General features: G+C 46.0%; 3 protein-coding genes across 6 annotated transcripts; all 3 read right to left on the bottom strand.

Annotated features, from left to right (window-relative positions):
* Nucleotides 1–526: 526 nt before the first annotated feature.
* On the bottom strand, nt 527–27,210 carry LOC310916893 (ATP-binding cassette sub-family A member 9-like). 3 transcript variants are annotated; one of them, XM_083874773.1, is made up of 39 exons: nt 26,780–27,210; nt 24,283–24,419; nt 23,666–23,876; nt 22,316–22,474; nt 21,986–22,086; nt 21,536–21,762; nt 20,509–20,647; nt 19,340–19,525; nt 18,087–18,234; nt 17,456–17,627; nt 16,838–16,896; nt 16,319–16,429; nt 16,050–16,225; nt 15,659–15,778; nt 15,193–15,331; nt 14,974–15,064; nt 14,551–14,690; nt 13,856–13,975; nt 12,801–12,996; nt 11,518–11,684; nt 10,664–10,791; nt 10,154–10,291; nt 9,536–9,649; nt 9,022–9,192; nt 8,559–8,669; nt 7,787–7,927; nt 6,620–6,688; nt 6,144–6,235; nt 5,577–5,697; nt 5,143–5,260; nt 4,612–4,703; nt 4,079–4,251; nt 3,451–3,526; nt 3,113–3,207; nt 2,431–2,550; nt 2,146–2,286; nt 1,744–1,823; nt 1,608–1,663; nt 527–1,054 (listed from the first exon to the last, which is right to left on the bottom strand). In XM_083874773.1, the coding sequence occupies exons 2-39, from the start codon at nt 24,382–24,384 to the stop codon at nt 956–958; spliced, it is 4,899 nt and encodes a 1,632-aa protein (XP_083730899.1). In that variant the 5' UTR covers nt 24,385–24,419; nt 26,780–27,210; the 3' UTR covers nt 527–955. The 3 variants fall into 3 exon arrangements, with proteins under 3 accessions (XP_083730899.1, XP_083730898.1, XP_083730900.1); XM_083874772.1 differs by having other exon boundaries at nt 24,283–24,392; nt 26,780–27,209; XM_083874774.1 differs by lacking the exons at nt 20,509–20,647; nt 21,986–22,086; nt 22,316–22,474; ... (1 more) ...; nt 24,283–24,419; nt 26,780–27,210 and having other exon boundaries at nt 21,536–21,604.
* Nucleotides 27,211–30,097: 2,887 nt separating this feature from the next.
* LOC310916683 (ATP-binding cassette sub-family A member 9-like) lies at nt 30,098–61,554 on the bottom strand. The gene is made up of 39 exons (XM_083874396.1): nt 61,499–61,554; nt 57,452–57,564; nt 55,489–55,699; nt 55,154–55,312; nt 54,450–54,550; nt 53,673–53,896; nt 52,269–52,407; nt 51,648–51,833; nt 50,976–51,108; nt 50,402–50,567; nt 49,662–49,720; nt 48,564–48,674; nt 47,996–48,171; nt 47,572–47,691; nt 46,790–46,928; nt 45,256–45,346; nt 44,494–44,633; nt 43,902–44,021; nt 43,181–43,340; nt 42,775–42,941; nt 42,250–42,377; nt 41,925–42,062; nt 40,015–40,128; nt 39,316–39,486; nt 39,062–39,175; nt 38,737–38,844; nt 38,108–38,176; nt 37,476–37,567; nt 36,479–36,599; nt 36,028–36,142; nt 35,686–35,777; nt 34,055–34,218; nt 33,449–33,524; nt 32,853–32,947; nt 31,619–31,738; nt 30,770–30,910; nt 30,522–30,601; nt 30,374–30,429; nt 30,098–30,248 (listed from the first exon to the last, which is right to left on the bottom strand). The coding sequence occupies exons 1-39, from the start codon at nt 61,515–61,517 to the stop codon at nt 30,159–30,161; spliced, it is 4,818 nt and encodes a 1,605-aa protein (XP_083730522.1). The 5' UTR covers nt 61,518–61,554; the 3' UTR covers nt 30,098–30,158.
* A 2,118-nt stretch (nt 61,555–63,672) lies between these two features.
* Nucleotides 63,673–105,047, bottom strand: ABCA5 (ATP binding cassette subfamily A member 5). Of its 2 annotated transcripts, XM_083874573.1 has the most exons (40): nt 104,965–105,047; nt 101,101–101,244; nt 97,809–97,922; nt 97,352–97,556; nt 94,792–94,950; nt 93,835–93,932; nt 92,101–92,330; nt 90,886–91,027; nt 89,155–89,343; nt 88,705–88,852; nt 87,571–87,739; nt 86,229–86,287; nt 85,705–85,815; nt 85,238–85,413; nt 84,736–84,855; nt 83,841–83,979; nt 83,652–83,742; nt 82,678–82,817; nt 81,118–81,237; nt 79,121–79,322; nt 78,684–78,853; nt 77,916–78,049; nt 76,962–77,099; nt 76,224–76,337; nt 75,550–75,720; nt 74,448–74,561; nt 74,058–74,195; nt 73,319–73,393; nt 72,725–72,816; nt 72,039–72,165; nt 71,822–71,939; nt 71,621–71,712; nt 71,295–71,470; nt 70,237–70,312; nt 70,062–70,156; nt 69,225–69,344; nt 68,916–69,065; nt 67,923–68,002; nt 67,667–67,722; nt 63,673–66,828 (listed from the first exon to the last, which is right to left on the bottom strand). In XM_083874573.1, the coding sequence occupies exons 3-40, from the start codon at nt 97,911–97,913 to the stop codon at nt 66,721–66,723; spliced, it is 4,947 nt and encodes a 1,648-aa protein (XP_083730699.1). In that variant the 5' UTR covers nt 97,914–97,922; nt 101,101–101,244; nt 104,965–105,047; the 3' UTR covers nt 63,673–66,720. The 2 variants fall into 2 exon arrangements, with proteins under 2 accessions (XP_083730699.1, XP_083730700.1); XM_083874574.1 differs by lacking the exon at nt 63,673–66,828 and having other exon boundaries at nt 67,700–67,769.
* Between the last annotated feature and the right edge of the window lie 11,120 nt (nt 105,048–116,167).

A 116,167-nucleotide genomic window follows, 5' to 3' on the forward strand; every position in this document is an offset into this window, starting at 1 on the left:
AAGGAAAGTAATTGAAGGATTTGGGTTGGAAGAGAGCATTAAAGGTCATCCAATGCAGTGAGCAGAGTCACTTTTAATTAGATCAGGTTATTCCAAACCAAATCCAACCTGGCTTTGAGTGTTTCCAGGGATGGGGCAGCCACAGCTTCTCTGGGCACTCTGTGCCAGGGTCTCACCTCCCTCTCAGGGAAGAATTTTTTCCCAATATTCAGTCTAAACCTGCTCTCTGTCATTTTGAATCCATTCCCCCTTGTCCTCTCACTCCATGCCCTTGTAAAAAGTCCCTCTCCAGTTCTCTTTAGCCAGTCTTAGGAATCCCTGGAAATTTCTCTTCTCTACCTAGGCCATTTCCAGGGGAAGGACTGACAACTACTCACCCCAGAGTGGAGGGAGGGCAGCCTGAGCATTTGCTGAGCCAGGTAAACATCTTCCTGCCCTCTGCAGCATCCCCATCCCCAGGGGAGGGGGTTGGAGCTGTTCCTGAAGGTCCCCAGCAGTGATGACAGATGAGGATGGAACTGCAGTTTCTATAGAGACATTTATTGGAAGGGCATGAAAACAGAGTGCAAATTCCAGACAGAACATGTTGTAGGCACATAGTCCCAGACTTTGGTGGGAGAGGAACCCAGGAGGGTGGCACCGTGTCCAGATTCCCTGATGCACCCAGATCCAGAGAGATTTGATCCCCAGAGATGGATTAGGACCCTTCTTTCTGCAAAGCTTTCAGTCCCTCTGCTTCATCCTGCCTGGCTTGACAAGAGCTCTCACCAGAGCAGGCACTATTTTATCATCCAGCCTTTGCAAGTGCAGCCTGGAGCAGGGCTGAGACCCCTGCAGAATGCAGAGGAAACATCTTCTGCATCAGAAAGGAGCCTGTTCCCCTCCCCGTGGTACACTGAGAGTGGCAGTAAATAATTGCAGTTTGGTTAATACTGAGCAATGCATAAATGAGCATTTAACAGTCCTCTTGCTGCAGCTGTTTCCAATCGAAAGCCCCGTCCAAAGCCAGATCGAAATTATCCTTTTCCTGCTCTCGGGAGAGCTCCAGAAACACCTGAAATGGGCAAGAGAACGCTTGGGTTATTCCTCTGTGAGGCTCCTTTGCAGGAGTCACAGCTCTGCAGCCCCTGGGAGAGGCGTGGAAAGGCTTTTTGGAGGGAGCAGGAGAGCAGGAGCTGAGCCTCCTGTGCTCTCTGGAGTCACCAGACAGGCATCACCTGCCTGTAGGAAATTCCATACAGGTTTTCCCCACCAATGGATTGAGTTAAACATTCCTCATCTTTGCCACCAGCCTTGTACAAGCAGCAATAAATAATCTGCGGTTTCCAGGGCACCCAGAGGGGCTACGTGTGGGCAGCTCCATCCTTGTGTATTTTGTGTGCCTTTCTCGACCAAGTGGGGTCTGAGACTTCATCCAGACTTGTTCCCACCACGCAAAATCCCAGCAGTAAAAAACCCCAAACCATTTTCCACCACTTTACCAGTGGAGAACTCCTCACCCACCACCCTCAGGCAGTTTTTTGGTGGAGCTGCCTTTTGCCACTGCATGTTTGGCTGCAGCTTTTGTCCTTGCTCCTGCCTTTACAGCACAAATAAAAGTCACCTACCTGAGTCAGAGTATTCAAGGAGAAGCTGTACTCCTCGAGGCTGCAGCTTTGTTTGGCTGGGGAGAAAGGGGAAGAGGGTTGAAAATGAGCAGTTGCTGCTCTGCCTTTTCAAAAAGTCACTTGGTTTTGTTCTCACCTTCCTCCAGCTTGGAGAAGGACTGGGACAGGGGCAGTGCATCTTTCATTGGGACCTTGTAGACCAGCAAAGAGGGGAACCTTGAGGAAACAGAAGAAAAGGTGATTCTTGCTCTGTATTGAGGTTCTGGGGTCAAACCTTTATGGATGTATGGATGACTTGCTGCTGGGATCACAGGAGGGCTGGATGTGGTGACATTATGAAATCAGATCAGCTGTTCATCCCTCTCCAGCTGAGATCCTGTGTCTGGCCATCTCACCAGGCACGTTATCAGGGGTGAGGCAGTGCTGGAACCACTCCTCATCCCATACTTTATACTTGCCTCTCCTGCCATCTCACCAGGCATGTTATCAGGGATGAGGCAGTGCTGGAACCAGTCCCCATCCCGTATTTTACAGTCACCTCTCCTGGCGGGCTGCACCCGGGAAAATCTTCAGAATCTCAGCGTGCAGCACGTCAGCGCTCTCTGGATCCTTGACCTTGATCTCCAGGAGATATCCTTTGCCAAACTTGTTCTTCAGGTACTGGATGGAGCCAATGCACCTGGCAGGGCAGGGAGGAGCAGAGGTGACATTGTCACCTCAGCACCTGCTCCTTCCTGAGAAGGAAACCAGGGGACACTCCATGAAAGCCACGGAAGGTGAGGCTGGAGGAGCAGCGGGGTCAGTTCCAGGTGCTGTCACCCACCGGAGCTGCCCGGACACCAGGATGGCCACACGGTCACACACGGCCTCTGCCTCCTCCATGTAGTGCGTGGTCAGGATGGCTCCTGACTCCTTGGGCTTCAGGGCATCCCGGATGGTTTTCCTGAGCATCAGAGTGAAAAAATATATGGAAAAAATTAAATCTAACACTCCCTAGAAATATCAGGCATTGTTCTTATATCTTTGTCCTTCCAAATGCCTTTCCCCTAAAATAAGAACAGAATTTTCACATGCAGCAACTTTAGATTAATGAGCACAGGGTAATGCTTTGAAATAATGACAAAAAAATACTTTTGGCTCAAGTATCTTTATGAATTCTCCCAATTCCCATTTAGGACTGTCCTAATTAACGAGCACAAGGTAATGCTTTGAAATAATGACAAAAAATAGTTTTGGCTCAAGTATCTTTATGAATTCTCCCAATTCCCATTTAAGACTGTCCTAAATCTTGCAAGAAGGATGAAGGCAAAATAGCTTTTCTCTGTCCTTGCTCCTTTTGTCTCTCCTGAGTTAGAGAGAGACAAAAACCATATTTTCCAACAGAACCATTGCAACGCCACCATCTGTGGATGGGGCAGAACTCTTTTGATGGAACTTTAAACATCTCCTTTTGGCTTCCCACCCCTCTCCCAGTGTGGTGGCCCCGTGCCCGGGTTGGTGCTCACCAGACTCGGCGCTGCCCGTTGGGATCCATGCCAGTGGAGGGCTCGTCCAGCAGCAGCACCGAGGGGTTGCCCAGCAAGGACAGTGCCACACACAGCTGTGACACGGAGAAAAGGCTCAGGGAAACATCCTGCACAGCCTGGCACTGTGCCCACACACAGCTGTGGGCAGAGCCTCCTTGTCCTTGGGAGTTCTGACTTATGGGAAATGTGGGTTTGGGAAAGGCTCAGTTCTGTCACCCCACCCCACGGGAGGATCTCCCAGGGCACAGGTTGGTCCCTCCACTCAGGAAGGAGAGTTTTAATTAGGGCTTGAGCATTGTAGTGACCCCTACACACACCTTTCTGGTTATCCCAGCAGGTAATTTTCTGACTTTTTTGTGTAAGAAGTCTTGAAGCTGCAGAGCATTCACAATTCTGCAGGGGGAAAATGAAAAAAGAACATTTTTATTATTTCCAATCAATACTCTCATCAAGTGTTCCCAAAATGACAAGGAAAAGGAACTTTTCTCCTCTTGGTCTTGGCTCTTGCTTGTTTTCATTAAACATTTATTGTGTTATTAAAATGTAAGTGACTATTTGAAGCAGAGTGCACTGAATAAGCCACAAGCTCTTTTCTAAACCCATCCTCAGTGTCAACAGCATTATGAATCCATTCCCCCTTGCCAGTGTCAGCTCAGCACCCTTTCTTGTGGTGCCAAACCCTAACATCAGAGATTTCAGGAAAGCTGTCTAAAGATAACACTCTTAAAAGGGCATCAATGGTAAATTTATCCCCCACCAAAAGCACTCAGGAAAATTGGAGGTTTTCTTAACCCACTCACTAAATCACGGCATCGAGCACAAAACCGCTTTTGCTGCCGAGTTTCCTGAGTTTCTTTCAAAGTTTCCTCTGTGAATTTTGACTCTGTGGTGCCCTCCCCGTGGCTGAGGGGTGGGACAGGGGACATGCCAGCCCCCCACCTGTACCTGTGCACAGCAACATCCGTGTCCTCCTTGCGCAGCCCCTTCACGGCCGCGTAGACCCTCAGGTGCTGCTGCGGGGTGAGGTCCAGCCACAGGGGGTTCTCCTGGGGACAGTATCCCAGGAATGCGGGAGCCTGGTCCTGGGAGCCTCCTCCATCTCCCCTCTTCATCAGCACCTGCACAACCAGCCTGGGCATTGTCCCCTGACACAGCCTTGCCCAGCACAAGGGGTGGTTCAGGGGAAGATTGTGGGGTTTAAGGTGAGGAAACCCACAGTGAGGGAGTGATTTCACACTGTTCTTGAATATAAATGTGACAATTACGGTGGATGCAACAGCTTATCAAAATTAGGAGTGGCTCACCATCATTTTATTCATGCATTATTTAATTTAATAGCACAATGAACTCGATTAAAACCTTGATCAATAATAATGCTCTGATCAAAATTGCAGCCTTGATAAAAATGTTAGCTTAGCCTGGGTGCAAGGTTTGGATTTTTGTCATGGATCCATCCCTTGTCTCCAGGTGTCTCCTACCTGCCCAGCAGTCAGGGTTGTATCTCCAGTGATCATTTTGATGGCTGTGCTTTTCCCAGCTCCGTTGGGCCCCAGCAGTCCTAACACTTCTCCTGCAGTCAATACACAGAATTTCTTAGGACTATTCCCCATTCAAGAAATATATCATGCACAGTCCCACAAAACAAAAAGCTCAGAAAAGGCAGCCTACTAACATCAAAGATCATATAAAATAAAAGGTTTTATTTTATAAAATACAAGCTCAGAGAGCCCATGAAATTTCAACTTAAATTGATGCTGTGAATTGCTCCCAGGAGCCACTGATAAAGTGGTCTCCTCTCCCCGGGATCTTTATTTTATCTTTATTTTAGATAATGGACAGTCACAGGTCATTAATGGGATGCACCATTAACACATCAAGCCCAGACTGAAGGTGCTTTAAAAACAGAACAAATGGATTTGACTTTTCTGTCCTTGCTCAGGTTACTGAGAATGTGCAGGGAATTAACTCAGGGTTCAATACAGGTCTGGGAGAACAGTCCCAGTTCTCACCTTTTTTAACACAGAAGGAAAGGTTTCTGGTGGCTGTTTTCTTCTTCTTCTTAAAAAACGAGCCAGATTGCTTTATATTATATTCCTTGCAGAGATTGCTGACTATAATGACTGATTTCTGAAAGCAAGGAGGAAGAAGCGAGATTAATTTATTGTCTTGGACAGCATTAATCCTTCAGTTATGTTTTTCCATTAAAAAGGCAGAAAACCTTCTGAAGACCTTTGTTTTATAGTTCACCAGGAATATGAGGTGCAACAGGACACTTTATTGTCCGAGTTCCTCTTAAGAGCTTTCTTCTCCTGATGGAACCCACACTTTTGGAATTTTGATTTTCCCAGTGAGAAAAGCACAGCCAGAGCACTGACCTGCACTGGTTTGTGTTTTACCAGGTAGAAAAATCAAACAAAACAAGAAGGACAACACTCAGGGGTACCTCGTCCTGGCTCGGGGCCACCATGGCATTTCTCACTGCTTCCCTTTCAGCTCTGACATCTTCATCTTCGTCCTCGAGCTCCTTGGGGTGCTGCTGGCTGCTTTCTTTTCTGGGGGAAATCCTGAAAACCCACCAGCTTTAGCTTAGGATCTTGTTCTTTACCTTTGTCCTCCACCAGAGCATTTTGGATAGACTAAGAGTGAATTTCCCTGGGATCGAATTTATGCTGTATTATAATGACTACTATTAATATCATCATCATTATTGTTATTGTTGGGGATGATGATGGTGATGATGATGTTTATAATCTTTGTTTCGTACCAAAAAAGAAGCTGGTACATCCCACAGCACAGGCAACATCCTATGGAGGCACTAAATAACTTAAAAGCTGTTCTATATTATCACACCACTGCATTATTTAAGGGGCTATTTAAGTAATAAAATATCACCAGTATTAAAAAAATAGATATATATTTAAAAATAGGGACACAAATGCAATGATGTTTTCAAGGAGAAGCAGCGGGGCAGGAGTTTAGATCTCACATGTGCATGTGTGTTTATACAAACCTAAATACTGGGTCCTGTCTCAGCACTGCTTTTCCATATTTTAACTCCAAAAAGCGAAGGAGAAGAATGAACAGCACAGAATGGATGTAAGGCTGAAAAACAGAGGTTGCCACATTAACAGCCTTGCCTTGCCTCCCACCATAGCTGGCACTGAGGTGGTGGCAGTGCTGTAAAACACATGAGGGAAACAGAATATGTGAAAATGGAGCCCATTAACATTGAAACTCAGTGCAATCAACACTGCAGAAAGCACTAAGGGCAGAAAAACTCCAATTCATAAAATAACAGGAGAACACGAGGTGATCTGGGCTTATTTCATTTTGCTTTCCCCATTTCAAAGATGTGAAATTATTTTAGCACAGTGGGTAAAATGTCACCCAAGCCCACCCAGATCCTCCTCCTGCTTCTTCATAGCTGAGGAAGGGCTTTGGGAAACCCACGTTCCTCAATAAAAACAATGTTAAATGTTTTCTTACTGCAAAGACAGCAATCAGTACATGAAGGTCTGAAGCTGCACTAAATGTCCCAGTGTCCTCCATGAACATCTGTAAGAATAAATTAAAAAAAAAAAATTACTCAATTAAGGTGTGCAGTTCTTCAGTATCATTCTGCTTAATGCTCAAAAATTATTTTGAAATCTGCAAAACTTCTGATTTTCCCCAAACATTCAGCACACAGATGAACAGATACAGATGTTTGGCTTTGGGAACCCTGGTCCTACACCACAACATGTCACAGCTCTCAGTACATGGACCAGATGTTCTGTCTCAGGAAAACATCTCTGCTTTGGCTCCCCCTGGAGAAGAGGTGAGTGGGACAGGACAGAGGAGTGTCTCCTCCTTGGACTTCACCCCTCAGTAATTCATCATTTATCAGCAGTGTTGCATGTGGCTGGGGGGGTTTTGTTAAATTCTCATTTGACTTTCCACCACCCCCCTCAGCTGGCACAGAGTAAAGCCCCTTGTGAGTATTCTAAATTCTCATTCAGGTTTTTTTTCCACGCAAAGACAGATCTGTGGCTTCAGATTTTCTCTTAGGATTGGTCAAGCCAAAGCTGACTGACTTTGTGGCTGCTCCATTGGCATTGTCCAAGGAAACCTTGGCATTGTCCAAGGCTAACTTGGATGTGGCTTGGAGCAACCTGGTCTAGTGGAAGGTGTCCCCTCACATGGCAGGGGGTGGAATGAGATGAACTTTAAGGTCCCTTCCAAACCAAACCATTCCATGACTCTGCATGGAAAGAATGAGGAGTTTTTTACCTAATCCACAGTCACAGCTGCACAAGAAGACACCCCCAGCCCTAACAAAGAGCTGGAAAATGAGATCTGAGCTGAAACAATCACCTAATGATGCACTGTGGAAAATCCTACCCAGGATGAGCCTTCCCAGTGTGCAGTTACCACCAGATTTTGGTGCAATTACCACTAGACTGGTGGAGTTACCCCTAGATTTTGGTGTGGTTACCCCTAGATTTTGGTTCAGTTACCCCCAGATGTTGGTGCAGTTACTACCAGATGTTGGTGCAGTTACCCCCAGATTTTGGTGCAGTTACCCCCAGATTATGGTGTAGTTACCCCCAGACTTTGGTCACAAGGACCCAGGGTTGTGTTTCGGGCCTCTCCTTGCCCAGAACCACCACTCACCTGTGGGGAGTCGATCACAAAATCAGCCACAAAAGCCATCAGGGGGTACACGGGAACCAAGAGGGACAAAGCGTAGAGGGAGGCACTGTGTTGGGACAGATAATCGAGGATTCTGCTGATGAAAAAAGAAACAAAGCACACCTGGAAAATAAAACATGAGGGTAACTCAGCTGATGGGAAGGGTTACTCACTGCTTATTAAAACTGTGTGAGTCTAGCTCTGCACTTCCCTGTTGAATTTATAAAAATGGACAAAAAAAAAGAGAGAGACAGAGAGAGGGCTCAGGAGATCTTCATCTGTCTCTGTCTGAGGGTTGGCTACTGCTTTGGGCCAGCTGGGGAGACTTCTTCCCAGGGACTGGGCTGCTCCAGGCAGAAAAAACAAACATGGGATCCCATCCTGTTCATTCCCAACCCAATCCATACCAATAATCCACCTCCTTCCAGGCCGGGCTTGGATGATCAGTGTCTAGCCTGATAGCTCCTGTCTCAACACTTTATATCTTTTGGATATGGAGTGTCAAGGAGAGTGATAAATTAATTTTTTGCCTCTGTTCCTGCACCAGTTCAGGTTGGATCCAGGTATTTCCCCATGTCACAGCAGGATTGTGGCAACAGAACACGGTGACACAAATTCAATACGGAATTGGCTGCTATGAAACACGCCCAGATTTACGCTGCACATCTCTGCTTGGTGTTCTGACATCTGGCTCACCCTTAAGATCTCAAATTGTCCATAAACCCAGCAGTGCATTATCCAACCATTTGCTCACCACTATCAGGATGAAAGACCAAACATCACAGCTCCATCCTTTGCGAGAGCTGAAGGAGATCAGGTAGACTAAGAGAACGATGGAAATTCCATAACCCAATGTCCCCGCGACCTACAGGGAAGAAAGGCTTTTGTTGGAGAAAATGGAGTGAGGCAAACCACCAGAAACCCATCTATAGCAAGGGGGAGCAGTGGAAATGATCACACAATAAGATCAGGGCATTTAGAAATTACCACAATTTTACTCTGATGTGTAAAGGAATGCATTAAAGCAAGATTTGTTGCCTTTTATTTCCAGCTGGAGAAACCCAAAGGGTAGGAGGGGAAACAAGAAGGTCAGGAAGAGGAACAAGAGTGTTCCAGCACCATCTGCACCCACACGAAATATTTTCCCTCAATCCCTTCCAAGCAAACCAGCAAGGACCAGAATGGGATGTATCAGCAAGGACCAGAATGGGAAGTACCAGCAAGAAGAAGGTGCCAGTGTTGCTGAAAAACTTGCTGCTCAGGGCAAACTGGAGGCCAAACATGGAGAAGAGCAGGATCCAGCAGAGGGGGATGTCCACCAGGGCCTGGCCACACCAGTAGGCTGAGGGAAAGAGCCCCGAAATCCGCAGCTGGGCACGAGCTCCCACCTGGGAAGGCACAATTTTAAAGCGTGTTTTTTTTGTTGGTGCCTGGTTTGCCAACTGCACCCACGGGAGTGGCCCCAGGAAATGAAAAGGGAGTAAAACCTGGCACCATTGTGATTCTGGGGTAAAGTTCGACCTCTTTTTGTCTTTTAATATTTTGTGCTGTCTGCAAAACTTCCCATGGATCAAAACACCCACAGTTGCCAATCATAGGGCTGGACTCAGTTACCTCAGAGGTGTTTCCCAACATAAATGATTCCATGATTCTGTACTCAAACATCCTTCTGGCAGTGCAGTTGTGATCCCTTCTGCCCACCCCAAACCTGCCCCATTTCAAGGAATTTACCTTGCAATCCTGCGTGTAGCCCATTGCAAAGTGAGGAGGAAAGCCAGGGAATAACAGCAGCATATAAATGACGTTACCGGCTATAAAAAAATTCCAGAAGTGGGGATTGACCAGCTGAAAACAGAAGAACAAAGAATTTGTGGGAAATGCCTACAATTCATTTTACCATTCTTCTTACTGCATTTCTTGTGGATTACAGGGCAGTATGAACAAAAAAGGAGGGATTGGAAACCAAATTTTGGAAGGTTTTCCCAAACCAGAGCCATGCAAAGTGCTTGCTAGTGAGGAGACGTGGGTGGTGCAGGTCCCACTCCTCCATCCCAGATTTGTGGGGAGCTCTAATGCATCTCTGCATAATCAACTGATGGGCCAAAATCTGAATAATGTGATGGAGAAAATAAGGAACCTCCTGGAGAAACCCTCCCAGCCACTCCCTCCATCCAGCAGCCCTTGAGACCCACATGGGGAATATCAGATCTGGTTTTCCTGAAGTCAAACGTGGTGGTTCCAGAGGTACCATGAAGGAAGGTGGATTTACACTTTCAGACAGCTCTACAAGGCTTCCCATTAAAATCTGAGACCTTAAATGATTTTCTGACACCTTCTGGCTTCACTTACAGAGAAGAAGGGGTGGCTCCAGACCTGGATGTGGCTGGTGGAGTTGAGGGTTCTCAGCAGGGAGTTGCTGATGATGTTCACCAGCACGGGGAAGCAGTTGATGGCCTCCACGTGGCACAGCACGATGAACCTGTAGCTCTTCAAAGGACAGGAAGACAAGGTGAGAACTCCTGGCTTTTCTCATCTACAGCAGGGCAGCAGTAGGAAAGGAGAACACCAGGAAAATCCAGGCCTGAAATAGCTTTGCTTATGTCTTGTTTGCTAAAATAAACAAATGATGAGGCACTGGAAGTCTGTATTGCTGTGCTAAAAATGTACATTTTGAGGCAGAAGGTTAGGGAGATAAAGTCTCCTCTAGCATGGGCTTTACTGCTCAAAACATTTCCTCATTTTCCTAGCTGTGGTACAAAAAGTTAACAAGGTCATCCCACAGGGAGAGCTGATGGAGGCATCTTGCTTAATTATTCAATTGTTGTGAGGAAACTGGAGGGAGAGGAGAAAAACCCTCACCTGACCTTCACGGGACACTTTTATAGCCCCGTTTTGTTGTAGTTTCTCTGTGATATTTTCCTCCTTTGCTATTTCCACTGTAAGATCCTGGCTCTGGAGCACATGGATGAAATCATCAATGCCTGTGCCTGGTGTGAGGACCAAAAACAGAGGAATTATAACACTGGAAAACAAAAGAGTCTTTGATGATTTGACTTTTATTTTTACTTTTAAATCCATGACCACCAAACAAAACCAGAGGAAATCTAATAGCTGTGGGCATCAGGCAGCACATGTGTGCTGGATTATTGCACATTAGTTTTTGGGAAGTTAATGGATTTCAGTCTGAATTTTTGCATTGTCTTTTTTTCTCCCCCAGCCTTTTCCAAAGTGCTACAAAATGCATTTTCCTTTGGGACCATCTGATGAAGATTATCCAGTGTCATTCTCTGGCTAATTAACATGAAATATCATCCACCCATGGGAATGCTGAAGGTGAAACTCTGGAAGCAGCCCATTAATTTGACTCAGTATGAGTGAGCCTGGAGTGTGGTTCCTGCTTTGAAAATCACACACTCTGAATTTGCTTGGATAGAGACCTGGATTTGTGGCAGGGAGAGAACCCTGTCCCCATCCTATCTCACCTGCTCTGATACCTTTTTGCACACCTCTTATCAGGGTCTCACCAGCTGCTGAAGCCACAGTAGATTTCCCTCAAAACCCTTTAAAGACAATCCCTACTCTCTTCCCTCATTAAAACCTCCATTCCCCCTTGGATCCTCTACATCTACATCCATCTTCTCTGTCCTGTGTTTTCCTTTGGAGCAGCAGGAAGCCCAGCACTGGGAAGGCTGAGGGAAGGCTCGTGGCCTCACCTGTGTGGTTGTAGATCAGGAGTGGGGTGGTCTCCCTGTAGGATCTCCTCCCCAGGGGCAAGAAGTACCGTGCAGGGGAGAGCTGCCAGGCACTCACGCTCTGCCAGCCAGCCACCACGCACACTTGCAGCACCAGAGGAAGCAGGAAAACCACAGAGAGCAGCAAACTGTGTTAACAGAGAGATGAGTAAACATTCTGAAAAGAGGCATTCAGCAGAAAAGAGTTCAGAATGCATTTGTGTGTTGGAATGGTAGGTGATAGGTCACCCAATGCTCTGGTAAAAGTCTTTTGGTAATTTTTATAGCATCATGGAATATCCTGACTTGGAAGGGACCCACAAGGATCATGGATCCAACTGATGGCCTTGACACCCCACCAATCCCACTGTGGGCATCCCTGGAGCAGCGTCCAAACACTCCTGGAGCTCTGGCAGCCTTGGGGCTGTGCCCATTCCCTGGGGAGCCTGGGCAGTGCCCAGCCCCTCTGGGGGAAGAACCTTTTCCCTGATATCCAACCCAAACCTCCCCTGGCACTGCTCCAGCCATTCCCTCAGGCCCTGTCACCAATGACCAGAGAGAATTTTATTTCCAGAAGTCTCAAACCTTGATCATTCACCAAATGATTCAAAATGTAACAGGGAGAGAACCTCAGGACTGGACTGCTCAACTTTTTAGGGCCATGAAATGCCTTTCAGACTTCCTTTAGATACAAGGTTTTCATAAATCAGAGTCTTCTAAATGTTTTAGGGCCATTAAATGTCTTTCAGACTTCCTTTGGATACAAGGTTTTCATAAATCAGCATGTTCCTTTAGTTCCTTGTACCCCACCAGGAAAGTCCAGTTTGAACATCAGTGGGGCCAAATGAGTTCAAACACTGGCAACACAAGAGAATTTAAAAAAAAAAAAGAAAAAAAAAAAAAAGGCCAGAGGAAGCCTGAAAGTACTCTCTGTACACCCTGACTTATTTTAAAACTTCCTCCATTTGATATAAAAGCATTTCTAAATGGTTCTTTTCTTTGGAAAGAAAATGGGTTTCTCTTGCATAAATTATTCAGCAGAGAAATGAAAACACGCAAAAGGGAGATTCTGCATTACTGACACTGGACAGGAAAAAAAACAAACCTTCCCCCTCCTCTGAGTGCAGATGACCAAAGATCATTCCTAACCAAGACCTCATATCAATTAATCCAAACTCATTGAAGCAGAGGTGTGGAAATTGTACCCCCTTGGTGTGACCGTGTCCACTCCCAGACCTCTGGGGGAGAACCCCTTTGGTACTTACAGCGACCGCAGGTTCTTGGCTGAGCTCTTGAGCTTGAGGAAGTGCACCCGTGCCATGGCACAGACCTGCTGCCTCCAGAGGGCCAGGCCCTGCTCTGATGCCTTCCCAGTGTCCGAGGGCAGCAGGGAGCCTGGCCTTGCCTCGTCAGGGTCTCCTGGGGCTGCTCCTCCCCACTCCTCCCCAGGGATGTGCTCATCTGTGGGGAGATCCACACGCATGGTTATGTCTAGGCACAGCTTCTAGGCTGGGGCTCATGAGAGTTTAAGAGCCACCTTTGGAAGTGTCTTGGATTGCAGTGTAAAATAAAACCAAAAATGTGTATTCTGTTATTATCTGTTGAAACCAGGTAGGGCAGTGTTCTTTATTTCTTCCATGACCCACCCTCATAACTCCAAAGGGGGTGTCTTCTGTTAATGGGCAGCTGTTAAAACCAGCTGGGGCTGTGTTCTTTATCCCTTCCATCCTCCCCCCAGGGGATCTCTGCTGTCCATGGCCCATCCAGGCTCACTGCAGGGCTGATCCAATTCCATCAGCCCATGGGGAGATGCTCCACCCAGGGGGAGGAGCCCAGCATTCCCACCTGGATCAAACCTGGCATTGAGAACAGCAGCACAGCCTGTTTGCACTGGATTCCCAGAGGGAGAGCAGACCCAGCTCAGCACCACTGGACCTTCTACAGGATCATCTCTGCTCCAGCAGAACCACATCTGGCACTGCAGGAGGGCTGGGCTGGGCTGACACCAACACCCTGAACCAACAGGGGGTCAGGAGTGTTCTGACTCTGTCAATGCTTTTCTTTTTTTTGCTTGTTTGCTTTTTTGTACTACTACATTTTTATTTTTAATATTCCTAGTAAAGAACTGTTATTCCTATTCCCGTATCTTTGCCTGACAGCCCCTTAATTGCAAAATTATAATAATTTGTAGGGAGGGGGTTTGCATTCTCCATTCCAAGGGAAGCTCCAGCTTCCCCTGGCAGACACCTGTCTTTCCAAACTCAGACAGGAGGTTACTGCATGTGAGCTGATGTCTTTGGCTGTGGACTGTAAATTGTACCTTCTTGGTTGGCCATGGCTTCTCCCTCCAGCTTCAGGAACACGTCCTCTAGTGTTGTCATGCTGACACCATAGTTGATAATTCCCTGCTCAGGGCAGCTGTCGAGGCCACTGAACAGATCTGCAGGACAGAGATAAAATCAAGGCATAAGCACAGATATCCAGACCTCTCTGGTTCAGCTGATCCAGCCTGACCAGAGCATCTCCAGTGACAGGGAATGCAACAAAGCAATGGACTGCCAGGACACAAAGGTGTGGAGGAGCACAAAACTGCCAGAGGCATCCCTCATGGAAGGTGTTCAGCATTTTAGAGTGTTTTCATCCTCTGTGGGATCTCAGGCTGAAGTGATGGGGACGGTGGGTGAGAAAAGGGCACTGCAGTGCAGGTTGTGTGGGGGTTTTTTTCTCTTATCTCTGTTTTCTCATTTAACACAAAGAGAACTGAACTCTCAGTAACACACATGGCCCAGTTTAGCCTGGGCCAGTGTTTGTCACTGCAAAGAGTAGAAAAGCATTTGTTGCACAATTTGATCTTAAATGTATGATAAAATTGTGGGGAAAACCCAAACTGCAATGGTTTTAAAGTCCTGATGTGACTCCTGTAAAAAAATCTCCCTTTGCATTTCTCCTTCCCTACATTCGTCATTATTTTTTATTTCTCTTGGGACAATTCTCAATTATTTTCACATACATTACCTGGGAATTTATTCACGTTTTCTAAAGGCAGTTTATATCTCAGTTCATATTGGGTGTGTCCTGAGAAGATGGCATTGGGGATGTACCCTTTCACCAGGGATGTCAGATTCTCCAGGTCACAAGACTCACTGACATGGATCCTGTTGTGTGAAAAAAACCAGACATTTAGGTTTGGAATAAAAACAACCCAAACAAACAACATCCACCATTTTATGGATGCATAAAAAGAAAACTCCAATGTTCTTCATTCATTCATTCCTTACTCTGGATTAACTAACCCTAACTCTTACTGCTGTTTCAGTTAATGGAGCTGGATTTTAATGCAGGTAATTTTTTTTTATGACATCTGCTCTAGGCTCTCATTAATTCTGGTGTCTCCTGTACTTGTACGTTGCCAGGTATTGCTGGGGCTTAAGGAAATACCTTAAATGATAGCAAATCCCCCATTTTTTCTTCAGGAACAGAGAAGAGCCAACACACTTCAGCCTCCCGTGCGAGATAAAAGCCTTGCGGTCTGTAGAAAGGAAAAGCCAAAGGAATTTCTAGTTCAGAGCACCAGAACTAGAACTGCACGTTGCCATCTTTTGGGGCTTTGTGCTCCAGGGTTATCCCCAGGGATGCCCCGGGCAGAGCTGTGCTCACCCGCCAGGATGTCGGCCTCGTCCATGAACTGGGTGCTGAATAGGATCACCCGCCCCGCACGCTGCTCCCGCAGGAGGCTCCACACCTGGTGCCTGGAGAGAGGATCCAGCCCTGCCGTGGGCTCATCCAGGAGCAAAACCTGCAGGAGGGATGGAAAAGACATTCCTCACTGCTGGAGTGTCTTTGGGGTTTGGTGCTCCGAAGGCAAGAGACCCAGAGCATCTTTTAGACAAGGGTGTCTCTTCTGAGGGCTGTGAGAGCTCAGGGAGCTCTGTCTGCTTCAAAACTCACCTGGTAAGGTGGGTTATGAATTTAAAAAAAAAATATATATATAATGAAATTTATTAATTCTAATTATAAGCACTTAAAAAAAGTCAGAAATCCTAGAGCCAAACACATGTCCAAGGTTTTAATTATGCTGGACCCGAGTATTTCCTACATCCCAGAGCCATGCCTGCTGCCTTACCTGGGGGTTTCCAAGCATGGCTATTCCAATGGATAACTTCCTTTTCTGTCCACCACTCAGTTTTTCAGCTTGAGTGTCTTGGATGTTGCTGATATCCAGCAGTTCCAGAATGTTTTGCACCTAGAACAGCACAAGGATGTCCATTCTCAGCAGCCATGTCCTTCCATCCTTTATTAGGGTAGATTTAGATTTAAATTAGAGATCAGAAAGAAATTGTTCCCTGTGAGGGTGGGGAGGCCTTGGCACAGAGAAGCTGTGGCTGCCTCTGGATTCCCTGGAATGTCCAAGGCCAGGTTGGACACTGGGGCTTGGAGCTTCAATTCTCAGAAGATCCAGGTGGATTCTTTGAGCAAAAGGAGTCTCTATGGAATGGTGGGGAGCACCCACTCACCTCTTGCTCTACCTCTTTGGACTTGATGCCTTTGATTTCCGCAAAAGTTTTCATGTTTTCTTTCACCGTCAGGACCTCGAACTGCGGGTTGAACTGCGGGCAAATCCCGACCATCCCCCTGATCTCCTCCCTGTCTCCCGTGTCGGAGAGTCTGAGGTTGTAGATGCTGGCAGAGCCTGTCCAGGGGGATAAAAAAAGGGGATGAGGGGGAATGGACTGATCTTTGGAGCTTTTGGATCAAGGCCACCCCATCCCAGCCTCCTCCTAACCTTCGGAGGGGAAGCTGAGCCCACTGAGCATGTTCAGCAGAGTTGTTTTTCCAGCCCCACTGTGGCCCAGCAAGGCGGTGATCTGACCCTCATAAATGTTTAAAGACAGACCTAGAACAAAAAAAACCATCGAGTTTGGGGAGAAATGGGGTTTGAATTGCCCCCACTCACTGTCAAAGGCAAGAGAAGTCAAAATGTACAAGAATTAAGTGGTAATAATTGGGCAAAAAGAGCACTGAGTGGGGTAAAGCTCTGCAAACCTTCAACTAAAGGCATAAGGCATTGGTCTGTATTTAGCAGAAAAAACATAAATAATTAAAAAAAAAATTAAATCTTTCTTCTCTTTACTCTTATTAAAATCAGCAAATCAGTAAAAACTGGACAAAACAGTGATTAGTCACATAAATTAATATATGACATAAATCTTCAAGCAATGTAAGTGGTTTTTTTCATTGACTGACTGTTTACACAATGGTGTTTCCTTGTATTTAACAGGAATCAATCTCACAGCTTTCGTACCTCTTAAAGCTTCTGTCTTCTTGTCCTTCTTCTTATAGACTTTTTTAATATTGTGGAGCCTAAAGGGAAGGTCAGGAGGTTATTATTTGGTATTTCTTTTTTTGATTGTAAATTCTTGTAATTGTAAACATTGTAAATTCTTTTCCCTGCTGTTCTTCTGCATTTTAATGGACCTTAAGTTACCATGACAGAAATGGCATGAAGAAAACAAAAAGTGCTGAGAAACAAAGCTGAGAGTCTCAGGTTTGACAGGCTCTGTGCCCTGGTGTGAACATCCAACCTGGCACCAAAAACTGGGGCAGCAGGGCTGGCAAAGACAAGGCCAAACTCATTGCAAGACTTTTACCATGAGTTGCCCTCTTCATTCTCCCTTTTGTCCCTAAGGGACATTGAAAGACCACAGCAAAAAAACCCCATTTATTTATTAATCTAAATTTATCTAAATTTCACCTTTAGTGACCAGTCTGAATTATCATTTTATCTCTAATTTTTCTCTGTGAAACAAAACGTTTTGCAGGAGCCTCACGACCATGAAAACTGCCTGGAAAAGTCCAGCCCAAGCTGATGGAAGGAGTGGGGAACACTAAACCAGACACAAGCAATTCCTTCTCTCTTTACCTGATGGCCTCTTTCCCCAGGAATTGGGGGGGCACAGGTTCCACATCATCCCCAAGGAGCTCCTCAGGGTTTGCTGTGGCTCTGGGCACGTCCCTGCTGGAGCCTCTCCTGCTCCTCATCCAGTACGAGCCCTTCAGGCAGAACAAAGGAGGTTCTGGGATCCCATATTTGCCTGCAAATAAAGCAAAAATGATGTTCTGTCATTAACCAAAGGCACAGCCAAAACACCATTCTAGGCTAAACTTTTAGGAGTTTCAAATAAGTACAAAATTTCTGCTTTTCCCAGTCAAAACCTCCAGGTTTGGAGCAGAGGAAAAGGAGACAAGAAGGTTGGATTCAGGGATTTATGTCATGCATTCAATTTTTGAAATGAATTAAAGTTTTGTCCTGCACATTATTACACTATAATCTCATAATTAGAAGGACAAAATATTAAATAAAAAATATTAAACACTTTGTTATCATTGATTCTCTGAATCTGGCTTGTGGCAGAAACAGAAAAGTCACTCCATGACATTATAAATTTATTTTAGTCCACACCTTATTTTGGTTGAGTCCAAGAATGGAGCAGCCCATCATTTCCTTGCTATAACCCATGCAATCCATGTAAATAAAAATGAACCATTGCTACCTGGCAGAATTTTGTCGAAATACAGAGCCAGCAGCATGTACAGGACTGAGTCAAACACCAGCAGTATGTATGTTGAAAATAAAAAGTATGCTTCATCCATAAGGTTGGAAAAGGTGAAACCTATTTTATATTTCTCTAACTGGAAAATCTGGAAGAAAAAAAAAAAAAAGAAAAAAAAAAAAGAGAGAAAGAAGAATAAATTTCAGGCTGGAAAAATATGCACATGCCATGGATGCAATTCTGTTTGTTAACCCAGAAATCATCTACAATATTGACCAACTCTTCTTATTTTCTTTCTAAGGGGAAAGGGGAATGAATTTACTCCATGCAAAGATCTTCATGCTTTCATCCAGAATTTTCCAGAACAGTCCAGAAACAGAAGAAAATATGAGAGTTTTAGAGGAGATCCATTCAAAAAATCTGATACTGGCACTCTTGATGTGACAGAGTCACGACAAAAATGTTATAATTTACATAATGATTGATTTAACCATATGGCGAATTAACAAACTCAGTCGCTTTTCCTGCTGGTGCAGAAATCTCCTCTCCCAGGCAGATTTTTTCTTTATATATATATATCAAGAAATCAAATACTAGATTACCAGAGCTAGAAAGAGGAGGGGAGATATGACTAATGGCAAAGTGGGAAACCACAGGGATTTATCCAGGGTGGGGAAGGAGGAAGGGGAGGAATTCAGAGCTGGATTTACACAGCCCCTGCTGCCAGGAGGAGGGGAGTGCCTGGGCAGCCAAGGATGCTGTCCCTGATGTTCCCCAGGATAATGGGGCTCTTGTTGTGCAGGGATGGGGCTTCCTCGGGGTCATGTGGAAGCTGCAGACGTGCACAACAGCAGATTTCTCTCTCTCTTTTTTTTTTTTTTTTTTTTTTTTTTTTTTTTTTTTTTTTTGTGCCAAGGGCTCCGATTGTCTCTGCATTCATCTGCTTTTAAATCAGAGGAATGGGATGTGGGGGCATTGGAGCCCCTGTATGCTGCCCAGCACAGCTCAGCTCATGTGGGGGTTTCAGACAGGCTGTGGAGAGGAAGAAAAAGTTGCCTGAATGTTCCACAGCTGGGCTTTTGAGCTAAGGGCAGGAATTGCAGCTGGGTTTTTGAGCTGAGGGCAGGAATTACAGAAGGATTTTTGAGCTAAGGGCAATAATTCCAGCAGGATTTTTGAGCTGAGGGCAGGAATTCCTGTGCCTTTCTCTACCAGCAGGGGAAGGTTCAGCTGCAGGGGTGGTGCCCCCCTACCTTGGCAATACCAGTGTTGAATGCAAAGGGACACATGAGACCCAGAAACCACTTCAGGGGGTCGGGGACATCTTCTATCAGCACTGCCAGGCTCAGGAACCCGAAGATAAAGATGATGAGGAAGCCCACGGAGCTGACAAGCTTGGAGGTCTTTAACAGGGAGCAGAGCATGAAAACCAGGTGGATCTGTAAGAACAGAAGTTTCCTTCAACCGTTGAAGGAAATAAATATCCTGAACAGCAGCACTTCCATTTGCCAGGCAGCAGATCTCTAATAAATATCCTGAACAGCAGCACTTCCATCTGCCAGGCAGCAGATCTCTGCTGAGCTGAGTCTGTACAACAAAACCCACTAAAGCCCTTCTGAGTGGGCTGATCTGAGGTTCAAACTGGGCCTTTTGTAGCCAAACAAGAGCCTGTCAGCCCTTCAGGCTGCAGGTGAAATCTTTGCTGCTGACCTAGAGAAAAGCCACTCAGAAGTTTCAGCCAGGGTGGCCCACAAAAGTCCTGAGCACTGTGCAAAAGGCTCTGGAGCAAAGCTCAGGCTCATCAGCACAGTAATTGTTGGAATTCTGGGCACTGAGAATTTCAGGCTTTCTGTGCTGACAGTCTCTGACCCCCAAGCAAACACTGCATTGGACCTGAGGCCATGGAAAAGGCTCCCAAAATTGAGTGACAGCACTGGGATTGTGGATGTGGAGTTTGAATAGAAGTATGTGATATCACAGGGTAGAAAACTTAGAGTTTAAGGGTTTAGAATATGGTAATATATATAAGGCAAGATGGTGATTTTAGGGCATAGGCTGAGTCTTTTGTCTTCTTCCTGAATCTGAGTGGGATTTTGTAATTGGGTAGAAAAATCCACATTGTGGCCACAGGTGGTTGGTTATTGGGTTAAAAGTAAAAATAATTTAGATGTAATTTCATAATTGGACAGTTTATCTTTAAAAGGCCTTCTAGAGAGAGAGATAAGGTTCCATTTTTAGTTTATTAGTGAGAAGTGCTGTAGAACTCACAGTTTGTGAGACTGTAATAGAGATAAAGAATTAATAAACATCCGAGTCTGAACAAGAAATGCGGTTGACACATTTAACCCTGTCAAAAAGAAGATAAAACCCAACAGGTAATAAATCATATGGGGAGGAAATCCGTCTTTAAAGCCTGACTTACACACGCCAGACCATAGAGGAAGAACAGCAGTGAGACTGCAGGGAAGCTGCTGGTGTAGAAGTGCTCCTGCAGCACGAGGGCTGTCAGCAGGCAGGAGAGGATCAGCACATACAGAGAGTACAGCAAACTCCAGGACAGCCTGGGGAGGGAAAGGTGCCATCAGCTGCTGCAATTCTGGAAACTTGGATTTTGGGGTTCTAGTCTATAGTAATATATATGGGGCAACATGGAGGGTTTAAATCATTGTCTAAGTCCTTCTTCTTCCTTCTTCTTCATGGTTTTGGGTGGATTTTTCTAATGGAGTGAAAAAGGTCAACATTGCAGGCCTTGGGTGGTCATTATTGGGTCAAAAGTAAAAATATTATAGGTGTCATCTCATTATTGGACTATATGCTTAAAAGACCTTGGGAAGAGTTATAGACAGAGCCATTTTTCACCTTGCTGTTAGAGCTTACGGCTCATGAATCTGTAAATAGATAAGAAATAACAAACACCTGAGTCTGAACACGAAACTGTGACTTGTGTGTATTAATCCTGATCCTAGCAGGGTAAAAGATGCCAGAACTGTTGCAATCAGCCTTGTGGGTAATTTACAGCTCTGCTTACAACTTCATCTGCACATTAGGAGTGTCGACGTTTAAATATTAATTATTTCCCGTGCCAATAATTTCTCTTTCATGCCCACAGAACAGACAGGTGATCCAGCTTAGCAGGAAATTCCCCAGGGAGCAGAGGACACCACTGCCATGCTCAACCCTCTGGTGGAAAAACTGAACAAAAACAGTGACCCATCACATCAACTAATACTCAACATAAATTTTCAAGCAATGCAAGTGTTTTCTTTCATTGACTGACTGAAATGTTTGCACGAGGGTGTTTCCTTGTCTTCACCAGGAATCAATCTCACAGCTTCAAGTGCTGGAGAAAAGTTACAAACCCACTGAACTCATTAATTGGCTTCTCAATGAAATCCCCAGGAACAGACTGATTTTTTTGGCGAACATGTTCCACTTTAAAGAGAACTCACCAAAATGCAATGTCCTGCAGCCCCATGGTCTTCATCAGCACTTTGAGCTGCTTCTTTTCCCGTGTGACATTCTTGGATAAGAAATACATGAAGGGAAAGAAGCACAACACTGAGATAATCATGATGAAGCTGTACTCCAGGCTGAGGGAGAAGATGACGCTCCGGGACGCCATTTGGACGCCACCAATGGATTCCATTTCTTCCCAAACAGAATGGTTTGTCACCATCTAAAGGAATGCAAGGTCAGCAGATAAGTGTTTTGTTTCTTTTCTGCACTGAGGTGCATTTTTGTACAAGGAATATCCTGCTTCATCCTCCCTGGATTGACTCTTTAAAGCTGCTTTATTTTTTGACAAACCCATCCCTTGCTATTCACACAGCAGAGTTTGCCTTTCCTATATTATGTTTAAAATAAAAGGATGCCTCCATCAGTTCCTAAATTGGATTTACCTCTATAATGGCAGCATCAATGCTGGACTGCAGGGACAGGAAGCCTTTGAACCAGTACCTTGGGCTGTAGCAGTGCCACAAGGAGAAATTGGAGCAGCCGTCTGCAAGGCAAAGGGCATCACACTAATGAAAAATAATTAATTTTCACTATCAAATGTAATGACAAAAACACACTAGCACTGCGGGAAACCCTTCAAGTGGGCAATGATAAGAAAAAAAAACCAAAACGAACCACCCCAACCCACAATTTATTCCATCACTTAACAAACATGGGTTATTCCCACCCTGTCCACACCAGGCAACCACCCTGAAGTTCTCATTTTGTGTTACCTATGTATCCAACGACTTCATTGGGAATAACCACATGGCTGATGGGAAACCTGAGGTGGTAGGAGAAGTTGTCCTTAAATACAACTCCTATAATTCCCATATTTGAGATCCAGGCTTCCTCCATGGCTCTCTCATCATCCAGCTCCTCTAGTTTTATCCCTATGGGGTGTCAGAAAAACATTGCCATGAGATTTGGTGAGTCTGGAAATGTGTCCACAGGCATTGAGGGAGTGTTCTGCTTTCTTAGCACTGCAATTTCTCCTTTCCCAGTTCTCACTGGCCAGGGAGGCAGCCCTAAACACTTCAGACTTTACCAGTTGAGAAGAAATGCACCTCAAAATAATGTGGGTTTTTTTTTTTTTTTAATGTATTTTAAAAGTTATTAGGGGATGTTAGATAAGGCAGAGCTTTCCAGTTCAGAAGAGCAAAGTGGCCTCACAGGTAGTTTAAATCCTAGAGAGGAAATATTTGTGCAAATGGAGGATTTAGGATGAATTTTCTCCCCTCATCCAAGATGTTGGAGAGCTGCTACAACATAGAACCTGCACAAGAGATTATGTGGGTTTTTTATCTTCTTTTCTGTTGCTAGAGCCAAGATTAAATGCTCAGGAGATGCAGTTTTCATGTTTGGACTCAGATGTTTATTAATTCTTATCTCGATTACAGTCTCACAGGCTGTGAGTCCTACAGCACTTCCATCTACCAAGGTAAAAATTGAGCCCCCATCTCTCTTTCTACAAGGCCTTTTAAGGGCAAACTGTCCAATTATGAAATGACACCTGAATTATTTTTACTTTTAAACCAATAACCAACCATCTGTGGTCTGCAATGAGGATTTTTCTACCCAATTACAATATCCCACCCAAGCCCATGAAGAAGGTGAAAAAGGAGGACTTGCCTATGCCCTAAAACCTCCATCTTGCTTTATATATATATTACTATATTCTAAAGCCTTAAACTCTGAGTTTTCCACCCTGTGATATCACACACTTCTATTCAAACTCCACACCCACAATCCCATAATTGAGTGTCATCACTCAATTTTGGAAGCCTTTTACAAGCACTCAGGTCAATGCAGTGTTTTTGTGTGTTTTTTGAAATGAATTATTGTCCTGCACATTATTACACTATAATCTCATAATTAGAAAGAACAAATATTAAATAAAAATATTAAACACTTTGTTGTCATCGATTGATGTCATTGATGTCATGTGATAAATGTCATCAAACACTTTGATGTCATTGTGGGGCTCAGTGCCGGTTATCACAGAAAGCCTGAAATTCTCAGTGCCCAGTGTTTCAACAAGGTTAAATCACAATGAAATTCAATATTTAAGAAGCAAAACCCACCTGTCATGAGAGAGCTGGAGGCCACTTTGCTCATGATGTGCCTGGTGGTGGCGGTGACAGGGGTGAAGGTGACGGTGGCGCCGCTGGCGTTGAAGGCAGGGTCATCCAGGTAGCCCAGGTAGCTAAAGGGCACCTCGGAGTAGGGGATTTGGGACATGAAGGAGGACGCGATGAACACCAGGGGCAGGAAGATCAGGGATAGAATCCACTCCTACACCAGGGAGAGCAGGGAGGAGAATTTCATGGTGGTTTGAAAACATGTTCTTTGTGGGATTAAAATGTAAATAAGGGGAACTCTCAGTCTTTGTGGGATTAAAATATAAAAAAGAGGAACTGGGTCACCCCCATTTCTTAGATGTGGGTAAAGAGACTCTCTGCATTGTGCCCATCACCTGCTCCAAGAGCCCATCTGTGCCCTCATTTGTCACAAACCAGACAAAAATATCACCATTTAAAACAAATTCAAGTCTCCCTCAAGTGTTCATTACCAGTCAGGCTTCTCAAAAGTACTTTAAGTTCTGATTTTACCCAAAGAAATCGGTGTCTAGGGACAAGCAGGGATTGGCCACTCTCAGTAATTAGCTACTATGTTGGTTTTATTTTTAATTTTTTCTTACCTGAAAGCTCTGCATCTTCATCCTCCACTTGATCAGGACATTTTTCCACAAGAGAATTTTAATTTGCTGGAATACACTTATATTCCTCTGGAGTGCCTTCATCTTTGAATCTAGAGACAATTTCTTTTTGAAAATTGCTTTCAAACACAACAAAAGCCAAACTAGCGGCAACTGGTTTTATTTTCACAGTCCTTGCAGCTGTGCAGATGTCCTGGTTTAGGTTGAATTAGGGGAGAACCTCCAAAGGAATCCCCTAATAACAAAACCTCTACCACCCCTCCCCCAGCCCTGGGTTTGGGAAGGAATTTCTCGAACAAAGTGGAAAAAACCGGTTTATTAACAAATGAATAAACACCCCTGACACAAGGGAAAAAAAGAAAAAAAAAGGCTCAGGTTACTGAGAGGGGGAGGGCGCAGAGCTTCTTTCATGGGTCCCGGAGATCCTCGGATTTCTCAGGTCAGGTCAGATCTGGTGCCGGTCCAAAATCTTATTTTGGGGGGGGGGAAGGGAAAGAAAGGGAAAGGGAAAAAAAAAAACGAAACAGCGAAAATGAGCAGCGTAAAGGAGAGAGAGAGCGGCAAGCGAAGCACAGCCAGGCTAGCCCAGAGCAGAAGAGAGCGAATGCCAGCAGAGCCAAGAAAAGGGGGGGCAGACAGTGCCTGCCCAGCCAACAGAAAAACAGGGACAGCTGTTAGACATAACAAGGGAGTCCACGATATGGGATAGGAAGCACTGTCAACCCAGGACAGCAGTGAAACTTTTTCTCCCTTTTTTACAGCAAGAATGAGCTGAAGAAACTCAGATGTTGTGTGCTGAGCACAACCACCCCCGCAGCACAGGGTCCAAGAGACCTCATCACCCTCAACACACTCCAACCCTCACGGCTCAGCAGCAAAAGCTGATAAAAAGCAGAATTTCAGACTTCCATGCTGCAGCATGGGGAGTTTGGGAGGAGTTATTGATGAAATAAAAAAGGGACTATCACATTACATGACCTAATCAGCTTGGGTGGGCTCCATATCCAAGAGACAACAACAATATAGTCAATTAAAATCCCTGAAATCCTTTTAGTTGTAATTTTAATGTGCTGTAGGCTCAGCACCAAGAAGTGTTGAGCAACTCCTGGCCAGGCTGCGAGCTGAGCTCTTGTGGTAAACAGCATCTGCTGAAGGAACCTGGGAGCCACGAGAGAACTAATTCTTGGAAATGCGTGGGAGAGATGCCATGGGTGGGTTTTTGATGAAAAATGAGAGAAAACCAAGTGGCCACGAGCATGTGTTACTCCAGCAGACAGGGCAGAGTCCTCTAAATGACATGGTCAATCCTCTAAATGACATGGTCAAAGCAAAACAAGGATTATTATTTTGCCTGGTTAATGCTGGTGGTGGGAACTGAAAGAAGTAAAGCATAAAGCTGCCTGCCAGATTTTTGCAGGTATGTGCTCATTAACCATCCATAAAATAACCATGAGGATCCTTTAATGAGCAAAAGGATTCAGCATCTCTGTGTAAACGAGCTCTGCTCACATGGCCAAACTGCTCTGCAGTCACATCAGGAGCTGGAATCTGCTCTGAAACAAAATCCTGGTCTCCTCTAAGTGATTCTCAGGTAGAACAACCAGAGCTTTTACAGACCTAATCTCTTCAAGCCTTCCTGTCATCGGGAAGGAAGATTTACCTTGCCCTGTTGTCCTGGGGGACACAATGTCTCATGGTGCTGACAGGCAAGACAGAGTTTATCTTCCTCCAAATATTTCTATTCAGCCCCCAGGGGCTGAATTTCCTTGTGATGAGACAGCAGGCACTGCAAACACTTGCCCTGGCTTTTGCCATCATCTCTAAAGAGATTTTTCCCCTCACTGATGATCTCAACAAACCCAGGTGTGTAAAAATTTGAATTTATCCTGTGGGATAACCTCTAGGAGATCCTGGCTGGGGTGGAGAGGTGGCACACCAGGAGCTCATCCCAGATTTTGTTGTCACTCCCAGTGCTGACTGACCCCAGCTGTGCTGCTGCAGGGTTTGGGGGAAATGTGGCACAACTGATTTCTCTGCTGCTGTGGTATTTCAGGTGGAGTTCTTTAGAGCACAAGATGAACAGAAGTTTTAAATTCAAACTTTAGCTTACACTGGAGGTAGGGAAAGAAATCTGCTCCTGGTACATCCTGGGTCACTTAAAATACTGAGCTGAAGCTGCTGCTTCCTTGTAGTGCTGAGAAACACTGGAAATAAACCTCTGCCATAAGCTGAGCTCCACTGGTGTGTTATTTCCTGTCAAAGTAAGCCTTAAAAATAACTCTATTGCCTTTAAACCCCCCTAAGGTTAAACACAAGCTGGACTCAAACTCAATCTATTAGAAAGATGCCCCCATGCCCCACCCACACATTTGTACCCTCACCCGGTGTTATTGACAGCATTATCATTTACTGGGGCTTTTCATACCTTTAAAATAACTTTTTTTTTTATTTAGGCTTAGGAAGAATGCTTAAGCCTTACCTCAACAGGAAGGTTTGAGAGGAATCCAGAGCAGGGGCAGAGATGCTGAGCCTCCCTGGGATGGACAGGCTGACTGTCCCGGAGATTCCCGGCTCTCCTTTGTCGTTTTCTTCCCTCAGGCACTTCTGCAAAAGACATCCCTCACACCACGGCTTCTTTTTTTTGTCCCCTGGCTTCCTTCCCCTTCCTCCTGGCGGGGCTCCAGCCTTATTTGTGTCAGAGAAAGCAAATAGAGCACATCGCTGTTGAGGAGCTGGTGTGCATTGTCCCGAAAGTTAACTCAGGACATTCTTGAGTCGTGGCCAAGAGAAGAAAAACAAGGCCCACAACAAACCACACAAAAATCCTTTCTCTGGCGAGCTCTGCTGCGTTTCTCAGTGCAGCAAGAGGGGCTGAAGTCAACAACGATGTCACAGCACAGGCTGGGGAAGGACAAAAGGTGGCAAACTCTCCCCGTGGCATCGGCCACAGAGTAGGAGCAGCAGAGAAGTGCTGCCTCCTGGATAGCAACAGCTCTTCCAGCTAAAAAACATATTGGAAAGGTTGAAATAAACTTCTGCTGACTAACTCTGCACTTCTAAAGGGGATGGGTTTGGTTTCATCCCTCGGTCACTCACAGCAGCATCCCCGGGCTCATCACGGCTGAGGGACCAGGGGAGGGAGGGACCATGAGCAGCTGGGACAGAGGCTGGGCTTGGAAAAGTGGAGCAGCTGGATTTGTTTCCTTCTGCTCTGCCCAGCAGGAAAAAATCCACCCCTAAGGTTTAAATGCCATTCTGATGTTTTGGAGCGAGGCAGAAAGCAGAGAGGCAGCAAGTCAGGGCACAGGATGGAGTCAGAACCTGTCCCCAGGACATCTCCTGGGTGTCCAAACCTTCTCCTCTCCTCCTTGCAAAAGGAAAAAAAAAAAACAACTCTAATGTGAAGAGGAGGAGATGCCAGGTCCCAGCCAGTGAATCTCAGTCTCATGCCTGCCCACCTCCTTGGCAGAGCACTGATGCTGGAGATCCAGGTGGAAAGCAGAACTCCGGGGTGTGGGTGGCTGCTCTGGGGACTTCTCCTGGAGGAGCAGCCCATCCGTGAGCCACGGCAGCCACCTGCTGGCCCCTGCTTGCCCACATCCCTGCCGGGATTGCCCAGACACCCCTCCCTGCCAGCCTAAAGCACCTGCACAATTCTCCCTGCCTGTGTCCCAGCCCAGCACCTTCTCCCTGCCTGCACCCCCAGCACCACCCACCATCCAGGGCAGCTCAGGGCATGGAGAGGGTGGTGCTGCTCTGTCCATCCCATGGGGTGGCACTGCCCCTGGCCTCCAGAGGGTCCCCAGCCCAGCCTTTGCCAGAATCACACAATCACTGGGTTGGAAGGTGTCAGAGTCCAGGGCATCCCTTTGGTTTCCCTGGAAGGTCACAGACCTCAGCAGAGAGAGCTGGGACCCAAGAAAGAGGGTCTGGGGTCTGTCCAGGGGGGTTGGAGACCCTGGCACAGAGCCCAGGAGGACACAGGCTTTGATTTCAGTCCATGAGAAAAACTTCCAGCACAGAGAGGAATTACAAGTCACAAAGGTGTGACAGACAGGAGTGTAGTTTATCACCGGGTGGGAAATTTGGTAGTTTTGGGGTTTTTAGAATTGGGGAACAAGATGGAGGATTTAGGGTGTAACCCTGAGTCCTTCTCCATCTCCCTTGGCATCCATCTCCTGCAGTGACGTGGGCACAAGGTGGTTTGAGGGGATTGGGTCAGAGTAGAGATGACCCTTCTAGTCCAGGCACTGGGCATTGGTATGGAATGGTAAATAATAACCACATAATTATCTGTATAAGAAACAGTGACCTCCCATCATGGGAGTTGTCCTGTGTCTGAGCTGCTGTGAACACCTTGGCCGGGCACAAAGAAAATTGTAAGATAAGAAATAATAAACATGTGAGAAACCAGAGGAAAAACAAGACCTTGAAGACTCCAATTCATTCTCGCATCTGGCTCAGAGCCTTCAGAGGGCAGAGAGCAAAAAAGACTCTCTCAAACCACCACCTGAATTCTCAGGAAAGAAAACCTAACCCGAGAACAAGAGACCTCCAAGGTCATCGAGTCCAACCCAGCCCTGACACCTGAATTAAACCACCGCATTGAGTGCCACATCCAGTCTTGTTTTAGACACATCCAGGGATGGTGACTCCACCACCTCCCCAGGCAGACAATTCCAGTACTTTATCATCCTTTCTGTAAAGGCTTTTTCCTAATATCCAACCTATATTTCCCAAAGGGCGCTGGGGAACAGGGCAACAGGACAGAAGGGGAAATGCCTGAATGCAGGGAGTTCCTGTTTTATTTTGGGTGGGGTTCTTTTTTTTGGGTTGGGTTTTTTTTTTTTTTTGGTTGGTTGTATTTTTTTTTTTTTTTTTTTTTTTTTTTTTTTTTTTTTTTTTTTTTTTGTGTGTGTGTGTGTGTGTGGTTTTTTTTTTTAATTTTTTTTTAATTTTTTTTTTTTTTCTTTTACTCTTTAACTCTAGCCCTGGCAGGTGGATATCCAAAAGAAAATGCTGATCTGCTCAGACAGGGTGCTGCTGCTTGCCCCCAGCTCCCCACCAGTTGCCCCATCCAGGCACCCCCAGGGCTGGGTGCTGGTGAGGAGCCCCCACTTCTCTTCCCAATGACCAAAGCAAGGCTCAGCCTGCTGTCCTTCTTCAGCACTATTTTGGATCAAAGCACATCTTATTTTGACTCTAAATAGTAACTGGGGTCTTACAGAAGATTATATAAGGGCTGCCAGTTTTCATTATATTTACCTAGGCACTGCTGAGTCCTTTCCTCTGTCCCTGGCCCCAGTGGTGGGGATGAGATGGGCCAAGTTGGCCTGAGCTGGAACTCAGTGGCCAAAATTCAGCCCTGTGCCCCTCTCTCCCAGGAATCAGCACCTTGGCTGGCCATATTCCAGCAGTCAGAGGGGGTGATTCTCAGGGCTGGGAAAGGCAGAGACCTGGTGTCCTCCTGCCATGGATGAGTGAGGTGTCAGAGCCTTCCCTGGGCTCACTCCTGGCTTTCTCCAGGGACTGAACCCCCTTTCCCAGCCACAGCCTCCCTCACAGCCCCAGGACCAGGAGCTCAAATCTCCACGAGCCAGTCTGAGCAGGGGCACAGATGAGCATCAAGGCATCAATTTGTCAAAGGATAAAGGCTTTATTTATTAAAATAATAACTCTCTTTTCCTCTGTGAGGCAGAACACCTGCAGGGCTGCGTGTGCTGTGACGTGGGTGACTGAGTGCTGGGGCTGCAGCTGGTCACAGCTACCAGTGACACTGATGAAATTCAGTGACACTGATGAAATTCAGTGACACTGATGAAAAATACATGGAATATTTCCCACTGTGGCTCCAAGACTCAAGGGTGAAGGGGTCTCTGCTCCACAGCCCCGTTGGATGCCACCTCCAGGTCGTGCTCCTCTGCATCCCTGGTGAGGTCTATGAACACCTGCAATGGGACACAGTGGAAACCACCCCATCATTGCCATGGACTGGCTGCATTTGAGCTGGTCACAGGTTATTTTTCCCTTTTCCACAGGCAGTTCCCAACCTGGAGCTCCTGCATCTGCCTACCTGGTGCAAAGTGTTCAGTGACAAGCTGTACTCCTCCAGTTTGAAGTTCCGTTTAGCTGCAGAGGGATGGAGAAAGCATCCTTACAAACCAAGTCCACATCAACTATTTGAAAGTGATTTCCTTATTTAACTGATTGTTTCCTTTTACCTGCTTCTAGCTTGGAGAAGGACCTGGACAGAGGTAGTGCATCTGTCACTGGAATCTTGTAGGTGAGCAAGGAAGAAATCCTGAAAAAGTAATAAAAAAAATGAATTCTTCATCTCGTGACTCAGCATTGCAGTTTGGGGCGGGTTTGTAGGATAACTGTGCTCCAGGTAAATCACTGAGCAAGGTCAGTAGAGGGAAAAGAGCACCCCGGCCCAGGCCCAGGCTGTGGGCAGCCTGTGGACACTGACCTTTCCTGCCGAGCTGCCTGGGGGAAGAGGTTCAGGATTTCTCTGTGGAGAGCGTCGCTGTGCCCCACATCTGTCATTTTGAGTTCTAGGTGGTAACTTGTGCCAAACTTATTTTTCAGATCCTCAAGGGAACCGATGTACCTGCAGGGGGGGGAAAAACATTGTTCAGACTACCATAACCAGCAAAGAAATCAATGGCTTTGATGCCTTAAGCTTTAGCTTTCCTGCATTTCAGGTTCTGTGGTGGCCAGGGGGGCAGCCCTGAGCTCACAGTCAGTGTCACTCAGCTCTGCACACAGCAGGGACACAAAACAAATCCTTGCCCAAATGGACACCAAGGACAACTCTCAGGCCCAAGAGCACAAACAAGGGGGGCTGGAGGGAGGAACAACAAGGATGGGACCTCACAACCTGCAGCTGCAATTGGACAATTCAACCCCAAGCTGCAAATGGACCAAAACTGATCCAAGTGTCACACCTGGGGACCCTTTGGCCATTTGGGGACCATTTTGGGTCCACCCTGGGTGCAGCCTTGGTCAGGCTCTTGTCCTGCCCAAGGTGTATCCTGGAGGCCTTGGAATAAATCTCTGCTTTATTCTCCAGCTCTGCCCACTCTCTGCTCCAGCTCAGCCTTCCAAGGCATCAGTTTGAGGGAGCTGAAGAGTAGCTGTACATCCTCTTATCCATCAGCTCTTTATATCACGCTACCTCCTCACAGAACTGATTGTAGCACACACAAAACCAAACCAAACACATCCAAACCAGTATTTTCCATTAGATTAAGAATTAAAAAACCCCAGACTAAGCCAAACATCCCCCCAGAGCAAACCCCCTGCTACCCGTGCCCACCGGAGCCGGCCGGACACCAGGATGGCCACGCGGTCACACATCGCCGCCGCCTCCTCCAGGGACTGCGTGCAGAGGATGGCTCCCCTCTCCTTGCTCCTCATGGAGGCCTGGATCACCTTCCTGGGAACACAGGGATCACAGTCACATCCTGGGAGTAGTCACAGATAATCTCCTAGTCTATGTCTCCCTGTAGCTTTTATCTTCTTTTTCCTACCAGGGTTGGGATTAAATGCACCAGACCATATTTCCTGTTTGGACTTGGATGTTTATTAATTCTTATCTATGTTACAGTCTCACAAGCCACGAGTTCTACAGCATTTAGTTTACAAACTAAAAATGGAGGATCCTCTCTGTCTCTCTACGAGGCCTTTTAAGCACAAACTGTCCAATTAAGAAATGACACCTAAATTATTTTTACTTTTAACCCAATAACCAACCACCCGTGGCCCACAGTGAGGATTTTTCTACCCAGTTACAAAATCCCACTCAGACCCATGGAGAAGACAAAAAAGAAGGACTCAGTTCTGCCCTAAAACCTCCATCTTGCCTTATATATATTACTATATTCTAAACCCTTAAACTCTGTGTTTTCCACCCTGTGATATCACACACTTCTATTCAAACTCCACACCCACAATCCCAGTGCTGTCCCTCAATTTTGGGAGCCTTTTCCACGGCCTCAGGTCCAATGCAGTGTTTGCTTGGGGGTCAGTGCCTGTGAGCCCAGAAAACCTGAAATTCTCAGTGCCCAGGGCTCCAACATCTCCCTCCCTAGAAACAACTTTTTAAAGTTATTAAAAAGCAGATAACTATTTAAAAGACCTCAGTTTCCTCAGTTAAAGATGACCTGGATGCCACTGCTCTGTTGTAATCTGTCATGGCAGCATCCCTCCAAATTTTGCACTGGTGGTGTAAACAGGTGATGAAAATCTGAAGCAAACACCAGTGCTGGATGACTAAAGGGATGACTTCCTACAGTTTTTTCTCTTGCTCTGAATAAAATAGAAATTAGTTTCTTTTGTACCAAATGCATGGGCTCAGCTGGTGTCTACTGAGATTTTTTTGGGGGTGCATTAATGACCATAATGTTACAGGGTTTGCTGTCAGCTGAGTGAGGAGCTCGGCAAGTTCTCCCCATCCCCTGGGCATTAGGAAAAAGACAGAGCCTCTGCATGCCAGGGAGTTCCTATAGTGAGGAACCCTAACCCTGCCCCAGATTCCCATTCCTGCTCACCACATGCGGCGCTGCCCTTTGGGGTCCACGCTCACCGAGGGCTCATCCCAAAGCATCACTGTTGGGTCTCCCAGGATGCTCAGAGCAAATGACAGCTGGAATGGGAACAACATGAGGTCAGGGCTCCTTTATTTACCTGCAAAGCTGGTGCACTTTAATCCCTGTGAATTTTTCAAAGCTGAAGCTCTTGATTTCAAAGTACAAAAGGGACAGGGATTAAAAAAAAAAAAAAAATCCCACTTCAGGTGTTCTCAGTTAACGTTTTAATCTCTCAGAATCAGATTTCTCCAGAACTCCTGAGCCTGCTAAAGATGTGAAAGTGGTTTTCCATGCCATTTACTGGCAGATGTAAGTGGTGGGGCGGGAAGAGGTGATTGTAAATACAATTTGTGGTTATCACTTATTAAACACACGGTGCAGGAGAATGGGAAAAGAGAGTGAGGAGGAGGGAGGGAATCCTGCCAGGCTGGATTCAAAAGGTGTTGATGAAAATGAAAGATGCCAGGAATCCACTTAGCTGAAGGTTTCCTCTGCACCACGTCCAAGAAAGAACGAGCAGGTTTTGGTAAAGTAGCAAAGACAAATCCAAAACTTACCTTTCTGGCTTCTCCAGCAGATAAACTCCTTGCTGGGGTCTTGAAATGCTTCAGGAGATCCAAAGCCCTTCCTAAGCTGTGGGGAATGGAAAGGGAAAAGCCTCAAATGACCATCTTGGTGTGCAACCTCTGTGGTCAGGGGTGCTGAGGAACCAGAAATGACATGTTTTGGTTGATGTCCATCACCTTGGGTTACTTGGTGATTCTGCTCCTAACTTGGATGGTAAATTGAGGATTTTTTTTGCAGAAATTCAAGGCAGAAAGGGCAGCTAATGAGAGAAGTGAGTTACTCATGCAACTGGCCATGAACTGGGACAAATCTGTTTTGTTTTTTTTTTTTTTTTTTCCAAACCTTCCCAGGTAAACTTGGGCTATGATCTTCATTGGCAAGGCACTGAGAACAGCATAAAATAGCAGATGTCACCAGGAGAAGCCACATCTCTAAGGTGAGAGGCACTGAAGATGTTGTCTCTTAACCACACAAGCCAGTTTTGTTAACAGAGAAACCCTTTCCCCACCCTATAAAACCAGAGAGTGACTGGGCTGGAAGGCTCCCTACCTCTGCAGAGAGGGAGAACCAACAGATAAGAGTATTTGGCTTCCTACCAGCTGATGGCAAGAGCAGCATCTTCTTCCCTCATCCCTCTGATGGCAGCAAAGGCCTCCAGGTGCTGCAGCACTGTCAGGTGTGGCCAGAGTGGGTCCAGCTGTGGGCACCAGCCCAGGGCCCCTGGGCACGGGGGAGCTTCATCCCGGCCCCTGAGCAGCACCTGCACAGACACACAGCCCTGTGGTTGTGGGGTCACACACTCACAGCCTGGTTTGGGTTGGAGGTATCTTAGAGCTTGTCTAGGGTTTGCAATATGTCATCAAAAATGTGTATTCTATTTTCCATCTGTTGAAACTGATTGGGGAGGGGGTGGGTGCCTTCTGTTAATGGGCAGCTGTTAAAACCAGCTGGGGCTGTGTTCTTTATCCCTTCCATCCTCCCCCCAGGGGATCTCTGCTGTCCATGGCCCATCCAGGCTCACTGCAGGGCTGATCCAATTCCATCATCCCATGGGGAGATGCTCCACCCAGGGGGAGGAGCCCAGCATTCCCACCTGGATCAAACCTGGCATTGAGAACAGCAGCACAGCCTGTTTGGATTCCCAGAGGGAGAGCAGACCCAGCTCAGCACCACTGGACCTTCTACAGGATCATCTCTGCTCCACCAGAACCACATCTGGCACTGCAGGAGGGCTGGGCTGGGCTGACACCAACACCCTGAACCAACAGGGGGTCAGGAGTGTTCTGACTCTGGCAGTGTTTCTAGGATTTTTTTGTTTGGTTTTTTGCTTGGTTTTTTTGCATCTTCATTTTTATTTTTAATATTCCTAGTAAAGAACTGTAATTCCTATTCCCATATCTTTGCCTGAAAGCCGCTTAATTGCAGAATTATAGTAATTTGAAGGGGGGAGTGGTTTACTTTTCTCCATTCCAAGGGAAGCTCTGGCTTTCCCTGGCAGACACCTGCCTTTCCAAACCAAGACAGAGCTCATCCCATCCCACACCTGCCATGGGCAGAGACATCTTCCAGCAGCCCAGGCTGACCCAAGCCCTGTCCAACTGGCCAAGCCAAGCAGTTGTGTGGTCAGCAGCCACTTGTGAGTGGTCACTCCACGAGCAGGGTGATCCTGCTCCATCTGCCTTTTCACCCTTGGTAATATTACCAACATCAGCCTGTCTTTTCCTAGTAACGCTTTTCTATTTCCAACCTTCAGTCCCAAATCTGTAAGAGCAATGGCATTTCCCCTCCCTCAGCACATGCCATTAATCATTCTGCATGTAATTAAGTGATGGATTATTACTGGACCAACACTGCTCACATTCGTTTTCAATTTCCTGGTTTTGCAAGGCTGTTTATGAGGAGTGTTATTTTTGGGGTTTTTTTAGATGTCAACAATCCTTACAGGGCTTGTGACATTTCACAACGGGTTTCCAATGCCAGCTGAAGATTTCCTGTTGCTCAAACTCTTAAATCTGTAGCACTGGCTTTGATGAACACTAGAATTTATGTTTGGCATAAATCAACGCTTTTTTTTTCTCAGCTCTGTAAATATCCAGGACACATAAATTGCGCATGAACATCCATAAACCCCCTGATTGTAGGGAGATGTTTCTGGCTTGCCTTATCACATTCCTAATTTTTAAAAGCATCAAGGTCATTTCTGCAGCTGCTCCAAGGAGCCACCTACCTCCCCAGCAGTCACTGCTACACCTCCAGAAATCATGTTCAGAGTTGTGCTTTTCCCAGCTCCATTGGGTCCTAACAGACCCAGGACTTCTCCTGGAACAAATATGCAACAACTGTGAAGAATATTTATTGGTAATGTGACTTCTCCCCTGTATCCTATGTCATATTTAAAAGTACAGGGAGAAAGGGTTGTTTTATCCCCATAAATTAAAACTTCAAATGCAGGAGACCTGAGCAACAATTTTCCACAAGAAAATTCTAACAAAAATATTGCCTCCAAATAAGACCTTCCCTTTAGATTTTAGTCATTTATATTATAGAGAGTGTTGGAAAGCACTTGAACCTTTTTTAACACCAAAAGAGATGTTTTTGACAGCAAGTTTCTTCTTTTTCTTAAAGATGGAAGTGGCTGTCCTGACTTCGTATTCCTTGCGCAAACTGTTGACAACGACCAAGTCCTGTGAAGAGACAGAGAGGGAAATAAAAATTCTCCTCCCACCCCATGAGACAGCTGGTCTGTTCTTACCATTAAGCAGGACTTTGAGAAGGAGAAAAATTCTAAATTAAAAAGCCACAAAACAGAAGGGAAAAAAAAAGGAAAATATGCAGAATGGGAATAAAACTAGTGGTGCCAGCTAAAGTCCTTGTAGTGCCAGGGTGACCGTGGGCTGGATGGTGAGATCACATCAGGAGATCTGAGTGCATGAGCTCAGGAAGCAGAGGCAGATGAGAGAAGGGAAATGATGGGGAGTGAAAAGCCAAACGATGCAGAGGAGGGCTGGGTGTGCATTCACCTCCTGGTGCTGCAGCGAGGCCGCGGCGCTGCGCACCCGCTCCCTCTCCGCCTGCACCTCGGGGGGCTCCTCTCCAGGGTGCTCCTTGTTCTGCTGGGTGTCCCCTCTCCTCTGCTGGATCCTGAGAGTGCAGGAGGAGAGATGCTTTCACTGGGAAGCACTTCCAAAAAGGTTTGTGTTTATGAGGTGTTTTTTTTTCCCAGGGTGGCGCCAATGAAACCCAAAATTTATTTGCCCTTGGGGAGCTCAGAGAACTGGAAGGGACACACAGTGATCACTGAGCTGTTCCAGTGTCTGCTCAAGTATTTATTCCTGGGGAGGAAAAGCTAAACTTCACTGGCACAGCTGAGAAAATGAAGGCCACTTTTAGCTTTTCCTTCATCCTTAATTATTGGCTGGTTCTCTGCTCCACATATCCCAATCCTCTGTGCAAGGAGAATTAAAATACAAGTGGCAGGTTTGCAAACCAGTTTGAGCATTTAACTCCCACAATGTTTGATAATTTAATACTTTTTATAAGTCTAGGTAATGTCTGATAATTAAATACTTTTTATAAGTCTTTTCCCCCGTGACTGAGCTGGTTGGTCACTCGTTGTTGGTGACAGTTAAGCAGAGAGGACTTAGACAACCTTGACCTGATGAAGGTTTAGGGAAAGTCTCCATCCTATTTGGAGCAATACTGACACCTTTGAAAAGGAGTTAATGTTTTTTCTGTTTCAATTTGGAACTATAATTTAGCCACCTGTAGGGAAATGTCCTGAAATCTCAGCTACGTACCTTAAAAAAAAAAAAAAAAAAAAGGTTAAATCACAATTTTTGTCCTCTCAAGGACATAGAAAAAATTTAAAAATACTAGCTTTATCCACATGTTGGAAAACATTTTTCATGTATCATGTTTTTCCCTCCTGCTGTCAGGGTCCTACCTGGTTGTGCAGCTCCAAACCCACCCTGCAGACTGGGATTACTGGGATTATCACAAGGAACCACTGGGACACACCTGAAGATGGGATCAAATCCAGGCACTGGTCCTCCATATCTCATCTCCAAACAGCGCAGGAGGAAAGCCAAAATCACACAGTGGATGTAGGGCTGAAAACCAGACATTAATGAGGTTTGTATGGAGACAAGGTAACAACACACTCTGTTAATTTTAATTACAAAGGGATGCAGTAACCTATCTCATTAATTTCAGCTGTTGAAAAGGTCTACAAGGGGAAGGAGCTAAATGGATGCTTTGCAGACATTCCTCTATGATATGCAGATTATTTGCAAGACTTGATTTCTTACAGCAGCTCTAGCCCAGATAATCCACCTGTAGCCCAACAGACATCCTGTGGGATGGGAGAGCGTCTCATCCTTTTGTAGGAACAGCATTGGGATGATCAGTTTATTAATGATATCTCTGCCTTCCACATGAGCTCCACTTGACCCCCTGCCTCATTTTTGCAGCATCCAAGGGCCACATGAGGCACAAGCCCAGGATCAATTGGAATTTGCCTTCCCTGGCAACACTTAATGGGAAATTTTGACTACAAACCCCCATCCTTTGTTTATGGGGAGAGTTTACAAGCCCACTGCATCAGTGACAATCATCCCTGCCCAGGCAACCCTCTCCAAGTCCCTCCTTACTGCAAAGACAGGCATGTAGATGTAATTCCACCTCTCAAAAATTGTGTAATCATTATATATGAGGAAATTCTGGAAGAAAAGGAGATCAGTCAATTAGAAAATTCCTCAGCATGGTGAATCTCAGGGCAGGGTCAGAGCAAGGTGGGGATGTACAGCTTCCCTTCAGGGTGGGATAAAGGAGCTTTGATCTGCCTTTTTTCTTTGGTTCTTATTCCCTCAAGGGGTTTTGGTTACTTGGCTACAGTGATTCAGAGACCTCAAATCAGTCAGGTTAAGTCAACATTTTCTATCATTGCTTCTCTCTTCCCGTTCTTTGGCCTTCTCCCAGCTCACCTCCTCCTTCCTGCTTTTCCCACTCCACCACTTTCCCCTCCCATGTCACTCTTGCTGCCAAAATAAAGCCACTGTATCAGCTCTTAGTGACTAAACAAACCAAAAAATATCCCAATCAAACAAAGGATTAACGGGGCAAATCTTGGTCTCTTCTCTCACTCAACAGCCTGGAAATTCTTTTCCTGTTTTCTTTTCCCACTCTCTCTTTTTGACTGGGAATTTGGGAAGAATCTCTTGCTTTGCCCATTTGCACCACGAGGATAATTATTGAATTTAGTAGGATGTGTTTTGCTTACTAGTCCAGAGAACATGATCCAGCCCACAGGTGGAAACACAGGAATCAGCATGCACAAGTAGTAAAGTACTTCATGATGGTCACTGTTCATAAAAGCAGCATAATTCACCTGGAATAAAGCAGAAAAAACTATTTCCAACATTAACGTATTGTCGCTAAAAATATTTGTCAGCGATTCGGGTCATTCTGCTGAATTTTGATACAAATTGAAATTTAACGATGTAAATTTGAAATAAAGCTCCAAGAGTGGCAAGGTGTGCAAACCAAACATTTCAGAGTGAAGAGTAAATTAAATGCAAATTAAATAAATTATGCTCCTCACTTACCAAAATGAAGGTTAAAGACCAAATGTAACGGTTGCTTCGTCCCGTGCGAAACACGAAGGCCATTAAATAAACAAAGAAGACAAGAGATATCCCATAACCAAAGAGGCAAATGAGCTGGAGAGAGAAAGAGAGAGAGAGAAAGAAATATCAGTGACAAGGAGCTGCTTGTGGATATATGAAAACCTGCCTGGCGCAGCCCATTGCAAATAAACTCTTTAAAGCCAAATCCTGCTAGGAAATGACCTGGAGCTCACCAGGGTCAGCACAGCCTTGCCCTCCAAGGGGCAGATGCGGGTGAAGAGCACCAGGAGCCCAAACATGAGGCACATCAGGCTCCAGAAGAGGGGGATGTCCACCAGAGCCTGCCCACACCAGTAGGCTGAGGGGAAGAGCCCCGCGAGCCGCAGCTGGGAGCGAGCCTGGAGCTGCAAAAGTGACAAAAATGACAAAAGGGAAAGCTTCAAACATCATTCCTGCTCCTTCTCTGTTCCCTCACTTCTCCCTTCCTCTCCTTTCTGAGCTCAACCATTGTTTAAAACCATGTAATTCCTAAAAGGGAAAAAAATTCAAATCGTTCTGATCTCAAAAGCTTTATAAACATCCAAATTATTGTGAGCCCCAGCTGGTTCCCTGGGAGGCAGAGAAGTGCAGGTTGGTCCTAATATGACTGATTTCCTTCTGTCCTAGAAATCCTACCTAGAAATCACAGAATCACTGAATGATCTGGGTTGGAAGGGATCTTAAAGATCATCCAGTTCCACAAGCAGGGACACTTTCCCCTATGCCAGGTTGCTCCAAGCCCTGTCCAACCTGGCCTTGGACACTTCCAGGGATCCAGAAGCAGCCACAGCTTCTTTGGGAACCTGTGCCAGGCCCTCCCCACTGGTGCTCTGCAGACACCTTGCATCTCATTCACCCCTCATGTACCACCACCTGCAGCTCGTGCTCTTTACCTTGTAATCCTCCACGTTGCTCATGGCAAAGAGAGGAGGCAAACCAGCAGCCAAAACCAGCAGGTAGGTGAATAAGCCGAAGAAAATGTAGTTCTTTAGCTCTCTGTTTTCTCCCTGTGGGGGGAAATTCAGTCACTCACAGTTGGTGCTGCCCCGGGAAAAATCTGGTGCTGGCTCGATGCTCGTGAGATGGTTAAAGTGAGCAAGAGCACTGATGGTAAGTCAGTTGTGTTTAAGGACAGACAAGAAGGCAAAAGGAACAAAATAATGCCATTTATCATCCTAGAATTTGCAGAAGGAATTTGGATTCCTGTAAGTTGTTGAGGATGGAGACCAACTTTTTGTTGCTGAGGGGTTTGCAAAGGTCACTGTTGTATTCCCACCATATCCATCAGCATGGCCTGGTTGGAAAGGACCTTGAATATCATCTCATTCCACTCCCTGCCATGACCAAGGACACCTTCCACTTCCCCAGGGTGCTCCCAGCCCCATCCAGCCTGGCCTTGGACACTGCCAGGGATCCAGGGGCAGCCACAGCTTCTCTGGGCACCTGTGCCAGGGCCTGACCACCCTCACAGGGAATAATTTCCTCCTAATATCCGATCCAAACCAATTTGGCTCAGTGGGAAGCCATTTATCCTGTCACTCCAGGCCCTTGTAAACAATCTTTACAACAATCAAAGTCTCCATCTTTCCACCAGAGACTGGAAGGCCACAGTTAGGTCACCCTGAAACTTCTCTTTTCCAAGAACAACCCCAATTCTCTGCAAACAGCACAAACTTAAATACTTCACGCTACCAACACCCCACAGAACCCTTGGGAGCTGCAGGAAAAATCATCATTAAACACCCCCAGAAACCACCACTGCCCTCAACTCTTGGAACCTGCTCTCCCAGCCAGGTTTCTAAGCTGTGCAGTGCTCACCCCTGATTCAGTTTTACACCACAATGACACAGATCCCGAGATTCAGAAGGCTGAAAATGACTCCTCTATTTTGGGGATGTGTCTCCCTTTTATACTATTTTACACAAACCAATTTGATTGATGAAACAAAGGCAAACCTCTTCCCTCACATTGGTCAGAGCAGAGGGACATCAAGAAGAAGTCCCTCCTAGGGAAAGGAATTAATAACATAGGTACAGTTAGAAAAACATTTCTCCTGTTTACAGAAAATTCCCTGGGAAAAGAATTTCAGAAAACAAAAACACCTCAGGCATGGAATCAGGGCTACACACCCCTCCAGCTATCCCAGGGAATTCTGGCCCAGCAGGGCAGGACCCTCACCCTGTAGAAGAGCAGTGGGACCACCAGCAGTGAGACCACTGCCCCCAACCCTTAAATCCTGCTCTCCCAGCCATGTCTCCAAGCTGTGCAGCCCTCACCCCTCCAGTAATCCCAGTGAATTCTGCCCCAGCAATTAGGGCAGGACCCTCACTTTGTAGAAGAGCAGTGGGACCACCAACAATGGAACCACCAGTAGTGGGACCACTGCCCTCAACCCTTAAAACCTGCTCTCCCAGCCAGGTTTCCTCACACATCCAGTTATCCCAGTGAATTCTGGCCCTGAAATTAGGGCAGGGCCCTCACCATGTAGAAGAGCAGTGGGACCACCAGCAGTGGGACCAACCACCAGCAGTGAGACCACTGCCCCCAACCCTTAAAACATATTCTCCTAGCCAAGTTGCCAAGCTGTGCAGTGCTCACCCCTCCACCTCTCCCAGTGAATTCTGCCCCAGCAGGGCAGGGCTCTCACTGTGTAGAAGAACAGTGGGACCACCAGGAGTGGGACCAACCACCAGCAGTGGGACCACTGCCTCCAACCTTTAAAACCTGCTCTCCCAGCCAGGTTTCCTCAGCCCCCCAGCTCTCCCAGTGAATTCTGTCCCAGCAATCAGGGCAGGGCTCTCACCGTGTAGAAGAGCTTGCTCCAGACGCGGAGGCGCGCGGTGGAGTTGAGGAGCCTCAGGAAGGTGTTGCTGAGGATGTTCACCAGCACAGGGAAGCAGTTGATGGGCTCTGGGCTGCACATGACCGTGAACTGGTGGCTCTGAAGGTGTCAAAATAAAAAGTCTTCATGTCCCTGAGAGGTGTGAGCAGCACTATTGAAAGTGTTTATTACGCCAAAAAAAAAAAAATTCTCCCTTTTCTGGCGTGTTTATTTCTCTCATTTAAATAGTTCTCAGAAAATCCTGTTGATGTACAGGATGAAAGAAGGGGGAAAAAATATCCCTCACCTTGCCTTCCAGGGATATTTTTATAGCTCCATTGTAATCTGGAAGGCTTGTGATGTTTTTCTCCGGAGTTATTTCTGGGGTTATGTTTTGAGCCTTCAAAGCAGCAATGAAATCCTCGATTTCTGATCCTGAAATCAAGTCAAGGACAGAAATTAGAAGGTTTTTTTTTCTTTAAATAGAAACAGTTTCATATAAACAAATTCCTACTTGCAAAGCAGAGGTATGTAAAAAACCCTAAATATTGAGATTCTAAGCAAACACATATTTCCTATATCTTTTCTATTTATTTAAACAAAATATATGTTTCAAACTTAGTTAATTTATTGATTTTTAAAAAAAAAACTTGCCTGTTTCATTACTTTTTTTATATATCATCCATATCATCACTAGAACTGCATTTGCTTTTGCTCAAAAGAAAACATCTCTCAATGCACATTCCTTTATATTTTTGTGGAATTTTCAAGGTTGCTCTGTCAATTATAATAAAACCCACATTGGTGCAGAAAGTGACATGTTTTTCCTCACCTGTGTCATTGAAGATGAGGAGGTTCGTAGACCTATTTTGGATTTTCTCTTTTGTGGGAAGGAAATACGGGCTAGATGTGATTTCCCAGCTGCTGGAGTTGTGCCACAGATGAAACAGCGTTAAAACCATCAGGGGTGGAAGGATAAATGTTCCAAATAACAGCAATCTAGATGGAGAAACACAGCATAAGGCCAGGGGAAGTCCACTAATAAGTAATCGTGTATTTACGGGGAAATTTTAAACTTAAGCAAGCCAGAGTTCTCCCACTAAGTCCAGACCGCCCCTATTTTTGCAGCTTTGAAACATTTCCCACCTAATTCTCTGCTTCCAAACATCTCCAGGAGTATTTAATCCTTCCCTCAGCCACTCCAGGGCTGCAGGGTGGGTGGGAGCTTCTGTACTTACACTCCCCTGAGGAATTTTCCTTCGTGCCTCAGCCTCAGCAGGCGAATTCTCAGCACAGCAGACACTTGCTGCCTCCAGAGCATCATCCCACTCATGGCCAGGAACCCCTGCTTGGAGAACCCTGGGAGGTTCTGGTCCCTCTCCTCGAGGTCTCCATCTCCTGTGTGTTCACCGGGAGAAACATCATCACCCACAAAGAGCCCTCAAAGGACACCTTTTAACCCCAAAAGGTCATCGAGGGTCTTCTGTTCTGGACAGAGGGACACTTTGATGTTTTTTTGGTTTGTTTGGGTTTTTTTAAGAGAGAAAAGTAAGAAGGGCAGAAAAAAGGGGCCATAATTCATCCAGAATGGAATTTATATCACTGAATTCTGACTGGTTGGTGCAGCAACACATCCAAGACCTTCACTGGCCTTGGGAAGTGCCTTCTGCAAACTTTATCCCTTCCCACCTCCTGGTCCAGGCTGTACAACCCTCCAAAGGTAAATACCCTTCCAACACGAACCTTAATTCCTGTTCTTGAAAGCCTTTGGGAAGCCAAGATGGAATTATTTGGGCTTCTCCAAGATGATACTCCTCATTGAAGACAAGTGGGATACAAGCCCCACTCTAGGTCTATCAATAGCCACATTTAGCAGAAATTTATTAGATATTCAATTCAACACATGTTTAAATGGAACTTTAGGGATGCCATGCTTGCAAAAGTGAGTCAAGGATTTACCTTCTGGATCGATGGTTTCCTCACCCTGCAGCTTCAGGAAAACATCTCCCAGGGTTGTCCTGGTCACCTCGTAATTCACCACCCCCTGCAGGAGGCTGCTCTCCAGGTGGCTGAACAGACCTGCACAGGGGAAACAGCCAGAGTCAGCCCAGGCACCAGGGATGGTGCTGAGCACAGCTCAGCCAATTAACACTGGATGTTCCAGCATTTACATCATTAATCCCCATAACCTGAAAGTCAAAATTTATTGAAAGATTTATTTTTGAAAGTCACAAATTTACTGGGTTTTTTTAGAGGTAACAAGTGGAAAATTCAGTGGTTTTGGTTTTCATGGACAATCTTGAAAATAGAAGAGGGTCAGTGGATTTCAGTGTGTAGATTAGTTAGTGGATTTTCTTTTTTTAAAAACTTCATTATTAATATTAGCATTGTGCACTGAAGGCTGTCTGTAAAACTGGTATTTATGCAGCTTCCTAATACCACACATTACAGACCAAGGAATATGATTATTCCCTTCACAGTAACTCTGATTTCTGCTTTTCCCACCAGTGGGTTTCCCTTTAAAACCTTGGCACAGGGGCAGGTTTCTCACCTGGGAAGCTGCTAGTGTTTTCCAGAGGCAGCCTAAAACTCAGCTCATTCCTCTTCTGCCCCTTGCGCACAGCATCAGGGATGTACTGCCTGACCACGGATGACACAAGCTCTGGGTCACACAGGTCATTTATGTGCATCCTGTTAAAAAAAACCCATTGTTATAATGGTAAATAAATAAAAAAAAAAAAAAATTAAAAAAAAAATTAAATAAATAAATTAAAAGTAAGCATCATCTGGTTGGAGCACAGAGCCAATGGTGATTCTTCCATAGAGAAACCTCCAAAACTGGGCAGAACTTCAGTGGGAATTTTTACAGCCATCTGCAGTGCCCCTGTTTTTGCCATGCATGCACCAAATGGTTGAGGTTAATAATTACAATCCTGGATAATGCTGCTAAACCAAGAACTCAGGAATCAAACTCCTAACAAAACCAACTCTGAATCAAAGCCATTGTGCATCACTCTGGCACCACAGATCACCTCACTCTGGTCCCTTTCAGCTGCAGAAGAGGCTGTAAAGTCATTTTAGCTGCAAAGAAGGTTGTAAAGTGATTTTATCTGCCTGCTCAAAGCTTTCAGTGTTTGGTTTCAAAGCAAGGCAGTTTGTTGTCCAAAGTAGGAAAATTTTGGCAGCCTCAGAGTTCTTCTAAAATGAATTGTCAGGATTTCTGTTACTGTCTATATAAACTCCACAAAAACACAGATTCTACAAGAAAATACCCGTGAGAACGGGAAGCTTTTCACAAAACAAAAGGTTTTACCTCAAGTGATAGCCAATTCCCCACTTTCTCTTCAAGTAGAGAGATGAGCCAACAGTCTGTAATCTCCCACAGGAGAGGAAAGCTTTCCGATCTGAGGAGGAGGGAACACAAAAGATTTAGGGGGATTTACAGGAGTGCAGCAGACTGACCTCAGTCTGCTCCTTCTGAACTCAGCAGACACTTTAATGATAATTTGAGAGGTGAAAAACCAGGCCAGTCCTGAAGGGTTTTTTTTCCTATTATTTAAACCAGTGCCTTTCTCCTGAACATCATAGTTAATTCTTTTAGTTCTACATTCCTGTGGGCTTGTGGAGAATTTCCCACGCAGCACAGGAATAATACAGAAACAGGAATAATGGCAAGTGAAATCCAGGAAAAATCTGGATTAAATATAATTAAAATACCATGTATTACTGGATTTCATACATTAAAATACGAAGTTTTACTGACATAGAGACAAATCCAGATAATGTGGAAGTGCTTTATCCTGAAGAACACTGCTTTATCCTGGAGAGGAGCATGAGCAAAGCCTTGGAGGGACAATCAGCCCAGTTTAGCCTTTGCCCAGCTCACCTTGGGTGGTCACTGGACACTCTCAGACAGAACACGTCCAGTGAGCACCAGCTGTGCCCCAGTGTGACCCACAGGTGAGCTGTGCCCTAGAAACCCCTCTGTCTTGGGTTATGTAACAAAAAAAAAAGTTTATTCTATTCCATCTGTTGAAACCAGTTGGGGAGGTGTTTTCCTTGTCTCTTGTAACTCCAGGGTAGAGGGGGGCAGCTGCCCTTCTGATAACGGCCCAGCTGTTAAAACTGGATGGGGCAGTGTTCCTTATCTCTTTCCACCCTCCAGGGGATATCTTTTGGTAATGGGCCATCAAGGCTCACCAGTGACATCACACATTACATCATCCCAGTGTTCACTATCTCCTCCATGGGGATATCTCCTGTTAACGGGCCATCAAGGGTCACCAGTGACATCACACATTACATCATCCCATTGTGAGATGCTCCACCCAGTGGATGGAGCCAAACCATTCCTACTGATAAAAACTGAGACATAGGGACACCAGACTCTGGTTTTCCACTGGATTCCCGAAGGAAGACCACACCCATCTCTCCATTACTGGACCTCTTTTTCCTACAAGGACCATCTCTACTCCAACAGAACTACATCTGCCACTCCAGGAGGGGTTACTGTGGACTGCTTTCAACACTCTGAGCAACAGAGTCGTATTTCTAACTCTGTCAGGGTTTCTATGATTTTCCGTTTGTTTTGTTTGCTTGTTTTTTCTACTACTACATTTATATTCTTAATATTTATAAGATTTATAATAACAGTAAAGAACTATTATTCCTACTCCCAAATCTTTGCCTGAAAAGCCTTTAATTGCAAAATTACAATAATTTGGAAGGGGCAGGGGGTTTACATTCTCCATTTCAAGGGAAACTCCAGCTTTCCCTGGCAGACACCTGTCTTTCCAAACCAACACACCCTGGTTTTACATTCCCCAAAGGTGCCAGCCTGGGCTCACCAGCCTGAGCATCGGCCTCCTCCATGGACTGGGTAGTGACGAGTGTCACGCGCCCGGCGCGGCGCTCCCGCAGCAAACTCCAGACGTGGTGCCTGGAGCAGGGATCCAACCCCGCCGTGGGCTCGTCCAGCAGCAGCACCTGCAAAGGCCAACAGGATCAGAGCTCCCCTCCATGCCCCAGGTGTGTTCAGCTCCACTCTTGAATAACTTCATTTTGTGCTTTTTGGTGATCTCACTCAGAGAAGAGCAACCCTCACTCAAGTGTCGCTCGTTTTTACTGCTCTTCCTCCTGTTGCAATGTCACCACCCTTCTAATTAAAAATATGGCTCTGACTGAACCAGATTCCCCAGTCCTTCCATTAAGTGAATTAGTAGCCTGGAAGTGTAGCCCTGGTTTTGTGCCTGAGATGTTTTGGTTTTCTGAAATTCTTTTCCCAGGGAATTCCCAGGGAACAGGAGAAATGTTTTTGTAACCGTACTATGTTTTCATTCCTTTCCCTAGGAGGGACTTCTTGATGTCCCTCTGGTCTGACCAATGTGAGCGAAGAGGTTTTGCCTTTGTTTCACCAATTGAATTGGTCTGTGTAAAATAGTATAAAAGTGAGACACATCCCAAAAATAGAGGAGTCATTTTCAGCCTTCTGAATCTCGGAGCCTGTGTCATTGTGGTGTAAAACAGTGTCATGGAAGGGCAGGGGAAAATCACAACAGTCTCTGTGCCAAAATGCGAAGCTGTGCCCCAGAACAATACATATAGTGTGTGCATAACCACTGCTCCCTACCTTGGGATTCCCTAAAATTGCAATTCCAAGAGACAATTTTCGTTTTTGGCCCCCACTCAGGGTGTCAGCACAAACATCCTGAGCGTCGGTGAGGTCCAGCATGATGAGAACTTTCTGCACCTTGGGGACACACAAAGACAAGAGTCACATTTCCAAATGGGCACATTTGAATCCCTAAACGGCTGCAAACATTACAACTTCATGATTTCAAACTTAATGGCTTTGCTTGGAGAAAAATAAGACAAATCTGAGTTCTAACTCATGCCATGAGAATAAGAAAGAATTGGAAAACCACTTTGCCACTAAATTAGGTTTGTCCTCATTTCCACAGAACAAGATGCAGGTGATCATCTTTTATAAATAAAGCACAAAGTGCCCAAGATGCCACAAAAGACAAATCAGTGGCTGAGAAGCACATACCAACCTCTTCATCCAGTTCCTTCCACTGAATCCCCTTGATGTGAGCAAAAATTCTCAGGTTTTCTTTCACCGTTAAGGCTTCAAAATGCAAATTACTCTGGGGGCAAATCCCAACTCTTTCCTGCATTCCTTCCATATTCCATATTTCAGAAGCATTGTGGTTGTAGATCATGGCAGAACCTGCACAGGGGAGTGAATGAAACATCTGACATTAATTCCAGCACCATGGATGGTTCTCAAGCGCTAAATTAAAAGTTGAAAAAAACCCAAAAAAGCAAAATAACTGGATTAAAAAATTCAATACCTTTCTAAAATATTTCAGAGCACTAAAACTGTCCCTTAAAAATAAAAACTTATTTCCTATAGGTGTGCAGCTCATGGAAAGCACCAGGTGATGCAGATGGACACATGAGGGATCCATTATCCCTGGACCTTGTGTTGAAGGAGAAATCTGCACTGACAACAACCCACCATGAATGACTGAGGGAAAACTTGGAAGTTTATTTCACATTTCCCACTTGAAAAAAAAAACAACAGCTCCTCCTCTTCAGCTTCCAGACCCATTATCTCACCTTCTGAAGGCTTGGAAAACCCACTGAGCACATTCAACAGAGCAGTTTTCCCGGATCCACTGGGACCCAGCAGTGCAGTGATCTGGCCTTCGTATATATTTAAGGACAAACCTGGAATAAAAACAGGACAACAGTAGGATGGAAGTGTGTGAGAAGTGGACCTGGACCTGTAGCTGTTCCCACAGGTGACAGAAGTGACATTTCTTTAGAAGCTGAGAGGCAAAACCAGATCCAAAAGCACAGGTTGGTTCTTCATGAATTAGGCCTAAGCTTAGTAAGGAACCATGTTTTGATTGAATTGAAGGAATAAGTGTATTATCTTCAATATATACAAGATATATATATCTTGACTCCAGTCAAGACTCCAGTTTTTTATAAGGTTCATAACATTTTATTTTAGTGCTGCTCAAGAAATGTCCTCAGGAAAAGAAGAGCCCAGAGCTTTTCCAACATATGAGATTTCAGGATTTATTTCAAAGGAGCCAGACTTCTCTACCTCATTTTCTTTTTTAAAAAATACTTTGTCTTTCTGTGGGTTATTCAAGTTGTGTTCATTTGGTTTTTTCCTACTCAATACAGACCTTCGAGGCCATATTGATTTTTGAAATATTTTTGTATTTTTCATTTTTGATATTTTCACTTGGAGTTCTTGTTAAACAAAGGCCTTTAACAAATAACCCCTGACTTTATTATGGCTCTGTCAAATATTTGCATTGGCAAGTGCCTGGAGAACACAGCTCAGGCAGGGACAGCAGATTTGGCCATAAAATCCCAAGTTTGCCCAAAAGAGTTTACATTTTGAAAAGGAGGTTTGAGAGGGGATTTCTAGAGTGGTTCATCCCTGCAAAAACACAGCTTTTAAGGAGGATTCTGCTGTTGCAAAAAAATAATAAACACTGATTTTCCTGGAGGGAACAGGGAGATAACGACCTGGTAGGAATTTGCAAGTAATTCTCCCCAGCAGAAATAACCATTGCACAATATAATTTAACAGGCCCAGAGGCAGAATTCAGTACAGCCAGTACATTTCAAAACACTTTGGGTTCTTATCTGGTGAAAAAAAAAAACGAATAAAAGAATTACAAAGCCTCTCCTTACCCTTCAAAGCTTCGGTGCTCTTGTTCTTCCTCTTGTATATTTTTTTAATATTGTTTAGTCTAAAGGAAAGTAAGCAAGCCATTACTTATTGAATCACAATTTGGGGTTGTTCCCTCTGCCTCAAATAAAACTTTTAAAACTTTTGGGGGAATATTTCCCAGTCTCCTCCTCAAACTGGTCCTGCAGAAGGAATCGTTTGATGTAATTCATTTTTTGGTACCTTTAAAGCAGGATTAGGTCCTGTACTTTTCTAAAAGGTGTTTAAAAGGTTTCAAAGAGAAACTCAAGGAACATTTAGTGAGTGAAGGAGGAGGCTCTGGGGAACAACGTGTGGATATTTAATTAGGAGTGATGACCTGGCTGTTATTTTAGCAGATTTCTGTTTGTTTTCTGGTAACAACCACTGGGCAGCACCTGCCACCAGCCCATCCAGCCCTGCAAGGATGGACAGTGCAGAATTTCTGCAGCACAAACTGTGCTTGAAGATGATGGGGAAGGGGAACAGGGAAGGAGGAACAGGGAAATGCAGGGCAGGGAGCTGGAGGATGCCCCACATCCAACAAATGTTCAAATCCAGCTCTGGAGCGGGAAGAAACACTGAACAACCCCTCCCTTTCACACCTTTGCATTAATCTTATCCATAACACCAGCCTCACCCTCACCAGTGCAGCGTGGCTGTGCTCTCTAGAGCCAAACAATCCATGCAGAGATGGTTTTTCCATGCCAAAGGGGTTCCTCACCTGATGCCCTCCTTGCCATCGAAGCCCGGCGGCATCGGCTCAGAGTCACAGCCGAGAACGGGGTCGTGGCTGCTGCCAGCCCTCACCCCCACGTACCCACTGCTGCCCCCAAGCCAGTACCAGGGCCGCAGGAAGAAGGCAGGAGGATGTGGGACCCCGTATTTGCCTGAAACAGAGGCAGGGAAGGTGAAATATCAACCCCAAAACCTCCATCTGTCAACTCTGATAAATGCCCAGCCCGGCCACCTCTCCCCGGGAGCTGCAGGATGTGAACTTCTAACAGAGTGGAAGAATTGATAAACTCTGCAATTTAAACTGTCCCTATCTGCAAAAGCAGGTGGGGAATAATCACAGCCAAGGCCCCATTTACAACCTCCAAAAAATCAGCTCAAGCCCTACAACACCCTTCCAACCCCAGTGGTCAGGGCTGTCGGAGCAGGGCCTCAGTGCCTCCATCAGGGTTGCAGTTTTCTCTCCTCCCACCCCCCCCCTTGGTAACTTTCTCCCTACAAAGCAGGGAATTATAGAAGAAAAAGCAATGAAGTTTGCATTTTTCCCCTCAATTTTCACTCACCAGGCAAAACCTTATCGAAGTAGATGGCCAGCAGGAAATACAAGACACTGTCAAAGCTCAGGATCAGGTACAGGTTAGAAAAAGGGTGCAACTCTGGGGTAAACGCTGGCCCATATTTTTCTATTTTTACCATCTAGTGGAGAGAAAAAAAAAAAAAAAAAAAAAAAAAAAAGAAAAAGCACAATTCAGATGCAACATTTCCTTCAGGCAGAAACACTTTGTGCGAGCTGCTGCTGTGTCATCACAGCCATTCTCCCTAAAATCCCAACTCACTCGTGACCACGGCGCTGTTTCTGAGGACACAAAGGGTTTGTTCTGACCACAAGCACCAGAAGTGCCTCAGTAAGCTGAATTTCGAGGCATGCAGAAGTCACAGAGTGATGCACGTGCTGCTTGCACAGGCAGCACTTCCAGCCCTCACATTTTATCCTGCCCATTTCATAGGGATGTAAATTTCTTGCAGTAAAATTCGTGATGGAGTTGAGGGTCTGACCATCTTTGCCACGATTTAGCACAGATTTTTTTTTTGGAGCCAAGTTTTCTTTCTTAAAAGCAGAGGAGGGGGGGTGACTGTGTTGTTCTGGCAATGCAAATTGTGGATTTTGCTGTTTTCTGGCAGAATTTTTGGGGGCTGAGATTACAAAATCTGCACTGGTTTTATTATGGACGTACCGTTGCAAGGCCAGCTGTGAAGGCAAAAGGGCTGAAGAGGTTTAAAATCCACTCCAAAGCCCGTGGCAGCTTTTCGAGCAACGTCAAAAAACCCAGAGCCCCAAAGAGGATGTGGAGGAGGAATCCCACAAAACTGGAAATATTTGGCTGATTTAGCAACGAGCTGAGCAGGAAAGTGAAGTGAATCTGCAGAAGAGAAAACCACTAGTTACTAGGATGCATTTCTGCTGCAATAAAAAACCAAAAACAAAACAAAAAAACCAAAAAAACCTCCACATCAAAATAGGAGCAAAATTAGAGACCCAGCTGTGTTTTGGTTTTTCCCTCCAAGATGCACAAGGCTCTGAGATTTGGGGCAGGTTTATGAGGACAGAAAAATCACTCCCAGCCTCATTTTAGCACCTCTCTTTACTCTGATTTCGAGTCAGAATCTCCCAAAATCTAATGGGAGTGGTATAAAAGCCTACAAATAATACCAATTAATCACAGCACAATATTTTTGTTACTTTCTCATATAATACCAGCAAAAAAACCCCAAACCTCTGCAACCTTATTTTAATGATGAAACAGAAAAAAAAAAAAAAAAAGATGCATCATATAAGAATACAAAATCAGACTCACAGATGCCATGCCATAGAAGAAATAATAAAAATACACATCCAAAAAGCTGTTGTGGTTAAAAGCTTCACTCAGGGTGACCCAGGTGAGCAGGCTGGATGTGATGGAGACATACACAGTGTACAGCAGGCTCCAGGATAACCTGCAAGGGAAGGCACATTATTTCTGCCCCTGAGCATGACAACACTTGCCATGACATGGCCAAGACAAAGGGATTTAAATTCAAATATTTCGTATTTTCATCCATTTGCTGTTTCCAAACTGGACAGGTGCAAATATCAGAGAGTCACAGGAAGAGTGAGGTTGGAAGGGACACAGGGTCAATGTCTATGCTCAAAAAGGGTCACCCCAGAGCACAGGGCACAGAAATGTGTCCAATAATATTTTATATTATTTATTTTTCAGCTATAATATTTCTATAATATTTTATATATTTATTTTCAGCTATAGTATTTCTATAATATTTTATATATTTATTTTCAGCTATAGTATTCATATACTTTTAATCATTTATTTTTCAGTTATAATATTTTATAATATATTATAATATTTATATTGTTTCTTTTCCAGCTATAATCTTTTAATAATATTTTATATTATTTATTTTTCAGCTATGCTATTTTTATACTATATTAATTTTCCAGCTATAATATTTTAATAATATTTCTATAATATTTTCTATTATTTATTTTATATTGTAATACAATTTTACATAATATTTTTAGCTATAATGTTTTTTGTATTTTCCCTGTACTGCTTTAGTGTGTAACTCTAAAACTCCATGGAATATTCTGGAATCTCTCCAGTGAGGGACACTCCAAACCTTCTCTGTTTCAGTGCTTGGTTACTGCTCAGGAAAAAAAAAGTTCTTCCACCAATTCAGGTCCTGCAGGTGCCCAGATCTCTGCAGATGCAAGATGGCAGCAAAGGGACACGGAGAATTTACAGCCAGGACCTTTTATCCATGTACTTTTCCCAATGAAGTGAAATATTCATACTCAGAGGGATTAGGATTCCTGTTTGGACAGACCCTGTGCCCCTCCTCTGCTGCAGCATTTAGGGGTTTGTCCAGGATCTGTTGTTTCTTTCCTTTTTCTGTGTGTTCCACGCATTTTCTGGAGGCAAACAGCCCCTGCTGCACACACCCCTGCTCCACCAGGAGGGCTCCTCCTCCTTTTTGGGAGGGAGAAGAGCAACAAAAACAAGTACAAAAATCCTGTCTCAAAGCAACAGGTTTGGAAACAGAGATTCCTCCAGCAAATAGAACCCCCAGAATGGTTTAGACACCTCCAAAAATCCCCTAATTCCACCCCTGCCCTGGGCAGGGCCACCTCCCACCAGAGCAGGCAGCTCCAGACACTTGGCAAAATAACCCCCTGCAATTGCACAATCATTTCTGGGACTTACCAGAAGGAAATATCTTGCAGACCCATCGCTCTCATCAGTATCTTCAGCTTCTTCTTCTCCTTGAGGACTTTCACTGATAAAAAGTGCATGTAGGGGCAGTAGCTCAGTATGGCACAGATGATGAACCAGAAGTAATCCAGTTTAAACAGAGGTTTCACCACGGTTTTCAGGTGAACTCCAGTAAGTGACTCCATTTCCCTCCACACAGAGTGGTTGGTTTTCATCTAAAGGAAGGAAATCGATCATTGATTTAGTTTTTTGCAGTGAAATAGCTAACATCAGAACAAACAGGGGGTTGCAAGCATCAGAATTATCAGTTTGTCAATAATGAGGTTATTTAGAAGCAAATAACCAGTATTTAATATATTTCTGCGTTGACTTGCAATAAACACTGTTCAATCCTTGTTCCATTCACTGCCTTGAGGCGTGACAATGATCTGTCAGTCTTTTCAATTTTCTGTCAGTCTTTTCAATTTTGAATTACACTATTTAGGAAGTTGATGACCACAGATAATCAGAGCACCACAGAACCCCAGAATGGGTTGGAAGGGACCTTAAAAATCCCTTGATCCGTGGGCAGGGAACTCTCCCACTATCCCAGGTTGTTCCAAGCCCTGCCCAACTTGGCCTTGGACACTTTTCAAAATGAATTGGCTGGGTGATTTTCTTGGTGTTTGGATTTTTTTGGGTTTTTTCCCCCCCTCTATTTTTGGTTTGCTGTTTTAAGTTCACAGAGGACTTTGGGAAGAAAAGCAAATTCCATCATGACATACTTACTTCTATGATTGCTGCATCAATGCTGGACTGCACAGAGAGGAATCCCCCGTACCAGTACAGAGGAATTTTGCAGTGCTTGGTTGAAAAATCATAGCAGGTTTCTGTTGGGGAAAAAAGATATTTTAAAAAAGAATTCATCAATATTAATTAATACATTTCCACATACATGTGCATATAAATACTTGGGCCTGACATGTGGGGTTGAAAAGGAGTTTTAAGTACGGAAAATGTGAGGAAATCAAGACTGGGATTTGCTCAGCCTTTTATCTTTTAATGTGTTAAGTCTCTGGCTGGGGACATTAATGCACAGAAAATGCTCATTTTCCAGGCACATTATTATTATTATTATTATTATTATTATTATTATTATTATTATTATGGATTAAGGTACACAAGGGAGAAGAGGAAAAAAGGCACTGGATAATCTCTGAGCTCCCATCTACCCCAACCTATTCTGGGATTCTCTGGCTGTGGATGATATTTATGTTCTTACAACTTTTTTCTCTGATATACTTTTCCTTTTACAGACACAAACCCTCAAATTTTATTTCCTGTCTTTCTTGAGCCATTTGGCACTTGCAGCCTCCATCCCTTTAGGGTGGCACAGCAGCACAGAAATCCAGCTAAAGCAGCTTTTAATGCAAAATCAAAACCTTATTTTTTAATGCAAAATCAAAGCCTAGGGTTTTCATTTGTTTTGTTACCAATGTGCTCAAAGCCTTCATTGGGAAACACAGCTTTGCCCAATGGAAATCTGAGAGTGTAGGAGAAGTCGTCCTTAAAAACAACACCGATGGTTTCCTCCTCCGAAATTCCTTTTTCTTCCATTTTTGCCTCGTTTTCCACCTCTTCTACAATTACACCTGCCGTTAGAATAGATAAATAATATTAATTTTTTAAAAAAATAACAAACCCAGCACGGCCGAAACTCCGATCATTCAGACAACAATAAAAATGGGTTTTCCCACTCAAAAATTATACGGGATAAATATTCTTGTCCCTCCCAGACCCTGCAGGTGATGGATTTAAGAGCTTTTACCCCTCAGCGATGAGCTGGAGGCCACTTTGGCCATTATCCCCCTGGTGGTGTTGGTTGCAGGGGTGTAGAGGAGAGTCACCCCCGAGGTGTTGAAGGCTGGGTCACTCAGGCTGCCCAGGGGTTTGTAGGGGAACTCCTGCGTGGGGTAGTACATGATCAGAGACGCGGAGTCGCGCAGGATGTAGAGGAAAACCAGCAGGGCCGCCCATTCCTGCGGGAAAGGAGGGAAGCGCACAGGTGAGGGGCAGCTGCTGTGGGGATTTTTCAGCTTTAGTATTTTTTATGATATTATATTAATATTTTATATTATTTATTTTTCAGCTGTAGTATTTATATTATATTATATTATATTATATTATATTATATTTTTTCAGCTATAATATCTTTATATTATAATAATATTTTATATTATTTATTTTTCAGCTATAGTATTTTTATAATATTATATTAATATTATATATTAATTATTTTTCAGCTGTAGTATTTTTATAATATTTTGTGTTATTTATTCTTCAGCTATAATATTTTATTATATTATAATAATATTTTATATTATCTATTTTTCAGCTATAATATTTTTATAATAGAATATTATTTTATATTATTTATTTTTCAGCTGTAGTATTTTTATAATATTATAATAATATTTTATAGTACTTACTTTTCAGCTATAATATTTTATATTATAATATATTATTTATTTTTATGATATTATATTTTTATATTTTTATATTATTTTTATAATATTTTATATTATTTATTTTTCAGCTATAGTATGTTATAACATTATAATAATGTTTTATATTATTCATTTTCCAGGTATAATGTTTTTATGATTTTTATAATAATTTATATTATTTATCTTTAGCTATAGTATTTTAATAATAATTTAAAATATTTTATATTATTTATTTATCAGCGATAATATTTTTATAATATTATAATAATAATAATTTATATTCTTTTTTATATTGTAATATGATTTTATACAATATTTTTAGCTATGGTATTTTTTATATTTTCCCTGTACTGCTTTAGTACAGGGAAAATATAGTGTAATATAACTTTAGTGTAACTCTAAAACTCCACAGCCTGTCAGCTGCTGTTCTCCCATTTTATTCAGAAATAACAATTCTTCTCCAGGCCTGGGAATCAAGGATTCACCTCACTGCCTCAGGCCTTGAGAGATGCAAATAAAAGTGAGTTTGGGGAGAGACCTTGGGGTCAATGACTTCATTACCTGAAGCTGGAATTGGAGGATTAACCCCCAATATGTAAATGGACCAAACTTATAAAAGTGTGAAAAACTGGTGACCATCATCCAGCCTGTGTGCAGCCCCTTGGAGGCTTCTGACTGCCCAAGGAGCACCTATTGGAGGCCTTTAATGAATACCCACTTTTATTCTCTTAATAAATACCCACTTTTATTCTTTAATTCTCCTAATCTTGTCTAGCCCCTCTTTTCCACCATTATTCTCTTAATAAACACCCACTTTTATTCTTTAATTCTCTTAATCATGTCCAGCCCCTCTTTTAAGCAGCCACTCCAAGGCACTGGGGAGTCTCCTGAGGACTCTCCTAACCCATCTCTGACCCCAGTGCCCAGCCCAGCTCCTCTGCCTTTCCCCTGCTCCACAGGTGTGAGGGGTTTACAATCCCAGCAAGGTTTCAGATGGAAAACATGTTTTCTCAGCGCTGGAGCCAACGAGATCTGTGGATAATTGGACTCTGCAGCCATGAATTGGACATTGTGTTCCTCTGGACAGGGCAGGATGAACAAGGCAGAGCCAGCAGCCAGCTCTGTCACGAGGCACATTTGTGGTGTCACAGGAAGAAGGAACTGCTGACATTTCCCAGGGAGCCACAGCTGAGCCTTCTCACATCCCCTCACACCAAAACAAGGCAACGTGCAAATGCTTTGTAGTAGAAATCCCAATTTCCCTTTGGAAGAAACGACACTTGCCTGAAAGCTTTTTGACTTCATCCTCCACACCAGAAGAACATTTTTCCACAGGAGAGCACAGGTTTGCTGAAATATTAGTGAGGCTTTCTTGGATACCCCCTGCATTTTTCCAGCTGAGATGAGAGAGAAAATTATATGATTAAAATAAAACAGGTCACTAGGAGTCAAATACCCCTTCAGAGGAGCCCAATAACACCCCAAAGGGGGAGAACTTGTCTCCTTAGCTTTGGACAACTGAGATTCAAAGGGAATAGACCAAGATCATGCAAGGGAACAGAGAGCTGGGCTGGACTCTGATGTGCCTCCTCCACAAGCACAGATTCATCCTTCTTCACCCAGGTTCATCCTTCTTCTTACAGACTCACCCTTCCTTATCCAGACTTATCCTTCTTCATCCAGGTTCATTCTTCTTTATACAGACTCATCCTTTCTCTCCCAGGTTCATCCTTTCTTATCCAGATTTACCCTTCCTCTCCCAGATTCACCCTTCCTCATCCAGACTCACCCTTCCTCATCCAGGTTCATCCTTCCTCTCCCAGATTCATCCTTCCTCATCCAGGTTCATCCTTCTTCATCCAGACTCATCCTTCCTCGCCCAAACTCATCCTTCCTTATCCTGATTAATCTTTCTTCATCCAGACTAATCCTTCCTCTCCCAGGTTCATCCTTCCTCACTCAGATTCATCCTTCCTCACCCAGACCCATCCTTCCTCACTCAAACTGATCCTTCCTCTCCTTCCTCACCCAGACTCATCCTTCCTCTACTTCCTCACCCAGACTCATTCTTCCTCTCCTTCCTCACCCAGACTCATCCTTCCTCATCCCAAAGAGGTTTTGTGGAACGAGACAACCGCTCACTTTCCACGTTCCGCTGCAGAAAGTGACTTTGTGCCTGGCCTCGGGCACGTGGTGTGTTGGCAAACTCCTGCTCACGTGCCCTGGGTTCTGAACCAGACCCTGAATCACGTTGCAAACACTGGGGAGATGTTAAAAATAACCCAAAATAGAGGCTGCCACTGCCTGCCTTCACCAGGCTGGTGAGAGGCCAGTTTGTTCTGTTTTCACCCAAATATTAAGGAACTTCAGTGCATTTAGAGCAGGGCAGGATTAGAACACCCATGTGCTGCTTAATATCCTCCTAAATACTGAGCAGGGAGCATTTCTTTGGGATATTTATTCCAGCTCCACATTTAATCCCGTGGCCAAGCTGCAAGAACAGGAGCAAGTTCAGAGCAATGGATTCTCAGGGGAGCAGGGCAAGGGAACCTCCCAAGAAGTTTTTTGTGGTTTAATCCTTTCAAATGGCTGAAACCCAAAACCAAGGCAACCTCAAAGGCAGAGTGCTCCATTCCCCTTGGACGGCGCTCCCTGATTTCACGGGTTGGGCAGCTGGAGTCCATGAAGCCTTGCACTGCTCTGCTCCCTCCACTGCTTGTTTTTTTGGGAGAATTAAATATTTGTGTACTGCGGGGGCGAGGGATGCAGGATCCCAGCTCACCTTCTGTGTTATCACAGGGCTTATCTCACCTTATTTTATCTCCTGGTGCTCTGCTTTCCCCTGCCCAAGTTTCCTCCCACGCTTCCTCCCCACTGCCTGCACTGAAGGTGAAAGGTAAATAGGAAGGGATTTCTGGCAAGTGTCACTTTTTTATTGTTTTTTTTTCTTTTGCCCAGGTCTGGATTTCAGTCCTGAACTGGAAGCAGCAGCCCAGCCCAGGATGTTTGGGCAGTAAACAAAGCGTGGTGGTATTTGGGTAACAAGGAAAACGTGATGGTCTTTAAGAGATGCACAGAATCTCTGCAGTCACCACAATCAATTTTAAAATGATGGAGCAAATCTAAAGCTTTTTAGAAAATTTTAACAAAGTGTCTGCCAGTTTTAATTTACCTTTTTTGTCTGTGGAGCAAGGAGCAGATACCACTGGGAGCCAAAAATGCAGCCAAGAATTCAAACAAGTGATGCTGCCTACAAAGGCTGTGGAATTTAACTTTCAATCAGATACCTAATAAATATTAGCTATTATTTATTTTAAATTAGATATCTAATTAATCTATTAGATGAGTATGGAAAAGGTAAAAAAAATACAGCCAAGAGAGAATCCTCTGCAAGGCTTGAGGCTCCAGACTTGAGACACAGAAGGCAAAATAAACACATCAGAAAATGGAGGCAACGATGTTTGGGAAACTTTAATCCAGTTAAGAGCATCACTTGTAAAGCTGGATGTCTGCTGGGGCTCATTAAGTGCATCCAAACTTCCTGCTCCCCAGGAACTCACTGCCAAGGTGTTGCAATAACTTTTCCTGGATGCTGCACACAGCTCTGCTCTACCAAAAATCATCCCAGGAAGGCACATCCCACTAAATCCCTTTATTTACTATCTCGGGGAATTCCTCTTTGGCACCTCCTCAGACTATTTTTCCTCTACAAATTTAACTTGTTGAGGTCTGTTTGAAGACATCCTGCTCATTGTAGGGGGCTTGGACTGGGTGACTTTTAAAAGTCTCCTCCAACCCAAAGTATTCCTGGAGTTTATGATTTCAGCTCCTAAAATCCAGCTGCTCTTCAGGAGCTTCGGCAGGAGCCTCTCAATGCTGGGATCAAAGTGAGAAATCTGTGCTGCACCTCACACTTCCCAGAGCATCCTCTGGCTTTCCCAGAGCCAAGGATCAATCCCTGCACCTGGAGAGGGCAGAGGTGCTCCTTCCATCCCCTCCTGTTTGCAGGGAGCAGCTCTTGCAGATTTTTGTGTTTCCATCCGATAAATCCCAGACAGATTTGACTCCACTCCAACCCACAAGCTGGAACAGGTTGTTTTCTCCTGCTGTCAGCTTGAGAATAACAACTCTGAGCCTGCCCTTAATCAAAGCTCAACACTTCAGCTCATGCAGAGAAGTGAAATTTGGGGGGGATTTTGCATTTTTAAGGCAAGAGGGGGAGACCAAAGGGAGGGATCATCACCCAGTGCTCAACCTTCAGCTCTTCACCTGCAGCCATGGGGAGAACCAAAATCCACATATACACCCAGAAAAGCTGAATATTTTTGCTCCTTTTCCTCCAAAAGGAGCAAAATTTGCTGTGAACAAATTTGTTCTTTGTTGAGAACTTACAGTCCATTAGAAAACAGAGCTGGAAGGTGCAACTTTTATGCATCCAACATTGCAAAGCATTAATCAGGAAAAAACTGATTTAAAAAACCTCATGAAAACTCAACCTCTGGATGAGGGAGAATTTTTCCATCTCTACTTGTAATTTAATTTTCTCTCAAAAAAAAAAAAGAGAGATCTGTGACTCCTTACTTGATGGTGTGTCTCCCATGGGGACAGGAAAGGTGCAACTTTTATGCATCCAACACTCCAAAGCATTAATCAGGAAAAATTGACCACCCCCTGATGAAAACTCAACCCCTGCACGAGGGAGAATTTTCCCATCTCTACTTCTAAATTAATTTTAATTTAGGAAAAGGAGAGATCTGTGACTCCTTATCTGATAGTGTGTTTCCCATGGGGACAAGAAATGTGCAACTTTTATGCATCCAACACTACAAAGCATTAATCAGGAAAAATTGACCATCCCCTGATGAAAACTCAACCCCTGCAGGAGGGAGAATTTTCCCATCTCTACTTCTAAATTAATTTTAATTTAGAAAAAGGAGAGATCTGTGACTCCTTACTTGCTGGTGTGTTTCCCATGGGGACAGGAAAGATGCAACTTTTTTGCCTTCAGCATCACAAAGCATTAATCAGGAAAAAAACTGACCATCCCCTGATGAAAACTCAATCCCTGCATGAGGGAGAATTTTTCCATCTCTACTTCCAAATTAGTTTTCCCTGGGAAAAAGGAGAGATACTTAACTTCTTACTTGATGGTGTGTTTCCCATGGGGACAAGAAATGTGCAACTTTTATGCATCCAACACTCCAAAGCATTAATCAGGAAAAATTGACCATCCCCTGATGAAAACTCAACCCCTGCACGAGGGAGAACTTTCCCATCTCTACTTCTAAATTAATTTTAATTAAGAAAAAGGAGAGATCTGTGACCCCTTACCTGCTGGTGTGTTTTCCATGGGGACAGGGGCTGCTCAGCTCTGATGTCCAGGCTGCTGGTCCCTTTTGAGCCCCAGGGAGGCTGAGCCTGGTGGCCCAGCGGTGGCCAAGCCCCTCTCCAGCCCTGACGTCACCCGGGCAAACCCTCCCCAAACTCGCCCAGCGATGACCCAACCTTGGAACAGCACCTACAACCAGCTGGCCCCGAGCCTGGGGATGTTTACACCACGCTCTGGAGGACTGAACTCAGCCCTTGCAGATGTTCCAGAGCTGGGGTGGCCTGGGATGGGGTGAACTGAGAGGTGGCAAAGCCACTTTGTCCCTGTCTCAGCTTCCCCAAAGGGAAAACTCTGCTGATTTGGTCCCCATCGTGTCCAGAGCCTGACTCAGCCAATGCTGGGACAAATCCTGCATCCTAGCTAAAATCCAACAGGATTTCAGCTCTTCTTTCTCCTTTTGAGTGGTTTTTTTCCCTCAATTTCCACTCCTTTTAATTGCTTTCCCAGCAGCTGCCGCACAGCTGGAAGCAGGATGGAGCACGTTGGGTGTTTGAAAACAAAAAACATTTTTCCAGTGCATCTGCATTCCAAACAGGGAGGTGAGGAACTCAGAGAAGGCAGGGAATGCAAAGGGGCTGGAAGAGAGCACGGCCACGGGATAATTCAATGAGTTAAATGAATTTGACCGTCCCGGAACTTCCACAGCTTGAGGATTGTGCATCTGATTTTTCAGAGCTGCCTCAAACCACAAGGGCTGGCTGGTTGTTGCTTAACAAAAGGCCTGGGCTCTGCTGCAGCTGCTGATTTACTCATTTTCAAGGCATGAGCTCATTTAGGAGAGGAGCAGAAGCGTTTTCCGGCATCCCTTCGTGTTGGGCAACAGGGGAAGGAGGCTCCTCGTGCCTGCAAAAAGCCCATCTGAGCTGCACTTCACCAAAAAATAGCCTTTTCCTGACCAAAAATCTGTGCCTCTGACCAAAACCAGCCCTGTCCTGACTGCACAGGGTCTGCAGAAAAGGCTTTTTCACAGAAAAATGACACCTGCTCCATGCATTCCTTGGTGCTGAAGTGGGACCTCAGCCCCTCATGGCTTCACTGAGCAGCAGCAAAACATCACTGAGAGCATCTCAAAATATCATTAATTAAATCCCCCAGGCAGATGCTCCACGGGATTTCTGAGAAGGGGACTCAGGACCAGACTCTGTATCTGCCAGGAGGAAGAGAAGGGCTGGGAAAGGAGCCAGAGCCTTCCAAGGGGAAGTGCCAAGCAAAGGAGAAAGGAACAGCAAGAGCTCCAGGAAACCCTTATCAAAGAGAAATCCAGCATGTTAAATCAGGGACTTTCTGGACATCTCTTAAAAGAAGCATTATAAGGGAATGAATTAATTTTACAGCTTAAAAAAAAAAAATTAAAAAAAAGAGCATGGCACGCTGCCCTTCCACACCATCACAAACAAACGAGTACGAACTGCTGGGAACTGTCCCCAAACTCAGATTAAACCTCTTTGGGGTTATTTTCCTGTCCGCTGAGGGGCTCAGGGAGCACAAACCCCTTTTATTTTGCTGCACTCTTCACTGACCCATGAGGTGACACCTCCTCCTCTTCCTCAGCAGGGTCTGCCCAGGGCAGTGCCACTAGACGCGCCAGGGGCAGACAGTGCCCTTCATTTCCTGTCCCAAACCTCCCCCATTTCACTGCCCCTCACCCCAGAGCCAGCACCCACCCACCCCAATTCACCTTGGGCACAGCTAAAAGCACAAAAATGAATTATTTTATTTTTCCTGGGGTTGGTTTCCCAGTGGCTGGAGGTGATTTACCCCTGCAGATGGACAATGTGCCATGGCAGGAGCACAGAGCTGTCCTGGGGTCACTGCCTGCCCAAGGCTGGGCTCAATAAACCCAGCTGAAAAATGCAATGTGACCGTGGCGAGTGTTGCAACACTGCAAAATTCCCCCAAATTCAGCTTAAAATATTTAAATACTTGCCTTGGGTTGACAATGCTGCAGCCTGAGAATCCTGGTTGTGCCAAGAGCCAGAGCTCCCAATGCTCTGCCTGAGCCCAACCACCTGAAAACTCTTCTGCACCCCAACAATCAGCCCAGGCTTTGATAAACCATACCCATTCCCAGGCACAGCAAAAACACCCAGAGAGCCAAAGAGTTTAACAACCCAAACCATCTTTATTTTGGAAATACTTCCTGCTGGGAAAGGAAAAATCCTCACCTTTACAAGCACAGCTGAGTGGTGAGAGAAAGGCAAGTGTGTAAAATGAACTGCTCCAGCAGGAGGAGTGTCACAAAGGTGTCACCCCCAGCCCTGACACCTCCTGCTGCCAGAGCTCTGCATGTTGGCTGTGCAATAAATCTCACTTGCTAAACAGAGACACTCTTAAATAAGGAGGTTTTTCCTTGGGAAGGGATGAACAAAACCAGACACTTTAAACTCTCCATAGAAAAATACAACCTTGTAACGACACCAGCGAGTGAAGGCTCTTGCCAAGCTTTGGACACCTCACAACAACCCTGCAAGGCAGCTCCAGCCACCTCACCTGGCAATGCTGACCCAGACTGGGGGGAATTTACCCCAAATCCCCCCAAATCCAGTTTATCTCTGAGAGCACAGGCTGGGACTGTGGTGGATGGATGGAATTTGGGATTGTCACTGGAACAGCTGAACAAAAGGGACTTCAAATCCCAGGAATAAATGTCTGCTGTTCCCAGGGCATTCCCTGGTTTAATTTTGCCTGGGTTTTTCCCTATTTTGGCAATTACAGACATCTCAGGACACTTTAAAACACTTTTGATACCAGGACAGTGATATTTTGGGGTGGAATTTTACCGTGGTTTAATTCTACCTGGGGTTTTCCCTATTTTGACAATTATAGACATTTCAAGACACTTTGAAACACTCCTGATAGGAGGACAGTGATGTTTTGGAGTAGAATTTTACCCTTTTTTAATTCTACCTGGGGTTTACCCTATTCTGGCAATTACAAACACCTCAGGACACTTTGAAACACTTCTGATAGGAGGACAGTGATGTTCTGGGGTGGAATTTTACCCCATTTTAACACACAACGTCACCAGGCCAAAAAATATCCCACCCAAACAGGAAATTAACTTAACGAGCCAAATTCTTTGTCCTTTCTGTAGCTGCACAAAAACCTGTGCCACCCTCCACTGGGCTCCTCCAGGATAAACAACAGCACCAAACTGAGCTTCCAATCCAAAGTTTTCACATCTGCAATGTGAACAAACATGGAAATATCTGAGACAGACAGCACAGAACTATTTTACAGACTATTAACTCCAAGTGAAAGAATAAATTGGAGGCTGACACCAAGGCTGCTCACAGGTCACACTAATTCCCTAAATCCCTGTGACATGAATGTGCTGGATTGATGGGCAGGGGACACTTGGCTGAAACATCATTGGCAAAAAAGAGACCCCCCAAAAAAAGTGGGATTTGGGAAAAATGCACTCGACTTGTACAAACCTGCACGGGAAAAGTGCCAAGAGAATTCTGAGTCCCAAATTGCTCCAAATTAAACAAAGCTCAGAACTCCCAGCCAGCAGCAGGACTGGGGCTAAATAAATAAAACATCTGAATTTTAGGGTTTTTTTCCCTTTTCTGACAGGGAAGTTTCACCCCTGTCAGGCGGTGCTGGAGCTGCAGTTTGTTTTAATCCTTTTAATCCCTCATTTCCAGGGCTGGGGTTCCCTGGGGAAGGAAATGCGATGTCCAGGGTTTTCTGTAGGGTTTGGGCTCCAATTTTAACTACAAACCCAAAGCTGTGCATTTCTCTGCAACCTGTGGGTACAAAAGAGGAAGTGAAATTCTGCAATAAGGAGTTCACTTCTCCCTGTGTAAGAAACAGATGGGAACAGATTGTGGCTGAACACACTGATAAACCCTTATCAGACACACACACACATTATTGCCTGATAATTACAAACAATTGAACACACAACTCCAACTTCACCCATTCTTTGGGTTTTCTCAAGAAAAAACAAGGTATTTTCTAACTTTAAAGTGAAGATACATAAATGATATGACTTATGAAGCCAACATCTCAATAAACACATTTCTGTATCTGCCCATTGCAGAGCAAAATGAACTGGGAGCAATCTTTAATTTCCCCTTATAAAACTAAAAATGTGATGATAGCTTTGTGTAGAAAAAACCCCCCCCCAAATAATATATTTTTCAACATACATTTGTCACATCTCAGATTAAAGGACCACATATTCTACTCTTAGTGCTTCTATGCAAACCAAAGGCACCTTTCTTATGGACGAGGCTGTGAATTGGGACCGTTTTCATTTGGGGTTTTACAGAGGGGAGGTGACAAGTGGCCCTGTGTAACTGCAACCACAACAACAAGAAACTGGGAAACACTGGAGCTTCATGAATGCACTGGCAAGGAAAAAAAAAATGCAAACATCTCCAAAGCACTGTGAGTGTGTGTGAGAGAGCAGCTGGCAGGGAAAGAACCAGACTGCTCTGAGCAGAGACCAGGCAGAGCCACATCTCTGCAAACCCCTTTTCACCAGGCAGGGGAAGGAAGGAGCACATCCACTCTGTGCCCCCCTGTGCCCCTCAGGGTGACCCACAGAGCTGCCAGCCTGCAGGGCAGGGCACTGGCAGTGCCACCAAGTGCCACATTCCATCTCCAAATGAACATTTCCAGGCTGGTGGGACGCCAAGCCGAGCTGGGGGTGCAGCTCAGGACCCTCCCTGCAGCAGGACAGGGACTCTGCAGTGGTTTCCCCCTCTCTTCCAAGCAGGTGCATCCTCAAGGCAGACTCAGGGGTGGCTCAGCTGGTGGAGGAGCAGGGCTGGGTGTGCAGGAGGGGCAGCAGAGCCCACCCAGGGGCACAGCCAGACCCTGCAAACTGTGGGGCAGATGCTCCAGCAGCCACTGGCTCTGCTCAGACACAGGATTTTCCTGCAGGACAGCCCAACCTCCAGCCCAGCAGAGCCCAGGGAAGGCAGGTGGGAGCTCCTGCACCAGCCACCAACACCTGGAGATGCCCGTGGCAGTGCCCTGGTGCCCAAAACAATCCAGGGGCAGGGACTGGGGGTCAGCCAGAGGAGCAGGGGGATGCTCACAGCTCCTGAGGCCTTATTCCCAAGGCCAGGATGGTGGGACACGCTCAGGGCTTCCAAACCCAGCTGTCCTTGCCCACCCCAGCTCCAGGAGCAGAGGGAGGATGGGGAGCTCAGAAAATGACTCGGTCCTCCTGCGTCCTCTCCCACCACAGGCTGCTGTTCAGGGTGCCAAAGCTGCTGTCCTCCTCCTCCTGCTCCTTAGCAAGCTCCACAAACACCTGGAAAAGACAGAAAACACCCCCCCACGGTCCTTTTAGGAACTTCCTTGGTCACAAGTACAACTCATGCTAAAATCCTTACGAGTATTCAGTGTGTTGCTTCATCTCTGAGTAAGGCATTTTTAGTATTTTGAGGTTTTTCTCTTTACTAAGACATTTTTAGTATTTTGAGGTTTTTCTCCTTACTCCTACCCTCCCACCTCATCTCTTTGAGAGCACAATGAAAAGGAAGTTCAACACTGAAGGACATTAATTGTCAGCAGTAATTAATCCCCAATAAGCAATTATAAGTTCAGCTTTACTCTCCTTCCAGCTACCAACAGCAAATGCCTGTTCTTGGAATGAACCTGGCAAGATTTTCCACTAACACCACAAGTTTGCTTTCTTCCAGTCACTGCAGTTGGCATCTTATTTTTAGAGGGGACAACGGGAATAAAGAGGAGCTGGAGGGCTGCAGATGTGATTGACTTTGCCAAAAAGGGAATTTAGTTCCCCAAAAGTGCCCCAAGAGGCATCAGCAAAGCCGTCCCAGTGGCCTGAGAGCAGAGCCTGGGGGATGAGCTGCCTGCACAGGGCTCATCATCATGGAATCATGGGAGGGAGAATAAATCCCATCCCTGTCATGGGCAGGGACACTTTCCACTATCCCAGGGTGCTCCAAGCCCCATCCAGCCTGGCCCTGGACACTTCCAGGGATGTGGCAAGCACAGCTTCTCTGAGAATTCCATCCCAGCCCACCCTCAGAGAGAGGAATTCCTTCCCAATATCCCATCCACCCCCAGCCCTCTGACACCTTCACCTGGCAGGGTTTGCATCCCCAAACCAGAATTGGACCCACCTGTTCCAGGGTTGCTTGAGAAAAGCTGTAGTCCTCGATGTTGAAGGCGTGTTTTACTGGTGAAAGAATCAACAAGGGCAGATTGAGGCACAGTTCACTTACTCTGGATTTCACAAGAAATGGAGTTGGGGGTGTTAATTAAAGGAAATTAAATAAATTTGGAACAGAAATGGAGAAGTGACATCACGTGGCAGAAGGGCCAGTTATGGGAGACAGAAGGATTTGTGTGTGTGATGTTTGGCAAGTGCCTCATTACCTTCCTCCAGCTTGGAGAAAGAATGTGAAAGCGACTGTACATCTTCTTTAGGAATTTTATACGCCAGGATGGAGGCAAAACTGGAACAAAGAAGCAAAGCAAATTTGGCTTCAAGCAAAATCACTCCAAGTAAAAACATTAATACCCCATGGGATGGAGTTCAACTCCTTTTCTGAAGGTTACTGCAGGCATTTGGACTGTCACCATCACACAGGGAAGGGAATGACGCAGCTCCAGGTGCCTCAGCTGAGACCCCCCGAGACTGCTGGAAGTTCATGCACTTCCACTCAGATTCAATCACTTCTATTCTGCTTACTCATGGCACATTTGCCTCCTGAAACTCCCACAGCCCTGAGGTTTTGGATTTCAACTGAGCTGGGAGGTCCCAGCACGTCCTGGAAGTTCGAATCACGCAGCCGTTCCTGCAACCCTGGAGCTGCTGTGCCCTGCACATCTCCTGCTGCACAGGGAGCTCCTCTCTCCTTCCCATCTCCCACACTTGAGGAAAGATCCCTCTGATGATCCCTCAAGGCTCACACTTCTCTGGATGCCTGCAGTGCCCTCGGTGGAGTCTCTGCAGTCACTGAGCCAAACCCGGCACAAACCCGGAGCTGCTGCTGGAACAGCAGCCAGCCCACCCCAGAGCTGAGAGCCCCAGGGAGCTCAGGCACTTCCAGGTAAGGGCAGTGAGTCAGAGACTCGGATTTCAGCCCTTTCCCGGGGGCCCTGACCCAGGAGGAAGCTGTCAGGCAACAGCTATGCAGAAATCCAGTTTTGCTTCCTCTGTGCCAAACATCTGCGTGGGCTCCCGGCCCCCGCCCTGGCAGCCTGGGCTCTCTCTGCTGCCTTCCACATCTCTTCCTTTTTTTATTTTCTTCTTTTTATTTTTTTTTAAGCTGTGTGTAAATATTTACATTCCTTCCCCCAGTGCCAAGGAGCTGCTGTGAGATCAGAGGGGTTTATTGACATCAGTATTTTCTGTCAGAACCTCACCTTTCCTGGCGGTTGGCATTGGGGAAGATGTGCAAGATCTGGCTCTGCAGATACTCCACCTGCTGCACGTCTGCTGTTTCCCTTAATTTCATCTCCAAGAAGTATCCTCTGCCAAACTTGCTCTTCAGGTGCTGGACAGTACCTATACACCTACAAATTACAGAAAACACAAGTTATGCTCAAGAGAAGCCTGACCTCAAACAGATCCTTTGTGCTGGCAAGGATTGATTTTGCTCCAAATTTAAGGCACCAAATTTTAAGAGAAATATATGCCAGGTGTTCTCTGGCGCAGGGGGGATCTGGGGGTACCTGAGCTGCCCTGACACCAGGATGGCCACACGGTCACAGACAGCATCTGCCTCCTCCATGTAGTGCGTGGTGAGGATTGCTGCTCTCTCCTTGTTTTTAAAGGCTGCTCGGATGGCCCTCCTGCAAAACACAACCCAAACCTGCCCTGAGCAAAAGCATCTGGCAGGAACAGTAAATCCTGCCTTGGTAGGAAAGGAGGGCTCTGATGGGCCCTCGTTCATGGATTAATGCTACTCCCACAGCAACAATTAACACCTGAATTTCCTAAAGGCAGCTCCAATCTGTATTCCTTATATTATTTTAGGGATTTCTTTCAACTTTCAAGCCTGTAATTCCCAAATTGCTCTGGGAGAGGACACAGCTGCACTGCACCTGGCAGGCAGGTTGGGCTGATCCTCCCCTTGTTGTGAGAGGCCAGCTGCAGCCCTGTGTCCAGCCCTGGAGCACCCAGCACAGCAGGAGCTGCTGGAGTGAGCCCAGTGATGCTCTAAGGGCTGGAGAACTTCTGCCATGGATACTGAGTGTTGCTGTCAATCCAAAGAGAAGCTTTGGGGAGACCTCAGAGCTCTTTTCAGTGCCTAAAGGGGCTCCAGAAGAGCTGGAGAGAGACTTGGGACAAGGGATGGAGGGACAGCACACAGGGAATGACTTCCCACTGCCAGAGGGATATTAAGCAGGAATTAATCTGCTTTAGTGGAAAATACCCCTGCCCACAGCAGGGAGGTGGAACTGGATGATTTCCATGATCCCTTCCATCCCAATTTCCAGGGAATGCCCTGCCTGTGGCTGTCCCTGGGATAACCCAGCCCCCAGGGCAGGCTGGTGGGCAGCACTCACCACATGTGCTGCTTGGCTTTGGGGTCCATCCCCGTGGAGGGCTCGTCCAGCAGCGTCACCCGAGGGTTGCCCAACATGCTGAGGGCAAAGCACAGCTGGGGGGGAAGGCACAGGGGCAGGGTGAGCGCAGGGAGGGTCCTGGGGACCCCCAGGGTGACCCCAGAGCCCCCCATACCTTGCGTTTCAGCCCCATTCCCAACTTCTTGGTCGTCTTCTGCAGGTGGTCCTTCAGATCCAGCACGCTGGAGATGCTGGGGAGGGAAGGGCCAGGGGGGAAAGGGTTGGCTTCCCCCTCACCACAGAATGCAAAACAGCTCCTTTTGGAGAGCCCAGTTATGAATATTCATGTCCCAAGTACAAAAAGAGCAGAGCAAAAAGCAGAATTGGAGCTCCCATACAAAACCACCTGTCCTGGAGGAGCCTCGGTGACAGCACAGGAACAGCTCCAAGGGCAGGACTGCAGCTCCTGCAAAGGTCACTGGTAATACTTCAAAACCTTAAAAAAAAAATTAAAAAACCCCATGCATTGAAATTAAAAATCTCAATTGAATTTTGTGTGGACGAACCTTCATCTTCCTCACCTACAAATTCACAATTATGGAATTTCAACTGAGCTTAAAGCCAAACTTAAAAAAACAATTTGCATTAGGAACCATGTCCTGGACTGTCCATCCTTGCAGCTTCTACAAAGGTCACTGTTAGCACTTCATAGCCTTAAAAAAATAACTTTAAAAATGCATGTATCAAAATTAAAAATTCCAATTGAATTTTGTGTGGATGAACCTTCATCTCTTCACCTACAGATTCTCAATCATGGAATTTCAACTGAGCTTAAATCAAAACTTAAATGAAAAAACAATTTGCATTAGGAACCACCTGTCCTGGACTGTCCATCCTTGCAGCTTCTACAAAGGTCACTGTTAGTACTCCATTGCCTTAAAAAATAATTAAAAAATGCATGTATCAAAATTAAAAATCCCAATTGAATTTTGTGTGGATGAACCTTCATCTCTTCATCTACAAGTTCTCAATCATGGAATTTCAACCGAGCTTAAACCAAAACTTAAATGGAAACAAAAATTGCATTAGGAAAGGTGAGAATAGGAAAAAAAACCCCACCAAAAAAAAAAAAAAAAAAAAAAAAAAGCTAAAACCTCTCCAGCAATAAGTCTGAAGATAAAAAAAAAAAGCCCAAAACTTCAACCACCACAATTCCTGTGCTGAACAACTCACCGCTTGACGACTTCTTTAACATCAGCCTGGCTCATGCCTTTGATAGCACCATAAATCTCAAAATGTTCCTGCAATGTGATATCTGGCCACAGAGGGTTGGTCTGAGGACAATACCCCACGAATTTCACCGAGCCATCCTCACTGCTCAGCCCCAAGGAATCATCTCCCATCAGAACCTGTGAGGAAAATACCCACAATATTCCACATTTCCAAACTTTTTGGGCATGATTTCAGCAAAATGCCCTCAGGAGTGCTGGCAATAATAACAATAAAATTGAATTATGGGTTGATTTTGTTTTTTTGTGCAACTGCAGGATGGAACATACCTGCCCACTGGTTGGCTCAATCTCTCCAACAAGCATGTTAATTAATGTGCTTTTCCCAGCTCCGTTGGGGCCCAACAAACCCAGGATTTCTCCTAAAAAAAAAAACAACAACACAAACATTGCCCATGAGATCAGACAAATCCAAAGAATTGGGTTTTTTTATAAATAAAACAGCTCAAAAGCAAGAATCTGCACTCCAACCTTTCTTCACGCAGAGGGAAACGTGTTTGGTGGCCACTTTCTTTATTTTCCTCCCCAGAAGGAATTCCTTCCTCTCATCAAACTCTTTGTGCAGGCTGCTCACCAGGATGGCTGGCATCTGGCACAGAAGAGGAAAAGTGGCTGCAGATCCCAGCAAACCTCTAAATGTGGGATTTCGGGGAGGAGCAAGGCTTTTTTTGGGGGAACAAGGCTTCACCTCCTCACTCCTGGGGCTGCTCAGGATCTCCTTGACGCGCAGCCTCTCTGCCTTCACATCCTCGTCCTCGTTCTCCTCGTGAGGGACATCTGGGAACTTCCAGGGCTTGGCTTTGGTGAAACATTTTCTGAAACGGGAGGGAAAAGCAGCTCCAGGGCTCTGCTGAGGCTGGCTCGGGGCTTTGGTGCTCAAAGGTGTTTTGCAGGTTCCTGCAGCTCATCCCAGAGCTCAGGGATTGTCCCAGTGTCACCTCTTTGTTGAGCTCTTTGTGGGGGTGCAGCACCCCTGGCCATGCAATGGGAATGGCAATTCCCTTCTTCTTACACAAGGAACATCTTTCTAAAATGCCTGATTTTGCAGTGATGCAACTTGAAAGGAAACAAACCCCCCATTTCTGCACTTCAGTGACAATTTCTGATGGGAAGCACCCCTGGCCATGCAATGGGAATGGCAATTCCCTTGTTTTTACACAAGGAATATCATTCTAAATCCCTGATTTTGCAGTGATGTAACTTGAAAGGAAACAAATCCCCCATTTCTCCACTTCAGTGACAATTTCTAACAGGACATAACAGAAGATACTTTATTTCTCCCACTGCACGTCCCCAGTTAAACCACCACCAACACCTTCCAGACCAGTTTCTTTGGACAATACCCAAAAAAAAAAACCCACTCCAGAGACCCACCTGAAGAAAGGATCTTCTCTCACCGTCCTCCCTCCGTTCTTGAGCTCGAAGCAGCGCAGCAGGAACAGCCACACCACACACTGCAGGTAGGGCTGGGGCAGACAGAAACCACCCTGGTCACCAGCCAGCCTTGGGGACAGCCTGGGACCCCACCACAGCCATCAGGGACAAGAGGATCCAGCTCTGCATCACCCCACACAAGTGCTGGTGTTGCCAAAAGTGTTAAATGTATCATTAAATGCTGCTCAGCCGGTCTGAGGGTGCACAGCCAAAGTGGGTTTAGATTTAAAAGGGATTATTTGGGTTTTTTTGTGCAGAGAAAGGGCTGTCCCTGCTCTGGAGCTCTTGCTCCATCAGCAGGGATTCCCATGATAATCAGAATTAATAATGATTAATAATTAATCAATCAGGCCATAGGGGCAGCAGGTTGGGCACAGCAGCTTTCCTGGCTCTGCTGGTGCTGCAGGCTCAGCACCAGAGCAGATTTTTACTGATGGAGGTGATGGGCAGAAGGGGATCCCAGCAGGAACCACAGCTCCCTGCAGCAAACAAGGGATTTTCCCCATTTCTAAAGGCAGAGAATCCAATGCTCACAGCCAGAACTGCCACCAGCAGCCGGTCCCAGGGGTCGTGGTACCCTCCACTCTCACTCTTGCCTTTCCAGGAGACCTGGGGATTCAGAGGAAAAACGTGGTCAGGTAAATCATCAACTTCAGAGACTCCATTTCCCACTCTGTGCTTTCATCTTGGTCATTCAGGCTGTGCTGCTCAAGCATTACCTCCCAAAAAACATCAAACAGCTCCATCCAAACCCTGGGGCTGCTCCTGCCACCCATTCCCAATTAACCCAATTAAGTGGTTTTCCTTGGAATATCACAGAATCATGGAATGGTTTGGGTTGGAAGAGACCTCAAAGCCCATCTCATTCTGTTCCTCTAAGCCCCAGTGTCCATCCTGACCTTGGACACTTTCAGGGATCCAGGGGCAGCCACAGCTGCTCTGGGAATTCCATCTCAGCCCCATCCCACCCTCACAGGGAGGAATTTCTTCCCAAAATCCAATCTAACCCCACTCTCTGTCAGCTTGGAGCCATTCCCCCTGGTCCTGTCACTCCACTCCCTTGTTTAAATTCCCTCTCCATCTTTTTTGAAGGCTCCCTCCACTCAGAGAAAGGAAATTCCATGGAAAACTTGCTGCTTTCCCCATTTTAAGACCAAACCACTTGGCATCAAAGGAAAAACAGTGATTTTTCCCCCAGAGGACACACTGAAGACACCCACCCAAGGCCAGCCACCTCCAAGGGCTCTGGAAAGGACCCCTGGAGTCCCCTCACCTTTATAAAACAAATGAGGCAGCCAATGAGGGGATAAATAGGGATGAAGATGGAGAAGATGTAATGCAGGACGGTGGTCACCAGGTAATGGTCCAAGAAAAAGGACACTTCAGTGACAACTGTGCACAGCAAGGCTGTCTGTACCAAAGGAAAAAGGGGAAAAAAAGTTCATTTTAGTCCACTTCAGACTCTCTGAGCATAAGTTAGTTTATTTAAGGCAGTTTTTCTTAAAGCTTTTATCGCTCAGGGTGTGGCAGTGAGTGGGACATTGGTGAAAGTTTCCCATTTCCTGTGCATTAGGGAACATATAGGTCAACAAAATAATTGAGATTTTTTTTTTGGAGATCACCAATCTTCCAGCTTATCTCAGCTCCAGGCCAAGTCACTCACCACTGAAAATATAAATGACCAAAATTCCTTTGTGTTCTGGACTTTTCTGAAGGTGAAGGAGACCACGTAGGTGAAGAGCACGACTGAGGGGACGTAACCAATCAAGCAGAAAATCTGCAGGGACAGGAAAAACCTCTCAGGAAAATGTGCAGCAGGAATTTTTCTTTTTTTTTTTTTTTTTTCCATAAGGATCAGCTGGAATTACCTCAGTGTGATACAGAACTCTGGATTCATCTTTGTCACTTTATTTGATGTGTTTTGGTGCATAGAGAATGTATTATTAAAGACACAAATTAAAGAATGTGTGGAGAGGCAAAAACTCCCTCCCCTTTCAGTTTTCTTTAATTTTTTTTCCTTTTTTTTTCTTACACAGGCTCCCATAAATGCTGACCTCAAGGCTCTGGCATATACTAAGAATTCCACCACAGCATTTTTTACAGAAATTCAAACAAAGGTTACAAAACCAGCCCTGCATCATCCCAAACCTGCTTAACCCTGGAAAAGCAGCTGGGAAAAGCTGATTCCCCTCAATCCCAGCCAGGATCACAGGGAAAGCCTCTCTGAATATCAAAGACACGAAGCCTTGTGCTCTCCTCCCTTCAATCCCACCTGCAGCTCCCTGCAGGAGTGGACTCTGCTCAAAGTCACCGTGCCCTTGTCACCAGCAGCACAGGAGCAAACAGAGCAATTACCAATCACAGAGCACAAAGGAGGCTGCAGGAAGAAAGGAGAATTCCCTTGGAAAATCCAAATCTGCTTTAAGAATTGACAAGGCTGGAAAAGAGCTTTGAGATTGAGTCCAGCCTGTGACCATGCAGACCAAGGGCCATTCCTTAAATAATTCCACAGACAGAGACTCCAGCACCTCCCTGGACAGCTCCTTCAGTCCCAACCACCTTTTCTGTGAAGAAATTCTTCCTGTGCCCAACCTAAACCTCCCCTGGTGCTGCTTGAATGAAACTCCCAACTTGGAGCCATTTTCTCCATGAAAAACATTCTGTCTTTGTGCCATGGGGAAAAAACCCCAGCTGAATCAAGTAAGGAAAAGAAAAGGCTTGTAGGAAAGAAGGTAACTCTGCTCTCATCCCCAGCCCAGACTCACCACAGCCAGGAACTTGCCCACGTAGAAATAAACTCCGTAGTGGAAGGCGAAGAGGCTGCCGATCATCAGGATGAGGATGAAGAAGAACAGAGGCAGATCCACCACAGCCTGGCCAGTCCAGTAAGCTGAGGGATAGAGCCCTGCAATCTTCAGCTGCGTGTAAGCCTTGATCTGCAGCAGGGGGAGAGGACACAGAGTTAATCACCCATTAATGAAAATGAACATTGTACGAATCCCCCCCTGTGTTATCGCCAAGCTCAGCTTTGCACAGAAAAGCTTCTCCCAAATCTGCTCCACCCCAGTGCACTATCTCCAAAAAAACATCAAACAACTCCATCCAAACCCTGTTCCTGCCACCCATTCCCAATTAACCCAATTAAGTGGTTTTCCTTGGAATATCACAGAATCACAGAATGGTTTAGGTTGGAAAAGACCTCAAAGCCCATCTCATTCCACCCACTGTTGCTCCAAGCCCCAATGTCCATCCTGGCCTTGGACACTGCCAGGGATCCAGGGGCAGCCACAGCTTCTCTGGGAATTCCATCCCAGCCCCATCCCACCCTCCAGGGAGGAATTTCTTCCCCAATGCCACCCATGGCATTGTTTTACACCCCTCAAATCCCAGGGTTTGTAACTCCCTGTGCAGCTCTGCAGGGACACCTGGGCGCTGTCACCTTGTGGTTTTCCGCGTTGTCCATGGCGAAGTAGGGCGGCATCCCCGTGATGATGATCCCCAGCAGCACGGCCTCAAAATAGATCTCCAGCCTGAAAATGGTGTCTGGAAGGTCCTGGCATAGAAATCAGATTTGTTCAGTGACAAAATGTGACCAAAAATAGGCTTCATTAGGAGTTGGAACACGGCTGTGAATGGTAAAATAAAGAGTCTGTGGATGGCAAGATCACTTGAGCTGCAGCAGGAAGGAAAACACCTGTGGAAGTTTTGGGAGTGTTTATATGAGGAATAAATAATAACTGAAGAACTTTCAGAGAATTTATCTCCTGCAGCAGGTCCTCCTCTCTCCTCTCCAGCTCTGCACAGACCAAGAAGTGCAGGCAACCTCCAACAAACCCATAATGAATTAATTCCCAGCACCATGGAATGGTTTGGGTTGGAAAGAACTGTTTGGATCACCCCATTCCAACCCCCAACTCCTTCCACTAGACTGGGCTGCTCCAAGCCCCACCCAACCTTTCACTCCTGACACAACATCCTCTTCCCCAGCCCCTTTTTTCCTCCCCTTCCACAACCTGCAGAGCAAAATGTCAGGACATTTTCACACCCTTTTAAACCCTGCACAGTCCCAACCAGCTTTTCCCTTGGTTTGTGAGGTGTTTCTGCACTCCCCCTCCCATCCAGGGATGCTTTGGCCTCTCCCCAGTGTTCCAGGGTGATTTTTTTGGGAGGTGCTCACCTGAATCAAGGGGTTGCTCCAGATCTGGATGGTCTCAGTCACATTCAGACTGCCCAGCAGGAGGTTGCTGACAATATTCATCAGAACTGGCAGAGAATGCACCATGGTCCTGTTGAATACGATGTTGAAAACATAATTCTAGGAAGGAAAAAAGACGCGCTGCATTAATCCTTCTGCCCTGAGAGGGCTCTCCTTAATTAAACCTGAATTTGGAGATAAATCTTTGCATAATTAAGTGCTCTGCAGGAGGCTCTGGGCTGCTCAGGGTGCTCATCACACACAGCCCTGCTCTCAGAGCAGAAATTCTTGGGAATAAACTCCCAGCATGTTTCAGGGAGCAGCGAGGCTCTGACAAATGGCACTCCAGACAATTACAGCCTGGGAAACAAAACACACAAAGGAGCTGCTCTGGGGTGATGCTGCTAATGGATTTAAAACCAGACAGGCAAAGATGTGCAGGGGCTGCACTGTCACACTGATGGCAGCAGTGGCAGGGAATAAAAATGGGAACAAGAGCCAGAGCTGGCACACTGTGAAGCAGTTCCCTTGCTGGGGATTAAATATGATCCCAAAGTTCAGACCTCCCTGTCACTGTGAACACAAGAAACTGATTTTTCTTTACACATGAGAGCACCATGGAATTATCCTTCTGTCAAACTGTAATTCAAGTACAAATAAAAAAAAAAATCATTAAAAATTGTCCTGTGATGGAGAACGTTTCCCCTGACTTTTTGTGCCCTTGTGGGGAAGAAAAGGGGATGGAAGTTTGACTGGCTTACTGTAATTATAATTATGGAAGAACATTTATTTTGCTGAGATTCTCACTCTGTCTTCTTTGCAGACTCTTGAATAAACAGCATTATATTTGATATTATTTGATTCCAATGAGTCCAGAGCAAGAAGAATTTCACAAGGCAGCCCCAGCAGCTGCTCCTTGGGCAGAGTGTGCCTTACCTGCCCGGACTCGAGGGCAAACACGTTCAGAGCTGCACTGTGAGGGGCCACTGAGACATAATCACTGTCATTGAACAGCTCCCAGAGGATGTTCATGCTCCCCAGGGAGTGCACAATGTCACTGAGATCCGTGTCTGGGGACAGAAAACAACATGGAATCATTTCAGCTGGAGGAGAACTTCAGGATCATCAAATCCAGCCACTCCCCACCCCCCTAAGGCATGTCCCTGAGTGCCACATCTCCCTGTCTTTTAAATCCCTCCTCATCACCAGCCTGGAGCATTTCACACAAAATTATCCATGCACAGCTCCAACAGGTGCTGGTCTTCAAGCTCTGTGCCCTGTCCAGCATCTCCTGCCTGGTTAACCTGGCCTTAAACAGCTGGAAATTCCTATATATATATATATATATATATATATGTATTTTTATAGATATAAAATACAGGTGTTTTGACTGCCTGAGTTCCTGCTGGGCACTTTTAAAACACCCTCAGCTGAAACAAAAAGGAATTTTCCCAGATGTTTTTACAGCAGGGTTTTAATGTTGATTTATCTCAATGTTTTCTGGCCATTTCTTTCCGCTGAATCATCTTCTGACACAGCAAGAACGAGATCATGGGGATGGGAGGAGGATCCCCAAACCAAACCCCACGGCACAAACTGACAGTTTACCACCCCTGGGCACCTGGAAACTCTTCAGGTTAATTCCAGGGAAAAAAATTTATTCCCAACCCCTGGGAGAAGTGGAGACAGGAGGTGCTGCCCCACCTGTGGAGTTCTGCAGCAGGAGCCGACTCCTGTACTTGTGGTAGTTCTCCCCAGGCTTCAGCAGGTACAAATCTGGGGAGAGTCTGATGGCAGCTACAGCGTTTTTGATGATGTGGTGTATGAAAAACAACAGAATCTGAACCACGAGGAAAATGAGGAAAAGCAGCAACCTGAAAGAAATAAAAAAAGTTTGGGGGTTATTGCAATTCAGTGAAAGGCAGCCCAGGTTTATGTGCATGGTGTTAAAAAAAAACCAAACAAACTATCTCCCTCACTCCACAAAAAAAAAAAAATTATTAACAGAAATTATAGTTCCACTGTAAGAAATTGCTTTTAAATGTAACTATATGGAAAAATGCAGGACAGGATGAGCTTTCCCTCGTGTCATTCAGGAAGGTTTGGGCACTCACACAGAAAGGAGAAGCCCCAGTACTCACATAACTCTGATACATTTGTTCTCCCGTTTCAGGCTGAGGAAATGCACTTTGGCTATGGTGGAAACCTGCTTCTTCCACAGGGCTGAGCTGCTCAAGGCTGGGGCCTTGGCCTCTGAGAGCATCAGCAGGCTCTGCTCCATGTCATCCAGGGACTTGGTGTCCCCCTCCTCCTGCGCCTGCTGCGAGTGGAACACGCTGTAATCTGAAACAGGGCAGGGAAACCCAGGGCTTGGTGCTCTGACAGAGCTGGGGGGAAATGGGACAGGAGGTGGAGCCAGGGGCTCCTTGGTGCTCCTGTTGTAGAAGTCACTTCATCCCAATTCCCATCCCATTCCCATCCCAATCCCCATCACCATCTCATCCCACCCCCATCCCATTATCCCATCCTAACCCATTATTCCATTCCATCCCCATCCCATCGATCCCATTCCCATCCCAATCCCAACCCCATCCCATTATCCCATCCCAACCCATTATCCCATCCCAATCTAAATCCCATAGATCCCATCCCATTATCCCATCCCCATCCCAATCCAAATCCCATCATCCCATCCCATCCCATTATCCCATCCCAATCCCAACCCCATCCCCATCCCAATCCAAATCCAATGGATCCCATCCCATACCATTATCCCATCCCAATCCAAATCCCAATATCATGGATCTCATCCCATCCCACCCCCATCCCAATCCAAATCCCATGGATCCCATCCCATCCCATTATCCCATCCCAATCCCAATATCGTGAATCCCATCCCAATCCCAATATCGTGAATCCCGTCCCAATCCCAACCCCATCCCATCCCATCCCCATCTCCATCCCATTATCCCATCCCAATTCCAATCCCAATCCAAATCCCATGGATCCCACCCCATTATCTCAGCCCCATCCCATCCCAATATCATGGATCCCATCCCATCCCATCCCATCCCCATCCCAATCCCCCAGTTTAACCCCAAGGTCAGTGACACGGATCCAGCCCAGCCCCACACACACACAGCAGACACTCAAAGCTGAGACAGCAGAAATGAAGGAGCATTTCCCTGGGACATCCTGGTGTGTTTTAACTCACAGAATCAACTAAGGCTGGAAAAGCCCTTTGGGATCACTGAGCCCAGCCTGTGACCAAGCAGACCACGGCACCAGGGGCCACATCCAGCCCTCAAACAGCTCCAGGGACAGAGCCCAGCACCTCCCTGGGCACCCCCATCCACTCCCAACCACCCTTGGGATCTGAGGATTCAAAATTTTGCCACCAAAAGGTGCAGATTGACCCCTTGGCTTGTGTGTGGACCTGTATTACCCAGCACCTGCACATCCAGCTGTTAAACCCTCTCTAACCCACCCAGAAACTGTGCACCAGGGCAGTCAGTCTAATTAGGGAGCAATTTGCATGACAGTGTGCCACATATACACTACAGAGTCCATATATTTACTCCTACTAATAATTCTGGACCACACAGAAAGCTCTAGAAGAGTTAAAACAGCTCAAAGCATTCAAAATTGACATAAAAGAAAACCAACTGACTCATTCTGTTGTAATATTAAGCAATCCCAACTTTTCATTTGGACTGAAAGTTAATTTAAAGTGAGACAAGCTGAGCTGTCTCAGCCCTAAGTGCAGCTACTGTTCACACAGAGGGCAGAAAATTAATTTTATCTTGCTCATTTATAACTTCTTGAAAGCGAGCTGCATTAGGAGAATAAAGGACATTTTAAAAGGCAAGTAAACTGTAAAGCCAAGCAGTCAGATGTCAGCTCGCTGGATGAAAAATTAATAAGTAAAGAGCTTTTTCTGGATGTTCCCAGAATCATTCCCTGCCTTCTCCTGGTTTCCAGGCTGAATATTTCCAACTGGAATGTTGTGAGGACCTAAGGATCCCCTGTGAGGGAGGTTTTTCTGGTTCCCTCCTCCTGGCAGTGACAATTCCACAGGAACTGAGACCAGCCCAGAGCTGAGGGAGCCAAGGGCACAGCTCTGCTCCTTCCTTCCCACCTGCTTGATCAATCTCTGCCTCCACCTCCAGCTTCAGGTAAACGTCCTCCAGCGTGGTCATGGACACCCCGTAGGTGATGACCCCCAGGTGGGAATGGGTGTCCAGGTCAGAGAACAAACCTAGGGACAGAGGCAGCTCTGAAACTCTGCTCCAGCCCCTGCCAAGAACATTTCAGGCTCATCACACACATCCCTGAGCCCTCCTGCTTGCTGGGAAAACACAGGACATGGGAATAGCAAATAAATCACAGGTTGAGGTTTGAGAACCAAGGTGGGATAAGCTCCTTTCAGCATTAATTTTCAGTCTCTGTGGTGAGGAAATGTGGTTTTGTTGAAGTCGTGGTACTTCTAAAAACTGGCTCAGCATCCTGAAGCTTCTGAGCTCAAAGTTTCCTCAGGGCAGGTTCAAGGTGAGCTCCCTCTCCTGGAAAAATCACAGCCAGCACAGCTCATCCTACCTAAATCCCTGCTCGCAAATAAAACCACTGAGTCATTTTATATCTATAAAAAGACATGTTTTTATACTTATTTAAAGGAATTCCCAGATGTTTAAGGTCAGGCAGGAGATGCTGGACAGGACACAGAGTTTGAAGACCAACATGAGGTTCAGAGTGGGAGAACTCAACAGCACCTTGGGGTGAAAAATGTTACTGGGTTTTCATCAATCCTATGAAATAAGGACTTTAAAAAAAATAAAAAATAGGAGCTTCAGAGCCAAGGTGAGGCTGAAAGGAAATTCAAATGCATAAAATGAGAGGAGCATTTGGATATCTGACAATGCTCCTCAACCCTCCACAATTTCTCCTGTCCCAGCTGATTGACAAGGTGTGTCCCCAACCTCAGCTTCTCCCTAAAATAATTCGGGGGAATTGATTCAGCCCCAGCCTGTTTGCAGGAGTGCACCCAGTGGCAAAGCTCATAAACCATTAACTCCAACAAAACAGGAGAAAAAAACCCAACATTTATGGAATATCAGCTGCCTGTTCCCATCAATATTGATCCTCCCTTGGCTTCCCACAGGGTGCAAAGGACTCAGGGTTTTTCCCATTTTATTTCTGGGAGGCAAGCAAACACTGCTCAGATAATTGCTGCCATCTAGCGAAATCCTCCTCCCCTCTGCTCCCTCTCTCCACGGAGTTTCAAGGCAGTAACACTGCTCTTTGCAGTTCACAACAAGAGTTTGTACGGTTTTTGTAGGATTTTTGCAGGATTTTTGCAGGATTTTGGACTTTCCTGCTTCCTGCTGCAGGCCAGCCCAGCTCTTTGGAACACTTTGCAAGAGGAAGGTGATTCTGCAGGACCAGGGGATGCTCAGGTGGAGGAGTCTCCTCACCACACAGGGATTTGCTGTTGGGTACCCACAACCCTCACACCTCACTGGAAAAGGTGACAAAACCCTCGCTGACCTGAAAAAACCCTCCCCACCAGCCAAATAATAATAAATATAAAACCACAAAGGCACAACTGACATTTTACCACCAACATCAGGCTAAAGCCACGCTAAATAAACATCCCCTGCTGCAGCCACTGATCCCTGTGATACAAAAACCCCACCAATACCTGCAAACTTGTCCATGTCCTTGAGAGGGAGGGTGTAGACGAGCTGCTCGTCGTTCTCCTGGATCAGGCTGGCTGCAGGGATGTGCTGCCTGATCAGGGAGGTGGTGGCCTCTGTGTTGCAGTAGGCATCGATGTGCATGCTGCAAACACACAGCAGGGACTGGGGGTCAAAGCCTGACTGCACCAGCACAGCCCCAAACATTCCCCTGGACCATTCCAGGGGATATAAAAAGATCTTTTGGAGGGGTGATTTCTTGGAGATTTGTCTTGGGTTGCAATGCAGGATGTCCTCAGCAGTGTATGTTCTACTATCAGCTGTTGAAACCATTTAGGGAGGTGTTTTTTTAATCCCTTCCATTCCCCATCCTCCCCCCAGGGGATCTCTGCTGTCCATGGCCCATCCAGGCTCACTGCAGGGCTGATCCAATTCCATCATCCCATGGGGAGATGCTCCACCCAGGGGGAGGAGCCCAGCATTCCCACCTGGATCAAACCTGGCATTGAGAACAGCAGCACAGCCTGTTTGGATTCCCAGAGGGAGAGCAGACCCAGCTCAGCACCACTGGACCTTCTACAGGATCATCTCTGCTCCACCAGAACCACATCTGGCACTGCAGGAGGGCTGGGCTGGGCTGACACCAACACCCTGAACCAACAGGGGGTCAGGTTGTGTTCTGACTCTGGCAGCGTTTTCTTTTTGTTTGTTTGCTTTTTTGTACTACTGCATTTTTATTTTTAATATTCCTAGTAAAGAACTGTTATTCCTATTCCCATATCTTTGCCTGACAGCCCCTAAATTTCAAAATTATAATAATTTGTAGGGAGGGGGTTTGCATTCTCCATTCCAAGGGAAGCTCCAGCTTTCCCCTGGCAGACACCTGTCTTTCCAAACCAAGACAAGATCCCAACAGAGAGCAGTAAAAAAAGAGATGCCTGATGGCACCCAGGAGGTACAAAACAGAGCAGGGAATTACCTCAGGCGGTAGCCAATGCCCCACTTGCTCTTGAGGAAAAGGGAAGAGCCGAGACATTTCAGCATCCCCTGGGAAATCACAGCTTTACGATCTGGAAAGGAAAGTGAGGAAGCAGGAAATGGACATTTTCCTCCCAAACCCCACTCTGGATTCCACACAGATGGCACCCCAGGGGGCAGCAGGGCTCACCAGCCAGGATGTCAGCCTCGTCCATGAAGTGTGTGCTGAACACAGTGACACGGTTGGCTTTCCTGTTCCTCAGCAGGTTCCAGACGATGTGCCTGGAGCAGGGATCCATCCCCGCCGTGGGCTCGTCCAGCAGCAACACCTGGGGGCAAAATGAGAGTTTTCCAAAGCCACAACCTCACTGTTCCCTCCCCAGCACACCCAGAAGGGTTTGTTAAAAACCTGCCAGTTATTCCTCTAAAATAAGAAACATCCCGGACTGACAAGGCAGCTTTTGTCACTGTGCTGTGAATAAATCCATCCCCTGTTGTGACAAATGGAAAGATCCTATAATGAATTAATGCCAGGACCTGTTTCACTCTGATCCCAACAGAGTTATGTAGCGGGATCACAGCTCAGCCATGGATTCACTTTCTGCTGAGGGCTGGTTAAATGCTCACACCTGCTTTTAAAACCCCCAGGAAACTGTCACACACATCATTTTTAACCACAGATCTCAAAGCAGTCCCCGTCCTCACAGGGCAGAAATTCCAGAGCTGTGACACAAAAGGGCTCTCTGGCTCTGTTCCTGCTCCCAGCTCCTGCATGGCTTTGGAAGGAAAGCATCCAACAATTTCACTGCTGGGGGATAAATGCTACCTGCCAGAAATTACACACAAAACTTGCCACAGTTATTTTATTTGCCAAAGAGATCAAACCCAAAGCTGCTGCTGTTACCTGAGTCTCAAGCACAAAAGCTGAGAGATTTAAATTATTGTAATTAAACCATAAAAGAAAGAAAAAAAAAAGGCTCAAAGGAACAATTTCTGCATTTTGCACATTAGTTGGTTTTGACAAGAGCAACCAAGCCTTCCATGGATCAGCAAGACCAAGCTGAGAATAATTCCATCCCTCTCACCTTGGGGTTCCCAAGAACAGCAACTCCCACTGACAGCCTCCTCTTCTGCCCCCCACTCAACTTTTTGGCTTGGTTGTCCCTGATGGGCTGCATCTCCAAATCCAGCAACACCTTCTGCACCTTGAAAACGCAAAGAACACATTTGTTGTTTTAAAAAAAACCCTATAAATTTTTTCAAACCAGATTGCTAACAATTAACATTCAAATTAACTGCTGCTTGTTCCCACTGTGTTCTGTACCCAAACTGCACAACCTACACACAAAGTTTACTGGTGCCTATAATTGGACCTAAATGCAGAGATTTGAAGCATTTCATGGGCATTTTAATCTCAGGAAAAAAATTGAAAGTTTATTTTTGTCTAAATATCTGCCTGGACGTCTTTGCCCATTGTACCACAAAGCAAAATATTCCCTGCAAAAGGAAAAGAAACCTTGCAACGGTATATAGATTTATGGGTTAAAAATGTACATGCCAGACAACACCTGTGCCCAGATGAGTTACCTCCTGTATCAGATCGTTCTGGGGGATGCCCTTGATGGCAGCAAAGATGGAGAGGTTCTCCTCCACAGTCAGGATGTCGAAGTGGATGTCGGACTGGGGGCACACGCCCGCGATCTGCCGCACCTCCAGCATCTCGTCGATCTCCGACACTCTGTGCCCGTACACTGAGACAAACCCTGAAAGAAATTAACACAAAGTCATGGAATGGTTTGGGTTGGAGTTGGCCTTAAAGCTCATCTCATTCCAAACCTCTTGTCACAGGCTGGAAACTCTTCAGTGAAAGGAGAGCAGTGAGATCAACGCTCTCTCTTCAATCAGCAGAGAGAATTTTACAGCCCTGCGTGGACTGGAATTACAACTGGGCTCTCTCAGGCTCCATCCAAAGAAATTTTGGTGCACCCTGGGATAACCACCAAGGTCATCAGGCCTGGCTTTGAGGCAGGGCCCCCCCAGGACCCTGCACTCACCATCAGTGGGAGGGCACAGCCCGCAGAGGATGTTCATCAGCGTCGTCTTTCCGGTGCCGCTGTGGCCCAGCAGTGCCGTGATCTGCCCCTCGTAGATGTCAAAGGACAAATCTGCTCCCAGGGCACGGAGAGAGGAGTGTCAGGGTGGGATCCTGGCTCCCCCAGCCACCTCCTGCCCCAGGATCAACCCCAGTGTTCACATGTGGGGCTGTATTCACACCCCATGGCTGGGCTGGGATGGTCCCACACCCACATTTCAAAGGGAAAGGAGGTGACAACATCAGGGAGGTGACATCACTTGGGGGTGATGCCAGCAGGCTTCCCTTAGGGATGAAGGGCTCATTTTTGGGGTGCTGGCTCAGACACCAGACACACACAAGCACATCTGGCATTCGTGCTCCAGGGCCCCCACCCCTCCAAAAGAAACCCAACCTAGCCTGAGCTGAAACACAAAAGATCACTCAGCAACTCAGCTGCTGCTCCTCTGCACCCCAGGAGCAGCTCAAAAGCTGAAATGTTCTTACTTCTGAGAGCCTCCACGGTTTCCCCCTTTTTCCTGAACGTTTTCTGAACACAGCTGATCCTGAAAGAAGACACGTCATGGCATAAAATATTTCAGCACCTTTATGTGGCATTTTGAGTCATCAATACCCAGCAAAAATCACAACAAGCCAACCAGACTGAAGTGGCACCAGACGCGTTAAAAACCCATGGAGGGAAGTCAAGAGACAGGAAAGATTCTCCCAAAACTTTGCCTCACTGGAGGTTTCCCAAGTGAGGAAAGGGAACAGCTGCTCCCCAGCAGCTGCACAACACAACAGAAAACCCCACAGACATGACATGGCAAAGAGGTGCTGGCAGAATGTGATTCCAGAGATGTGATTCCTGACAGCTATTGAGCAAAATCAGGTTAAAAAAAGCTGGGTTTTTTCTTTTCAAGAGAGGAAAACCCCTTCCTTCCATCCCTGTTGTTTTTCCAAATGAATTTAGTGCCTTATCTGGAGGATGAGGATGGTGAGAGGATTATGAAGGGTGAGTGGATTATGGAGGGAGAGTAATGAGGAAGGGAATGAGTATGGAAAAAGATAAAATTTGCACATGGAAAGATGATAAGAGTGTGTGAAAATGCTGGAGCTGGTGGAGGGGTGATGTGGAAAGAGTCCTGTGGACGAATAATGCAAAACTATGATGTTCTCATGGGAAGATCAGGATTAAACTGGACTCCTGACCCTGTGGCAGATGCCCAAACAGACATGGGTGGTGGGGACAACACAAAACTCCTGCTGGTCACTAAACTCAAATATCTGAGATTAGTGAAGCCAACCAGGAGGGAAGATTCAGAATTCCCCATCTCTCACCACTGGAAAATGATGGAAACAAGGGCTAGAAGGAGGACACCAGAAACAACAGCTCAGAAACCCCAAAAAGCACAGGACAGCAAGAAAAGAGGTGACACAAAGCACCACCCACTGGACCCTTCTACAGGATCATCTCTGCTCCAACAGAACCACATCTGGCACTGCAGGAGGGCTGGACTGGACTGACATCAACAGGGTGTCAGGTCGTGTTCTGACTCTGTCAGTGGGTTTTTTGGTACTACTGCATTTTTATTTTAATTTTCCTAGTAAAGAACTGTCATTCTTATTCCTATATCTTTGCCTGAGGGCCCCTAAATTTCAAAATTATAATAATTAGGAGGGAGGGAGTTTAAGTCCTCCATTCCAAGGGAGATTCCAAACCAAGCCAGGAGGGCTCTTTGCAATCCACGAGCAGTGGAGAGCCAAGGCTGGTTTTCCAACTGGAATTCCCCACTGGAATTCCAGGTGAGCTGCTCCCCACCAGGGCAGGGCAGGGCAGGGGCTGTACCTGATGGCTTCCTTGCCCTGGAACTCTGAAGGCACAGGCTCCACGATCTCACTGAAGCTCAGGCTGCCATTGACACTGCTCTCATACAGCTCCTTGTAGTTCTTCCTGTGCTTTGACCAAAACGAGGGTTTGATGAAGAAAAAGGGCGCACGGCGCAGGCCAAACTCCCCTGGGGGGAACAGCACAAAACAACAAAAGGCAATTCCTGAGCAGCCACCACAAATATTCCTCAGCTTTGGGCTTTCAGCTCCCGATCTTTTCAGCTTTCTGATGTTTATTTTTTTGTACTGGAGTGTCTCATGGACTTTTAACTAAACTAAGAGTGATGTTTTGAGAACTGCGTACTCCTCTTTGGAGGAAGGACAATTGATGGATTTCTGGGTTGACCAGTGGAGTCAGAGAGGTGTCAACTTCATTGCCCAATCCCTCATCAAACTCCAAAAACTGTAAATACTGAAGTTGAAATAATAAAGCTCTTTTTTTCTGCTCTTACAACCTGATTGTCCAAGTGTAGTTGTTTTGTGTCTGTCTGGTGACAGCCAGCCCACTCCTGCTCCTGAGGAATTCCATCAGCCAAATTTCCATTTAAGCCACGACTTCCCCATCCCTACTGCTGGCAGGCTTCACCTTTCCGAAGTATTTAAATAAATTTAAAATAAATTAACAATCTCCTCCTATTCCAGAGAATGAGCAGTGACCTGAATGTGGCAGAGAGAAAAGAGAGGGACTGGAGGTGAACAGAGCTTGGCCAGGCTTTCACCCCAAGATTAACAGTTTCATTCTGTGTTTCAGGTTAAACTATTTCTGCCACAGGGAGAGATGTGGAAGAGGCACAGCAGTCTTTGATTCCAACCCTCTCAGAGGGAATTGTGAAGGCTTGAGGTTGTGGTTAATTCAGAAAGGAAGTTTTTTCTCTAGAAAGAGGGGAAAATTAAGCTTTTTAAGGCCAGGCCAAAATCACTCCTCACACCTCACAGTTTAAACAAAATATGAATTATTTCAGCTGTAAAATTCTATATGAAAACAGCATCACCTCCTTTCTGCACAGGATTTAGGGGAGAGATGCCTCCAGCCTGGGGGGGCTCAGGGTTCCAGGATGAGCCTCCCACAGCCCAGTTTTTGTCAGGAACTCACCTGGGATCACCTGGTCAAGGTACACAGCCACGAGCAGGTAAAAGATGCTGTCCAGCACCAAGAGAATCAGAGAGATGCACAGAGGGTAAGGACCAGCGTTGATGTTTGCAAATATTGCCCCATCTTCATAATCCTCCAGATGCATCACCTGCAGGGAGGGAGGTCACACTCCATAAAAAAAGGCAAAACAGTGCAAAACTTGGCAAAAAAACCCTCAAAAATAATGAGAAAGTGACTGAGATCACAGTGGACACAAAGAATAACAGCTCTGGGGAATTTCAGAAATTATGTAATTCTCAGAATTATGGTGGATATTAAACTGTTATAAAAAAAAGCATTTTCCTCACCACCTCCAGGTTATTAAAAATAAAATATCTATTTAAAACCCCTCATCAAGGGCTGTTTATAAATGATCCTTGGCTGCTGCTGGAGGGGCAGGTGGGGATTTACCTGGGCAACCCCAATCAAGAAGCTGCACTGGCACAAAGGGCTGAGGATCCACACGAAGGATTTGGGGAAATCCTCCAGCAGGACGATGTTGAGGCCGACAAAGCCAAAAACCAGAGTGGCCAGGAACTCCACTATCCCCACGTGCTTGGACTTCTTGAACAGAGGGGTCAGCATCAGGGCAAAGAAAACCTGAGGGCAGAGGGGAAAAACAGATAGAAAGGTACTGTAGTAATAATAAAAATAATGATAATAATGATAATGATAATAATGATAATAATAATGATAATAATAATAATAAAAAAAATCAGGGGTAAAGAAAACCTGAGGGCAGAGGGGAAAAAATACAGGAAGGTACTGGAGTAATAATAATAATAATGATGATGATAATAATAACAATAATAATAATAATAATAAATCAGGGCTAAGAAAACCTGAGGGCAGAGGGAAAAAACAGATAGGAAGGTACTGGAAAAATAATAATAGTAATAGTAATAGTAATAATAATGATAATATTAATAAATCAGGGCAAAGAAAACCTGAGGGCAGAGGGAAAAAACCAGACAGGAATGTACTGGAGTAATAATAATAATAATAATAATAATAATAATAGTAAATAAATAATCAAGGCAAAGAAAACTTGAGGGCAGAGGGGAAAACAGATAGGAAGGTACTGGAGTAATATTAATATTATTATTAACAATAATAATAAAAAATCAGGGCAAAGAAAACCTGAGAGCAGAGGGGAAAATATACAGGAAGGTACTGGAGTAATAATAATAATGATGATGATGATAATAATAATAATAAATCAGGGCAAAGAAAACCTGAGGGCAGAGGGAAAAAATAAATGGGAAGATACTGCAGTAGTATCAGTAACAATAATAATAATAATAATAATGATAATGATAATAATAATGAAATTGTGTAGAAAAATTAAGGGAAAATACCACAGCTGCCTCTAGCAATCATATAATTTTCCTGGTACAGTCATTACAGTGTTCACCCACACAAAATAATGGAATCATTTTCAGCTGGGGAAGAATTTCAAGATTGAGTCCAACTGTTCCTCTCATGAACTCAGACCAGCAAGTGGATACATAAATATATTTATAATGTATTTTTTTAGAATTCTCTGGCACGTTATTAAGGGTTTAGCGTTAAACTCTGTAGTAACAGGAAATGTTTTGAAGAGGATTTGGACTGCAGAATGGTTCTGTGGAGGGTTTAGACCTCAAAACCTGCTGATTATAAACTCAGACATTTCAGGAGGGAAAAGCATTTTTCATAGTGATGGGTGACACCTGTACAACATCCCAAAAAACAAGAGGGAACCCAGGGAAGGGATGGGACAGCTCAGATTCCCAGATTCTGCTCAGAATCTCACATTCTGCTCAACCCCACAGAAACAACACCAGCCCCAAATATTTTGGCAGAAGGAACCAGAAGCAGGTGGGGAAGGGAATAAAAACCCCAAACCCTCAGGGATGGGGAAGGGAATAACCCCCAAACCCCCAGGGATGGGGAAGGGAATAACCCCCCCAAACCCCCAGGGATGGGGAAGGGAATAAACCCCCAAACCCCCAGGGATGGGGAAGGGAATAAACCCCCCAAACCCCCAGGGATGGGGAAGGGAATAAACCCCCAAACCCCCAGGGATGGGGAAGGGAATAAACCCCCAAACCCCCAGGGATGGGGTGGGATGTCTGCAGTCCCAGGGCCAGGAACACTCACTGAGGACACCCCATAGAGGAAGAAGAGCAGGAATATGACAAAGGCACTGCTCTGGGGGAAGAGGGACGAGGCCGTGGCGATCACTGACATCAGGATGGACATGACAAACATCAGGCTCACGTAGAGCAGCACCCAGGACAGCCTAGGGAGAAAAATGGGGGAAAAATCAGAAATATCAATGAATTCCCAGCCACACCAACAGCAAAACCACCACTCTTTAATGCACCCAAGTCCAAGCATGCAACAAAACCTAAATAAAAGGTTATAAAACAGGTTGTGGACATGCCTGGGGGTTTTCTCAGGACACAACAAGACCCTAAAGATGAACAATCAGGTGATTCACCATTAGTTTTTGCATAATTAATTCCCTGGTATAGGCAGAAGAGGGTAACAGAGGCGTAGCTTTCAATAATTCAAAGAATTCTGATTAAAATTTAACACGAGGTGCTGGGCAGGGTAATAAAACCCTGCCCTGTTGAAAAGCAGAGCTGTGAGTCTGGGAGTAACTCTGACCTCAGCAAACAGGGGTGGTTTGTGTCCAGGTAGCAAAAAAAATGACACATTTCCTCTGAAACAACTAAAAAATAAATCATTCCAACCACCCCAGGTGGTTTTTTCAGTGCAGATGTGAAAACCCTCCCAGAAAGGGCAAAGCAAAACCTGCTTTTACCCCCTCAGCTATCAATGGTTTCAAATTAACACATCATTTTGGAAGAAAAAAAAAAAAAGAAAATATTCTATTGCCCAGGCCAATTTTCATCTGGGTGAGGAAACAATTGAAAACCTGTTGCTGAGATTCCTCTGGCACATTAAAATTATAGAGTTGGATTCATTTAATTACATACCAGGCTGCAGGGTACCTGTTGAGCTTCTAGGAAAGGAGGCACTGAGCCAAAAATATTTAAAAACCTCCATAAAAAACCTGACACATGATGAGGTTTAATCCCTCTAAGTCTGGCGTGGCTTTACATGAATAAATGCAGCAGGATTAGTTATTGAAATATTCATATTTTCATGGTGCTGCCTCTCTGATTGTACAGAACATCTCAGTTTTTGGTTGTTTTTAGTTATAGACTGAATTAAAATTAAAGAACTGGAGGATGGGATAGAAGAGGTCAATAAAAATAATTTTTTAAATATTTCTTTACATGCATTTTATTTTTTAATTTTTTTTTCTCTTTTATCAGGAACAGGTCATAGCCAACACTCACATACCAGAAGGCAGTGTCGTGGAGCCCCAAAATCTTCAAGAATTCCTTCAGCTTCCTCTCCTTCTCTGCCACGATGTGAATTGCCAAATAATACCCAAAGGGGGAGAATGCAATCACCAGGTAAATTAAAATGATTGCACGAGGGAAATTATCGATTTCCACCACTGCAGCCTCTCCCATCACCACGGCTCTGGTGAGATCCAGCTGATGCCAAACAGAATGGTTTGTCTTCAGCTGCAAGGGAGAGAATCAAGAGTTATTTTGATATTTTTCCTCATTTTTTCAGCCTCATCCCAATCACTGTCCCCACTGGCCAAAAGGTTCCTGATCCCAAATCCCAGGCCAAAAGTAGGGACATTGGAAAACACCTGAATGACTGGAAAACACCTGAATTTCTGGGGATAAAATTAGGAAATGTTGGATTTGTGTCACTGAAAAAGATGGAATTTGCTGTCACCACGAGCAGGAGGAGGGGAGGGAAACTGGGGAAAACTGCTGAGCAATAGTGACACCAAAATAAGGTCAGTTCAGCAGTTCCTATTTGGAATGGAATTGTGGGGTGAGAATTTGTGCTCTTGGGATCACTGGGATGCAAATGGAGATAAAAATGCGCATGATCCAACCCTACAGGACTGGAGAAATCATGGATGAAAACGCTCCCCCTTCTGATCAGATCCCAGCTGGGATTTGACACAGAATTTCCCAGGATTAACAGACAGATAAAGGAGCCTGGGCAGCTCCTGGATCTGCCTTTCCTTGGGGTGAGGGTTGGGATTGTATGGGATTTTATGGGATTCTCCCAGTGGTACCTGGACAAAACACAGCCAAACCCACCCTGAATTTTCAGCCTTCTGATCAGATCCCAGAAGAGATCTGACACAGCATCTCCCAGGATTAACAGGCAACAGCAGAAAAATCAGCCCCTGGATCTGGAGGGTTGGATTTTATGAGATTTTATGGGATTTTCCCAGTGGTACCTGGACAAAACAGTCCTGGACAAAACACAGCCAAACCCATCCTGAAACTCCTGCCTTCTGATCAGATCTCAGCTGAGATTTGACACAGCATTTCCCAGGATGAACAGACAGATTAAGGAGCCTGGGCAGCCATTGAATCTGCCCTTCCTTGGGGTGAGGGTGGAATTTTATGGGATTTTATGGGATTTTCCCAGTGGTACCTGGACAGAATACAGCCAAACCCACCCCAAAACTTCTGCCTTCTCATTGGATCCCAGGTGAGATCTGACGCAGCATCTCCCAGGATGAACAGACAGACAAAGGAGCCTGGGCAGCCACTGGATCTGCCCTTCCTTGGGGATTTTATGGGATTTTATAGGATTTTCCCAGTGGTACCTGGGGAAAACACTCTTGGACAAAACACAGCCAAACCCACCCCAAAAATTCTGCCTTCTGATCAGATCCCAGCAGAGCTCTGACACAGAAATCTTGCAGGATTAACAGGAAGATACAAGAGGCTGGGCAGCCCCTGGATCTGCCTTTCCTTGGGGTGAGGGTTGGATTTTATGGGATTTTATGGGATTTTCCCAGTGGAACCTGGACAGAACAGTCCTGGACAGAACACGGCCAAGCCCACCCCAAAACTTCTGCCTTCTCATCCAATCCCAGCTGGGATCTGACACAGCATCTCCCAGGATGAACAGACAGATTAAGCAGCCCCTGGATGTGCCTTTCCCTGGGGATTTTTTGGGATTTCCTGGGGATATTGTGAGATGTGTCACCTGGATGATGGCAGCATCAATGCAGGCCTGCAGGGCTGTGAACCCCGAGCTCCAGTAGGTCACAGACTCGCAGCTCTTCTGCAGGTTGGAGCAGGTGGCTGCAGAGAAAATCAGGAATAATCAGCTTTAGGATCCCTTCTGAGCTGGGCCATCCCAGGATTCCATGTTAAAATCCCAAAAAACAGAGTTATAGCTGCCCCACTCCCTGACAACAACCCCCACAAAGCAATATACTCAAAGCCAAAAAAAAAAAAAAACCAAAAAAAAAACAACCAAAAACCCAAAAAAGAAAAACATGGGATGATTCCCCATCTTATCTCAAGAAAAAAAATCAAACAGTCTGATTACCTGAGAAAGTGGCAATCATCCATATAAAAGCCCATTAAAAAAGTGAGCTCAGGATTGAAAAGAAAACAAAACTGGTGGATAGGGGAGGCAAAAGAAGCAGCAAAAATAACAACAGAAATAAAATAACATCATAACAAAATAACAACAGAAGAAGTTTTGGTTCCAGACAGGCAAATTCCTGTCTAAAGCAAGCCAGTATATGACAAAAAAAACAACAAAAACAGTTGATTAAGAGTCAAAAGAGAACCAAAGAGAGTGGGTAATTACAAAAGACAACAAAATAGTCTTTTTTTTTTCTTTGTTATGGCCATTGATAAAAGAAGAACATCAAAAGACACACTGGGGAATAGATGCCCTATCTAACCACCTAAATGAAAAAATAGTAGCCAGAAATTTATACTCCACTATCACTCGAGATCAAGTGCAAAAAAATCACTGGTGTAACATAAATTAACCACATAAAAAATTATAAATAAAGCAGAGAGCCTTCCAAGCAGGCACGACAACACCATCACTGAATGAAAAGAGACTAAAGCCTCCAGAACTGGGACCTGTTAACAAATCAATGCCCAGAAATTATTGCTGGAAATGAGATTTTGCAGGTTTTACCCCTGGACTCGGTGTAGATGGAGGACATGGCGATGGAGTCGTGGAACCTCAGCTGGTAGGACATGGAGTCCTTGAACACGACCCCCACAAAGTTGGAGGGTTTGAGGAAACTGGCCTCCTCCAGCTCCTCCTCGCTCAGATATTCCTCTGTGATCAGCCCTGTGGGAATGGGAAAATTAAATTTAAAAAAAAGGATTTGGTTTTAATTTATCCCCCCCTCCGCCCCGGCACAGCCTGGAATTAAAAAGGTGCTTTAAAGGAAAGTCATAAAAAAATCCCAAATGGATTATTGGGGTTTGGAGACTTTTCGCACCCAAAAAATTTCATGAGTGTTTGAGATAATTTTTATTTTTATTTATTTTTTTTTTGGTCACAGGGAGAGAATATTCTCATGAACAGGCACTGCAGGGGTTCAGCTCAGCAGGAGGATAAATAATCCAAATTTATCCATATATATATATATGGATAAATTTTATATATAATTTATAATATATACAATAATATATAAAATAATATATATGATCTATAATATATATTATCTATTATATAATATATATCAATGCACAATATATTATATATTTATAATATACATAATTTATATATAATATATATATGGATATATAATATATAAATATATACATAGATATACATTATATAATATATATAATATGTAATAGATATATAATAGATATTATTTTATATAATACATATAAAAATATGTAATATATAATATATATAGTGTACATATATATACAGTGTACATATATATATAGTGTGTATATATATATATATATATATATATAAAAAATCTAAATAATCCCTATTTATCCCAAATAATCCAAATTAATCCAAAAAGGATTTTTCCCCCACATTTTTTGCTGCTCCCACATTTTCTGTCCCTCAATCCTTGCTGGCTGCCCCTGAGTTTATTCCCAGCATTTCTCAGGGTGGTGAAAATGGATAAATCCATCAAAATGTGGAATTTTTGTCCCTGATTTCAGCAGTGGACGGGAAGAGAAGGAAGAGGAGATGAAGAAGATGCAGAAATGGGGCTGGGCTGTGGAGCCAAAGTCATTTTGAAGGATGAAAAACATAAAAGAAAAGAAATCAAAGATCCTAAATTTAAAAAAAAAGAAACAGAGTAGGTTTGGAGAAATAAGTTCTTTCTGTGTGTGAGGTGTGCAGGAAAGTGTTGTGAAAAAAAAAGAGCAAAAGAAAGGGAAAAAAAACCAGGAAAAACACCACAAATAGGAAGAAAAACAAACAGAAGGGAAAAAGTGAAACAAAAGGGGGAAAACCCCAAACAAATGAGAAAAAAACCCACACAATTAGAAAAAACCCAAATAAATGAGAAAAAAAAATGAAAACAAATGAGGAAAAAACCCAAACAAATGAGAAAGGAACCTCAAACAAATAAAATAAATAAACAGAAAACCAGGAAAAACAAACAAGGGTAAAACCCAAACAAATAGAAAAACTCCAACAAGTGGGAAAAAAACCCCAAATATGAAAAAGACAAAACAAGAAGAAAAAAAACAGGAAAAACCAAAGAGGGGGGAAAAAGCCAAACAGGGAAAAGAAAAAAAAAAAACCAAACCATGAAAACAGGGAAAAAAAAAGACAATTGCCTTAAAAAAAAAAAAGAGGTGACAAAGTGTTAATGAGAAAAAAGAAACCCAAACCAACCAAAAAATAAACCCTTAAAACCAGCAAATAAACTCCTGAAATCAATTAAAAAACCCTAAATCAACCAAAAACTCCCAAAACCAGGGAAAAAAACACCAATCCGGCAAAAAAAACCCCAAGCCAACAAAGAAACCCCAACATCTTCATAGTCCCTCCTCTGGAAAATAAACAGATTTTTTTTTTCTATTACATCACCATTCAAACACAAACTCCAACATGATATAAAATAGAAAAAAAAAAAAGAGATTTAAGGTGTGAGTACCATCCTCAAAGTTATCAAAAGCCACTTTCTTCATGATCTCCTGGGCCATGGGGCTGGGTGGCCCAAAAGGAGCAAAAAACCCCCAAAACCAACAACATAAAAGCCCCTAAAACAAAAAAAAAAACAACACTAAAACCAACCAAAAAATCCTGAAACCAACAAAAAAACTCCCAAATCAACCAAAAAAAGACCCCCAAACCAACCAAAAAACCTTCAACAACAAAAAAACCCCACTCAACATCTTGACATTCCCTTTCTTCATGATTTCCCAAGCCATGGGCGTGGGTGGCCCAAAACCAGCAAAAAACCCCCAAACCAATCAAAAAAACCCTAAAACCAACAAAAAGCCCACTGAAACAAATTAAAAAAAAAAAATCCAAATCAATCAAAATCCCCAAAACCAACCAAAAACCCCACCAAACCAATAAAAAGAAAATTCAAACCAACAAAGAAAAAAACACCACCAACAACCAAAAAACCCCAATATTTGACATTGCCTCCTATGGAAAATAAACAGATTTTTTTCTATTACATCACCATTGACCTCCCTCTTCAAACACAAGTTAAATTATCAAATATAAGGGGGAAAAACAGGATTTAAGGTGTGAGTACCATCCTCAAAGTTATCAAAAGCCACTTTCTTCATGATCTCGCGGGCCATGGCCGTGGGCGGGGTGTAGCCGATGACAAAATTCATCAGCATCGACGTGTCCAGGGGGCCCAGGTCAGTGTTGGCCATCTCCTCATATTTCCTGTGAGGGTGCATCATGCTCATCAGGATCAGCCAGAACAGGAAAAATAATGGGAAAAGCACCTCCTGCACCAAAAAAAAAATAATATTTTAAAGCACAGTCATAGAAAAAATCCCTCCTGAAGTTGCAGCTCAAAGAGGGGCCGAGTGCAGGTCCTGGGGCTGCAAAATTCCCTCAATTTGATGCCAAATCCTTCTGAAAAAAGGCCATTTCACCCCAAAATTCAGAGCAGATCATAAATCTTCATGAGCTTTAAAATAAACCCGAATTTTTCCCATTATTTGGGAGTTATTTAAGGAAGCAGGAGCCCCCCTTACCTGGACACTGCTTTTCTTGGTCCTGCATTTAATGAGACAATTCTTGAAGAGCAGAGCTCGGGTTTGTCTCCACACTCCTGCTTCCCTTGGGGCACCTGGGGCCATCTTTCAGGACTGGTTTAAGAAGAAGAAAAAAATAAATATATATATAAAATTTAATTTTAATTAAATAAAATGAAAATTTAATTTTTAAAAATTAATTAAGATTTTAATTAAATGACAAAACGGTTTCCAAAGTGGAGGGCAGGGAGTTGCAGCCTCTTATTTTTGTATTTTCACAGCCAAGTTTTCACTCTCAGTTTTTTCATGTTTTTAATGGCTTAATACACATGGAGAAATTGGGAATGGGAGAAACTGGGAGAAACTGGGAATGAGAGAAATTTGGAATGGGAGAAATTGGGAGTGAGAGAAATTGCGAATGGGGGAAATTGGGAATGAGAGAAATTGGGAATGAGAGAAACTGGGAATGAAGGAAATTGTGAATGAAGGAAATTGGGAGAAACTGGGAATGAGGGGAAATTGGGAATGAAGGAAATTGGGAATGAGAGAAACTGGGAATGAGGGAAATTGGGAATCCAGGTGGGAATTTGGGCTGAAGATGCCTCAGGATGCCTTGGAGCATCCAAGGGCAGGACCAGCTCTAGCCCAGCTCACGGGCCCTGACTCAAGCTGGGCTCATTTCCCTTTCTCCCTTCATGGATCCCCACCCCAAACACCCCTGTGGATTCAGCATCCCGGGCTGGCAGAGCAGGAGAGCAGGGCTGAGGGCAGGCAGAGCTGAGGGCAGGCAGAGCTGAGGGCAGGCAGAGCAGGAGAGCAGGGCTGAGGGCAGGCAGAGCTGAGGGCAGGCAGGGCTGAGGGCAGGCAGAGCTGAGGGCAGGCAGAGCTGAGGGCTGGCACAGCTGAGGGCAGGCAGAGCTGAGGGCAGGCAGAGCTGAGGGCTGGCACAGCTGAGGGCAGGCAGAGCTGAGGGCAGGCAGGGCTGAGGGCAGGCAGAGCTGAGGGCTGGCACAGCTGAGGGCTGGCACGGCTGAGGGCAGGCAGGGCTGAGGGCAGGCAGGGCTGAGGGCAGGCAGGGCTGAGGGCTGGCAGGGCTGAGGGCTGGCAGGGCTGAGGGCTGGCAGAGCTGAGGGCAGGCAGAGCTGAGGGCTGGCAGAGCTGAGGGCAGGCAGGGCTGAGGGCAGGCAGGGCTGAGGGCAGGCAGGGCTGAGGGCTGGCAGGGCTGAGGGCTGGCAGAGCTGAGGGCTGGCAGAGCTGAGGGCAGGCAGAGCTGAGGGCTGGCAGGGCTGAGGGCAGGCAGGGCTGAGGGCAGGCAGGGCTGAGGGCTGGCAGGGCTGAGGGCAGGCAGAGCTGAGGGCAGGCAGAGCTGAGGGCAGGCAGGGCTGAGGGCTGGCAGGGCTGAGGGCAGGCAGAGCTGAAGGCTGGCAGGGCTGAGGGCAGGCAGAGCTGAAGGCTGGCAGAGCTGAGGGCAGGCAGGGCTGAGGGCAGGCAGAGCTGAAGGCTGGCAGAGCTGAGGGCTGGCAGGGCTGAGGGCAGGCAGCCAGAGCAGGAGAGCAGAGATGAGGGCAGGCAGGGCTGAGGGCAGGCAGCCAGAGCAGGAGAGCAGAGCTGCCCCGGGGCCAGCTGTGCAATTGGCCATGGATAACCCCCTTCCCTGCTGGAGCACAGCCAGAGCCAGGGAGTGCTGCTGCAGCCCAGTTTAACCTTTCCCTGTATCCTGCAGCTCATTTTAACCTCTCCATGTATCCTGCAGCCCATTTTAACCTTTATGTGTATCCTGCATCCACTTTAACCTTTCCCTGTATTCTGCATCCACTTTAACCTTTCTGTGTATCCTGCAGCTCATTTTAATCCTTTCATTTATCCTGCATCCCACTTCAACCTTCCCATTTATCCTGCATTCACCTCAACCCTTCCATTTATCCTGTATCTCATTCAACCTTCCCATTTATCCTCCATCCCACTTTAACCTTTTCCCATATCCTCAATCCCATTTCAGCCTTTCCCTGTATCCTGCATCCACTTTAACCTTCCCATTTATCCTGCATCCCACTTTAACCTTTCCACTTTAATCTTCCCCTCAGCCCAGGAGTGCCCAGCAGTGCTGCACGTGGCACTTTGGGAGAGGAAAAAAGAAATGAAATTCAGTGGGAAATGTTCTTCCAGGCGCTGCCTGCATGTACAACGTGAGAAATGGATTTGTGGAGGGTTCTCAAAGCCTGACTGAAGCTCACCGAGGCTTGTGCAAACTCTGAGATGAGATGTGCTGATTTAGAAAGGCCATGGTGATGCCTTTAAGTTTTCTCTTTCCTGTGTTCCAGGTTCTGTGGTGGCCAGGGGGGCAGCCCTGAGCTCACAGTCAGTGTCACTCAGCTCTGCACACAGCAGGGACACAAAACAAATCCTTGCCCAAATGGACACCAAGGACAACTCTCAGGCCCAAGAGCACAAACAAGGGGGGCTGGAGGGAGGAACAACAAGGATGGGACCTCACAACCTGCAGCTGCAATTGGACAATTCAAGCCCAAGCTGCAAATGGACCAAAACTGATCCAAGTGTCACACCTGGGGACCCTTTGGCCATTTGGGGACCATTTTGGGTCCCCCTTGGGTGTAGCCCTGGCCAGGCTCTTGTCCTGCCCAAGGTGGATCCTGGAGGCCTTGGAATAAATCTCTGCTTTATTCTCCAGCTCTGCCCAGTCTCTGCTCCAGCTCAGCCCTCCCAAGGCATCAATGGAATAGGACAGACATTGTTGAGAGAGAAATTGAACTGGAAACAAATTTGCCTTGCAAATAGACCAGATATTTTTGAGAAATAGAACTCTGAAAGATAGTATAATGTACCAAGACCCACATGGAGTATTTTTAGATGATTAACTTAGAACCGTTAGCAGTATCGTGTGGCAAAAGCTGATAGGCCAAAAAATCATATATTTGTTTTTAACACATATTTTACAACACATTTGAAAATGCATTATAAATTATACTTACACTATAAATGTAAATTACAATACACATATTTTATTATATGTACATATGTATTATATGTATTGTATTATAATACATAATACATTGTATTGGAATTAGGAAGTAGGTTGGCTTCTGATTGTGCTGGTGTGAATTGTAACATGTGTACTGCCTCACCCTTCACATGAAACTGAAAATGGAATAAAACCTTTTAAAATGCCTCTCAAGAACCCCATCTCCAAGTAAAAAAAAAAAAAAAGAAAAAAAAAAAAAAAAAAAAAAAAAAAAAAAAAAAAAAAAAAAAAAAAAAGTTTTTCCAGCAGTACCTGGAGAGGGAGGATTGGGGAACTGGAAGGGTTTTCTTTCTTCTCTCCTGGGCTGTGCCACCCTTTTTGCTGCTGAGCTTGGGAATCAGGGGTCAGACTCCATCTCCCTCTGCATCCTCAGCTGGGGACGCTGGAACATTTCACCTGGGGAGGTGAAACAACACCGTGAGTGGGGACAGGAGCCACAACCCCCCTTTAGCCAAATATCTGAATAACTTAAGCTATTTTCTGCACCAGCTAAACTGTTCATAGATAAAAACACACCTGCAGTCTTGTTTTTCAGAACTTTTAAAGATTTGTCATGGTTACAGGAACAACAACAGGTCTAAAAATAATAAGTAACAGCCTGAAGAAGTGTCAACAAGAAATGCAAAACTCAGACAGAAGACACAGAGCGTGGTGATGGACACTTGACCAGTCTGGTGGCCTGAAGGATGGACAAATGACTCAGCCAGTTGAGAGACTCCTGCAGGCACCACCAGCAGTGCTGGGAACTGTAACTGTGGCTTTATGTAAACAATAAATGCCTTCTGTTGGGATCATATTGATCTGTTTATTTCAGCAGCCTGTTTTCCCCCTGCAGCAACACCCACAGCAGTGAAAAACCTGAGTAATTCAGCCAAAACACAGGGGAGAATGTAGGAATTTTTCTATATTCCTGCTCCCAGCACTCCTTCCAGGAGCAGGCTGATGTTCCTGGTGCCTGTGCACAGCTCTGGGCTCTCAGTTATCTCCACATGGCCCAAACTTCCTTCCCTGGCTGGATCTGAATGGGGAAATATGTTGTTTTTGGGGGTTTTTTTGGAGCACAGTCATCACCTCAGTGAAGGGACACAGGAAGTTCCTCAGATGTCAACACTGCTATAAATACACAAATATTTTATACACTGAGCCTGGCTGAGCAGGGGAGGGATGAGAGGAATATGAGGGGAATAAAGGGATAAAAGGAGGTAAATCCCTCTCCCAGGCTGGCTCTGGGGTCCCCCATGGAGCAGTGACCCCTGGAAGCCACGAGGGATGTGGGACACAACTGCACATCCCTGCCAGAGAAACTCTGGGAAAAAATCCCACCTCCAGCCTGGAGTGCTGCCCTCCCACTGAGACTGCTTAAAAAAATAAAAAAAAAAACCAACAAAACAGAGTAAAATAAAAAAAATCTGCTTTAAAAAAATAAAAATTAAAAAAAATCCAGCTACAAAATAATTCAACACCAAGCTGTGACAGCAACCAAGCCCTGCAGGAAAAAAATGAGTACAACTCCTCTGGATATTTTTCAGGCAAGAAACGTGTCCCCAGTGACAGCAGAGTGTTTGAAAAATAATCCAAAGCAGCAGTTTCTTGCTTACAGGTCATGAAAATGACTGTGCTTCTCCCCACAGCTCACAGCCACTGTCTGCACATTCCAAGAGCATTCCCAGGAGCAGAAACTCCACCTCAAAGCCCCTCAAAGGTCTAACCCACCAACCCCTTCCCCTCAACCACAATAATTTAATGAATCGCCCCAAAAACTGGCCAAAGATGATTTAATGAGATTCAATCACTGCTGTCAGTGCCTCTAATTATTTTCTCTCCATTCCTAAAACCCAAAACACTCCCACATCTCCTCTGGAGCTCTGCCACGCTTTCATTTACATCAGCCAGGTTGGAGGAAGGGTCACTGGGAGAATGTTAATTAATTTTTCATGTTACACCTCCACCAAAGCTGCAGAATGATGAAGGACACGCTGAAGGAGCATCACTTGAACGGGGAAAAAATTGTATTTGGGGGAGGCAAAAAAACCCAACCCAAATCCTCTATGAAAGTCCAGATGAAGGAAAGGAACACAGAGAAAGCTGCCAAGGCTTTTTATAATTGATTAATGCCAGACAAAATGAAGATTATTCTCAACTTGTGAGAATCCTCCTGGATTTTTTGAGATCCTCCTCCTCGATCACTGACTTGTGGTTTGTGCTGAAATGGGAAGTTGGGTGACACAAAAAAAACCTTGTGGGCATCTCAATCAAAGGCATCTCATGGGAATGACTGGGCTTTAATCCCACACCAGAGATGTCAGTGCTTCTTAAATAATGCTCAGAGGATGCTTGGGAACCTTCCCTTCCCTTCCCTTCCCTTCCCTTCCCTTCCCTTCCCTTCCCTTCCCTTCCCTTCCCTTCCCTTCCCTTCCCTTCCCTTCCCTTCCCTTCCCTTCCCTTCCCTTCCCTTCCCTTCCCTTCCCTTCCCTTCCCTTCCCTTCCCTTTTCCCTTCCCATTCCTTTTCCCTTCCCATTCCTTTTCCCTTCCCCTCCCCAGGCACAGACCTGGCAATGGGCTCTAAAGGTCACACAGTGATTTAGTGCTGCACATCACGTTTGCCTTGTCTCTCCAGCAAAAAAAAAAAAAAAAAAAAAAAAAAAAAAAACACCCCAAAATACAAAATCCTAAAGAAAACTCAACAAGAGGGGTGCCAGCTAAATGAGCTGTGCCTCGAGGCAAAAACACAGCCCCAGGAATGGCAGGAAAATTGGATTATTGATCCTGCAGCTACCAGGGAACAGCCGAGGTGGTGCTGGAGCAAAAAACTCTGATGGGCTCCTTATGGCTTCAGTTATTCAAACTGTGACTGTGACAACACGTAATAACGTGAGTGCTTTATGTAGGGATTTAAAAAAATGGGCTGAATTTTCTCCCTTCGCTGAGTTTCCTCCCTGCTCTGAATTTTGTCCCTTCCCAGCCCCAAGGGGGGTCCCCTCCCCGCCCTGCCCGGGGCTGTAAATCCCTTCCCTCCAAACTCGTCCCTGTTTCCCTGCGGGGACAAGGAATGACACGGAGCAGAGCACGGCTCGGGCTGTCCCTGCACGGCTCCCGCAGCATCCTCAGCTGCATCCCTGAGCATCCTCTGAGCGTTCCTGAGCATCTCCTGCATCCCTGAGCATCCTCTGAGCATCTCCTGCATCCCTGAGCATCCTCTGAGCATCTCCTGCATCCCTGAGCATCCTCTGAGCATCTCCTGCATCCCTGAGCATCCTCTGAGCATCTCCAGCATCCCTGAGCATCCTCTGAGCATCTCCTGCATCCCTGAGCATCCTCTGAGCATCTCCTGCATCCCTGAGCATCCTCTGAGCATCTCCTGCATCCCTGAGCATCCTCTGAGCATCTCCTGCATCCCTGAGCATCCTCTGAGCATCTCCTGCATCCCTGAGCATCCTCTGAGCATCTCCTGCATCCCTGAGCATCCTCTGAGCATCCTCTGAGCATCTCCAGCATCCCTGAGCATCTCCAGCATCCCTGAGCATCTCCAGCATCCCAGAACATCCTCTGAGCATCCACTGCATCTCCGAGCATCCTCTGAGCATCCGGAGTATCCCCGAGCATCCCCAGCATCCCCGAGAATCCACTGAGTATCCTCTGAGTATCCCCTGCATCCACTGAGCATCTCCAGCATTCCCCTGCATCCTCTGAGCATTCCCAGCATCGTCTGAGCATCCTCTGAGTATCCAGAGCATCCCCAGCATCCCTGAGCATCCCGGAGGATCCTCCTGCATCCCTGATCACTCTCGAGCATCCCTGAGCATTCTCTGACCATCTCCAGCATCCTCTGAGAATTCCCCGAGCATCTCCAGCATCCTCTGAGCATCCCCGAGCGTCCTCTGAGTATCCCCAGCATCCCCGAGCATCCTCTGAGCATCTCCAGCACCCTCAGCATCCCTGAGAATCCACTGAGTATCCCTGAGCATCCTCCTGCATCCCTGAGCATCCCCAGCACCTCCCGCATCCCCGCCGCGCCCAGTCCCAAGGACCCGCGGGTGTCTCAGAGTGAGGACACTCCTGTTTCCCACATTCCCCTTTCCCCCCGCTCCAAACCCCAGGAAAGGCGCTTTTCTCACCGTTAGTGTCGCAGCCCCGCCGGCGCGGCCATGGGTCCCCGGCAGTGAGTGACGCGCAGGCAGGTGCAGCCCAACTCCTCCTCTTCCTCTCCGCTCCTTCCCCTTCCCGTCCCACCCGGGCCGGGAGGGGCCGGGCCCGGCTGCTGCCACCGCCCCCGGGCCCGGGACCGCCCCGTCTGCCCCGGAGGGCGGCTGGGAGAGCCCCGAGCCCCCCGGTACCCTCTGGTGCCCCCCCAGTATCCCCCGGTACCCCCTGGTGTCCCCCCAGTATCCCCCAGTACCCCTCCGGTGCCTCTGGTACCCCTCCAGTGTTCCCCGGTACCCCTCAGAACCCCTGGTGCTCCCCAATACCCCCTGATAACCCCTGTACCCTCCGGTACCCCCTGGTGCTCCACGGTACCCCCTGGCACCCCCCCGGTGTCCCCCCAATACCCCCCCGTGCTCCCTGGTACTCTCCGGTGCCCCCGGCACCTCCCTGCTGGTGACCTTCCTCCCCTCCCGGGGACACCCCCGAGCCCGGGATCCCCTTTCCTTTCCCGGGACCCCCCTCCCGAGGGCTCCGGGTGAGCCCTTCCCTGGCAGGGACCCCCCTCCCCAGGGCCCCGTCCTCAAAGTGACCCCCATTCCCAAGGACTCACTGCTCCCGGGGGTCCCGTTCTGCTGGTGAACCCCTTGTCCCAGGGCCTCCTCCTCCTCCCAGGGACCACATCCTACCAGTGACCCCATTCCTCCTGAGGACCCCTTTCCCAGGAACCCCATCCTCTGGGTGACCCCATTCCTCCTGAGGACCCCAATCTCTGGGTGATCCCCCTCCCAGGGACCTTCATCCTTCAGGTGCCCCCTTGAAGGGACCCACTTTTCCAAGGATTCTGCCCTCTGGATGACCCCATTCCTCCTGAGGAGCCCTTTCTCAGGAACCCCATCCTATTTAAGTGACCCCATTCCTCCTGAGGACCCTTTCCCAGTCACCCCATAGGTGACCACCCCTCCTGAGGTGGGGGATCATTCTCTGGGTGATCCATGATCCCCCTTCCCAAGAACCCCAATCTCAGAGTGATCACCCCTGCCAGGGACCTCCATCCTCCAGGTGCCCCCCTTCAAGGGACCCACTTTTCCAAAGATTCTGCCCTCTGGATGACCCCATTCCTTCAGAGGACCCCTTTCCCAGGAACCTCATCCTATTTAAGTGACCCCCATCCCTTCTGAGGACCCTTTCCCAGGAACTCCATCCTACAAGTGACCTCATCCCTTCTGAGGACCCCTTTCCCAGGGACCCCATCCTATAGGTGGCCACCTTCCTGAGGACCCCAATCTCTGGGTGATCCCCCCTGCCAGGGACCTCCATCCTCCATCCCCCCCTTGAAGGGAACCCTCAGCAGCTCCGGAGGGATTCACTGCCCGGATCCCTGCAGGGGTTGGGAATTCCTTGTCTGGGTTGGTTTGAGCACGAGCATCACACACAGCAGTGACCAAGCTCTGTCACCACAGCGTGGACTCCACGTTTGTTTTCTTGGAAAAAGGAGATCAGGACACTGTGTGCTCAGCTGGAAAGAAGGATCTCACAGCAGAGGATTAAATGAAAGCACTGTTGGCACGAGGAGGTCTCAGCCTTTGCATCCACTCCTTCCCCCACAGGAATGGTTGGGAATATTTAGGATTGAAGCCCCAGCCTGGTCCCATTAGGCACAAGCCCCACAGCAGCACAAATCTCATGGAAACTTTATTTTTTTTCCCTTACTTTCCACCTTAACCAAGAGTATTAGCTCAAAGGACTCTAATTAAATAATTGCTTAAAGAATACTGAGTAAATACAATGACATAACTACAACTTCAATAACCTCCCCCCCCAAAAAAAACCCTTTTATCTTCATCCACCAAACATTAAACACAATAAAAGCCCGTCTGGGGCTGAATTCTTCTGGCCACTTTGTTGTGGTCTCTGTTTATACTTCAAAAGTTGTAACTGCTCATATTCATGTTCTACTTCTTCCTGGCCTAGTGGAAGTTGAACAAGATGGTCTCTGAGGTCCCTCCTGATGCCCAGTTGGGTTTTGCCTTTTTTTCTTTTCCATGTTCTCTGTATTCCTCACACATGTATTTGTAACTCTGTCTTGGTACCAAAATCTCTGTCACCATCCAGAGGGTGACAGGGATTCCAGAGGGGGAAATTGTGTTAGTGGCTCGTTTTCCCAGCACTTTTCCATGGCCTCTCCCTGGGTGAGGCAGAAAGACACAACAAATTCCAGAGCTCCAAGCCCCAGAGGGGGCAAGGTCCCAGTGCTATGTCAGTTCTTCTGGGAACAACTCTTGGGGATCCGTTCTCATGGACAAAGTACAGGGGGGACTCCAGAGAAGGGGCCTGACCTGGGGCAGGGGAATTGAATCACTACTTGTCCTCCTAATTGATGCTTTTCATCAGTTATGCTGATTTCCTAAACCCCATGAATGTGTGCTCATCCCTGTGGGAGTTTGCTTTTGTGGACATATTTCTGTGACTGCTCCTGAAGGCTTTTATTAGAAATCAGCTCTTATATTATCTCCTTACTAAAATTACCTCGAGTTTCATTTCCAGGCTGCAAAAAGGCAACCCAAACTCTATGAAGCTGTGATTTGATTCTCTACTCACAAGGTTTGTAACTCCTTTGTAGTTCAGGGTATTTTAGCCCAACGACTCCTCCTTTAGAGGTTCACAGCTACAACCCCCCAAGGACAATTCACAGCAACAAAATGTGAGAGCTGTGCACAAAGCACAGAAGGTGGGTGCTCCAAAACCCCTGGCTGTGTCATCTGGGAGGGAAAACATCCCCTAAAATGTTCCTGGCAGGTGGAGGAGACACCCCTGGGCTCTGGGTGCTGCTGCAGCCAGGGAAACACCAAACAGAATCAGCAGCTGAGAGACAAACCCAGCCTGCAGCACAGGGAGAGAACCTGTAAATAGAGCCACGAAACCTAAAGCACTGCTTTTCATCTTCAAAGCACCTCCAAACCGGCACCTAATTAATTAGGTGTGCTCAGGAGCCTCAAACATCACCTCTGTTTGTGCATACAAAGAGCCAAAGGTGATGGAATTTGTTCCAGACCAAAAGGAGTCTGTGCTGAGGTGGAGGTGGGTGCTGTGTTTGCACCACAGACCTGCCCAGGTTACACTTCCAAGCAGAAGGGTTGGAAGACGAGAAGGAGAATTTAAGCTCTTTTAGTAGAATATTTAATATTTTTTAGTGTTTAGGGATCTAAACAACTCTGCCAATGGCACCAAAGGATGGCAACTTCCAGAGGCTCCAGGTGCAGGAAGGCTGAGGGAGTTTGGGTTGTTCATGGTGGAGCAGAGGGAAATTTTTCCAGTCCCCATCACTTCGGACTCTGTGCATCACAGCAGGAGCTGCAGGGTCACAGCAGCATGTGTAGAATGGCACTTCCTCCCTGCAGGCCAGGCCATCTCTTCATCTTTCTGTTTAAAGGGTCTCCTTCCAGGGGTGTTCCAGTGAAATGGAGAGTTGTGCCCAGGTGTCACCTCAGGGACTCAGCAGACAGGATACTGTAGGAGCACAGCTCAGTGCACTGCAGAGGGAATGCATTCATTCATCCAGAAAGGAAACATGACTGGCTGGATTTCCTTTCTTTCCTCTCTTTCTTTCTGTGACTCAGCCTTTTGAAAGCAAAGAGGGAAAAAAAATAAAAAGGCATCAAAATCGCAAAGGACCATTCCCAAAAATCTTTGGTGCATCCCTGCTCATGCTGTGGAAAACCTTCTGTGCTGGATGTGGAGCAGAGCAGGAGGGAGGTGCCTCTCTGCTTCTTCTTGAGGGTCAATATGGGAGGTTCTGTGCTGTGCAGAGAGGGCAGAACAAGTTCAATGTGGAGACAACAAATAAATGGCCAGAGATGGAACATTATCCTGGGTGGATGTGTCCCTTCCATCTGCTCTGTGTGAGGATGCTCTGACTGCCCTTCCCAGGCTGCAGAGCCCTTTCAGGAAGCCCAGGAAAGCTGGAATGATTTTGTGCAGTGATGCAGGAGCTGCAGGTAAACAACTGCTCTTTCACAGCTTCTTTTTTTTTTTTTTTTTTTTAATCAAAGCCTTTGCAGAGCCCTTTGGGAGCCAGAGGCCCATCACAGAAACTACTTGGATCCACACACAGAGAAACCTAAATGGTTTTACATTTTCCCTTGGACTTATTAACCAACTCCAGCCCTGTTCCTGCCCATATCTTGTTTAGATCCCTTTTCCTTGTGCACACAGCTGGCTCAGGCACTGGCTGGGGAGATCTTCTCCACCTTTACTGGAAGTGATGTGTTTGCATCAATATCCCTGTGCATGAGCACAAGGATGATGCATTTGCCTCCTCTACAGCCCAGATTCCTGCCAGGGAAGCCCTTCAGCAGGAATCCAGAGCACCTCATTTAGAGGCCTGCCTCTTTCTGGGAGCTGGAAGGAGGCTGAAATGAACTGTGCAAAACCCAAATTCCTCCAGCATTTCCTGCTCCAAGGCTGCAGCTGCACCAAACTGCAAAGGGCTCTTGGCCACTGTCAAAGCCACCAGCTCCTGGACAGCAAAAATATCCTGATATTCAGACCCAGGGCATGATTAACAAATACAGTTTATCCTTGGATGAAAAGAAAAGGGCTTAAAACCCATTTTGCACCTCTGTAAGTGATTATGCAAAATCCAGTTCTGTAGGGGTCAGGTTTGCTCACACCATGCAGGACACAGGTTTCACTCTTGAGCCTTTTGGAACAACACCCAGCCTGGCTCAGAATAAAATTTCATAAGAGAAATTTCAATCTTGGCCTAAGACTTGGCACAGGGAGTCTCAGCCCAGAATAGATTTTTACGGGAAGTTAAAAACCTTGGGGGAAAAAAAGAACACAACAAAACCAAAAACAACCCAAGCTTTAAACTGAAACATCAAGAGAGTCTCAATGAGAGCCCTGCCAGCAGCTCAATGCGCAATATATACATTGTGTGCAGTGCATACAGAATGCCATAATTACAGCCAGATGGGTACAAACATAGATTCACTCTGGCCATGAGTAATACCTCATGATTGCAGAAAAAAAGAACCCAAAAGCCTATTTTAAATCAGCACAGTTTGAGGAGGGGAAATGTGACCTATCACTGATAGGGATGTAACAGAAAATAAGTATTTTTTTTTGTCAGCAGCACTGTGGTGTGTGGCACCATCCCCTGGTCCTGCAGCCACTTGCCCACCTCCAGCTGTGTTCCCTTTGCAGTGCTTTCCCTGGATGGATTATTAAATAGGATTTCCTGCTCTCAGAAAGCTCCTGGCTGGCTCTGCACTGCAGCACACTCCAGATATCCATGTCAGATCAAGGAAGAGATGGTTCCTGCTGCCATCCCAATGAGAAAATCCCTTCAGACAGAGGTGCCACCTGTGCTTGTTTGGCACTGGAGCTGCTCAGCCTCATTCCACCATGTTTTAGAATATTTTTGCAGTGGATTCCTCCTGTTCTTTCCCCTCCCTGGCTGCTGGTGAGGCTTCTGCTTCCATCCCGAAATATCCAGGTTTCTCCTTGCCCTGCACACTCCATACTGGGAATTTTGAGGCTGGCTGGGACCCCAGCATTGCATCCACACTCAGAAAATCATCCTGCACCCCTGGGGATCCAGAGCAACGAGCAGTTTATGATGAACCCCTGGCTGAGTTCTTGAATGAACCTGCAGCTTGTTTTGCTGAAGAAAACATGGGTGGAATGAAGGAGTTGGGGACAAACAGTGAGAAACAAAGTGCAAAGGGCAGAGCAGTGCCTTGAGGTGAAACTCTCCCACAAAATCCCAAATCCCAAATGGTGACATCTTCCAGGAGTGAGGGGTGCAGGGCAGGGGACTCGAAGGAGGGATGAGGCCACTATCCACAGAGACACCAGTGACCCATGGAGTGTCACCAACAGTGTCACCAAGGACTGTCACCAAGGGCTGTCCTCTAGAAGTGTCACCAACAGTGTCACCAAGGGCTGTCCCCTAGGGGTGTCATCCAGCAGTGTCCCCTAGGAGTGTCACCCAGCAGTGTCCACTATCACTGTCCCCCAGCAGTGTCAACAAGGACTGTCCCTTAGGAGTGTCACCCAGCATTGTCACCCACCACTGTCTCCCAGCAGTGTCACTGATCACTGTCACCCAGCAGTGTCACCCAGGAGTGTCACTCAGCAGTGTCACCCAGCAGTGTCACCCAGCAGTGTCACCCACCACTATCACCCAGCAGTGTCACCCAGCAGTGTCACCACTCCAGCTCCCCAGAGTCCTGCCCCACCTCCCCTGCCTGTGAAGGAGGGAAATCCCTCCCCAAACAGAGGCAGCCTGGAACACAGGCCAGACAGAATTAAAGGACTAAAGTAGATATTTATTAAAAGGCCTTTAATGATACACCTTGGGCAGTACAAGAGCCTGGATGGGGCTGTGCCCAAGATGGACCCAAGAGGGACACCTAGTCACAAATTTTCACACTTCTAAAAGTTTTGGTCCATTTCCATACTGGGGTAAAATGTCCAATTACAGCTCCAGGTTATGCAGTCCCATCCTCCCAGTTTCCTCAATTCGTTGTTTGTACTTTCTGGGCCTGAAGCTGCAATGCTGTCCTTGGTTCTGGGGCTGGAAAAGAATTGTTTTGTCTGACTGAGCTGTGAAGAGAATTTACTAACACTTAATATGAAGTTCAGAGTTATATACCAGTGCAGAACAGAATCTGGAAAATAGGAAAGCTAAAACCTAAGTCATCAGTGGTTCCTGAGTGGGATTTAAAGATGTCTTGACTCCAGGAGAGCCTTGATGGGGTGATTTAAAAACCCCACAGAGCCTCACAGGCAATGCTGCACTCAGCCTGGTGAAAGGGCTGGGCTATGGGTGACTGGGCAGAGTCTGAATTCCTTTTATTGCTCCTGCCTTTGGGATGGGGTCCCTGGCCCTTCAAACAATGCCTGGAGAGTGACCTGAGGATGTTAAACCCACTAAAGGGGCTAAAGGCAATGGATCTGACCCTAAAAGATGAAGAATGCAGCTGCCCCTGGCAGGGCTGAGAACAGAGAGCCTGGAGCTGGGGATGTGACCCTGGAGCTGGGGATGTGACCTTGGAGCTGGGGATGGGACCCTGGAGCTGGGGATGTGACCCTGGAGCTGGGGATGGGACCCTGGAGCTGGGGATGGGACCCTGGAGCTGGAGATGGGACCCTGGAGCTGGGGATGTCACTCTGGAGCTGGGGATGTGACCCTGGAGCTGGGGATGGGACCCTGGAGCTGGGGATGGGACTCTGGAGCTGGGGATGGGACCCTGGAGCTGGAGATGGGACCCTGGAGCTGGGGATGGGACTCTGGAGCTGGAGATGTCACTCTGGAGCTGGGGATGTGACCCTGGAGCTGGGGATGTGACCCTGGAGCTGGGGATGTGACCCTGGAGCTGGGGATGTCACTCTGGAGCTGGGGATGTCACTCTGGAGCTGGGGATGGGACTCTGGAGCTGGGGATGGGACCCTGGAGCTGGGGATGTGACCCTGGAGCTGGGGATGGGACCCTGGAGCTGGGGATGTGACCTTGTAGCTGGGGATGGGACTCTGGAGCTGGGGATGTGACTCTGGAACTCAGGATGTGACCCTGGAGCTGGGGATGTGACCCTGGAGTGCAGGATGTGACTCTGGAGGTCAGAATGTGACTCTGGAGCCCAGAATGTGACCCAAAGCCAGCCCAGAGAGTGCAGCAGACACAAAAGGGCTGCATTAGTGCTCCCAGCAGCCTGGAGGACGCATTTGTGCCCATTGCTGCAGCAAAGCCAACACTGAATCTGTCACACACACACAGAGGTGCAGGCAGGGCAGAAAGGAGCAGATGCAAACACTAAAACCCCCCCTCAACAATATTTGCAGCATTAAAACACACTCCAGCAGCTGAGGAAAAAAACCACCACACTCTGCTCTGCCCCTCTGTGACAACCCCAAAAAGTGACAGAGGGATGGGAACCACTCACTTTCTGCAGGGACATCTCTGTGCAGCAGCCCAGAAAAAGGTGACCACAAAACAAAAACAAAAACAAAAACAAAAACAAAAACAAAAACAAAAAAAAAAAAAAAAAAGTAATTGGTAAAATTTCAGGCTTTTTATAAGAGATAAAACCAGCCCCAAGAGCAGGAATGCAAAGGCTCAGAGGGAAGGACAAGCAGTTCAAGACAGGCCATATAAAAACACCTTTTCTCCCAGCCCCAGATCAGTGATTTTAGAAGTGTGAGGCTGCTTTAGTTCACCTGTGCATTATTTGCATATTTCTCTAAAAATTTTAAATTCCTACCTGATTCTCCACCTCTGTGCCTCCTCTTTATGTTGACACAGACAAACATCACCCTCACCCCTCCTGGAAGAGCCTGCTTGACTCATCACTATTCTCCAGCCAGATTTATGGCTTTAAAACCTTATTATTATTAAACTGAAAGACATTTTTATTTATTGGCCTCTGCCTCTTTTACAAGCTCCATGTACTTCTTGGATCGTTTTATCCTCACAATTCCCTCTTCAGATAAAAGAAGGTTTTACCAACATCCCACCCTGTGTGTGCTGGGGCAGCAACAGTTTGTTTAACTTCTGAGAATTCCAAATCCTCCCAGGTTTTTATCCATCCAGGGTGGAAAAAAAGTGCTGGGAGCTCGGGGCTGCAAGAGGAGGAGGAGGAGACCGAGGAAATGGAGACAAAAGGTGAGATGGGGCTGAACTCGCAGGGCTTGTGTTTGGCTTTAAATTCCTGCAGGCTGCAGTTCCCGGGGAACAAAGGAATGCGGGATCTCAGGGCGGCAGCATTCAGAGCCCCAGGAGCAGATGGTGCCTGATGCCACCGGGACAACTCATTGTTCCTCACCTCCTCCCTGCCCCAAACACATTCTCCACCCCAGCATCTGCACCCTCTACTTGCTTTGCCTTTTTCCTTCGAGCTCCTTCCCCAGACGTCCCTTGGGAAGGTGCCTTTTCCCAGTGTTGTGGTTTGAAAGCAAAACGAGGGAGAGGCTCCAAGTCAGAAATACAATTTAATAAGAAGAAAGGTAAAAAGGTAAAAATAAAATAAAATCAATGCAATAATACAAAAGACCACTGCCAGAGTCAGAACACACCCTGAGCAGGGTGGTGGGAGCAGTCCAGGTGAGGGGCTCTTCCTGAAGCAGTGATCCCACAGAAAGGTCTGGGAGCTCTGCTCCTCTGGGAATCCAGTGGCTCAGGGCTGCTTGTCCTGTCCCAAATCCCAGATTCTCTCCAGGTGGGAATGCTTGGCTCCTCCCCCTGGGCATTGGGAGCATCTCCCAATGGGATGAGGAGTCGTGCAGTGGCTCCTTGATGGCCCATTAAACAGAGAGAGCTCCTGGAGGGAGTTCCCTGTGAGTCCTGGGCAAGGCATTGATGGGCCATGAGCAGAAGAGCCCAAAGGAGGGGCCTGGGAAAACACTGCCCCACCTGGTTCCAACAGCTCATGGGGATGGGGATGGGATAAATACTGTGTGCACATCCCACACCATGGCCCAGGACACCCAGCTGGTCTCTCTGGTGTTGGAGAACTTGCTGCAGTTTATTCGTTTTCTGCAGTAGAGAGCCTGCCTTGTCTGCTGCCCCATGACCTTCAGGGTCATTATTCAGACTATTTTTAATTTCCAGCTTTTTCCTGTGCCTTAGGAGCATTAGGGGATGGTTTCATTCTCTTGTCCAGCTGTCCTGTGGGGACTGACCACTACCTGAGCTAAAAAATAATGAGAGATTTCCTGAAGTTCTGTCCAGAGGGTGGGATCACACTTGGAAATGTCATTGCCATTGACAGACCCAGCCAAACCTCACTACACTCATCTCAAATTATCCCTCCTTCTCCACAGCTCCCATTCCCAGGCAGGGAGGTGATGGCTGGGAGCAGAATCATCGAATAAAAATCATAAACCAGAAGCAAGAAAAAGCTGAAATAGCCGCTGCATCCTTCAGCACAGGAACTGTCCCACCTCCTGCTCCATAAAGTTTGTTCACCAAGCTCCTCTGCTTGATTTCTCCATTTGCAAAGTGCATTGTGTTTTGGAAAAAAAAAAACCCAGGAATTCTGTCTGTCCCTGCACAGGGCTGTCATCCAAAATACACAACAGCTCCAGGGCAAAACCCATGGCCCCTTCCCACCTTGTGACATGCTGAGAAAATCCTGATTTAAGCCCCAAAACCTGGTCTTGGTGTTCAAGGATGGACCACAGGTGTTCTGGACACACTTCTGCTCCCTGACTATAACAGCTGAAAATCACACAAGAGCAGCACCTGAATTTTCCAAATAATTCCTGGTGAAGGGAGATGAGCCGGGGGAAAGGACTCCCCTCCCCAGTGAGGAACTGGGGAATGGAAACAACCTTTGCCAAAGGTCTTGCAAGGAGAATTTAGGGATGCTGGAGCTCACAGAGCTCTGCGAGTCATTTCTGGCCCAGGAGTGAGTTTGTTCACACAAACACTGACACTGAAGCCTCCAATTGTGCTTTTTTTTTTATTTTCCCTGGACAAACCCAGCACATGACTCTGCTCAGAGCTCCCTGATCAAAGCCAGCGCTGGGAACAACCTCGTGTCTAAAACAAACAACATTTGGGGGCAAACCTTCTGTTTGCAGACACAGAGAGGAGGGTTTTCAGCACTGAAGCCACAGAAATTTGTTTGTCCAATTTCTCAGCAGTGAATTTGTTCCTTAGCAATGAAAGAGCGAGCTGGGAGGGGGAATAAATAAATAAATCAGAACTCGTAGAAAATTCAAATTACTGCAGGCAGGGAGTACTAAGGAAGAAAGTTATGGCCAGACACAGATGTGGAACTTTGAGCTCTTCAGTAATTCTGCTTCCCATTTCCTTTCCTTTCCTTTCCTTTCCTTTCCTTTCCTTTCCTTTCCTTTCCTTTCCTTTCCTTTCCTTTCCTTTCCTTTCCTTTCCTTTCCTTTCCTTTCCTTTCCTTTCCTTTCCTTTCCTTTCCTTTCCTTTCCTTTCCTTTCCTTTCCTTTCCTTTCCTTTCCTTTCCTTTCCTTTCCTTTCCTTTCCTTTCCTTTCCTTTCCTTTCCTTTCCTTTCCTTTCCTTTCCTTTCCTTTCCTTTCCTTTTCCTTTTCCTTTCTCCCTTTTCCCCTTTTCCTTTCTCTGTTTTCCCTTTTCCCCTCCCTTCCCAGCAGAGATGGGGACTTGAGCCCATCACCAGACAAGAGGAGGGTAAATCCCA

Source organism: Zosterops lateralis, assembly GCF_965231275.1.
Source record: "Zosterops lateralis genome assembly, chromosome: 18".
Classification (NCBI taxonomy): Eukaryota; Metazoa; Chordata; class Aves; order Passeriformes; family Zosteropidae; genus Zosterops; species Zosterops lateralis.

What these genes read in the sequence shown, in the direction of transcription:
- LOC310916683 (XM_083874396.1), bottom strand. An exon ending in CTCCAGCTCATCGCTGAGGG is followed by an intron (nt 55,313 to 55,488) that starts GTAAAAGCTCTT and finishes TTCTAACGGCAG; the next exon opens with GTGTAATTGTAGAAGAGGTG. An exon ending in TAGCAGTGACTGCTGGGGAG is followed by an intron (nt 34,219 to 35,685) that starts GTAGGTGGCTCC and finishes GTGTCTGTGCAG; the next exon opens with GTGCTGCTCAGGGGCCGGGA.
- ABCA5 (XM_083874573.1), bottom strand. Translation starts at nt 97,913, where the DNA reads ATGGCCCCAGGTGCCCCAAGGGAAGCAGGAGTGTGGAGACAAACCCGA. An exon ending in GCCTCATTTGTTTTATAAAG is followed by an intron (nt 73,394 to 74,057) that starts GTGAGGGGACTC and finishes CTGAATCCCCAG; the next exon opens with GTCTCCTGGAAAGGCAAGAG. An exon ending in GTTAAAGAAGTCGTCAAGCG is followed by an intron (nt 70,313 to 71,294) that starts GTGAGTTGTTCA and finishes TTCCCTCCCCAG; the next exon opens with CATCTCCAGCGTGCTGGATC.
- LOC310916893 (XM_083874773.1), bottom strand. Translation starts at nt 24,384, where the DNA reads ATGAAGGCACTCCAGAGGAATATAAGTGTATTCCAGCAAATTAAAATT. An exon ending in TGAAGATGCAGAGCTTTCAG is followed by an intron (nt 23,877 to 24,282) that starts GTAAGAAAAAAT and finishes TCCCTGGTGTAG; the next exon opens with GAGTGGATTCTATCCCTGAT. An exon ending in GCTACACGCAGGATTGCAAG is followed by an intron (nt 9,193 to 9,535) that starts GTAAATTCCTTG and finishes GTGCCTTCCCAG; the next exon opens with GTGGGAGCTCGTGCCCAGCT.